The sequence below is a fragment of the Adiantum capillus-veneris genome, chromosome 5 (assembly GCF_014529385.1).
Source record: "Adiantum capillus-veneris isolate H3 chromosome 5, ASM1452938v2, whole genome shotgun sequence".
Taxonomy (NCBI): Eukaryota; Viridiplantae; Streptophyta; class Polypodiopsida; order Polypodiales; family Pteridaceae; genus Adiantum; species Adiantum capillus-veneris.
In genome coordinates this window covers 63,202,319-63,314,961 of record NC_140935.1, presented here as the reverse complement: position 1 = coordinate 63,314,961, position 112,643 = coordinate 63,202,319, and the positions used below count along the sequence as shown (strand labels likewise).

At 41.9% G+C, this 112,643-nt stretch overlaps 2 protein-coding genes and 2 pseudogenes across 3 annotated transcripts; 1 reads left to right on the top strand and 3 right to left on the bottom strand.

The window, feature by feature from the left end:
- Window positions 1-16,621: 16,621 nt before the first annotated feature.
- On the bottom strand, window positions 16,622-70,409 carry LOC147457425 (uncharacterized; annotated as a pseudogene).
- Window positions 70,410-74,518: 4,109 nt separating this feature from the next.
- LOC147457424 (uncharacterized) lies at window positions 74,519-77,082 on the bottom strand (annotated as a pseudogene).
- A 12,080-nt stretch (window positions 77,083-89,162) lies between these two features.
- On the top strand, window positions 89,163-103,658 carry LOC147457422 (uncharacterized). Its single transcript, XM_086512299.1, has 3 exons — window positions 89,163-89,300; window positions 100,510-100,557; window positions 103,169-103,658. Exons 1-3 carry the CDS (start codon window positions 89,201-89,203, stop codon window positions 103,435-103,437), a joined length of 417 nt encoding a protein of 138 aa, XP_086368425.1. The 5' UTR covers window positions 89,163-89,200; the 3' UTR covers window positions 103,438-103,658.
- Window positions 92,810-94,728, bottom strand: CCS (copper chaperone for SOD1). Of its 2 annotated transcripts, XM_086512297.1 has the most exons (7): window positions 94,479-94,728; window positions 94,160-94,207; window positions 93,978-94,050; window positions 93,760-93,894; window positions 93,423-93,652; window positions 93,015-93,266; window positions 92,810-92,926 (listed from the first exon to the last, which is right to left on the bottom strand). In XM_086512297.1, exons 1-7 carry the CDS (start codon window positions 94,704-94,706, stop codon window positions 92,909-92,911), a joined length of 984 nt encoding a protein of 327 aa, XP_086368423.1. In that variant the 5' UTR covers window positions 94,707-94,728; the 3' UTR covers window positions 92,810-92,908. The 2 variants fall into 2 exon arrangements, with proteins under 2 accessions (XP_086368423.1, XP_086368424.1); XM_086512298.1 differs by having other exon boundaries at window positions 92,810-93,266.
- Window positions 103,659-112,643: the final 8,985 nt, after the last annotated feature.

Sequence of the window (112,643 nt, the reverse complement as noted above, 5' to 3'; positions counted from 1 at the left end):
GGATGAGCAGATCTGCCACAAATTCACGCATGTTCAACCATGGTATCACAGACCAAGGTGACCATGGAAAGGCTTCCGTGCCCATTTTCCCCCTCTGAAGAGTGGAAATGAGATTTTTAGGTCAATAGAATGTGCATGGTTATTGGCTCCGGTTTTGTGAATTGGTTTTCTGTCTTTGGATTTTCTTTTACAATATTGATCTGTATCAGCTTCCTAATCATTGTTATCTTCAGTTCAGTCATTGTGTCTTTCTCAATCTTCTTTGTTGGTTTATGTCTTGGTGATTGATAAATTTGCTTGTTGCCCTTGCTATCCTTAGCATGTTTTTTGCTCCGTTTTGAGATTGGGTCCATCGCTTCGCTCTCAACGCACGTCTTCTCCCGGAATGGATCGAGTGCTAAGAATCCCTTGATTCATTAGTTGTTCCTGGGCTAGAGTAACATCTATTTCATTCCCAAGTTCTCTCTTGGTATCGGAGCTCTGCTCTGACTCCTCATGGATATTGCTAACACGGTTCAGATCATCCACGAATTTGGTATCTCGTCTTCTACCACATGCAACTCGTCTAGCTGGCATGATCAGTTGCGGTGAAATCTAACACCAACTAGGAGATAGTCCATGTGTCAAGAGAAACTGAGCTCAAGCCATAGTGGTCGCCAAAATGGAATGATCTAATAACTTATGAAAGCTATTCCAGGTTGGTTAATCAAAGTTAATTCAGATCAGATTGAGACCATATATCAAATCAGGAAAGACTGAAATGAGAGAGAAAGACTGGAACTCAAACATGAAGTGGAATTGAAATTGTAAATTGGGATTGAAATATATTTAGATCAGTATAAACAAGGTAGTGACAGTATGAGCAAGTGTGCTTTAAGCTTAAGGATTAGAGTTGCAAAGTTACAAAAGCATCAGAGCTCCGAGATACTAAGCAATGATAGTGAGAAGTCTCAGTGATAAGAGACTTGTAAAACCGAGGAGTGAGCCCTATTTATAGCCCTTGGACTGGGCCTCTGACTAAGTGTGTACTGTATCAATTATCGTAGTAATTAGCCTTGGTAACCACTACCTCAGCTAGTTCAGTTGCACATCTGAATCTTCATTTGGAGGCTAGTCTCACCATCCACACAAGGAACAATGAATGCTACCATTGTCACAAGAAAGGACAGATGGAAAAAGATTGTCTTTTTTTGCAAAGGGAGAAGGGTAAAGCCATTGTCTAAGTTCTATACCTCCTAAGAGCAATGTGAAGATAGAAGAGCTCATTTTCATTGAATCTGCACATATTGATGTTGTTTCTAATGTGCCACAACTATTAGATGTACTAGTATTCACTTCTCATTTAAGTCTAGAGATGTTGTTAGCTCTTGATGAATGCTCTGCATAGAATTGGATTGTTAACTCACGTGGAGAAACTGTTGTTACCACCATAGAGCAGTCAACTCCACCTTGTGACCAATGTATGTCTGCGTCAATGCCACCTAGAGAAGGGGGTGAATTTCATACTACTACCACGAACACGACCAACCTACATAGTTTTCACGAAGCTTCACAGTAGAACCAAGAGTTGATGTCACATTAGAAAAAGGGAGAAAAGGCTTACCACAGTTGCTTATGTGTGCGTACTTTCATAGAAGTACCTTCTTCCTCCTTGGGAGGTATCCAAGAGAAAAGGCTCCGTCTTTTTGGGAGGTGGAGGTAAACATCTCAATTTTTGAACGAGTCTGATTGTCCTCTCACAAGCATACAAAATCGTTTTGCTTACAATGGTGACAACATATATATGTGTCAAATCTGAAGTCAACGTCCAAACTCTTTGAAGACTCCTTCAATGTGGATTTTGACTCCAAAGAGTTTGACCATGGCTATGCCATTTAAGCTAAGGGTGAAAGCATGTTAACTTGTCGCGCTTTTTGTGCTAGTTAGCAGTTTCAAGTTAGCACATCTTCAAAAAGTTGGGCGTCCGGTAAAATTTTTATAAATAATATCAAAATTTGTCGGAGGTTGTACATTTGGATTCCTTGTTTCAAGTGCTTTCTATTGATATATCATATGTCATAGATCTTGGAGATGTAGCTCAAGTTATTGTACTAGTTAGCATATGTCAAAATTGTGCTAGTTAGCATTGTCTGGGACATGAAAAAGCATGACAGGTTAACATGCTTTCACCCCTAAAGATATGCTGAACGACATCATCACGATTGCTGGATATCTAGGAGAGTTATCAATACTCCAAGATGTATTATCATGTTTTTGATACTTTCCTTTTGCCTACATCAATGGTCAAAAGGGTCAGGCTATTTTAGACATCAACAAGGTATCTTGCTTTTTGTCGTTCAAAGATGGCTATAAGAATCGAGTCTAGGATTGCAACTGAGGGTATTGGTTATCAACCCAAGATTTTCCCCCTCCTTCATGAGAGCAAATCCATGAAAAATTCAAAGGAAATTGGAAAATTGATGAAGAAAGAGTAGCCTATGAACCATTCTCGAAAGAGGTTGTGACAAGAGTGCTCTCTCTCTCTCTCTCTCTCTCTCTCTCTCTCTCTCTCTCTCCGTCCCCCCCGCCCCCAACCCAACACCACCAAACTCCAATGCAACATGGATTTATGAAGGTTAAGTGATAGCAACTGATTACTAGAGAATCCCATAGAGATTCTCATTGTATCCTATGCATGCAAGTTGGTAATGTGTGGTTGGCATAGTTCTCCTAATCCATATATGTAAGGTTTTCAAATCAATAAATAGCTTAGGTTTGTGCTTTCCTTGCTCATTGAGTACTCTCTCTTTCACTCTAGCGTTCTCTTTCTACTGCACGCCATCTCACCCCATGGCTTCCTCACGGAGGCACCCTCCATAGTCGCTGCACCTAACAACTACTTTAAGTTGGGTAAAGTGGCGTGGTATTAACGGTGCACATGTATGGGTTGTGCAAGATAGCCAAGTGAAGGGATATGGCATGGTATTATATGAGTTGGGTCAAGAGGCGTGGTAGTAGTATATCGTATGTCCCCATAGACACATGAAAAAATCAAAATGAGGGGGATTCTTAGAGAGAGAGAGAGAGAGAGAGAGAGAATCTTTCTACTAATTGATTTTATTTTCAAAAGTGCCATTATGTATGTGAAATACTATATTTATTGTCAAAAGAGCCATTATGTATGTGAAAAACTATGTGCTATTAAGTGGTATGGGGGTGGTCTAGTTTAGTCTAGTTTGACATGATATTAAGTGGCATTTTGGGCTAGGTCAACTTGCAACCAAATATATTTTTAATTGGTACGGTGGTTGGTGTATGTTTTGAAGGGCATTGAAAATTTCTGAAAGGTACATAAAAAGATATTGTCTTGTTAATGAATTCCATGAGTTTGAGATGTTAAGAGGAGTATGTGCTTATTTAAAAAAGCCCTAGTCAACATGTGTAGTATAGAACTATAAGACCCAACCCTAAGCCTAATGTAAGCTATGTGCTGCGACTTCAATATGTTATCGATTAACTACGATTGCTCGTAAGATTGTCAGCATGCCCAATAGTAGCCTCCTTGATAAATTATTATCCATAACTTGTTCATGAATCTGAATTGCTAAGTAAACTAAGGCTGGGTTCACATCAGACCGACGGAAAACTCATTCTCTTCCACCGTCCATGTGTTCACATTGATGGCGGAGGAAAATGTGTGGCAATTTTCTACCACCGTCTTATGTGAACACCAGGAGGCGGCGGAAGAAAGAGGAGGAGGCAAGAGTGGAAAAAGGGGTGGGAGGTTTAGTTTAATGTGATTGGTGCCAACATGTCACTTTTTGTCAAGGTGGAGGGTGGAAGAAAGAAATTCCAGGAGGGGGGTTTGGAACAAATCCCCTTTTTCTCTTCCACAATGTGGCACTCTCCGTCTCACTTTTTCATTGGCCTATGCAAACAACAAGGTCCACATGGCACTTTCTTGTTGGTTTACAAGCTTTTCCAATTTCTTCCGCCACCTTATGCAAACCTAGCCTAAGCTCAAGAAAAAATAGAGAACCCTAGATTTAGCTCCCCCTATACAAAGCTAACATCTCTCTAATCAAGATGTCCTAATCCCGCTTCATATAAGAGTATGCTTAGTTGGCTGTGGCAATGAATTATGGTTGAGTGGCACTTTGAAAAAGTTAGTGCTCATCTTTTTCTAATACGCCACTAGCAACCTTTTTGGTCTATAGAAAAGCACTCTCCTATTTCCTTCATTGGTACTTTCAAGTGCTCCTTGTCAACCCACATGGAGTTGAGAACTCACAAAGAGTGCATTTGAAGAGCATCTTTGAGGATGATGCTGAGTTTCTATGAACTCCTGTTGATCAAAGAGTATTTTCACATGCTTCAAGTTTCTACTGCCAGACTTCCATAAGCTCATCCTGCTTAAAATCTCACCTCCTTCATATTTACTCTGGCAAGCTACCTTGCTCTCTCTCAAAACACAAAAACACATGCTTTTGCTCCTTGCTAACTTCCCATGATGTGCTAGCTTTCTTTGCCATGCATTGCAAATACACGGGTAGCACGAGTCTATGATGTGTAATGAACAAAAAATCATGAAAGCAATGTCAGGCATGGCGAAAGCTCACAATGTGAATGCTCGCAGAAACCTAGGCTTAGCTTGATCCCACCTATAAATGTTTAGATTTATGGCTGAACTTTCATCATGAAGGTGAGAAAACTTACAAAATTTAAAGATATTCAATGTATAAACCTTGAATAATGCAAGTACCTTCAAAAATTTTCCATATGTGGATGACGAAACAAGTAAATTCACCTTTGCTAGTTTAAGCTGTTTTGAGGGTGTGCACTAATTTTTTTTCAAAAGCTATAGCAGACCTTAATATGTTTGCTCTCTCTCTCTCTCTCTCTCTCTCTCTCTCTCTCTCTCTCTCTCTGCGTACTCATTGATGGTCACTATCTCTTCATCGATCATGCTAGTGACCTCTCGATCCCCCGTCTTGTTTGTCCCTACAATGCTTCTTCTTCTTGTCACAAATGATGAGAGTCGAGGGTTGCTGACCTGAGGTTGTAGTTGTAGCTACAATTGCCGTAGCACTCATAGCAGGGGTTTGACGCCCTAGCCATAGTTGCTTTAGGCATCTCTCTCAGTAGAGAGCCGGCCTCCCCCCCCCCTTCTCTCTCTCTCTCTCTCTCTCTCTCTCTCTCTCTCTCTCTTGCTTTCTTACACACACACGCACACGCACACGCACACGCACATGCACATGCACATGCACACGCACACGCACACACGCACGCACATGCACATGCACATGCACACGCACACACGCGCGTGCGCACACACACACACACACACACACACACACACACACGCAGACACACACACACACATTAACTCACCAGTTGCAATCGTAGAAGTAGCTGTTTTTCTCTCTGATCTCTCAAGTTGAAAGCATGGTTTGGTGGTGTGCACTGTCAAGGATACTACTTTTTTTGGGTAGAAAATTAGCCTTTTTTGGGGAAGTCTTTTTTATTCACTTTATTGGGAAATTTGTTTTTATCTTTTTTTTTTGAGGAATTCTTTTATGTCAAAAAAAATGTTTGGTTTGTAACAGCATAGTTCTATGTAATGATTATAGACGAGTCGTGGTCTCTCTCTCTCTCTCTCTCTCTCTCTCTCTCTTCCTGTCTCTCTTCCTCTGTGTTCACAACATAGCCGATTATGTAGTTGTAGCTCTTTATCTCTCTACACTACCCACATTCTTTCTAGCATGGAATTCACAGATTGACAAGAGAATACAACTAGTTTTCCTAGCATGTAGAATATGTAGGGCTGCATAAACATGGAGAATCCTCAAGGCATGGAATTCACAACTACTTCTCCTGACATGGTGAATGAGCAAGGTTGTCCAAACAGGGATTGGACTACTATGCGAGGCTACCTAAACTGGGATTGGACTATGGAGAGGAATACAAGTGTTCACAGCATGGACACTGCTTCTATGCATGATTATTGGGCTGTTAAGAAATGAGAACACTGAAGGAAAGAAAAAGAAAGCAACAGGTTGCAAGATCCATTTTTAATGGATGAAGCCAAATCAAGAAAGCAGATTTGTTCAGCTATGGCAAAGTTTTGGCGCACGTAGACACTAGGGCTTACAAGAAGTACAGAGTTATTCCAACAAGTCTTGCTTCATCCTACTTTTAAGGATCTGCAAACATCAATAGCTAATGTTGAAAGCACTCTTCTATCTAAGATCTGTAACGCCCTCAGCCAGCTCAAGGTGCCTCACTCAACTGATGAGCTCTTCTTTGACGATGGTAATGTATAATACTGATGACACAACACAAATGAACCATACAAGGATAGCAGGTATTTTGGGTGTTCAGAAACATTGCTGCAGCCAGTTATCGTCTTGAGATTGAAGATGATGAGGAAGTTTTTCCATTGAGTGCTTGTTAAAGAGAAATGCCTCAAGGTAACATTGTCACAGGTGAAATAGGAGATCTACTTTATGTCTTTTGGAGCTCAAAGACTCGAGTTTTGCCCAACAAAAAGGACATATGTCGGAAGAGGATTGGAAGAAAAAGTGTTTTCAAACATCCAATGCATCTTCTCGATGACTCTCAGGTAAATTCAAACCGTTGCTAATGTCTTTTGTGCCTCTCTATTTTCTCAGGTGTAATGTACTCTACTTGTGGTACTTAAAGGTATTCCATTTGTTTTACCTCATACAGTACCTCTAGTAACTTGCTGAAGGTATATCATTTGGTACATGTAGCAACCTAAGGTATATTAGTAGCTATATTAATACGAAGGTACTCCATTTTTATACCTTATAATGCCCTATGCTTTCACGCTAGGTACTCAATAGCACTTTTCATGTGATTGGAGTACCCTATAATAATGTTCACAGGCCTCATCTACCCTATAGTACCTTATAAGGTACACCATAGTACATTCCATTTGATTGGAGTACTCTGTAGAACCTTGTGATGTACCATATAGTAGCATGTTATATAGAGCATCCTAAAATGTACTAAAGAGTACCCTATAATTCCATGTTACTACATAACATCCCCATCCACCCTATAGCATTACTCAAGGTACTCTATAGTACATTTCCTAGTACAAAACAAAAATATCTTTCATTGATAAAGTCTTATAATACCAAAATTGGTGCTATACACCACCAACTTGGTACTTTATGGCATCCACCCTATACCAACATTTAAGGTACTGTATAAGACATTTCAAAACTAGTTTCAAACTTGGTACTGAACACTACCAAATTGGTACTCTACTGCACCAAATAGCTATTGTCTTACTATACCAAATCTGGTACTATACAAAATCCAATTGCTACTGTACTCTACCAAATGGACCAAAATTGGTACTATACAGGACCAAATGGTATTGTACTGTACAAAATGGCTAATATTTTATAGCCCCACATTTGGTATTGTACAACCCCACATTTGCTATTGTACTGTACCAAATGGTACTGTACAAAATGGCTAATAGTTTACTCTCATAGGTTGTTTTGTTTTAATGTCATAGGTTGAGTTGTACCAAAGATTCAAGAGGGCCCATCCAGAAGTGGAAGTTTCTCTTAGATGTTTTGAGGCTTTAAATCCTTACTTTGTCTGAAAATTGAAGGAGCAATATACGTATTGCTGTGCATATCACGTCGAAATGATATATTTTAAAGAGGCATTTAATTAGATGTGACAAACAATTTTGGGCATCATGGAAATAATCATGCCTGCACATGTTCTGTTTGTTGCATGATTCAAGTAAGTGTACTGCAAACCGATTAGTGTGTCATTGTATCACTGATATGTGGGAATCACTTTTATGTCCAAAGGCTCATGATGCAGAATACTATGCAAAAAAATGCTTGTTTGGGGATTGTTCTAGATGTGGCATAAACAGGTTGACATTGTGTCTTGATGACATTTTAGTGGATAGTAGGGAGGTCACTGTGAAGATCTTCACAGATATTTCAACTGGGCAAGTTGATGCAGGTGGGTCTGAGAAGAAAAGAAAGTACTTGGTAGTGCAACGAATAAGAAGCTCTACTTTTATTGACCTATCCTCATCTCATCTTAAGAGCTTCATCAAGCATAACTACATTTCTTTGGTGGCATGCACAACAATTTAAAGAGTGCTTACTCAAGTTTCCATCAGATGTTGTAGTTTTGGTCATGGACTTTGCCAAAAATTATTGATTTAAAATTAAAAATGAGATACAATCCATGCACTAGTGGTCTAATCAGGTTACGATACTTGTTCACATTACTTATGTGAGAAACTCAGGAGGTGGTGTTGAAAAGACACTCCATTTTTATAGATCTGATGATATGTTGCATGACACTCTATTTGTACAACATTGTTTTCTTTTTCACGACAAGTGGTTGAAACAAAAAGGTCGTTCTTTATGATGTCATTGGGTGTGGTCAGATGCGTCTCATTTTAGAGCACAAAGTGTTGGAATTAGGGTTGCAGAGAAACACACACAGCTTGGAGAAGACGAAGGAAGCTCAAGGCACACAATAGAGAGTGTTTTACTTAGTGTGCAATGGAAAGATAGATAGCCCTAGAGTGATGGGCGTATATACAATGCACGGGGGAAAAAACCTCCTAAAGAGGGAAAAAATGCCCCGGCGGTCCTAGTGTGTTCACACACATCACTACCACATGTATATGGTAACAAATCCCCACTGGAGTGATGCGGTGAACGAGAGCTGGCACATGAGTAAAGGGAAGTGCCATGCCCTGAGGACAGGATCAGTCCACAAAGGGGAGTAAGCCCAAAGCTTTGCAGAAAGCTTCAAGCTTCTCACGAGACAATGCCTTTGTGAAAAGATCTGCAAGGTTGTCCTGTGTTGGCACATAAGCCAAGCTGATCTCTCCTGCTGAGAGCCTCTCCCTGACATAGTGGTAATGCACCTCAATGTGCTTTGTGCGAGCATGAAAAACTGGGTTCCTAGCAACTGCCAATGCGCTCTGACTGTCAGTGTAGATAGTGTTGGCAGTGTCCTGTCCAGCACCCAAGTCAGCCATAAGGCGTCTGAGCCATACACACTCAACCGTAGCTGTGAATACTGCCCTGTACTCAGCCTCACAACTCGAAGTGGCCACAGTAGGTTGCTTCTTGCTCAACCATGATATACATGAACTGCCAAGCATGAAACAAAAACCACTTGTGGACACTCGCGTGTCAAAACAACCAGCCCAATCTGAGTCCGAAAAAGCATGTAAGTCTGGCGGCAATGATCCCCCCTTGGGATAAAACAAGCCAAGATGTAAAGTGCCACTAAGGTAGCGGAAAATCCTCTTGACAGCCTGCCAATGCTTAGACCCTGGGCTATGCATAAATCTGCTGACCTGCGAGACTGCAAACTGAATATCTGGCCTCGTGTTGCATACATAAATGAGGCAGCCAACAGCAGTTTGGTAAAGAGTGACATCAGCAGGATCGCCAGCATCATGTAGACTCAACTTCAAACCTGTTTCCATGGGAGTGGCAATAGGTTTGTAATCCTCAAGTCCAAACTTACATAGCAATGTCTCTATGTAACTTTTCTGACACAAGGCAATACCACCATCACACTGCTTAAACTGTATACCCAAGTAATGATGCAACAACCCCAAATCTTTCATCTTGAAAGTAGCATTCAAATCAGCCTTAAATTCAGCAATATGTCTCTCATTTGGTCCAGTGATCAGCAAATCATCAACATAAAGAACCACAATGAGAAATACATCATCCTCACGCTTTACATACAATGTGCTTTCTGTTGGACTGTTACGAAAGCCTCGTTTAACCAAATGAGTGTCAGCTTTCTCATACCAAGCACGAGGAGATTGCTTCAACCCATACAAAGCCTTCTTACATTTGCACACTTTGTCCTCTTGTCCTTTTATGACAAAACCGCGAGGCTGCGTTACATAAACTTCCTCAAATATGTCACCATTCAAGAAAGCAGTAACAATGTCTGATTGATGTACATCCCAACCAAAATGAGCTGCCAATGCACATAGAAAACGCACAGTAGTCATACGACAAGTGGGAGCAAAAGTCTCTTCATAATCTATGCCTTTTTGCTGTGCATAACCCTTTGCAACAAGTCGAGCCTTATGGCGATCGATCTCACCATCCGGCTTGCGTTTCAACTTGTAAACCCACTTCGTACCAATGGCCTTTTTGCCAGGAGGCAAATCACATAAAGTCCATGTGTCATTCTCTATAAGTGCATCATATTCTGATTTCATGGCAGCAATCCAATTTTCTGAATTCTGTGCTTCATCAAAAGACAGAGGCTCCTCAACATCATGTAAACTAGACACAGCCAAAGCATAACAATCTGATGCATAAGATGCATGGCGAGAGCCTGAACGAGTACGACTAGATAAAGGTGCATCCAATTTACTGTCACGCAAAGTGTGCACCAACCATTTTGGCATACCTCTAGCCTGCTCATTTTCAGCCCTTTCCTCATCAAGTACATCATGTACATATGCATCAGTAATAGGCTGTTCTAAAACATTTTCAGAAACCCCCATAGGCTGTACATTTGCCTCATTGGAACTTACATTCGTATTTCCACCACTGAAAAGAGGCAACAAAGTGTCATAAATGTCCTGTGAGCTTACATTACTGTCTCTAGTACATGACAGCAAGGGCTGAACAGAATCTTCCACAAACACTACATCCCGTGAAACTAGAATACGTTTTGTTTGCGGATGATACAACCTGTAACCTTTGCTTTCAGCACTATAACCAACAAAAATACATTTGACAGCCTTATCATCCAATTTTCTGCGCTGCACTTGTGGCACCAAAGCATATGCCAAACAGCCAAAAACACGCATGTGCTCAATAGAAGGATTTCTATCATGCCATGCTTCATATGGAGTAATAGACTGCAAAGCCTTCGCAGGACACCTGTTTAGTACATAAGTGGCACACATGATGGCCTCAAGCCAAAAAGAATGTGGTAAAGCTTGACTTTTGACAATACATCGTGCCATTTCCGTTAGTGACATGTTTTTCCGCTCAGCAACACCATTTTGCTGAGGTGTATAAGGCACTGTACATTGGTGTTTTATCCCACGACTAGCCAGAAATGCATTAAATTCATGAGACATATACTCCCCCCCTCGATCGGAACGGAGGGTGCCCATAGTACATTTTGAGACATTTTCAGCCATAGCCAGGAATTGTTTGAAGCACATAAAAACTTCGGACTTCGCTTTAAGCAGAAATACCCATGCATGCCTGGAGTAATCATCAATGAAAGTCACGAAGTACAAGTAATTGCCCAAGGACGGAGTTTGCATGGGCCCACAAACATCACTACGCACAAGCTGCAACCTGCATGTGGCCCGAATTGAACCATCCTTTGGAAACTTAGAACGCTGCATCTTACCCAAAATACAGCCTTCACAAACATGTTTGATAGGTGCTTCAAGAGGCGGCAAAGAAGCAACCATATCAGATTTCTGCAAACGCAGCAAACTGGCAAAATTCAGATGACCAAAACGTGCATGCCAAAGTTTTTCATCTGAAATAGCCCTTGAATCTGCAACAGCATTTGCAAAATTTTGTCCACACTTGTCATACAAAGTGAGCTTATACAGCCCACGACACAAAAGGCCAGATGCAACAATTTCATCACCGAAACTGAGATCATGAACTGTACATCTGTCATCCACAAATTTGACTACAAGTCCAAGTCTAGCAAGTGCGGATACAGAAAAGAGATTCTTCTTGATCCCAGGTACATAAAGTGCAGCAACAAGTGTGAAGGAACTGCCATTAGCAGCAGTGAGCACAATCTTTCCAACTCCCTGAACTGGATAAGAGGCGTTGTTGGCACAAGTGACTGAATTCCCATGAGGGACAGACTCGAGAGAGGTAAACAATTCACGATGTGAGGTAATGTGCTTTGTAGCACCACTGTTGAAATACCACACGTGTGAATCTGCAGCAACTGACAATCATGCATCATGGACAACAGGATTGTAAGTGCACTCTGCGCTAAAAGCCCATTCTGCATCAACATTAGCAACACAATCTCCTTTCACAGAAGACTCAACAATGGCTGCATTTGTAGTGGAACCAGCATTTGCAGTGGAACCACCCTCTTTCTTCTTAGCCTCTTTGGCCTTCAACTTAGGACACGACTTGATCAAGTGATCATTGGCTTTACAATAATGGCAACGCATCTTCTTTTTGCCCTTATCACCAGAATTTCCAGACGAAGTACTGCCAACAGAAGCATTAGGAACAGAATTTTTGCCACTCGCAGCAGAACCATAAGAAGTGGTTGCATTACTGTTACCACCCTTTCTTTGAGAAGCAATAAAAGCCTGTTCAACTACACGCTGCCTAGTCCTGTTTTTTCTAGAAAGTGACTCTTGCAACAGCAATGTGCATAATGCATCAAACTTGACAACTTCAGGATTTCCTTGGGTCATCAGTCTCCAAGTACTAGCAAAAGTCTGGTAGGAATCTGGTAAGGCATCAAGAACAGTCTGCACAAGGGAACTGTCTGAAATGCCTTTACCTGCAGAAATAAGCTGCTCATTGATATCCTTGACACTAGCAAGGAAAGTGTCCATATCATCTTCCTCATGCATAATCTTCGACTCCAGCTCTTTACGCAGCAAAGCAATTTTAGCCTCATTGCGGCTTGCATAAAGACCTGCTAAAATATCCCAAGCCTGTTTTGCAGATTTTGCAGAACGGATGTGAGGAACAATGGTGCGCTTCACAGACAATGCAATCAATGCATGAGCCTGCACATCCTTAACATCCCAACGAGCTTGTTCTATCATAGGCAAAACAACTCTAACAGCTGCAATCCTTGCAGCAAGACCTGCAACATCCTCAACATCGCCTACATCCTCAGAACCAGGACGTACATCAATGCCCTGCACAATGTTCCAGACACCCTTTGACACAAGAACATGTTGCATCATATAAGCCCACATAGGGTAGTTGTCCCCATCCAACCTGTCCTCAGCAGCAAACATCTTGAACACATCTGTGTTGTTGTTGTCAGCCATGGTAAATGCTGCACCTGATGTGAAAACTGCCCGAAAATAGGAGAAACGGAGCGGGAACAACCTGTGCTATATAGCACAAACCGTAGAAGACTATAAGGCACCTGTTATGCAGAAAACGACACTGACAGAAAATCTGCACAAAATGACGAAATAGCCTGTGCAGTACTGCCTGTAGTGGAAACGGAGGCCGAAATGAGCCCAAATCAAAATTCTGAGCAGACCAAGCTCTTTGAGCTATCCCAAAATTTTTGTCGACCTGCGAACACTCGCCAAAGCTCACTGAAATCGGAGAAAGTGAGCAGGCGTGTGCTGGAGCAGCTGGCGACTAAGCCCGGGAGGACGTGACCTGCTTTGATACCAATTGTTGGAATTAGGGTTGCAGAGAAACACACACAGCTTGGAGAAGACGAAGAAAGCTCAAGGCACAGAATAGAGAGTGTTTTACTTAGTGTGCAATGGAAAGATAGATAGCCCTAGAGTGATGGGCGTATATACAATGCACGAGGGAAAAAACCTCCTAAAGAGGGGAAAAATGCCCCGGCGGTCCTAGTGTGTTCACACACATCACTACCACATGTATATGGTAACACAAAGACCTTTCTACTTTGTGGCTAGGTATTATCGGTTGACAGGTCTGTGGATGATGCATAACTTTTCAGCATCAGACATGGAAAGGCGAGCATGATGGAGCATGGACAGTCATAAAGAGAACCCTCACTCATGAGGAGTTGAAACCAGATGGCTGGCCTATGAAGTCTGCAGCCAATGTAGTCAACTATCTAAATGAAACATTTCAGCATAGATCCAGTACAAAAAGATTTTTTGGCTAGTTTCCAAGGATGATGTGCGACACAATGTCCAATGGATTGTCAATGTATTACAGGCTCACAATCATTTCATTGCATTCATGGATATTCACAGGATAATCCATGCGCTCTATGATATCGGACATTCTCATGTTTTTGTGATTCATGTATCTGTGGGAAATGAAGAAGATACAAGAACAGACAACATGTAGAAGAATGGAAATATCCGATAGTCCAACCATTACTGGTGATCCTTGCAGTGATGACGACGATGATGCCGAAGGAAATAACAGTTCTGATTTCAATTTGCCAATGCATAATGTCTCTAACCTCCCCATGTATGAAGGGAACCCTGATAGTTTGTGTAAATTGTTGGTGACAAATTTGCAGTCAAGAGAAGAGAGAAAGGACATGATATCTATGTGATCAAATGATGTATTAGACAGTGAAGGCACAAAAGGATGCATGGCACCACAAAATTGTTAGAGGGGGAAAAGCAGTTGAAGGCTTGTACTATGACCAAGTTGAAGGCAGTTTTGATACATACAGCCTTCTAGATCATACACCTCTAGTTATGATCTACTCACACCTTGTAAGAGCAATATGGTTTCCCATGGAGCCTATCCCTGGATGCCAAAATAGTTCAGGTTATCTATTGAAATTTATGAAAACATATACAATAGCATTCCATATGATGATGAGAGTGATCAAGATGTACCAACCATATAGCAAAATAATACCAAACACAGAGGCAAAAAATACCAATAGATTTCTGTTATGATCTATGATGACAGTACTTGGGTTAATTACCAAAAATTGAACCATGTACTTGTTTTGATAGCCTAACGTCTTTTTGTTTCTCTCTTGAGTTTACTCTCTTTCTGTTCTTGTGTTTTGATAGCAGGTAACAAAGAATAACTTGTGTTAATCACCATATCCCAAAAACATAGAATAATTACCAAAAACCCAACCATGTTCTTTTCATTGCCTAATATATAGTTTCAAACATGGCAATGTATAGTACCAAAATTGGTACTATACAATCCTAAATAGTCATTGAACCAAATGTTGCAGTACCAAAGATGAATAGTACCTAGTACCAAAACTAGTATTGTACCAACTGTAACCCATCTGCATGATATTTTAGTGCATCCTGTCTTGATGGCTAATGTCCACAATACCAAAATTGGTACTATGAAGTACCAAAAGTGGTACTGTATATAGCTAATGTACAATACCAAATAGTTACAGAACCAAATGTTGCAGTGCCTAACATGTATAGTACCAAAATAGTACCCAAGAAGACCAAATTGAAGTTAATAAGTTAAAAAATACACATTGCAAGTAGTTGGAAATAACACAATTACCATAAATGGTAGTAATATTAACAGTTGGATACTGAACATTAGTTAGTAGGTCAAAATAGTGACAATGTTGTGTATGTTAGTAGCCAATTGGGATACATCATATATTTGGGGTCAAACCGATACGAATAGCCTTCCATCTCTACAAAATATGAGACAAATCATCTTCAACATCACACAATGGGTGTTTCCTACAATAGGCAAGTGGGCAAGAATCTCTGATCCGCTCAACTAACCAAGGCTCTACTATATCGGCGAGATATGAGGAACCCTCGGGCTCCACTCCTGGCTCAAAAGAGCGAATTGGCAAGCAATTGTCGTAATCATTCTTCAAAGACTTGTAGCGGGTGTTTTCAAGAAGAATTGTGTTGCTAGCGTTGAATTGTGGGTGTTTTTCCCACATTGTTCGCAAATTCTTCAAGAAAATAGGCTTCTGCCATAATTTCTTATCAACGTAAAGAACACATTTAACTATCCCGCCAAATCTCACAATCCTCCTGAGAAAACATGTCTGCTCGTACAAAAGAAATTAAGACTTAATCAATACAAGGCTGCACATCAGCTTATTACTGACTTACTCCAAGTTACATTACCTTTTATGAATTTTGGGTTCTTCATAGCTTTTTGGAAGCAAGTATTCAAGATTTGCATCAGCTTAGGATTCATGCAACAACTCCAAATCACAACGCTTGCTCGAGCTGCCACTACTTCCAAAAAATCTTGGGCACCCGGCCTCAACTTACAAAACCATAAATTATTGACACGTATTCCTTGTAATGCTTGCTTGAGTTCCCATTCATCTTTTGGTAGCCTAGACCAACCCTTCAAGACCACCCCATTGACATCAAGAATTATGAGTATGCCCTTTGATGCAGGAAGATCCTTTGGAGCATTACGCTCTATAATAGTAGGCTCATCTAACCACCAAGCTTGAACCCTAACAAACAAGAATAGGCAAAAGAGACAAAAGACTTATAATTGCTCATTAAACACTAGAAAGTAATAGGCATATTTGGTTAGAACAAATGGCTGAAACAAGGTCGATAATATGATGTGGCACAACACATGCATTACATCTTGCACGCACGAGTCTCAGGCACACGCACTCGAGATAGCTTCTTTTTGACACAAAATATATCTGCTAGAGGAGCGTCATCATCACTTGTTGTATTCTCATTAACATCAACCCCTATAGGGGGGTCATTGTCTCCCAGAAACTGGGCCTTGTGCACTGCATTATCAAGAGGTAAGCATTCCTCAAGCAGCTCCTTACTCACACCAATATCATCCACCTTTGAGTCTTCTTCCTTTAACACTTTTTTTCCCACCCGTGTCCACCGCTGTCCTCTATAATAGGATCCTTGTCTCTCCATCCTTCTTCTCCGGTAGCGACTTGTCATCATCTACTTCCCCCTTCTGGTCCTTGCCCCCATTGTGCTGGTCCTTGTCTCCAACCTGATGGTCTTTGCCATATCTTGTTGGTCCTTGTCTACATCCTGCTGGTTTGGTAGCACCTCATGGTCCGGTTCTTCCTTGCGGTCATTTACTCCCTCATGAGCCCTTGTGGTGGTGTCCTTGTCTTCATCTAGCTTGTCTGATTGCACTTCATTAGACATGCCTTGAAAGGTGCGTGTAGCTGCCTCATGCATCTTCACATCACAGGAATTACCACCATCTGCCATTTCCTCATCAAACATATGTCCAGCCTTGGAGTGCTTGTCTGCAACATGGTTGTCTGTATACTCCTCTTTGACCTTGTATTCTGCATAGTTCAACAACAAACCAACATTTTATGATAAGAAAAACCAAAATTGTGCTAAAAAATAGAAGCAGGAAAATTGCTTGTCTAAACATGTCCCTTGTGAGCCCAAGTCTTGGGCCACTTCCGAGATGCGCTCATTGCATCCAACTTTTGCACAAATGTCTCTTTTCATTAGAGTGGCAACAAAATAGGGAGGGTGGTACTGCAGATCATCATGAAAGGACCAACCACATGGGTGGAGCCCAAGCACTCCCCACAAGCAACACAAGATTGTAAAGCATAGATTGTGTTGTCTTCATCTTTGATATGGGGCCTTGGAAATAATGTGAATCTTCTTCCTTTGTTGATTTCTGCAATCATTGTTCTAACAAATTCACTCTGGATCTGAGCCCTTCACACTCAGTCTCAAGGACATCACATTCCCTCTGCAGGTCACATATGGAAATGTCATATTGAATATTACCAAAGTAATGTCCTAGAGAAAAGTAAACAATAGAAAATGTAAATGTCATGACAATTATAGCTAGTACTAAATAACACACAATACCAAATGTAACAAATAGTAAATTGTACCAAATGTTCAAAGTACCTAAAGGACCAACTAGTACCAAAGGACAATAATCTAATAAGCATTGAATAGTACCAAATAGAAAACAATAACCAATATGGTAAGTAGCAAAACTAGCAAACAATACCTAAAGTACTTGTTAAGTATATCATGCTCCTACCAGAGCACAACAGTCTAGTACACAATAAATAGTACCAAATGTTAAGTACCAAACAATAAATAGTACCAAATAGCTATAGTGAAAGCTACCCTATACTCAATATCACAACTAGAAGTGACCACTTTAGGCTGTTATTGCTCCATACAATATTATAAAGGTCAGTACATTGTGGTAGCCGATGGTTTAAGCCACATGCCAAAGATTAATGCTCTTTCTTTCACGATAATTAAGAGTGAATTCTTGGCCTTTCTTTGAGGGAAGTGCAATCATAATCCATTGTACAATATGGTCTGGAGTCATGTAGGAATAGGGGATCCTTCTCACTCTAATGTGAGTATAACATTGAATCTACAACAGTTCTATTTTTTCACAAAAGTAGAACTTCCAATGGAAGAATTTTTCTATTGATGATGAGTATCTACTTTACAAGGGGAGAGTACGTTATTCATGGAATTAATCGGTAGGTGCCAAATTAGTTTTAAGTGTCACGAGAGTCTAAGTGCAGGTCATCCTAGTATTTGGAAGACACATGAATTAGTGAACAGTAAATTTAAGTGCATAAGCATAAGGATGTCCATGAGTGCGTGATAAATTGCCAAAAGTTTCAAGTGACAAAAGCCAATCATCTCAAGCTAGGCAAGCTCCTACATCCATTAGAGTTCCCAAATGAAAGCTGGAAAAGTATCTCTCTGGACTTTGTTGTTGATCTACCATAGTTTTGGTTGTAGTAGATCGATTGACCAAGATGTGTATATTTATTACTACCAAGACGATGGTCAAGGCAGTGACCCTCTCCTAAATAGTAGTATTCATGCGCTCAAAAACTCCAGTTTGAGTAGGTGTGTACGATGTGGTAGACTACCTCCTAATGTCTCGTTTGCTATAGAAGTCTTTAAACGTAGTGGAGATGTACTCTCCTCCATTGTTAGTGTGCAAAGCCTTCTACTTCTTCCTTGACTGATTTTCTACCATAGCTAGGAACTTTTGGAAGACACTAAAGACTTTGTCTTTCCTCATCAAGAAGTAGATCCACACCTTTTGAGTAAAGCCATCTATGAAAGTTAGGAAACATAATACCCCCCCGATAGGCTTACACGACATAGGCCCACATAGATCACTATGAACAAAATCTAGAGGATCTTCTAACTTTCTGTTCAATGGCGATGAGGTAAGCCTAGTCTGTTTTGCATATATGCAATGCTCACACAAACTATAATCATGATAGTTTAACACAAGGATATAGACAAAGCGATGTAACTTGTTCATTCCCTTCTGACTCATATGACCAAGCTAACTATGCCACAACTCAGTCGAGGGCAGCTCGGCTACATAGATAGAGTTCTCATTCACGTAAGAGACATAAAAGGAATATAATGAGCCAAAATATTGGCCTTGTAAGCATGACTGAGTTACCTTTTTTATAACCCAAGAACCATTGCCAAACTTTGTCCAAGATCATCGAGGTGTCCTACTGAAACCAAGCTCTTAGTTAGCTTTGGCACATGTCTCGCACCTCGCAGCATGAACTTAGTACCAATGCGCATACACATCTCCAATGCCACATATCTCAAGCTGATAAGAATGAACTAGGTTAACTGAACCATGTATAGAAGCATAATTGAAGATGAGGGGTAACACGAAAATTGGCACCTGAGTCAATAATCCAATTCTATGCATAGCATTCATCAACATGCATAACAACATCTCTAGACTTAAGTTAGAAGAGAATACTAGTACATCTGATAGTTGTGGCACATTAGAAACAAAATTGACATGTGGATATTCAATGAAATTAAGCTCCTCTATCTTCACATTGCTCTTACGAGGTGTAGATCTTATGAAAATGGCTTTACACTTCTCCCTTTGCAAAAAATAGCAATCCTTTTCCATCTGTCCTTTTTTGTGACAATGGTAGCATTCAACGATCCTTGTGTGAATGGTGGGAACAACCTCCAACAAATGAAGATTCATATGTGCAACTAAACTAGCTCAGCCAGTAGTTCCCAAGGCCAGTTACTACGTAATTGATAGAATACACAGTGGTCTAATTGACTAACGTAGAACATCTATCATAAGTGATCAGCTCATTCCATTTTGGCAATCACAGTGGCTTGAGATAATTTTCTCTTGACAGATGGACTCTCTCCCAATTGGTGTTAGAGTTCAGTGCCGCAACTGATCATGGCACCTAGACAAGTTGCCCGTGGCAAAAGACGAGCTACCAAATTCATGGATTATTTGGACCATGTCAGCACTCCATGAGGATTCAAAGCAAGGCTTTGATACAAAGAGAGAACTTGGGAATGAAATAAATGTTACTCCAGGCCCAAGAACAATTGATAAATCAAGGGATTCTCATTGCTTGACACATTCCAAGAGAAGACGTGTAGAGAGAGCGACGTGTAGAGAGAGCGGAGCGACATGCCCAATCTCATGGATCTCCAAAAAGCAAGAAACATGCTGAGGTTAGCAAGGGTAGCAAGCAAAATCATCAATTACCAAGAAATAAACCAACAAAGAAGATTGGTAAAGACACAATGACCAAGACTGAAGATAACAATGATTGGGAAGCTGATACAGATCACTACTGTAAAAGAAGATCCAAAGACAGAAAACTAGTTCACAAAACTAGAGCCAATAACCATGCATGTTCTATTGACATGAAAATCTCATTTCTAGTCTTCAAAGGGGGAAAGAAAGACGATCCAAATGTACACATCTAGGCTTTTGAACAATATGATGAGCTCAAGGATATATATGGGGATGAATGGGGATAATATTTTTCTCAAACATTGAAGGAGGCAGTCAAAAAATGGTGCTACCATTATCCAGCCTGTCAGCTCAGATTATAGAACAAGTTATCAAACCATTTTGCATGGAGTGTTTTGCTAACAGAGGAGATGAATACATACTTGTGAGCTAGATAAGATAAAGGAAGACAACTTTTGTCAGAAGTTATGTAGAGAAGATTAAGGAGCTTGCAGAAGGATCATGCCAAAATGCCAAAAGAATAGAGATGGAGCCTAGAACGATAGAACTAGGCAACCCATTCAATGAAATACTCAACAAGAATTTGTATAGAAAAGGAGGCAAAATCACTAGCCAAGAGGAAAGGAGGAATCCCGAATTGGTTGCTCCCAGATGATCAAGAAGTGGAGGAATGGAATCTCAACACATATGAAAACACTAAGATGGTCAAGATCAACAAGAATCTTAAGCTAGAGATTAAGGAAAGACAAGAGCTCTATTTGGTAAATCCAAGGGTGTGCTCACATGGGAGCACACTGACCTAAAAGGCATTAATCTTGAAGTATGCCATCACAGGATACCACTGAAGCCCAATGCCAGACCAATCAGATTACAGAGATATAAAATTAATCCAACTATGCTAAGAAGATTAAGGAGGATATTGACAACCTTCTAAAGGCATGGTTCATCAACGAGGTTGTAGTAGTGGTTCTTAATAAAAATGTGAAGTTAAGGGTATGTGTGGACTACGGGAAGTTGAATGCCCAAACCATTAAAGACCCCTTTCCACACCCATTTACAAACATGCTACTTGATGAGATTGCATGCCAAAAGATGTATAGGTTTAAATGAGGCCATAGTGGCTATAATCGGTTGAAGATCACACCAAAGAATAGAACCAAAACAACGTTTATTACTAAATGGGGTGCATTCATGTAGCTAGTAATGCCATTTGGACTCTCTAATGCTACAAATACATTTTAGAGGTGTAGCTCTCTATAGATTGGGTATTGATGGTGTACTTTGAAGATGTTTGCCTATGCAAGAGAGGATGAAGTAATCAAGATGTCAAAGAATTTTTCAAAATTGTGACACTTGTCAGCAAATGGGAAGACCAACATCAGCTGACATGACACCTTTGACTCTAGTACAACCATTGGAAGTATTCATGAAGTGGGGTTTGGACTTTATGGGTCCATTCAAGGAGATTACTCCTAGGAAAAACATCTATAATGGATACCTGCTATGTGAGAAAGTGGGTTGAAGCGAAGGCATTTCACAATAATGCTGCAAGATCAACAATAGTATTTTTGTATGAAAATATCACATGCATATATAGATGTCCTATCAAGATTGTCTCAAATCAGGGTACACACTTTATGAATGAAACAATTCATATATTGATTGAGATATTCTCAATCAAACACCAAAAATCCATGCCGTATTATCCACGGTGCAATTGTCAAGCAAAGAGCAATAACAAGACAATTAAAACCATTTTGATTAAAATAGTCCAAAAAGAGCCACATCAATGGGATGCAAAACTCGAGACAACATTACGGGCTTATAGGACTTCCTACAAAGTCACTACTCAAATGAGACCCTTCAAAATGGTATATGGCACAGAGGCAGTAGTTCCAATGGAGTTTGCCATTCCAAGCCTCAGACTAGTAGTAGAACATGGAATGGAATTCAACAAGAATCTGGAACAGAGATTAGATGAATTACTGCGTCTGGATGAGAACAAGCAACAAGATATTCTAGAATAAGAGGTAGTCCAACAAAGAAAGAAACACTGAGATGATAACAACATTAAAGTTAGAGAGTTCAAGAAGGAGGATCTGGTACTATTATATTAGTCAAAGTTGGGATCTAAGAGACATAATTTGAAAATTGCATGGTCTGAACCCTATGAGGTTGAGTGGGTATTCTCCAATGGCACAATAAGGTTAAGAGATCTATCAAGATTGTTGTTTCTTGGGGTTTATAAATGGAGTCTTACCATACACTGAGCGACACTTTTCAAGCGAACCAAAATTTGAGCGAACATTTGTACATCATGGGCCCATATTGTCCTATGCGGTATGGTGTAGGCACTTGCTTCCATGTGGCTCATGCACACCCTCCCACATCGCATACTCAGTCAAGACACAAACATGAGGTTCAAAGGGATAGATGTATTTTCACAATAATCAAGTGGGAATCTTGGTTGATTCTCCCTAATAAGACTAGAAAAAAACTTTTTGCACACCTAGTCACTTTTTCCCCCCCCAAACTCACATTATGTGAGTGATTTTATAAAAGATAAACAAACATATAAATACAAATCCATGCCCATATCGAGCCATGGAGCACCATACAATGCATACCATACATAGAACACGTCCATGTCTAAACCCTTGGCTAATAGGGGAGCAACCCTAGGACAGAGAGGAAGTCATGACACAAGGAAATACCAACTAAATAGGGAGCCACCCTTGAAAGATACTAACCGATGTAGGAAGCTTTCACGGCTACCACCAAGAAGGCCCTCGTACATGCAAGCAATCCACAAAACTTAAAAGAGTTAGCCGCATGAAGGGAGGAGCCCAAAGCTCCATCATCGGCCACCAAGGGCCATCCACAAAAATAGAAAACACCAGCGTCCGACCAGATATCATCTCTCCCTCATGCTTGGTGGGGAGAGAACAATCATGAGACACCTCACACCATCAGGCCATCAGCTTGCTAGAAGAAAGAACACAACCTCTGCCCACATCAGCTCCCTACCATAGATCAACCAGATAGCACACAAGGGAGCAGTCCATGAGCAGACACGACCCTACTTCCATCGGGTAATCCTCCTCCTCAATGCTGCACCGAGTAGCTAAACCTTCAAACAACTGCCCAAGTCTCACTGTGAACCACATCCAATAGCAACTAGACTCCAAAAGACCCTATAGTTGCACATAACATGTGCATGCTCTGCATCCCTCATGTTGCAGAACAACGTCCCAAACAACTCAATGTTTCCATTATCCTCTGATCGGCATGCATGCCATCGCAAAACAAGGTCTTCCCTCGAGGCAATGAATAGACCAGCCTTCGAACCGCCTCTGCACGACATAGATCCTTTAGGAGGCTTTGGCTATTTTTTAAATAAAAAAATTCAACTCAAAATTTTCATCCTTTAGGAGGCTTGGATTTATTTTCAACTCAAAATTTTTGTATTGAATAGAAAGTGAGGTGAGTCTTCAAGAGGGTTTGTGATACCTATGCAAAGTTGATGTTTTCTATGTTTGCAAGAGTGCTCAGGATAGGGATGCTCAAGGAGCCTCTCCGGTAGGGAGTGGAATCCACAAAACATAGCAGCTTAGCTAATGGTGACACCGTGGAGATGGCTCAGTCGGAGGATCAAGAGATCGGTCCAGAGGGGGATGCCCATTGGCTCCTCCGTCGATTGCACCTGTTTTTCACCCCTCCATTCCATGTTTTCTCAGGAGGCGGCCATCCTTTCCCACTCTCTTTGTAGAGAAAATTAATGGCCAAGAATCTTTGCAATGCTCCTCGGGTGGGAGTCGGCTCGTGGCATGGGTGGCCCTCATTGTGGCAGCAGAGAGCCACGTTCGAAGGGGAGAGGCCCCTCTATGGCTTGATGCACTGTTGTCTTATGGTTCGACCTCAAAGACGTCCTAAGGCTTGCACAGTCTATTGAGCTATATGAGGATCTCCTTGAGGATGGGTTGGTTGGAGCTGGATCCTGGCTTGTGATTTTGGTCGAAGGTGGAGTGGTTTTTGGGTGGCAACCGACAGTCCCTCTGGTGGCATCTCCGACCAGGTGATGGTTATCTTCCTATGTTTTTAATGTACTGCTAGTTGTTTTGGACTCCTTTGGCTTAGTGTGAGAGGCTTGGTGGTGCTGGATTTAATGGAGTCTAGATTGGATTTATGAGTCTTTCTGTATTAGGTTTTCAGGCTTTCTTGTCCATCTAAATGAATGAGAACTTTTGAAGCTCTGGGACTTGGAAGATGTATTAGAGGCCACTAGGATGGACTTTGATGCAGGGAACATCCAACAAATGGTCAACACTTTTGATCATGATATTGATTTTGCAAAAATCAATTGAAGATTAGTCCAAGACACATCATTAGCTCTTTCCCATGTACTTAGCATGTCGTATGTGGTAAAGTCTAAACCGTGCTCATCTGAAGAAGTTAGCAAATATTTGAAAGAGGATGATGAGGCTATAAAGAAATGAAAAGGGAAGCTGAAGGAGTTCCATTGGCTACTTTGAAGCACGAACCAAATCTATAAGTTCATTGCAGAGTCCATTAGTTTGAAGAACAATTCCACATCAATGTTGCAGAAAATCTATTTCAAATGCTACTGATCCGACTAAAAAATTCAAAGGATTAAATCAATTTAGCCACATTCTTGCATAACAGTTTAATTCAACATACAGCTAAGGTGAAGATCCAGAGTGTCTTCAAAGGCTGGTATGCATGGAATTTTTGGTAATGGGCAACATATATCCCAATTAACCCGAAGGCATAAAAAGTATGGAATAAAACTGCAGGGAAACTAGCTGGAACTAGTAAAGATATTGAGCAAGAGACAACTGGAGGCCAAGAGACACAACAAGATATGGCGGACCAAGGCATTCAAATGGCTATAATCAAAATAGGTGCCAAGAGGAGTGCGGTACATGCAGAAGATGGGGCTAGCACCAGCCATGGTAGCAAGCTACCAAAAAAGAAGCACATGACAATGTCTTTTCTGACCTAGTTAGAGCTAAAACTTAGAATCCCAACCAAGCTTGCTGAAGTGTGTCGTATGGTGGAGGACTTGCTGTGCACCGTGTGTGAGCCGCTAAGGCTGCAAACACAAAACCTGTGCACAGGGAATCTCACGAACAGAGATTCTGTATCACTCACCTATGTAAGTTGTTGATGCAGGAATCTTGTGCCCCCGTGAAGAGGGAGCTCACCGCCACTGCTCAACCGCCTTAGTGCCGCTTCCGTATCATCCCTCGCTCACCCTGGCTCGCTCGTACGCATGCGTGCGTGCACACACACACACACACACACACACACACACACACACACACACACACACACACACACACACACACACACACACACACACACAAAAGAGAGAGAAGGAGAGCAAGCAAACCATACATTCAAGAATGAGAAAAAAGTTAGGGTTACAGGCCCTTATGTGAGTTGTCCCATCCACACGTGGGCACCCACACTTGGCCGACAGTTAGTATGCTCTCTCTCTCTCTCTCTGTCTGTCTCTCTCTACTAAATGTGGTGTGTGCCTATCATCGACGATCACCCATGAATACATGTGTGGATCCAGCAAGCCCGACCCATAGCTCATTAATAATAACGAGAATGACCAAAGTTAACATGCCCCCCTTCCTGATGTAAATTCCATCCTCAGAATTTAGGAAGGTGTGTTTCAAAAGTAGAAACTTGGTGGGTCCAGTCATATGGGTCTTGTAGTAGTTAAACATCTCGATGAAAGTAGTGGCCCATGGACGTGCTCTCAATCAATAAGTTTAGTACTACAAGAGGCTGCATTGATCCTCTGCAGGAGCTCGACTTTAGCTTCACTCGAACACTACAAAATCAACCAAAAGTGACACAGTAATTGTATTCTCATAAGAACATGGAGAATTAAAAATTATATGCAGTGAACAAGAACATATATTGATCGGTAACAAAATATTAAACAATTTGTTGCGCAGAAAAAATTAAAATGCAATATAATCAAACACATAAGCACTTGTAAATGTCAACAAATCAAAAGGTCTAGGGTCTCTTATTTAAATGTCAATAGGCATTAAAGGTCAACTATTAACGCCATGGGAAAGCTTCTCGATTCTCTATGGTCAATTAAGCTGTTTAATCACGAGAGCAAAGTGTTTCGTGTCCCATGGTTGATTAGAGGCTATACCTAGAAGACCATCTAGTTAAGATACGATAAAAGAGATCGCACATGAAATCATCACGTGAATTGTTCCCTTTGTTTGATCCCCCAAAGTGTTTATGATATATGCTTTGTTTCCACATAGAGCCTCAATTGATCTTTTGGGATCTTTTTTTTCACATTAATTCAAAGTCATTTGGCGTGTGTGCTTATTTTGTATGCCTGGGGCTTTTTGCTTCTCAAGGAAAAGCACCCACAGTGGGAACCTCTAGGGCTCTAGTACCATAGGCAATACATGTGAGTGAAGTACCAAATCAAGCCAAAATTTCTCTTCCAGCTTAAGATTTTACATTTTTGGCACTTTTGTTTTTTGTTGTTTGATTGTTTTTCTTTCATTGCATTTCAATTTTTTAACTTTGGGGGGTCATTTTGATATTGTTACCCTCCTCAAGCTCAACACAATTGTCAAAATTTTATTACAATACCTAAGCTAAAGGTTATGAAGAATTAAAGCCACTAGAAAGTATTGACACACTCACTGGATGCCATGCTTCATAATATCATATTAAGAGCCTAAGATAACCATTGAAAATTAGGAAGGAATATCCTATAGTATTAAGAGAAGATCTCTAAAGTCCTACTTTGGTCAAACTACTTTAGCCAGAATTCTTGATTAATAAACCTAGATAAGGGATTATGACATAACATTATATTGAATTTAATGTCTAATAAGCAAATGTGTTGAACGTTTCACTACCAATCACGAGTCAAGCACATAAATAGAGCTTAGTACCCATGTAGAGGAGGGATGGCAGCAGGTCCGTGGTCATCGTTTCTTGGGACCACCATGCCAATTTGCCCCCCCTGGTGGTTGTCCTACACTAGGCCAACAGCAATGGGTTCCCATAGGGAACCATTTTGGCCCCTTATAGTAGGACAAGGCCACAATTCCACCCTCCACCTTAGCTTTACCATCAACAACCCCATCTCCCCCTGTGCCACCCACCGCTCCACCCCCTTCCTCCATCTCCTTCACCTCCCCCCATTCCTCGAGAGGGGGTCACCACAACAAAACAATGCCTATCACGTGGGTTCAACATTGGGGATTATTTCTATCTATTTTTTTTCACATTTTTACATACAGTAGGGTATTAAAAAAATGTTCTTGATTTTTTTTTAACAAATTGAATAGGAAAAGGGTTTCTTTTATTGGTGAGAAATATAGAGATAGGGGGTTTTATATATAGTGCTTGAACGCACATGATATATAGATTTTACATATAGTGACCCTGTTGCTGCCCCCTCCCCTTCCATTCCACCCACTTACCTCCCTGCCTCACAACTGGCTCAGGGGACGGTACCTTCATCGTCTGTAGGAGGTCTCTTGGCAACACTTTTGCCACGAGCCGCTTGGCAAGAAAGGGGCAGACTTTCTTGCGAACTCCCCTTTTGGTGCAATGGTCACCCTTTGGCACAGTTCCTTGAGGATTGACAAGTTCAACATCCGTTTCTGGTGGGACTTCTTCACCTACAACTTTACATGATTCCTTGACGACTCTTCACCAAAATTTGGGGCAGCTTGCTTTAGAGTCCATCCACTATTTCTTGTAGCTAGAGGGATAGAGGCCCTAGACACAATGGTTGGTTTCTCTTTTTCTCTGTGTGACAGTGACCAATTTGAGTGGTCTTTGGATTGAATCTAGGCTCAAAATCTTGTGTTTTCTCATCACACTGGAGACTTGGGGGTTACAGACTCTGTGGTCATTGTCCAAGTTCTTGGTGACACCTTCGGACATAGTAGGATGTAGACACATTGTGGTATGCTATTTTGCTGAAATGCAGATCCCACCATGCTATGTATATATACAAAACGAGTTTTTTTGTGTATCAAGAGCACTGATCAGCTGGATTAAGATAATAGCTTTCTGGGTTGGGAGTGCTCCTATGCCTGATTGGTTGCCGGGTGAGGGTTTCAAGTGGATTTCCCCAGGGACTCCATTTTGTTATCTGGGTTGTTAGGTTGTCTTAAACTTGTCCCTTGAGCAGTAGGCTTCTCTCCTCCTCTTTTCCATTAGGGCTAAGTTGTTGCATTCGTGGCTCTCTTTGGCAAGCAAAGTTGTAGTGGCCAACTAGGTGCTGCTAGCTACTATGTGGTATATCATGTCTTCTTGGATCTTCTCGAGCTCTTGTATCAGCTACCTAGAGAGGCTAATTAATAAATATTTGACCTCCAAATAGATCTAATGCCCCACACAATTGTTGACGTCCAAATATGATAGCGGGTGCACTTTTAAAGCTTCAATCTCATTCACGTGCAATAGAAGTAGAAAAGCAAGACCACGGCCAGGACTAAGAAAGACACCTATAACTCCATACATCCACCCTATAGAACCAACCTAGCGTGCGAAATATAGGACTAGCATATTTGTGTCCTCCTAGCTCATAGCCTTGCCCTTAGGACCATTGTTCTGATAATGTGCCACCAAAAAGAGAGATATAGAATGTTGGACTCTCATTATCTCTTTGACACCTTGGTAATTCCTGTACATCTTTATGGGGTTGAAATATGGGTAGTAGCATTTATGATCCCAATTGGAAAGAGTTTGAAATTTTTCAAAAGGGTTATCTTAAAAATTTCCTCCAAGAAGATACAAACACCATACATGCACCTTCTCCTTGAATCATGGTCAATTTTCATTAAGGTTACAGGCAGGGAGAGAGTTGTGGAGTACACAATAAATATTCCCCAAAGCTCTATCCATTGACTTCCTAAACTTGCATGGGATGCAAGCATGCAACACACTTTCTTCATGATGCATTCCTTGATCAATGAGGCTTTCCTAGAATGCCAATGTATTCCAACATGGGAAAAATCTCAAGATTTGTGCTCTATACATTACACCATCCACATTTCCCCAAATTATAGGGTATATTCTTTTGTGAGAGAGGATATCACTCTCATCCATACATATTTGAGCCTATGCTCTTATTTGCAATTTGCAGCATAAAGGCTAACTTAGCTCCCACTCTCTTAGGCATGAAATATAGCATTGGGACATTGGAGAGGAGTCCCTTTGTTTATGCACAATATACCCCTTGAAAGCTCAAGAACCTAGGGATCATAGTTATTTGAGTGCTCATATTTTGATCATATCCAATGTTGATTTCCTCAAATTCACATCCCAAACCACTCTCTACATACCTTCGATCTCCTTGTACAAGTTTTGTACGGTTATCTTTTCTCTCTCACAGCCACATTGGCCTTTACGTGGGAGGTTGTTGGGGTAAAGCCCCATGTGATCGGTTAGGCCAGGTGCCCACCCACTATACTTATTCATTATATACATAATAGAATAAGGGGGCTCATATGTAGAGAGTGAGTTTTAGCCCCTGCAAACACAAGGTCTCCTCTTCTCCTCTCTTTTCCATTGTTGCACACTCTCACACGTTCCGCTCGCGCACTTCACCTTGCATGCATTCAAGAACGTATTGATGAAGGTTATGATGAGCACGTAAGCTGGTTACTATGGTTAAGTGACTTCTTTGCATGCTTATGGATGTTACGATTTCCCTTGTATGCTTGAAGCTTTATCATGTTAGCATGTTTAAGTTCCTTGTTTGCTTATGGTTGCTGTGACAAGCATGTAAGTTTGGTTGGTCAGGTGATTTCACAGCTTTTATGTTTTCAACGGCGGCTTGTAAGCAAGTTCAAGTTCTTTCTATGCTGATGGTTGCTACAGTTTAACTTAAATTTCTTGTATGTTTTGAAGCTTCACAAAGCATGTGAGCTGGCTGTAGATTTAATGACTACTATCTTTCTTTGCATGAAGGCCTTTCATCACCCTTGTTTTGTCATAATTATCAATATCTAATTCTCCTAAATGATTTTCTCATATTAAACTGATCATTTAATGTGGGAAAGTGCCAGGGGAGAAAAAGCTAGAATATTGGTTAAGCTAGAAGACCGGCCACAGTAGGGATCCAAAGGAGGGAAAATAGGGATCCAAAGGGGGGGCCATCTGCAAAAGAGCCATGTGCAACAATGGGCTAAAAAGACCCTAAGGTTTAGCCCATTAAGACTTCCAAAATGCTAAGGTTCCAAAATTCAAAGGTTATGTCCAAAGGTCAAACCTAGGGGAATTGGATGCTTTGTGTGTGTGAAATAAAGTCTTTGCATATCCCTACATGGGAGGGGGCGAGCCCTTCTTCCAGAGGATGAGAGAGAAAGTCACACACACACACAGGCTTCCTTTACACAAAGGGAATTAGGGACACATGTCAGCTCCCTAGCCCAGATGCCCACAAGGTGTGCCCAATTCCTATTGGATGGCCTTGGAGGTGGACCAATGAGAATTAGGCTAGAGTAAATCTAGTTTAATTAATTTAAAAACACTTAATAAAAGAACCAATGAGAAATAAGTCTCCTAGAAGACTATTGGACAGTCTCCCAAGGGGTCCAATGAGGATTCAGGAGCCCAATGGCTTGCCTTATTCCTATTGGCCAGGAGGCAAAGGGGTCCAATGAGAGTTTAGTTTAATTATTAAATTACCTAAAGCTCTCACAAAAGGGGAAAGGGGGACACATGTCAGAAGGCTATCACTTATGCTGCTTAATGGTCATTGGCTTGACTTGGGGAGGGCCAATAAGGCTAGAGCAAGAGAAAATAGAAAGAGGGCTCGCCCAAGAGAGAGAGAGGGGGCTGATTTTTGCAAGGCATTATCACACACACACTCACACAATCTCATGTGTGAAGAAAGAGAAGACTATCTCTTTCCAAGCTTTAATGGAGAGATCATCACCTACTCCAAGCTTGTGACATAGAAGCCTACATCAACACACTCTTGGCTTGTGGATGAAAATCCAACCAAGAGCCAAGCTTCAATGCATGCTCATCTCCTCTACCAAGCTAATTACTAAGCTAAGCTATGCTAATATGAGTGATTATGTGAGGAGATGTACATCTTTCTCGTAAGATACTCCTTCTTCCTCTCAATCTACTCTCATACCCTGCTAGCTCTCACCATCTTTGAAGGTGTGTGAGGTCTTGGGTCTGAGAACGGGGATAATTAAAGTTTTGTTTCCTAAGTGTTTTGCTTAGTGCATGAATCTTTCATCTTCATCGCACTAGCTAGTCTTGAAGGAACACAAATAATTGTATTGTACAATGTCTCTCTTGATGGGAGAAACCATAATACAAAGCCTTTTGGAGGGGGGACCGGCTCCATGCAAATCCGGTCCTCAAATGTTGTCAATAGATTAATTTCTCTCTCTTTTGAAAGTATTGTTGATGCTATCTAACTAGGTGTTATGCTTTTTGTTGCTCTCTCCACCCAAGCACTCTTGTAATTCTCATTAGGAATCTATTCTAATGAAATGTCCACTATGTTCATGCTAATTTCTGCTACACATAAGTTTTTAAACCATTAAATGTTACATTGGTATCAGAGCACAAGGTTTCTATTTTCTTGCTCAAGAAGGGAGGTCCTCAAGCTAGCTATAAATGGTTGGTATTATTAATTGCCTGTGAGTAAGTAGAATAGGGAGTTTTCAGCCTTGCAGTGTGCCTGCCTTTGTGCAGTTAACGGGGCATCACCGTCGAGAGCTATGATCTTAATAGTGGAGTCCTATGGGGCTTTGCCTACGACTTAACCACTATTGAGCTATTAGAAGCTTGACAGGAGCCGGTGCTATTTTGGTGTCGAAAGACCCTCTCTTCTATTCCTTGCAATTAATGGTATTCGAGCCGCGGGTACAATAGCTTGAGTTCTTTTTCTAAAGGGGTAAAGAGGAGTAGCAACTAGGGCTTGAAGTGCCAAAGTACACCTAAAAGTTGTTAGAATGGCTGACAATAGTAAAGAGAGTGAAATTAATGTTGATAACTTTGATTTTGCTCATGAGCAAGCTACTAATGATGCTTCAATGCTTGTTAACTATCTTGTTTCTAGGCTTCAACAAGCCATGGGCAATCCATCTCTCCAAAGCGAAGTGCAATGGCAGCTCCGTGCTCACGGGATTCTCCAAGCTCATCACCATGACGAGAGAACACCTAGGAAGCCTCCTTGTGAGACTACCAAAAGAGTCTCTCTCCGATTCGGGAAGAAGAAGAGAATCCGTACGAAGGGTTCAAGAATTTACTTCTTGATGATGCATCTCCTTCCCAAAAGAAAACTCAAGAGCCTCCACCGAAGGAACGAGAAAGAAGTGAGTCTCCCGCCACCTCGGCGGAGATGGCTCCACGAAGACGGCAGGCTAAACGCTCTCCATCACCACCAAAGCGGAGAAGACCATTGCACTCTTCTCCACGCCATAATTCAAAGAGGGATGATAAAAAGCAAGAGAAGAAAAAGGCGAGAAAGAGGACACCCTCTTCTCCATCTTCTTCATCCTCTTCCTCTTATGAAAGTGATGGTGAAGACCACGAAGATCAAGACAAGAAAAAGGCGAGAAAGAGGTCACCCTCTTCTCCACCTTCTGAAGAAAGTGATGGTGCCACCTTTGAACCATCAAAAAGAAGAGGCCATAGGAAATCCTATGCCACATGGAAGAGGCTATCCAAGCTGAAGAAATTCAAAGAGGGAGGGAAGAGCATCTCTTTCCTTACCTATTATGGTACCTTTGGTGCTACGGACAAAGTCTTGGCTTTTATCCAACAATTTGATGCGGCATTTGGAGATGAGGGCTTCACAGAGTCCTCTAAGCTACGCCATGTAGCTATGCACTTTCAAAAGTCCGCCAGGCAATGGTGGTCTACCCTATGAGCCAACGGTGAAGCTCCACAAACATGGAAAGCTTTAAGAGCTTCCATTATGATCCAATTTTTGGCCACCGATGCCAAAGACAAAGTACTCACCGAATGGCGAAGCTTAAAGCTCTCTCCCAATGAATCCATCCACAAATATGTAGACAAGTTTAGGGACCTACAACTCAAAGCCACTGTCTTCAAAAATTTGGATTTTGGAGAGAAAAAGCAACAATTTTGTGCGGGCTTAACCAAAGAAATGGAAGAGTATGTCAACTCCCAAAGGCCACGTACCATATCGGCGGTAATACACCATACTATGGTGGCCTCTGTTGGGGTATAAAGCCCAATATGGTTGCCCAGGTAAGTGGGCGGACCGCCAGGTATGTACACATATTCTTTTGTAAAAACCTAATAAGAACTCACTATGCCCTACACATTACAGTAGAGCGAGTTCACCATATCGTCGTGCTCTTCTTCTCGCACTCTTTCTCGCGTCGCACTTTTGCTTGTACTCCTTTAACTGGTATCAGAGCTCAGATCGAGGCTCGGGGCAGCACTGCAGGAGGCTAGAGTCACTAGCTCAGATTGGAGTGAAATTCGACAGGCGAAGACACGGCCCCAAATCCTGTGGGCGAGCCCAAAGGGCTCGGTGCTCGCAGAATTTCATTCTGAGGTCATCTTGGCCACCGTTCGGCTTTGACAAAGGTCTGCGCATGCCATTATTGACTACGTGGTCTCGGCGGGTGCAGATCCGACTCTGCAAATTTGGGGTTTTCGGCCTATGACTGCAGGTGCTGAGGATATCGACACTCCCAGAGTTTTGATTTGTGGCTGTCTACACATCGAAGGACGGCTCACAATTCTTGGAGGCGTGTCACATACGACACGGGCGCATCTACACACAGACTGTAGGCGACATCCACTAGTTCATCAGGTAGCTTGTGTTTGCTGCTTGATATTCCAGATTTCATCCTGGCATTGCAGGTACTTCCACATGGGATGTATTGTCAGAGATGATGTATGTTTGTTGAGGGTTTGCTGGCTGTGAGTCACGCAGCAAACAACCGCCGCAACGGTTACAACATATAGTGGGAAATTTGTGGATGTATGACTTTGTGGGAAGTCTATGTACTGTCAGATTTACTGCAGCCTTTGTTGAGGGTCGAGTGAGGTTTTATTGAGCTTGGGGATTCTCGAATGTTGAGATTCTTTCGGTGATACAGATCTTGGAGCGATCCCTCGAGCACCCTTAGATAGGCAGCTAGGATGTATTGACTGTGAGTTAGACAGTTGGGATTGCATCTTTGCTTTACTGCCGTTGAGGCATTGTCACAGTCTATGCTTACAGGACAGTGACAGGACAGTGAGAGACAATATAGGTGCAGGACAGGTTTACCCGCAGCTTATAGTGTCAGAGAGACAGTGTTTTTGAGCTGTTTTTTGGTCTGTTTTTGACTACACCAGAGCCATTTTACAAAGGAGACTCTGCCGAAATTTATGCAAAATCTGAAGCTTTTTTGGTTCATTTGACAGGTTGATATTGGTTCACAGGTCAGTTTATAGGGGAAACTCTGTCGAATTTTTCCCAGGAAAGTAAACCACTATGAAGCGTAGCTATGGCTGGATCACAAGACACTGCTCTTTACAATATCAAGAAGCTGGATGGAACCAATTTCCCATTGTGGAAGAAGAATATTTGGCACGTGTTGGTACAAAAGAAGCAGATAAAACCTATAAAGCTCAAAGGGATAAAACCAGAAGATATGGACGAAGATGAATGGAGCTAAATGGATGAATTGGCACTTTCTACCATTATGCTGACTTTGGCAGAAAGCGTTTACTTCAATGTAGCAGACGAGATGTCGGCTTATCAAGCATGGTTAAAGCCGAGTGATCTTTATGAGAAGCAGAGTGCAGCTTCACAGGTATACTGGCTTAAGAAGCTTGTTGACTTGAAGATGAAAGAAGGGACACCTATGTCCAATCATCTGAATGAATTCAACACAATCTATAGTCAGTTGTCAGCTCAAGGTGTCAAGTTTGATGAACCTGTTAGAGCTATGTTCCTGTTGATCACATTGCTAGAAAGTTGGGACACTTTTCGCACAGCTTTGAGTAATTCTGCACCTCCAGATGGTTTGAACATAGCAGGTGTAGAAGGAAGTCTGCTTATTGAAGAAACCAATAGAAATACAATGGACAAAGGCAAAGGAACAACCTTAGTTGTCAGGGGAAGGACCAAAGAAAAGTACAAAGGTGGAAAGAGGAATCAATCTCGTAGCAAGTCCCGCAGTGCTAAAGGCAAGAGTGACATAGAATGCTACCATTGTGGCAAGAAGGGTCACATGAAAAGAGACTGCAGAGAATGGAAAGCAGAAAAAGGCAAAGAGAAAGCTGAAGACCATGGTGAGAAGAACAAGTCCTTAGTGAAGATTCAAAAAATAAATGTGACAAACACTGTTGCAGAGGATGATAGTCTAGTGTCAAGAGACATCTACTTCTTGAAGAATACAATGGACTCAGCTCTTCTTACAGCATCTGATGGAAATGCAATGAGTGACTGGATTGTAGACTCAGGGGCATCACTTCATGTGTCTCCAAACAGGGAGTGGTTTACCTCTTATGTGACAACTAAAGATCATGTTCGGCTAGGCAATGAACAGACATGTGAGATCTTAGGTGTTGGAGATGGTCAATTGAAGTTTTAGAATGGCTCTTCTTTCATGCTGAAGAATGTGAGACATGTTCCCGCAATTACAAAGAGCTTGATCAGCACAGGTTTACTTGATGATGCTGGCTACGTCACCACTTTTGGACAGAACATGTGGAAGATATCCAAGGGTTCTATGACAGTAGCACATGGAGTAAAGTCTGGAGGGCTTTACATGATTTATGTATCAAATGTCTCTAAAAATGTAATCAATGTAACCGAGCAGCCGAACGTTTCTTTGTGGCATAGCCGGTTAGGACATATGTCCAAGAAGGGAATGGAAATCTTGTCTCGTTTTGGTTATTTGCATGGCTTTTCATTTAATGATTTTGAATTCTGTGAACATTGTCTGTATGGTAAGCAAACACAGCAGCCACATAAGCATAGAAGCAGTAGAAGAGATACACAGTTGGCACTTGTTCAAAGTGATTTGTGTGGACCTATGCCTAACCTATCTCTAGGGGGAGCTTCTTACTTTATGACATTTATAGATGATTACTCGAGGAAAGTATGGGTTTACTTTCTCAAGAACAAGGATGAAGCGTTTAGTGTTTTCAAAACGTTTGTGAAACTTGTGGAAAATCAGTGTGGCAAGAAGCTTAAATGCTTACGCACTGACAATGGTGGAGAGTATGTTTCAAAGGCCTTTCAAGACTTTTGTGAGTCAAAAGGTATAAAACGTGAACTTACTGCTCCTTACAATCCTCCTCAAAATGGTGTTGCTAAGAGGATGAATAGGACCATACAAGAGAAGGTCAGAAGTATGTTGTCTAATGCACAGCTGCCAAATGGGTTTTGGGCTGAAGCTGTATCAACAGCTGTTCATCTTGTAAATAGATCTCCTAGCAAGGTTTTGCAGAAGGATTCAGTGCCAGAGATGGTATGGTCAGGCAAAATACCCTCATACAAGCATCTCAGAGTCTTTGGCTGTGAGGCATATACTCACGTTCAAAGGAATTTAGGAACAAACTTGAGCCAAAGAGTAGAAAGTGCATCTTTCTAGGCTATGGTAATTCTGGTGAGATGGGGTACAGACTTTGGGATTCCGAATCCAGAAAGGTTGTCCGCAGCAATGATGTTCACTTTAATGAATCCAAATATCATTCTAAACCAGAGAGGGTTGAGGAGATTAGAAGAGTTGTCTTCTAAGAAGATGGACCTGCACGTGCAAGACAAAATGTCAGGGCTCAAGAGGAGCAAGGACAGGATAGAGTGGAACCACAAGTTGTGGTTGAGCCTGAGCCACCTATTGTGCGTAGATCTGGACGTGTCATGCGACCTCCTGATAGGTTTGTTCCATCTATGAATTATGTCATGTTGACTAATTGCAATGAGCCTTCATGTTACAAGGAAGCAGTCCAAATGAAGGACTCCGGGAATTGGCAATTGGCCATGCAGTCAGAGATGACAGCTCTGCATAAAAACCAGACATGGAAGCTGGTTAAATTACCACGGGGCAAAAAGGCTCTACCCTGTAAATGGGTTTACAGGTATAAGATCACCGCTCATGATAGTCAGCCAAAGTACAAAGCAAGGCTTGTTGCCAAGGGCTTTAAGCAAGAACAAGGCATTGACTTTGATGAAGTCTTCTCTCCGGTGGTCAAAGTGACTACATTGAGATGCTTTCTTCTATTGGTTCCCATATTAGATTTGGTGTTGCACCAAATGGATGTCAAGACAACGTTCTTGCATGGTGATTTAGACGTGGAAATTTACATGCAGCAGCCAGAAGGGTTTGTTGAGAAAGGCAAGGAAGATTGGGTATGCCAGTTGTTAAAGAGTCTTTATGGCTTAAAACAATCACCGAGGGCATGGTACCATAAATTCCACAAGTTTATGCTTTCTCAAGGCTACAAACGTAGTGAGTTCGATCACTGTCTATATACAAAGAAGGCTAAGGATGACAGTTGGAAAGGCATTATCACACACACTCACACAATCTCATGTGTGAAGCAAGATGACTCTCTCTCTCTCTCCTTCTCAAGATTTAATAGAAAGCTCATCATCTACTCCAAGCTTGGAGAAGGGAGGCCTGCACCAACAACTCATTAGGAGAAATATGGACTTGCATGGGCCTTGTAAGGAATCCTAATTTTTAGGGATTAAGGCTAATGTTGTGTAGGGTTAAGGGGACAAGGGCATTCAAGAAGCTAGTTTTGAGTAGGCTTTTCTAGCCTTTTTTTTAAGACACATGTAGGATGTGGACCTAAGAGGTCACCTTCTCTCTCTAGCTTTTTGAAAGTGAAGGGAGTAAAGAGGTGTGGCCACATCAGCAAAAACGTGGGTCACTAAGAGCCAAAATTTGACTTTTTTTCAAAAAATATATTTTTACTTCTTTTTTACTTAAAACTTCCCCTCAACATATATGCATATCAAAAAATCATTTTTTGACCTTTTTTAAAACCTATAAGCACTAAAAATCAATTTTTTCAAAAAAAAAAGCCCCCCCTAAAAAAAACCTTTTTTCTCTCTTCCTCCTCCCTCCTTTCTCCCTCTCCTCTCCCTCCCTGCTCCCTTCTCTCCTCCTCTTCCCCTCTCTCTCCCCCTCTCCCCCACTGCCTCTTCTCTCCTCCCATGTTCCTCCCTCTCCCTCCCTGTCCCCTTCTCTCCTTCTCCTTCCCTCTCTCTCCCTCTCCCCCACTGTCCCCTTCTCTCCTCCCATGTTCCTTCCTCTCTCTCCCCCCTCTCTGTTTTCATCTTCTGCTTCCTCACGCAACAGCTGCCATGGTGCTCACGGACATTAGAAATCGTATGCATACATGTTTTCTTGTCCGTGGCGTTTGCACCGAAGGCCACACTTAAGGGTGAGCAGAGGTCATCCCAAGAACGTCGTACCGTCGGTGAGATGAATGTTGATGGTTCTTCAATATCTTGCCAATACCATCACATATTTGAATAAAACACCCCTTTCTGCAAGGTAACAATATACTTCTTTCTTTTGGTTGTGTTCTTCTTGTCATAAACTTTGAAGTATAATGTGTTGCCTCTACTTGTTTTGTAGTGCTTGGCACAAAGGTTGCTTTTGTTCACAAATAGTGAAAAGCTGTAGGTTAGAGAGGCCAAGTGTCACCACTTTTATTTTAGGATTTTTTATTCCCAGTTGGATGGAAATACTTGCAAATTTGTACAACTTATACTTAACAAGTGTCTTTATTATACAGCTTGTAAATGTTGAATTCATACATGTTTTTGTTACAAGGTGACCTCTTAATATGCTAGTTGAGTGGTGTTGTTTGCAATAATGGCTCAAGGAACTGACATAGTATGAAGCTTTTACGGTGGCACAAAGCTCTCCTCAATGGCAATGTGGCTCCCACTACACCAAAAATCATTATGCTAACATGGAGAGATCCCTAGTAGGACAATGCAACATCTTTTCATCAACAACAACACATACTTTTCTAACATGAGGGCACTCCTACCAAAGATATTTTTATGTGATAGGTCACCCCATACCATGCCATATCATGGAATGGATGTAAGAACTATGACCGCACTACTCCTTGGAAGTTGTTCACAAATGTATGTTTATCAAAGTTAATAAGAAGAAATTTGGACTTTTTTGTTTGTTAATGTGAAAGAGCACTCCAGGTCTACCATATTTTAGATTGTTTGATAAGTTAAATAAGATTTGTAGTCATTTAAAGTATAAATTTGTTTTTGTTTTGTAAGATTGTACATGAGAAGACACGATAAAGTAGAAGAGATCTTGACGGAATAAACCTCGATACCACATCTCTCCTTAAACCCTTTGATTTCTATCGTTGTGGGAAGTTCAAGGGAAGTCTATTTTCAAATTTTTAGTAATAACTTTTTTTGAAAGAAATTTTGGTTATTTTAAAGTTTGTACATAGTTTAGGAGTTCATTCTGATCATTTTCATTCAGTTTCAAATTTTGACCGAGGGCACACCTTGGAAGACACTTTTGAAGGTGTTAGGGTGGGAATTTGGGAAAGTTTTGTATGTAGGAAATACAGTCCTTAACACAATAAAAAACATTGGTTCTTTGAGTATTTTCAGATTCCATGGTTTTAATGCTCGTTGGAGCCCGCAGATTAAGGAAAAAGTAAGAAATGTCTGTTTTACATTAGTTTTTAAGAGACTGCCAATTTGCACGTTGTTTTTTAGAGAATCCGAGCAAGGTATGTTTTTTTTTGCATCAAAGTATACAAGTTCAATACTAAAAAAAAAAAGAAAAAAAAACTGGCCACAAGGGCGCGCGAAATGGCCATCCGGGACTTTTGGATGGCCATTTTGCGCACCCTTGTGGCCACTCTTGTTGAGGGCCCTGGAAGCTTTTCCACGGCAAAAGTTTACAAAATTATTGTGTATAAGTATGAGATAAGGCTGTAAATTAGATGTACAGAGAGCAAGAGCTCACCCCCTGGGGCCTTTGAAGGTGTTAGAGCAACATTTTGAGAAAGTATTGTATGTAGGAAATATAGTCCTTAACACAATAAAAAACATTAGTTTTTTGAGTATTTTTAGATTCCATGGTTTTAATGTTCGTTGGAGCCCGCAGATTAAGGAAAAAGTAAGAAATGTCTGCTTTACATTAGTTTTTAAGAGATTGTCAAATTGCACGTTGTTTTTTAGAGAATCCAAACAAGGTATGTTTTGTTTTTGCATCAAAATCTACAAGTTCAACACTATAAAAAAAAAAAAAAGTGGCCACAAGGGCACGCAAAATGGCCATCCGGGAGTCTTTACATGAGAAAATTTTGTAACACTATTGTTATAAGTATGAGAAAAGGATGTAAGATAGATGTACAGAGAGCAAGAGCTCCCCCCTTGGGGTCTTATACTGACAAATAGGAGCTTTTTTAATGCATGGCCATGAGATAGAGGTGTAGCGTTTGATGTAATCAGAGCACCCCCCCCCTCCCGGTCCCTTTTTCTATGTGTTCAAAGGTCTGAAACATTCACTATGTAAAATTTTCCTATATCATGTGTGTTCACCAGAATGGATTAAAAGTACCCCTTATAGACCTTATCTACACATGTTTCTGTAACTTTACAAGAATACAAAATCCCTTATGTTGAACATGTGTGCTATGTTACATATACTTTAGTGAACTCCCCAGGTCAAAGGCCTCACAAATCCTGTGCACTAAACATTCACACTAGAAATTGACCAAACAAGGAGCCAATTTTTACTTCCTTGTGTCCATCTCGTGTTCTTGGGAATGTTTTGGTTAAGCCATTTCTTTGGTATTTGAAACCACATGTGAGGGTCCTATTGTTATAGTATCCAACCAAAGGTTTCTTGATTAGCAGTTTACATAGGCTCGATTGATACATATCTTCTATGTTAATAATGCATCTATCTATAATTTATGTTACACTTTCTCTATCCAAATGAGCTACATAGTAAAAATCAAATCCACAATTTAACAGTTAAGTTCACAAGGTAATAGCTATTGGTATCATCTTTAGCAATACCAAAGAAATAGCTACCAGTAGCTCATGAATAGGGATATTTAAGAAGATTTGATACCAAAAACTTGTCACCACTACTCAAAAAGGTGGAAACTCAAAGGCTTTACAATATATGTATGATGAAACATGAGTCAATAATAAGTCACCCTTATACATCGACACCTTCATCTCAAGTTGTCATTTCTCTAAGTCAAGCTTGGCATAGGCATAGTATGGAAACAATAACATGTTGGAAAGCAATAATTTAGCTTTCTCAACTTGTGAAACGTTGTTAATGATATATATTCAGCATCCCCAAATGAGGACATCTTGACAAAGGTTGTGATCCACTTTAATAAGAATAACCATTAATGATTAAACTGAAATAAAAATATTGCTTGAATTTCTGATTAAGATTTGAGACTTGAAACATCTTACAGGCAAATAAAAATATCCATAAAGTTCAACAATAATTCTCAAATCTGTATGAAACTCCAGTAATCTAAATTAAATACTCTCACTCAATGCGACGCCATTTAACAAAAAAACACATTTATATTGCATTTATAGAAGAATCCAGCCTCATGAAAATAATTACAAACGGAGACAATGTTGTTGTTATTAGGCTTCTCTTAAAAGTATTTGTTTTCCTCATCTAGAGATTCATATACACTTGAGTATTTGTGTGTCTATGACACTAGGGAAGATAGTAGTACTATATGGATGGCTTTTCGAAGAGCTCCTAGAGAGTACCTATTGGTTCAAGATTCTACAAAAATTCTACTATTCTTATCAAAATCCTTTAACATCGTAGTGAAAGGTTCCTCATGGAACAAAAATAGAGCGATTTCCATCTCTGCACATGTTTGCTTGCTCATGTTCTCTGAAAAGAAGTTGACTCTGTAAGTAAACAACAGATTATGTGAGCACAAAGTTATAAAGTAGAAAATGATAATCTAATGACAACTATACAAAGAATAAATTATAAGAAAAATCTTTGATGACTCTCTATAGATAACACAACTTACTTGCATTGTGAGACTCAATCACATGCTACACAACTATAGATGGCGCGCCAAAGCCATCAACAAAATAGCACCACCCAGTGTTATGAGGTATGAAGCGTAAACATTGAAAGCCATAAAGAGGTTTATTCTCTCCAGCATGATAAACTTAAAGATGGAGATGATATTAAGCTCTGAATGTAAGCTACAAGGGTAGTTTTCTTACCATTTTATCTTTATGTTGGAGATCAACCCTTGGAAAGCCCACACACTATTCACACCTCCTATTGTTGTGGTATTCAAGTCATGTGAGCTCATATTTTTTCCATCTTTGGGAGTAGAGGTTTCCATGTAGTAAGAGTGAATAGAATTAGAAGGAGTAGAATCTTGTTTCATGGTGTAATGGAGGTGAGAGAAGGAAGAGGAGCTAGCTTGGTGTGAAACTATGTGGTGGCCAAGGGGAAGAGATGGGGGAGGAGCTTGCTTGGTGCTACAATGGAGGTGGGAGAAAGCTAGTAGAGAGATAGTGTTACACTATAGGGGATGCATGTGGTTGTTGCAGCAATGGAGAGCTTAGAAAAGAGTTTGTAGAGAGAGAAAATCACTTTTTAGCTATAGAATAGGTTTGGAAAGACTTTGGAGGGTGGAAAATGATGTTTTGAACTTTTTTGAAAAAAATCAAATTTTTGTATTTTTTAGTGCACGTTTTTAACTTTTGGAGGTCAAAAATACTTTTTTGACCATGAAATAAATTTGGGGACCTTTTAAAGAGGGAAAATTTGAAATTTGATTTTTTTGAAAATTTGAATTTTTTAGTATATTTTTAAATCCGGACCAAAAAGTGGGGGAAAAAAAATGTCAAAGTGGTCCCCCCCGTCCCCCCTTTTCCCTAGCTACCTCCCTTACCTTCTCACTAGGTAAGAGGCCATAAAGAGGTGTAAGGCTACCTTGTCCCCCTACTTTTTTGAGGGTATAGAGTGTGTCCACCACCCTCTTCCTATTGGCTGGCCTCTAATTAACCTTAATCCCAAAGGGCCCCTAGAGGGTTCATATTTTTCCTAATGTCTTGGCTTTGTGATGCAAATCCAACCAAGAGCCAAGCTTCAATGCATGCTCATCTCCTCTGCCATGCTAATTACTAATCTATGCTAAGCTGTTATGAGTGATTAGGTAAGGAGATATACTTCTTTCTCGTAAGACTACTCCTTCTTCCTCTTAATCTACTCTCATACCCCACTAGCTCTCACCATCTTCAAAGGTGTGTGAGGTCTTGGGTTTGAGACCATGAGGGAATTGAGGTTGTGTTTTATAAGTGTTTGCTTAGTGCGTGAAGCTTCCATCTTCATTGCACTAGCTAGTTATTGAAGGAACACAAAGAATTGTATTGTAAAATGTCTCCCTTGATGGGAGAAACCTATAATACAAAACCTTTTGGAGGGGGGACCGCCTCCATATAAATCCGGTCCTCAATTGTTATCAATAGTTTAATTTCTCTCTCTTTTGAAGTATTGTTCATGCCTATCTAACTAGGTGCTATGATTTTTGTTGCTCTCTCCATCCAAGCACTCTTGCTATGCTCATTAGGAATCTTTTCTAATGAAATGCTCATTATGTCTATGCTATTTTCTGCTACACACAAGTTACTAGGCCATTAAATGTTACACAAGTCTTGAACCACCTAAAAGAAGAGGCCAAAGGAAATCCTATGCCGCCTGGAAGAGGTCATCCAAGCTGAAAAAGTTCAAAGAGGGAGGAAAGAACATCTCTTTCCTTACCTACAATGGCACTTTTGGTGCTACAACAAAGTCTTGGCCTTTATCCAACAATTCGATGCGGCGTTTGACGAGAGCTTCACATAGTCCTCTAAGCTACGTTATGTAGCCATGCATTTTCAAAAGTTTTCCAGGCAATGGTGGTCTAGCCTACGAGCAAACGGTGAAGCTCCATGAACATGGAAAGATTTAAGAGCTTCCATTATGAAGCAGGTTTTGGCTACCGATGCCAAAGACAAAGTACTCATTGAATGGCAAAGCTTGAAGCTCTCTCCCCATGAATCTATTCACAAATATGTAGAAAAGTTTTTGGATTTACATCTCAAAGCCACTGTCTTCAAAAAGATGAATTTGAAGAGGAAAAAAAACAATTTTGTGCGGGTTTAATTGAGGATATGGCGGAGTATGTTAACTCCCAAAGGCCACGTACCATATCTGCAGTCGTACACCATACCATGGTGGCTTCACGAATCAACTTCCAACAAGGGGCTAAGAGAAATCTTAAGCCCACGAAAAACAAGGACCATAATGAGCCAAAGGGGAAGGAAAACGTTCAAAAGTCTCCCAAAGGCAATGCTAACAACAACAAAGCTAAGGAGAAGGGATTTTATAAAGGCAAAAATAAACTCTCTCTTGAAGAGCTAGAGAGTTGTTGGAAAGATAACCGTTGTTTCAAATGCGGGGAGCAAGGGTATGCCTATTGTGCTTGCCCTTACAAGAATACACGTAATGAGCCTCCTAGAGCTACCTTGGTCAAAATTCAAGAAGAGGATGCTCATCACAAATGATCTTCTCTATGCCATGCTTGGGGAAAGGTAAGAGAACTTGTCATTGATGCTTTTATTATCTTTGACTTTGGTTCTACTCACAATTTCATATCCACAGAGTTGGCCATGAAGCTAGGCATCCAAGCCTATGAGATGGGAGATGTCCTACCTGTCGATGGTGCTTTCAAGGGGTAAGAAGCCTCAATCACTCCATTAATTGGGAAATTGAGGCTCCATGTCCAAAGCTATGTGGACAAGCAGGATTTATCTATCTCTCCTCTCAAGCACGAGGATGTAATCCTAGGGGCACCATGGTTTGATCGCATGGCTGCCAATGTTAAATTTCCCTGAAAGAAAAATCTACTTGAGGTTCAGGGAAAAAAGATACATAGATGCTAAGGAGTTGGGTAGTACCATACCTCTTCTACATAAGCAAGCTTTCCATAAGTCAATAAAGAGCTCTATTTCCGTGTACATGATTTTTGTTAAACATTATCAAAATGAATATAATGCTTTAGCAAAAGAAAATATAAACAATCAAAAGGAATTAGAGTTATCCAATTTCCTCAATAGGTTCCAAGAAGTTTTTATTGACGATATCCCTTGTGAACTACCTCCCAAACGAGGCAATGAAGACCATGCAATTGAACTTCTTCCAGGAAGTTCACCGCCTAATAAACCTCCTTATAGAGTTTCCCAAGCTCAACAAGAGGAGATTATGTGGCAAGTGTATGAGTTAGTTGACAAAGGCATGGTTAGGCCTAGCTCATCTCCATTTTGTCCACCAATGTTACTAGTGCAAAAGAAAGACGACACATATCGTATGTGTGTTGACTATAGAGCACTAAATAGGATCACTATCAAGAATAGGTTTCCCGTTCCACAGGTAGAAGACCTATTTGATAAGCTACAAGGGTCAATCTACTTCATTAGGATTGACCTAATGTTACCATATACATGTGGTCGTGATGTGTGTGAACACACTAGGACCTCCGAGGCATTTTTTCCCTCTTTAGGAGGTTTCTTCCCCCGTGCATTGTATATACGCCCATCACTCTAGGGCTATCTATTTTTTCCATTGCACACTAAGTAATACACTCTTTATTGTGTGCCTTGAGATTCCTTCATCTTGTCCAAGCTGTGTGCGTTTCTCTGCAACCCTAATTCCAACAATTGGTATCAAGCAGGTTGCATCCTCCCGGGCTTAGTCGCCAGCTACTCCAGCACATGCCTGCTCACTTTCTTCGATTACAGTGAGGTTTGGCGAGTTTTTGCACGTCGAAAAATATTTTAGGAAAGCTCTTAGAGCTTAGTCTGCTCAGATTTTTGATTCCGGCTCATTTCGGCCTCCCTTTCCACTACAGGTAGGTCTGCACAAGCAATTTTGTCATTTTATGCACAATTTTTGTTAGTGTCGTTTTTTGCATAACAGGTGCATTACAGTCTTCTACATTTAGTGCTATATAGCACATGTTGTTCCCGCTTTGTTTCTCCTCTGTTTGCATAGTTTTCACATCAGGTGCAACATTTACCATGGCTGACAACAACACAGATGTGTTCAAGATGTTTGCTGCCGAGGACAGATTGGATGGGGACAATTACCCTATGTGGGCTTACATGATGCAACATGTTATTGTGTCAAAGGGCATTTGGAATATTGTGCAAGGCATTGATGTAGGTCCTGGTTCTGAGGATGTAGGCGATGTTGAGGATGTTGCAGGTCTTGCTGCAAGGATTGCTGCTATTAGAGTTGTTTTTCCTACGAGAGAACAATCTCGTTGGGATGTAAAGGATGCGTAGTCTCATGCATTGATTGTGTTTTCTGTGAAGCGCACCATTGTTCCTCACATTTGTTCAGAAAAATCTGCAAAATAGGCTTGGGATATTCTAGCAAGTCTTTATGCAAGCCGCAATGAGGCTAAAATTGCTTTGCTGCGTAAAGAGCTGGAGTCGAAGATTATGCATGAGGAAGATGATATGGACTGGTGTCAAGGATATCAATGAGCAGCTTATTTGTGCAGGTGAAGTCATTTCAGACAGTTCCCTTGTGTAGACTGTTCTTGATGCCTTACCAGATTCCTACCAGACTTTTGCTAGTACTTGGAGACTTATGACCCAAGGAAATCTTGAAGTTGTCAAGTTTGATGCATTATGCACATTGCTGTTGCAAGAGTCGCTTTTCAAAAAAAATAGGACTAGACAGCGTGCAATTGAATAGGCTTTTATTACTTCTCAAAGAAAGGGTGGTAACAGCAATGCAACCACTTCTTATGGTTCTGTTGCGAGTGGCAAAACTTCTGTTTCCAATGCTTCTGTTGGCAGCACTTCGTCTGGAAATCTGGTGATAAGGGGCAAAAAGAAGATGTGTTGCCATTATTGCAAAGCTAATGATCACTTGATCAAGCAATGTCCTAAGTTGAAGGCCAGAGAGGCTAAGAAGAAAGAGGGTGGTTCCAGTGCAAATGCTGGTTCCACTACAAATGCAGCCATTGTTGAGTCTTCTGCAAAAGGAGACTGTACTGTTGATGTTGATGCAGAATGGGCTTTTAGTGTAGAGTGCACTTACAATCCTGTTGTCCATGATGCATGCATGTCAGTTATTGCAGATTCACATGTGTGGTATTTTGATAGTGGTGCTACAAAGCACATTACCTCACATCGTGAATTGTTTACCTCTCTCGAGTCTGTCCCTCATGGGAATTCAGTCACTTGTGCCAATAATGCCTCTTATCCGGTTCAGGGTGTTGGAAAGATTGTGCTTACAGCTCCAAATGGCAATTCTTTCACACTTGTTGATGCACTTTATGTACCTGAGATCAAGAAGAATCTTTTGTCTGTATCTGCACTTGCTAGACTTGGACTTGTAGTCAAATTTGTGGATGACATATATACAGTTCATGATCTCAGTTTTGGTGATGAAATTGTTGCATCTGGGCTTTTGTGCCGTGGGCTATATAAGCTCACTTTGTATGACAAGTGTGGATAAAATTTTGCAAATGCAGTTGCAGATTCAGATGCAAAACTTTGGCGTGCACGTTTGGTCATTTGAATTTTGCCAGTTTGCTGCGTTTGCAGAAATCTGATATTGTTGCTTCTTTGCCGCCTCTTGAAGCACCTGTCAAACATGTTTGTGAAGGCTATATCTTGGGTAAGATACAACATTTGAAGTTTCCAAAGGATGGTTCAATTCGGGCCACATGCAGTCCAGGCATGCATGGGTATTTCCACTTAAAGTGAAGTCCGAAGTTCTTATGTGCTTCAAACAATTTCTGGCTATGGCTGAAAACGTATCGAAATGTACTATGGGCACCCTCCGTCCCGATTGAGGGGGGAGTATATGTCTCATGAATTTATTGCATTTCTGGCTAGTCATGGGATAAAACAGCAACGTACACTGCCTTATACACCTCACCAAAATGGTGTCGTTGAGAAAAAAAACAGGTCACTTATGGAAATGGCATGATGTATGGTCAAAAGTCAAGCTTTGCTGCATTCTTTTTGGCTTGAGGCCATCATGTGTGCCAATTATGTACTAAACAGGTGTCCTACGAAAGCTTTGCAATCTATTACTCCTTATGAAGCATGGCATGATAGAAAGCCTTCTATTGAGCACATGCGTGTTTTTGGCTGTTTGGCATATGCTTTAGTGCCACAAACATAGCACATAAAATTGGACGATAAGGCTCTCAAATGTATTTTTGTTGGTTATAGTGCTAAAAGCAAAGGTTACAGATTGTATCATCTGCAAACAAAGCGTATTTTGGTTACACGGGATGTAGTGTTTGTGGAAGATTCTATTCAACCCTTGCTGTCATGTACTAGAGACAGTAATGTAAGCTCACATGACATTTATGAAACTTTGTTGCCTCTTTTCAGTGGGGTGGAAATACAAATGTAAATTCCAATGAGGCAAATGTACAGCCTATGGGGGTTTCCAAAAATGTTACAGATTAGCCTATTATTGATGCAGATGTACATGATGAGAAAATGACTGAAAATGAGCAAGCTAGGTATGCCAAAATGGCTCGTGCACACTTTGCGTGACAATAAATTGGATGCACCTTTGTCTAGTCGTACTCGTTCAGGCTCTCGCCATGCATCTTATGCATTAGATTTTTATGCTTTGGATGTTTCTAGCTTACATGATGTTAAAGAACTTCTGTCTTTTGATGAAGAATGGAATTCAAAAAATTGGATGGCTGCCATGCAATCAGAATATGATGCACTTATAGAAAATGACACATGGGCTTTATGTGATTTGCCTCCTGAAAAGAAGGCCATTCATGGTACAAAGTGGGTTTAGTAGTTGAAACGCAAGCTGGATGGTGAGGTCGAACGCCATAAGGCTCGACTTGTTGCAAAGGGTTATGCACAACAGAAAGGCATAGATTATGAAGAGACTTTAGCTCCAACTTGTCGTATGACTATTGTGTGTTTTCTATGTGCATTGGCAGCTCATTTTGGTTGGGATGTACATCAATTATACTTTGGTACTTCTTTCTTAAATCGTGACATATTTGAGGAGGTTTATGTAACGTAGCCTAGCGGTTTTGTCAAGACAGGACAAGAGGACAAAATTTGCAGATGTAAGAAGGGTTTGTATGGGTTGAAGCAATCTCCTCGTGCTTGGTATGAGAAATATCACACTCATTTTGTCAAACAAGGCTTTCGTAACAGTCCAACAGAAAGCACATTGTATGTAAAGCGTGAGGGTGATGTACTTCTCATTGTGGTTCTTTATGTAGATGATTCTAGACCAAATGAGAGACGTATTGCTGAATTTAAGACTGATTTGAATGCTACTTTCAAGATGAAAGATTTGGGGCTGTTGCATCATTACTTGGTATACAGTTTAAGCAGTGTGATGGTGGTATTGCCTTGTGTCAAAAAAGCTACATAGAGACATTGCTATGTAAGTTTGGACTTGAGGATTGCAAACCTATTGCCACTCCCATGGAAATAAGTTTGAAATTGAGTCTTCATGATGGTGGTGATCCTGCTGATGTCACTCTTTACCAAACTATTGTTGGCTGCCTCATTTATGTATGCAACACGAGGCCGGATATTCAGTTTGCACTCTCATAGGTTAGCAGATTTATGCATAGCCTAGGGTCTAAGCATTGGCAGGTTGTCAAGAGGATTTTTTGCTACCTTAGTGGCACTTTACATATTGGCTTGTTTTATCCCAAGGGGGGATAATTGCCACCAGACTTACATGTTTTTTCACACTCAGATTGGGCTGGTTGTTTTCACATGCGAGTGTCCACAAGTGGTTTTTGTTTCATGCTTGGCAGTTCATGTATATCATGATTGAGCAAGAAGCAACCTACTATGGCCACTTCGAGTTGTGAGGCTGAGTACAGGGAAGTCTTCACAGTTATGGTTGAGTGTGTATGGCTAACATGATTTATGTCTTATTTGGGTGTTGGACAGGACACTGCCAACACTATCTACACTGACAGTCAGAGCGCATTGGCAGTTGCGAGGAACCCAATTTTTCATGCTCGCACAAAGCACATTGAGGTGCATTACCACTATGTCAAGGAGACGCTCTCAGCATGAGAGATTAGCTTGGCTTATGTGCCAACACAGGAAAACCTTACAGATCTTTTGTAACATTTAATGGTCTAAAAACTTATGTGTAGCGGAAATTAGCATGAACATAGTGGGCATTTCATTAGAATAGATTCCTAATGAGAATTACAAGAGTGCTTGGGTGGAGAGAGCAACAAAAATCATAACACCTAGTTAGATAGCATCAACAATACTTTCAAAAGAGAGAGAAATTAAGCTATTGACAACAGTTGAGGAACAGATTTGCATGGACTGGTCCCCCCTCCAAAAGGCTTTGTATTATGGTTTATCCCATCAAGAGAGACATTGTACAATACAATTATTTGTGTTCCTTCAAGACTAGCTAGTGCAATGAAGATGAAAGATTCATGCACTAAGCAAAACACTTAGGAAACAAAACTTTAATTATCCCCGTTCTCAGACCCAAGACCTCACACACCTTCAAAGATGGTGAGAGCTAGCAGGGTATGAGAGTAGATTGAGAGGAAGAAGGAGTATCTTACGAGAAAGATGTACATCTCCTCACATAATCACTCATATTAGCATAGCTTAGCTTAATAATTAGCTTGGTAGAGGAGATGAGCATGCATTGAAGCTTGGCTCTTGGTTGGATTTGCATCCACATGCCAAGAGTGTGTTGCCAAGGTTGTCTTTAACAAAAATCATGTACACGGAAATACAGCTCTTTATTGACTTGTTGAATGCTGGTGTATGTACAATGGGGATAGTGTTACCCATTTCCTTAGCATCTATATACATGTCTTTTTCCCTAAACTTGAAGGAGATTCTCCTTTCAGGAAATTTAACATCGGCAGCCAGGCGGTCAAACCATGGTGCCCCTAGGATTACATCCTCATGCTTGAGAGGAGAGATAAAGAAGTCCTCTTTGTCCACATAGCCTTGGACATGAAGCCTCCATTTCTCGATTAAGGGAGTGACTGAAGCTTCTTGCCCCTTGAAGGCACTGTCTACGGGTAGGACATCTTCCATCTCGTAGGATTGTATGCCTAGCTTGGTAGCCAACTCTATAGATTATAAATTGTGAGTAGAACCAGGGTCAAAGAGAATAAAAGCATCATGTTCTCTTACCTTTCCCTAAGCATGGCATAGAGGAGATCCTTTGTGATAAGTTTGGTGAGTCTCCTCCTCTTGGATTTCAACCAAGGAAGCTCTAGGAGGATCTTGGAGGTTGTTCTTTTGGGGACAAGCGCGGTACGCATGCCCTTGTTCGCCGCACTTGAAACACCGGTTATCCTTGCAATAACGCTCAAGCTCTTCAGGAGAGGGTTTGTTCTTACCTTTGTAAACTCCCTTCTCTTTAGCTTTGTTGGAGTTGCCCTTAGGAGACTTTTGGACATTGTCCTTCCCCTTAGGCTCATTGGAACCCTTGTTTTCCGGGGGCTTATTATTTCTTTTAGCCCCCGTTTGGAAATTGATTTGTGAGGCCACCATAGTATGGTGTATTACCGCCGATATGGTACGTGGCCTTTGGGAGTTGACATACTCCGCCATTTCTTCGGTTAAGCCCGCACAAAATTGTTGCTTTTGCTCTCCAAAATCCAACTTTTTGAAGACAGTGGCTTTGAGTTGTAGGTCCCAAAACTTGTCTACATATTTGTGGATGGATTCGTTGGGAGAGAGTTTTAAGCTTCGCCATTCGGTGAGTACTTTGTCTTTGGAATCGGTGGCCAAAAACTGCTTCATAATGGAATCTCTTAAAGCTTTCCATGTTCGTGGAGCTTCACCATTGCCTGGTGGACTTTTGAAAGTGCATAGCTACATGGCGTAGCTTAGAGGACTCCGTGAAGCCCTCATCTCCAAACTCCGCATCAAATTGCTAGATAAAGGCCAAGACTTTGTCCATAGCACCAAAGGTACCATCATAGGTAAAGAAAGAAATTATCTTCCCTCCCTCTTTGAATTTCTTCAACTTGGACGACCTCTTCCATGCGGCATAGGATTTCCTATGGCCTCTTCTTTTTGATGGTTCAAAGGTTGCCCCATCACTTTCTTCAGAAGGTGAAGAATTTGAAGAAGGTGGAGAAGAGGGTGACCTCTTTCTCGCCTTTTTCTTATCTTGATCTTCGTCATCTTCACCATCGCTTTCATAAGAGGAAGAGGATGACGAAGATGGAGAAGAGGGTGTCCTCTTTCTCGCCTTTTTCTTCTCTTGCTTTTTATCATCCCTCTTTGAATTATGGCATGGAGAAGAGTGTGATGGTCTTCTCCTCTTTGGTGGTGATGGAGAGCGTTTAGCCCGCCGTCTTCGTGGAGCCATCTCCACCGCGGTGGCGGGAGACTCACTTATTTCTCGTTCCTTCGATGGAGGCTCTTGAGTTCTCCTTTGGGAAGGAGATGCATCATCAAGAAGTAAATTCTTGAGCCCTTCATATAGATTCTCTTCTTCTTCCCAAATCGGAGAGAGAGCTCTTTTGGGAGTCTCACAAGGAGGCTTCCTAGGTGTTCTCTCGTCATGGTGATGAGCTTGGAGAATCCCGTGAGCACGGAGATGCCGTTGCACTTCACTTTAATGAGATGGAATTCCCATGGCTTGTTGAAGCCTAGAAACAAGATAGTTAACAAGCATTGAAGCATCATTAGTAGCTTGCTCATGAGCAAAATCAAAGTTATCAACATTAATTTCACTCTCTTTACTATTGTCAGCCATTCTAACAACTTTTAGGTGTACTTTGGCACTTCAAGCCCTAGTTGCTACTCCTCTTTACCCCTTTAGAAAAAGAACTCAAGCTACTGTACCCGCGGCTCGAATACCATTAATTGCAAGGAATAGAAGAGAGGGTCTTTCGACACCAAAACAGCACCGGCTCCTGTTAAGCTTCTAATAGATCAATAGTGGTTAAGCCGTAGGCAAGCCCCGTAGGACTCCACTATTAAGACCATAGCTCTTGACGGTGATGCCCCGTTAACTGCACAAAGGCAGGCGCACCGCAAGGCTGAAAAATCTCTATTCTACGTACTCACAGGCAATTAATAATACCAACCATTTATAGCTAGCTTGAGGACCTCCCTTCTTCAGCAAGAAAAGAGAAACCTTGTGCTCTGATACCAATGTAACATTTAATGGTCTAAAAAGTTATGTGTAGCGGAAATTAGCATGAACATAGTGGGCATTTCATTAGAATAGATTCCTAATGAGAATTACAAGAGTGCTTGGGTGGAGAGAGCAACAAAAAGCATAACACCTAGTTAGATAGCATGAACAATACTTTCAAAAGAGAGAGAAATTAAGCTATTGAAAACAATTGAGGACCGGATTTGCATGGAGCTGGTCCCCCCTCCAAAAGGCTTTGTATTATGGTTTCTCCCATCAAGAGAGACATTGTACAATACAATTCTTTGTGTTCCTTCAAGGCTAGCTAGTGCAATGAAGATGAAAGCTTCATGCACTAAGAAAAACACTTAACAAACACAACTTTAATTATCCCCGTTCTCAGACCCAAGACCTCAACACCTTCGAAGATGGTGAGAGCTAGGAGGGTATGAGAGTAGATTGAGAGGAAGAAGGAGTATCTTATGAGAAAGATGTACATCTCCTCACATAATCACTCATATTAGCATAGCTTAGCTGAGTAATTAGCATGGTAGAGGAGATGAGCATGCATTGAAGCTTGGCTCTTGGTTGGATTTGCATCCACATGGCAAGAGTGTGTTGATGTAGGCTTCTATCTCACAAGCTTGGAGTAGGTGATGAGCTCTCCATTAAAGCTTGGGAAGAGATAGTCTTCTCTTTCTTCACACATCAGATTGTGTGAGTGTTTGTGTGATAATGCCTTGCAAAAATCAGCCCCTTCTCTCTCTTGGGCGAGCCCTCTTGCTATTTTCTCTTGCTCTAGCCCTATTGGCCCTCCCCAAGTCAAGCCAATGACCATTAAGCAGCGTAAGTGATAGCCTTCTGACATGTGTCCCCCTTTCCCCTTTTGTGAGAGCTTTAGGTAATTTAATAATTAAACTAAACTCTCATTGGACCCCTTTGCCTCCTGGCCAATAGTAATCAGGCAAGCCATTGGGCTCCTGAATCCTCATTGGACCCCTTGGGAGACTGTCCAATAGTCTTCTAGGAGATTTATTTCTCATTGGTTCTTTTATGAAGTGTTTTTAAATTAATTAAACTAGATTTACTCCAGCCTAATTCTCATTGGTCCACCTCCAAGGCCATCCAATAGGAATTGGGCACACCTTGTGGGCATCTGGGCTAGGGAGCTGACATGTGTCCCTAATTCCCTTTGTGTAATGGGAGCCTGTGTGTGTGTGTGTGACTTTCTCTCTCATCCCCTAGAAGAAGGGCTCGCCCCCTCCCATGTAGGGATATGGAAAGACGTATTAGTTACACACAAAGCATCCAATTTCCCCTAGGGTTGACCTTTGGACACAACCTTTGAATTTTGGAACCTTAGCATTTTGGAAGTCTTAATGGGCTGAACCTTAGGGTCTTTTTAGCCCATTGTTGCACATGGCTCTTTTGCAGATGCCCCCCCCTTTGGATCCCTACTGTGGCCGGTCTGCTAGCTTAACCAATATTCTAGCTTTTTCTCCCCTGGCACTTGCCCACATTAAATGATCAGTTTAATATGAGAAAATCATTTAGGAGAATTAGATAATTATTATTATGACATCTTTTCACAAAGGCATTGTCTTGTGAGAAGCTCGAAGCTTTCCACAAATCTTTGGGCTTACTCCCCTTTGTGGACTGATCATGCTCTCAGGGCATGGCACTTCCCTTTACTCATGTGCCAGTTCTCGTTCATCGCATCACTCCAGGGGTAATTTGCCACCATATACATGTAGTAGTGATGTGTGTGAACACACTAGGACCACTGGGGCATTTTTTCCCTCTTTAGGAGGTTTTTCCCCCGTGCATTGTATATACGCCCATCACTCTAGAGCTATCTATTTTGTTTCATTGCACACTAAGTAATACACTCTTTATTGTGTGCCTTGAGCTTCCTTCGTCTTCTCCAAGCTGTGTGCATTTCTCTGCAACCCTAATTCCAACACCTAGAAAGTGGCTACCATCAAATAAGGATAGTTGATCAAGACATTGTAAAGACCGCATTTTGCACTATTTTTGGTCTTACGAGTACATTGTCACGCCTTTTGGCTTGACCAATGCACCCGCCACATTTAACCGCTTGATGGAGAAGCTATTCTGGCCTCACCGAACCTTTACTCGAGTGTTCTTTGATGATATAATCATCTACTCTAATTCATTAGACGAACACAAGTGACACCTCCAGGTAATATTTCAAATTTTACGAGAGAATAAACTTAATATCAATCAAAACAAAAGTGATTTTTTCTTACAAGAGATTCAATATTTAGGTCACATTATCTCTCAAGATGGCATCCAAATGGATCCATCAAAGCTAGAGGTAATAAAAGGATGGCCTTATCCAAGGAATCTACATGAACACAAGAATCTTTATAGGTATGTGTGCATACTATGGACGCTTCATAGAAAAGTTCTCACTAATCGCAAGACCATTACATAACCCAACAAAGAAAAACGTTAGGTATATATGGTCCACCAAGGAGAACAATGCCTTCTAAAAGCTTAAAGAAAAGCTTATCTCTCAACATGTGCTTACACTACCGGATCTCTCAAAGCCATTTGAGGTCCAATGCGACGCATGTGGTGATTGCCTTGGAGCTATTTTGCTCCAAGAAGGGCACGCCATAGCCTATGAAAGTCGAAGGCTCGACCCTGTTGAGCAAGCTCTAGGCATATATGAGAAGGAACTCTTAGCAGGTCTACATTCTCTAGATTCGTGGAAGCATTATTTATTGGGGACTCCTTTCATTCTATGAACGGATCACCAAAGCCTTAAGTACTTCATGATGCACAACAAGCTCTCCGACAAACAAATGCGGTGGGAAAATTTCCTTTCGCAATTTCATTTTCATATTGCTCACATTGTGAGAGATGAGTATGATATCGATCCTGATTTTAGAGATGTGATTTCAGTCCTTGCACTAGGGAAGAAAGAAGAACCATTTACCCTACAAGATGGTTATCTTCTCTATGGCAATAGACTATGAATTAGTAACTCACTACGTGAGAAAGTAATGTATGAATCTCATGCTCCTCCTTATGTGGGGCATAAAGGGATTCAGTCTACCCTAAAAGGGATAGAAACATATTTCTATTGGCCAAAAGACTAAGTCTCAAAATGCGTGGTATGCCAAAAGACGAAGTTTGATAGAGGGAATCAACCTGGATTGCTTCAACCTTTGTCAATCCCAAATTCATCATGGGACAACATATCCATGGATTTTATCTTTGGATTGCCCAAGTATGTCCCCATGATTCAGGAAGAAGGAAGTCATGGCGAATCTTGGCAGATGCAGGCAAAGAGAGAGAGAGAGAGAGAGAGAGAGAGAGAGAGAGAGAGAGAGAGAGAGAGAGAGAGAGAGAGAGAGAGAGAGGAGGAGGAGGAGGAGGAGGAGGAGGAGATGCGAGGGCGTAGAGCAAGTAAACACGTTTATTTAAATTTTGTGAACAAGTTAACACTACTGGATGTCAGGTTGGCTAGGTGAGATGCACGTAAGGCATTCATGCGAACAATGTGAGCTCAAATCCCTTATCCACCTTTTACTAAAGATGATACAGATCAGTCCTAGCATAGCATTGGAACTTGAGGATGGGAATCAAAGGAGGCATCCCATGAAGTATTGAATATAATAAAGGTTGAACCAGTATGTCCAATATAACAAGTCTATCCATAGGAATACAAGAATATGAACGATGGTAGATAGGTTTAGCAAACAAGCACATTTCATACCTGTCAAAAGGACTATCAAAGCCCATTAAATGGTAACCCTCTTTAGATCACAAATCTTCAAGTACCACGGCTTGCCAATATCTATAGTTTTGGATAGAGATCCTAGAATGACCAGTAATTTTTGGAAGGGTCTCTTTGAGAGTTTAGGTACAAGACTAAACTTCTCTTTGGCCTATCATCCCCAAACGGATGGCCATAGTAAAATAGATAATTTAACAATTCTTGATCTACTAAAATCTTATGTCACAGAAGTAGATCAAAAGTCCCAATGGGAGAAGTACTTACCCTTAGTGGAGTATGCTTACAATAACATTGTACATACTTCCACGGGAAAAGCACCTTTTGAGGTGATAGAGGGAAGATAAAAAAGTCCCCTGCTAATCAAGGTACATGGGAAGATCTTTGCTGCAGATGAATATAGCCGAGACCTGCAAGAATCTTTCCAAAAGATTAAGGATGCTATATCCATCTCTCAACAAAGGCAAAAGGCTATTTGCTGATAAGCACAGAAGAGCCCTAGCCTTTAAACAAAACGATTGGGTCTTGCTCAAGTTTCCCAAGGCTCGATTAAGGCACACAACAGGCAAGAACCCAACATGACACAAAAAGTATTATGCTAAGTTAGCAAAAAGGTACTATGGTCCCTTTTAGATTCTTAGGCCAATCAATCCACATGAGCCTATTAAAGCCTTACAAAGGAGAGCTACCTCAAGAAGCAATCAATGAAGACCAACCGGAGAGTGAGGACCAAGAAGAGGTGTTGCAGCCCGAGTCCATTCTTTGACACAAAGACAAGGTATTACGAGGTGGTAAGACTATCCGATGATATCTTATCAAGTCTAAAAATTATCCTTTTGAAGATGCTAGATGGATGCAAGGCATAAGATTGAAGGATAACCTAAACCTTGTCAATGCTTACAATGACTCCTTATAGTAAGCAAATGTAAATATGTATAAATGAAAAAAGTTTTTGTCTTATAAGACTCTCTTTTTCTTTATTGTGCGCACATGTTAATGAGTATACATGCTTAGAATCATGTTTGTGGAGACGTCTCCCACACACCAAGTAGAGCTTGTCACTCTACAATGGAAGATTGATACAGACTAATGTGCAGACATGCTTGCGCTAAGGCTCTCAAACACCAAGTGGACTTGTCATCCATTTTGGAATGGTGTCGTAGGGTAAAACAAGAATCCTCTAACCGCTAGCAAACGGAGTAATGACTAGACGTTATCTTCTCTACCTCATAGTCGAGGATGACTATGATTTCAAGAGAGAGCTAATGTCATAAAAACTAATATCTAATACTCACAAATGATTATCTCATGTTAAACTGATCATTTAATATGGGAAAGTACTAGGGGAGTAAAAGCTAGAATATTGGTAAGGCTGCCAGACCAGTCTCTGTCAAGGATCCAAAGGAGGGAAAATAGGGACCAATGGGAGAGAGTCTGCAAAAGAGCAATGTGATTCAATGGGGATTAAAAGACCTAAGGTTTAACTCCATTAAGACTTCCATAGGCTAAGGTTCCAAAAATTAACTCATTAATCCAATGGCCAAAGCAAGGGGAAATCGGGATGGTCATGGGAAGACTAAAAAGTCTTCCCACATCCCTAGGAAGGAGGGGGAGAGCCCTATTAGTAGGGGATGAGACACACACACACACACACACACACACACACACTCCAAGGCTCCCCCTTTACACAAAGGGAATACTGGACACATGTCAGGTTCGTAGGCCAGTTGCCCCCAACCTCCCATCAAATCCTATTGGATGGCCATAGAGGTGGACCAACGAGAATTAGGCTAGAGTAAAATTGGTCTAATCAATTCAAAAATGCTTGATAAAAGAACCAATCAAAATTAAGCTCCCTAAAAGACTATTGGATAGTCTACCAAGGGGTCCAATGAGCATTCAACAGCCCAATGGCTTGCCTGATTCCTATTGGCCAGAAGACTAAGAAGTACAATGAGAGTTTGATTGAATTATTTAATTACCTAAAGCTCTCACAAAAGGGGAAAGGGGGACACTTGTCAAAAGGCTATCAATTATGCTTTTAATTGGTTAAGCTTTACCGGAGCCAATGGGATGCAAGCATGAGCAAATAGCAAGAGGGGTCGACCAAGATGAGAGAGAAGGCTGAATTTTACTCTAACTCATTGCTACACATACACACAACTCATGTGTGCAAGAAGAACTCCATCTCCTTCTCCAAGCATTGAGAAGTAGAGGCCTACACCCACAACTCTTGCCTATGGAATGCAAATCCAACCAAGAGCCAAGCTTCAATGGCATGCTCATCTCCTCTACCATGCTAATTACTAAGCTAAGTTATGCTATTATAGTGATTATGTGAGGAGAATACTTCTTTCTCGTAAGATACCTCTTCTTAGGCTCTCAATCTATCCTCATTTCCTGCTAGCTCTTACCATTTTTGAAGGTGTGAGGTGTGTTTTTCAAGCATAATTTGGTGCATGAAGATTCCATCTTCATTTCACCAACAAGTTTTGTTAAGGAACACAATAATTGTATTGTACAAAAGTCTCCTTTGATGGGAGAAGCTATAATACAAAGCCTTTATGGAGGGGGGACCGACTCCATGTAAATCCGGTCCTCAACTATCGTCAATTGTCCGATTTCTCTCTCTTTTCAAGTATTGTCAATGCCAAATTAGCTAGGTGTAAATTTCTAGGGTGCTTTCTCAAATTAAGTACTCTCTCTATGCTCATTAGGAACTTGTTCTTAATGAAATTCTCACTATGTTATCAATTTCTACTACATACAAGTTACTAGTGCATTAAATGTTACAGTTGAAAGCCTGTATGCTATCAAGAGCTGGAAAATACATAGCAATTGAGAAAAGTGCTTTTCAACTAGTCAGATTCCGTACTGATGTTTGCATTCTGAACCCAAGTCGAGATAATCACAATAGCTAGATTGGATGCTCACATGATACCAATGGGAAAAAGATGACATGCTAAGAATTTTGAAGAGAAAAGTGCTTTCCTCTGTCACTTAAGGACTGGCAAGCCTCAAACCTTTTGGGAATTGCCTCACTGACTGCTAACCTAGATGTGTGTTGCTTGCTTGACCCAACTCGATTGAAATGCCCGGAATCATCTAGCACAAGTTCAAACACAAGAACCTTCGGAGTTTGCATATACAATAGAATACAATACTAATTGCAAACTCCAAAACCAATACTCTTACCAATATCTTGCTTTTGCTCAAAGAACTCAAGAAAAGTTCCTCCGATGTATGTGCCATGCAATGAATCACACACAAGTGCATGCAAAAGGACAAGTATCGACCTATTTATCTTTGCATTAAGCAAAGTATACTTGATATATTGCCATAATTGTTCAATCAGGTTTGTAGTGTCCACATTCCCATGTGCAAATAGATGCCCAAACTTTGTCCACCTTCTTTGCTACATGCATGTGCTACCACACCAATCGTTTTTCACGTAACACTGGATATTTTCATGTGTTAAATATGTATGCAACAATTGCCTATATCCCTAGCTCAAAAATCTCCTCAATTGGCACTTGCATTAGATTTGATAAGTGATTATAGAAATCACCTCACTTATCCTTAGGAACCTATGGAATCAATTGAGCATGATGGCTATTAACATTGATGCTAGTTGTTGACACATGCAACTTGCTGGTTCTTGTCAACGACAATAGTAACATGACAAATTTTGCTTTGCTTTGCAAAGACCATCTTCAAGGTAAACTCCAAAGACACTTTTTCTTGATTAGTTCCCACATCGCTCGTGCATAGCATTAGCCATATTGGCCTCCCTACACCAATTGGTTGGGCAAGACTGCATTATAAAGTGGTAAGCAAAAAACATTTGTTTCAAATATGTTATGCACTACCCATGAGTTATGATGTGAGAAATGAATAGCAATTTCTAGCATGTTCTCAAGCACATGCACATGAGCAAAAAAGCATGCAATTGTGATCGCATATTGAGCTCTCTCAATGGTACCTTCTTCAAGTCTTGCAAGCGGAGCGCTTTTGTAAGCATTGCAATCCATTCATGCTCTACAAATCCTTCTACAATAAGTCCAAGAGATGCAACATAATATAGATCTACAAAGAATTACTCATAAAACGATATGATTGAGTCTATGGGTGGCTTTGGGAGAGAATATCGTACCTTGTGTGCATATCTAGTGTAGCTAACTTTGCACTTATTTTGGTAACATGAAGAACCGATCGATCACATGATCATATGCATATGCATGTTCCATGCGAAGGCGTTCCTTTGACTTTGACATTTTTGCAACATGCCTGCAAGTGCCTATATTAAACATGTCCTTTGTGCTGGAAGGTGATAAAGGCCAGCACGAGAGCTACATATATGTCCCTAGTGAGTACCTTTGACTGTGATAATCACCTTCTCAAGGTCTTCAAATGTTGAACCACCACCTTGAATCCACATTCGTGCCTTTTTTATTTTCGTTCTTGACACTCTTTTGCATCTTTTTGTTGAATGTTGCCCTATTGATGACTCATTTATTCTTGCACCCACTTGGTTAATCCATGCTTCTTTTTTTATTTGATCAAGAAAAATCTTGTCTGATACTTTATCATGATGTTCGCCAATTGTTTCTCCACTTGCGATAGGGTTGTCTCAATTGATGTGCTTGAGGTGGTAGTATACCAACTACAAGGAGGCCAGGAGGATACATCATGGGAAATGGTTTCTCTTCGAACATACAACCAGAAGCAATAACCGAGTCTCTTATGTAGTGATAAGATATCCCATGTGTTATCATGCCAATGTACCATTCTATCTTGATTACGTTAATGGTGGTAGCCACTCCCAAGTGTTTTTCATGCCTTGAGGGACAATGGGTTGCACGTACAATAATATCTTATCTAGTGATAAGATATCCCATGTGTTATCATGTCAATGCACCATTCTATCTTGATTACATTAATGATGGCAGCCTCTCCCAAGTGTTTTTCATGCCTTGAGGGACAATGGGATGCATGTACAATACGCACCCAATCTTCTATGTATGCAATTTCAAGCCTAGATGCATGTTCCATGTGAAGCGTTCCTTTGCCAATTGGGAAAAATATGAACTGAAAGGGCGGTGGTAATGCGCGTGCTAGTCTCCACCAAACCGTGCTATCTTATAGCCTCCCCCTAGTGTACACACTGTCCGGCCGTGCCGGTGGCCTTGCCCATAGGACCCATGTCCTTACATTACCCCCCCCCCCCCCCTGGGAGAATCGTTTTCGTCCTCGAAAACCAACATAGGAAAACGTTTCTTAACTGCGGAGACATCTTCCCATGTAGAACCTTCTTCTGGTCTATCTAGCCATTTTACCAACACCTGTCGTCTGACATGATGTCTGGTGCGAAGCTCATGAGAATCCAAAATCTTTTCGGGCTCATGAGGAATGCTTGGCAGTTCGATAAGGTCAACCAGCACACCTGTGTCAATGACATTATCATTCTGTCCTAGCTGTTTTCGTAAACGGCTAACATGGAAAACAGGATGAACTCGTGAATGCTCTGGAAGAGCTAAATTATAGGCCACTTGACCTATACGTTTGAGAATGGTAAATGGTCCACAATAGCATGGTGAAAGTTTAGCAACTTTTCCCGTCTTCAGACTTTTTGAATGCTTCGGAACTTTGAGGAAAACCTTGTCTCCTTCTTTGAAAGTAGCAAGACGTCGATGCTCATCTACGTACTTCTTATATTGATCTTGAGCTTGCGAAACATTCTGTCGAGCAATTCGAAGCATGTCAAAATGGTCTTGGAGAAAATCCTTCGCTTGTTGTATCTTCTCCTTAGCCAACCCCACCGTAACGGGTGATCTAGGTTGAAATCGATACAAAAGCATAAATGGACTAATCCCTGTAGTCACATGCTTTGAACTATTATAAGCAAGTTCCAATATAGGTAAGTAGTCTTTCCAATTGGTTTTCTTCTTGCTAACGTATGCTCGTAGCATATCCTCTAGCACTTGATAACTCTTTCCGTTTGACCATCTGTTTCTGGATGATCAGTCGTACTTAGATTAAGTTTAGTTTCCAACTTTTGGAACACAGCTCTCCTGAAGTGATTATCGAACTTCGATCTCTGTCACTAATGATACTAGCTGGAAGACCATAGAGTTTATATATATGCTCTACAAATAGCCGTGCTAATTCCGGTGTCTTAACCGTAGTCTTAGTGGGAATGAATCGACCCATCTTTGTGAGACGGTCTACAATTACCCAAATGACATCATGGCCATGATTTGTAGTAGGTAGTCCTACTACAAAATCCATAGAGATACTCTCCCACTTACCTTGTGGAATCTCTAAAAGATGTAAAAGGCCACCTACCTTGAGGTGCTCTGCCTTATTAACTTGGCACTGTTGGCAGTTTAGTACGTACTCTTGAACATCATGATGTAAGCCCAAAGTCTTACTGTAAATGAGAATATCATTAAGGAAAACAACAACAAATTTTCCAAGATAGGAACGTAAGACACTATCCATGAGTGTCATAAATGTAACTGGAGCATTGGTTAGACCAAAAGGCATAACCAAAAATGCAAAATGCCCGAACCGTGTTGTAAAGGCAGTTTTGGAGATATCTTGCAGTAGGATATGTACCTGGTGGTATCCTGAACGAAGATCTATCTTTGTATAGTATCTTGCCCTGTGGAGTTGATCAAACAACTCATCCACTCGAGGCAGAGGATACTTGTTCTTGATGGTTGTTGCATTTAATCCGCGATAATCTACGCACATGCGCATAGTACCATCTTTCTTTTTTACCAATAGAATTGGTGATGCCTAAGGCGAAGTGCTAGGTCTAATGAAACCACGAGCGAGGTAGTCAGCCAACTGACTCTCAACCTCCTTGGCTTCTTTAGCACTCATACGATAAGGTGGTTTACTCACCGGTTTAGTGTAGTGAGTAAGCGAGTTAGCGTTTGCCCTGCAAAAGGAGAAAGTAAACTAGAGTTATGCTGGGATGGAGAATCTTGTAATTCTTGTAATGTTTGTTTTACAAAAGTTGCACGTTGCTCTATAGAATTAAAATTGAGAGCACTTTGCTTGTTAGATTTGTTAACACTTTGTTTATCAGTAAAATTCTTTGCACTTTGCATACCATTACTAGAATTCACCGCACTTTGCTCTTGAGAATTCACAAGATTTGGAGACAAGCAGCAACACAAAAATACTTCATCTAAATTTGCTTTCTGCAAAATAGAAAGCTCGACTGTACATATAAGAGGTACAGATGGTATATTTTTCTCACCAAGCAAAAGCACATGTTTACCATTGGCCGTAAAGGATAAGGAGTTGTGTTCATAACTAGTGGTCATCGTATCATCTTGAACAATAAGCTCAGCCCCTTGAACTACCGTGTCCCATACTTCTTTATCATTCCCAGACATCTGCTCCACCACATACTTGTGAGAGCAGGGAGTCTGTGTAAGCTTCAATTTCTTTACTAGCTTATAGTTCAAGAAGTTATGAGTTGCACCATCATCCACTAAAATACGAACACGTTGTCCGTTAATAGTACCATGCATGCGAATCAAACCATGGGGGCCAAAGGTGGGCTGCCACATTGAAGCAGGCACACAACATTTGTGCTTTTCTTCCATATGAAGGACCTCTACATCACAATATTTAGGAGATGAATCTAATGTGAGGCGTTGCACTGTGTGCATGGCCTTTTCTTTGCCTTGCAAAAGAGGACAATATTTCTTGTTATGTTGGTCCGAAAGACATCCAAAACACAAATTGTGTTTCTTTGCACGCTCAAAATCAGCAGTGCTGAGAGACCCAGGCGGAGTATCTTGTGATTGCTTAGGCTTCTTAGACTCTTGTGGGCGTGGAGAGGTAGATTGTCTCTTGTTCCTTTTGGAACGTGTGGGAGATCTACCTCGCCATTGGCTCTTAGCCACATTGCTCTTAGAAAAAGTACTCTTAGTGTAGGGAACATTTCCTTTCCTCTCTTGGTCATTATCATATCTTTGTGCATGACTAATGGATTCTTCCAAAGTTTTTGGATGTTGGGTCTTGACATGAAGACGATAGTCTTTGTCAAGACCCCTATTAAAACCTCTTATCTTTTGGAATTCATCTAGACCTAGTTTTAATATGATTTCTCGATACTTTGAAAGGTACTGTGTGAGAGAGAGACCAGACATGCGGCATGCATCCCATGCTAACCAATTCTTATCTTCTTCATTGGAGTCCAAAAACTCTTTGGAGAAAGAAGATGAAACGCAGCCCAAGACGGAGGACGAGCATCTATTGGAAATTTCATTCACCACTTATAGCCTTGCCTTTTAGAGATAGACTTGTTTCCACAACCGGCTTTATATCCGGGGTGTGTCTCAATCTATGAATATCACTCCATTTGTGTAAGAACGTATTGACCGCATCCTTCTTGCGATCACGCTCTTCCTCGTGAAACTCAGGAATGGTGATATTCTTAAGTAATGCATTGCTACTTTCTGCATCTTCTGCAACACTTGTCTCTTGGACTCCTTGAGTCGTGCGAGCTTGGTTCCCTTGAACCGTGCCACTTGTGGCTCCTTGAGTTGTCTATGAATTCATAAATTTCACAAGTAACTCTGTAAGATTGGTAACATTTGCATTGAGTGTAGAGAGGTTTCTTTCAAGTACGCTTTGGCGATGTTCCAAAGTCTTGAAAGAAGCCATATCTACAAGTCCATGATCTCCTAGATCATCATCATCATGCATATTAGTGTCAGCAGCACCCGTGGTGCCCTGATTTTGATCTACATGCTCAAAATCAAACGTGTCTGTAGGTGGGATATCTTCACTGGCCATGGTAAACACACACTAATGCAGGAAACGACAACTTGTATCTTGAGAAATTGAAGTCTTTGTGTTTTGTATGCTCCGCGATTTGCGTTGCATGCGAACCTCGCCTTGTGAAAAGTTGAGTGCTTCACTTGTCATTCCTTGTAAGAACACCGTTGATGATTCCTCACAAAAACTCGTCGTTTTTGTGAAGGCTTTTATTCACTTTGAAGCTACCTCCTTGAGGATTTTTTTTTTTTTTTTGAGGAAAACTTGCCTTCCTCATAGAAGTGAAAAGGAAGGATAAAGCTACTTCCTTAAAGTTTGAAGCTTTCCCTTTCCTTCTAGTTTTCCTTTCAACACAAGTAGACTATCTTTCCTTGTACACAAGTAGACTATCTTTCCTTGTTATACATAACGAGGGCCAATAGCTTGATGTATTGGCCTCTTACCCTCATGGGGTGGGTTCAACCCTCCTTCATGCAAGGCTTAAGCGGGCCTTCCTACATGTGCAGCCGACGGCGCCAATGGAAGCCTTCGGAGCCTCGGTGTCGTCAAGTTGTCGGTCGAGTTTGCCTTGATCGCCCACCGTGGAGGGCGATTGTGGTCGGCTGTCGCTGTCTGTCCACGCGTTGCTCGCACAGGAAACTGTGTTTGTCTTCTTTTTTGCTGCACAGCGGAGACATCGCTATCTATGGGATGTGGGGGAGAAGCAGGGCGTCGCACGCACATGCAAAGCCGCTTTTAGCCTCCTCCCAAAAATAGCTCAGATACTAGTGAAAGGGCGGTGGTAATGCATGTGCTAGTCTCCACCCAACTGTGCTATCTTATAGCCTCCCCCTAGCGTACACACTGTCCGGCCGTGCCGGTGGCCTTGTCCATAGGACCCATGTCCTTACATGAACCCCAAAAGGGCCCTTTAAGGTCAAAGATGCTTTTGGAATATACTCTCTACACCAATGAGAATAGGCTTATGGCCACGGTCCCACCAGTCTTTGCAATTTTTTTTTGAATGGTCATAACTTGAGCATTTTAACTTCAAATTTATTGGACAATAGTGCATTTGGATCGCATTGCCAAGCTCTTTCCATAGATATGCTACATGATATAGTTTTGAGGTATGTAGATAAGGGTATACATGCCCCCCTCCGGCCCCCCTTTTATATCTTATTGTTGATTGAAATCTAATTGGTTGCTCTTACAAGGCCTTTTTGGGGTTCATATTTTTCCTAATGGACTTTAACATTTTTGCAACATGCCGACAAGTGCTTATATCAAACATGTCCTTCGTGCAACATGCAATTGGCAGGTGATAAAGGTCAGCATGGGAGCTAGGTATATGTCCCTAGTGAGTATCTTGGACTTTGATAATCACCTTATCAGGGTCTTCAAAGTGTTGGACCACCACCTTGAATCCACATTCGTGCCTTCTTATTTTCGCTCTCATTGCTTGTTTGCACCTTTTTGTTGAATGATGCCCCATCGATGACACATGTACTCTTGCACCCACTTGTTTAATCCATGCTTCTATGTCAATCTGAACAAGATAATCCTTGTTTGATACTTTATCATCACCAATTGTTGATCCACTTGAGATAGGGTTGTTTCAATTGATGTGCTTGAGGTAGTAGTGTACCGGGTACAAGGAGGCCAGGAGGAGACATCATGGGAAATAGGTTTCTCTCCCAACATACATCATAAGCAATAACTAAGTCTCTTATGTAGTGATAAGATATCCCATGTTTTCTCATGTCAATGCACCATACTTTCTTGATTGCATTAATGGTGGTGGCAGTCACTCCCAAGTGTTTTTCATGCCTTGAGGGACAATGGGTTGCACGTACCATACGTGCTCAATCTTCTATCTATTGCAAATTTCAAGCGCGAGGATTTCAATTGCAAGTAGAGTTGTTGTGAGCTTGGTCTTGGAAAAATGGAGAGATCATCTGTAACATTTAATGACCTAAAACCTTGTGTGTAGCGGAAATTAGCATGAACATAGTGGGAATTTCATTAGAATAGATTCCTAATGAGACTTACAAGAGTGCTTGGGTGGAGAGAGCAACAAAAAGCATAACACCTAGTTAGATAGCATCAACAATACTTTCAAAAGAGAGAGAAATTAAGCTATTGACAACAGTTGAGGACCGGATTTGCATGGAGCCGATCCCCCCTCCAAAAGGCTTTGTATTATGGTTTCTCCCATCAAGAGAGACATTGTACAATACAATTCTTTGTGTTCCTTCAAGACTAGCTAGTGCAATGAAGATGAAATCTTCATGCACTAAGCAAAACACTTAGCAAACACAACATCAATTATCCCCGGTCTCAGACCCAAGACCTCACACACCTTCGAAGATGGTGAGAGCTAGCACGGTATGAGAGTAGATTGAGAGGAAGAAGGAGTATCTTACGAGAAAGATGTACATCTCCTCACATAATCACTCATATTAGCATAGCTTAGCTTAGTAATTAGCATGGTAGAGGAGATGAGCATGCATTGAAGCTTGGCTCTTGGTTGGATTTGCATCCACATGCCAAGAGTGTGTCGATGTATTTTTCTATCGCACAAGCTTGGAGTAGGTGATGAGCTCTCCATTAAAGCTTGGGAAGAGATAGTCTTCTCTTTCTTCACACATGAGATTGTGAGAGTGTGTGTGTGATAATGCCTTGCAAAAATCAGCCCCTCTCTCTCTCTCTTGGGCGAGCCCTCTTGCTATTTGCTCTTGCTCTACCCTCATTGGACCTCCCCAAGCCTAGCCAATGGTAATTAAGCAGTATAAGTGATAGCCTTCTGACTGTGTCCCCCTTTCCCCTTTTGTGAGAGCTTTACGTAATTTAATAATTCAACTAAACTCTCATTGGACCCCTTTGCCTCCAAGCCAATAGGAATCAGGCAAGCCATTAGGCTACTGAATGCTCATTGGACCCCTTGGGAGACTGTCCAATAGTCTTCTAGAGGACTTAATTCTCATTGGTTCTTTTATTAAGTGTTTTTAAATTAATTAAACTAGATTTACTCTAGCCTAATTCTCATTGGTCCACCTCCAAGGCCATCCAATAGAAATTGGGTACACCTTGTGGGCATCTGGGCTAGGGAGCTGACATGTGTCCCTCATTCCCTTTGTGTAAAGGGAGCTTGTGTGTGTGTGTGTGTGGCTTTCTCTCTCATCCCCTACATGCAAGGCTCGCCCCCTTCTAAGTAGGGATTGCAAAGACTTTTTTGTACACACACAAAGCATCCAATTTCCCCTAGGGTTGACCTTTGGACACAACCTTTGAATTTTGGAACCTTAGCATTTTGGAAGTCTTAATGGGCTGAACCTTAGGGTCTTTTTAGCCCATTGTTGCACATGGCTCTTTTGTAGATGGCCCCCCCTTTGGATCCCTATTTTCCCTGCTTTGGATCCCTATTGTGGCCGGTCTTCTAGCTTAACCAATATTCTAGCTTTTTCTCCCCTGGCACTTCCCCATATTAAATGATCAGTTTAACATGATAAAATCATTTAGGAGAATTAGATATTGATTATTATGACATTACCTCTCTCTTGAAATCATAGTCGTCCTCGACTATGGTGTAGAGAAGATAAACCATATTCATGAGTCCTTTTCTTAGCGGGTAGACGATCCCTATGTTACCCTACGACATCATTCCACAATGGATGACTAGTTCATTTGGCGCTTGAGAGCCTGAGGCTGGCGCAAGCATGTCTGCACATTAGTCCCATCAATCTTCCATAGTAGAGTGACAAGCTCTACTTGGTGTTTGGGAGACGTCGTCTCCGTAAACTTGATCTAAGCATGCATACTACTTCATTTTTGTGCACAATAAAGAAAAAGAGAGTCTTATAAGACAAAAAAATTGTTCATTTTTAACATTTTGTACATTTGCTTACTTTTGGGCAGCATTGTAAGCATTGACAAGGGACTGGGCGGGTGTAATAGCGGCCTTGACTCGTGAGGAACAAGTACTCCGTTGAGAAAGGGGAGCCCTGAATCAACCGTCCTGGCCCGTTTAAGGAGCCGGCACAGGCTCTCCTCTACTGATTTAAGAAGATGTTGGGAGCTCATTCTCTTCCTTTGGGGTCGTCTGAACGCAGCCCCCATTCCCTTCATCTCCTCCTCTATCTTATTTAGTATCTCGTAAGCCCATCCGGGCGGACTATCCCACCTTTGATTTTTATACTCATACCACTACTCGTCCGCAAGCAGGTAGGCCCAGGTATCCTGAAACCGATCGGCCAGTAACGCCCCTATGTGGGCGTCCAGTTCGAGGTCCAACTCAGCCATATCTCCTCCATATTTGCCTGCCTGCTCATCCGCTCATTTTTCAAGGATTCTCAAGAGGTCAAGCTCCTTTTCCTTCTCAAAGGGGGGATCGCAAAGATAGCGAGCTTGAAATATGAGTTTCTCCTTTTGCATAGCCCGATTACCCATTATCTACCCGTAAAGAGTGTTCCACCGGGTCCCCTTAAGAATAGGCGTTCTAACCTCAGCTACGCAGCCCTCCTAGGCGGGCGAGAGAGGACGCGGGAACACGCCTAATCCGGCAAGGGGGGCCCTCTTATAGACCTCACGGCCCTCTCCCAAGATTGTTATTCTCCCACTGGAAAAATACTCTATATGGGCGCCTGCTAAACACAAACCGCCCTTCATAGGTTTCTCCCAGAGGGTAATCCTCCGCTCCCAAAGATGGAGGCCGCCCGACGGAGTCCTTTCTTGTATAAAGGAATTGTCATTCTCAAGGTAGTCTCTAATAGCGCGCGCAACAAACTAATTGTCCACATCTATAAGGCCAATTCCATGAGGAATCCACATCCAGCCCTATAGACCCTCTGGATGTGGTGCCCTTAACGCGGCTTGCAACTGGGAAAATAAGTGGGGTAACCAGGGATCTTTCAAGGATCTGGGCCTGTTGGATTATCTCGGGTGCTTTGAGGTTAGGGCGGTCAAACTGGTCATAGGCCTCCGCTACACCTCAAAGGCGGAACGTCTTTGTTGCTTTAGACCCCTAGTTAGGAATAAGGCTAACTTCAAACATTTTTTCGGTATTCTGAGGCCCCTCAAACTTGTCGTACTTGCCCACCAAAGGTATCTGGTAGGTCTTACCGCTTGCAAGGTAAAGGGTCATCTTGTACCACCTTATTTTAGACGATTGCAAAGGAAGCAGCACTGTTTCGAGCCAGTGGGAAATAAAAGAGTACGCAAAACACCTCAGGTTGGATGAACCCAATGGACATGGAACCACCTATAAATCCATTCTTAAGGAATATTTCACTGCAGTGGTTGCACTCTTTAAGCTGTAGTAACTTGTTACAGTTATTACCTCGCCCTTCTGTAGCCTAAGCGAAACCTCGTCAAATTGATCTATTGGCATATCTTGTCCACCTCCTTTTAAGGGATCCACCGGGGTGGGTATTCATAAAGCGCTGCGTAGTTAGGAGTTGGCGACGTCCTTGTAGGGGGGGCAGTTCCTAGTAATTGTTCTGCGGGCTTCTCCCTGCCCTTCGACAATCCCGTTCTCTCGTAAACTGGCCTTTAGTTATATATATGGCGCGCCTGCTAGGCGTTCCATCGTCAGAGGCGGAGACGGCCACCCAGGTGTGCCTCGCACTTGACTGTCGTACAGTAGGTATACTTGAAAAAGTACAAGTAGGATGATTAATAATAATGCATCTATTTGCAGAAGTGCCGTCTGATCAAGGCAATTGAATTGCCCCGCGCGGATGATTGCCCAAGTGCTTCTCGTTCTGGGGCGCGCTAGTCGGGGCGTGCTTTTGTTCCACCACTGTTCAAACCATCCGAGAGCCTGCGCAAGAGCCGACGCTGGCCATATTCGACGCAAAGTGACAATAAAGCGCTTAAGTGGAATGGAGCCAGAGCCAGGGTTATAGCCACCCCCCAGCCTGCCTATAAACGGAGGAGGAGTCGTCAGGGCCAATAACAGTAACTGAAATGGGGTCTACATCAATTGGGGCACTCCATGCCCAACGGGATGGGGATAGAGGCCTTGTGAGAGGCTCCCGGTGGTGAACCTCAGCGGTTCGGAAATCGACAAAGTCGGATGATGGTTGGTCGTCCTTCGATATCTCTGTGTGGGACGGACGGTCTGCACCGCTTGAGAAAAGGGGGTTGGCAAAGTTAAGGGGAGGGGCAGAGGGTGTAGTAGAGCCACTTGACAGCCCCTCGAGGCTGTCGAAAGATCCTGCACTCCCTGAGGGTCCACCGGCGCTACCGCTTGGAGCGTTATTGGCCGTGCTACCACCTGGTGTCGTAAATCGCAGAAAGGCAGAGCCACCAGAGCTATTGGTTTCAGAGCTCTGTGAACCCAAACCAAAGCCAATGTTTAGAGGGTTCGGAGATTTATTATCCTCCCTAGACCATTGAAACATACGCTGGCGAAGATCCTTCGCGAGGTTATCGCGCATTTTTCGGTCGTTCATTCAACCTCCTTCTGGCCGGTTGACCAGCTTATTATATATAAAGAGAACAACCACCCGCTGGTTAGATACGGGTGGCTCGGCTTAGATGGGCATAGCTGCCGCGTAGTGGTGGGATAGAGCCAGCTATTGGGAGTTGGACGACACCCGCTGGCTACCCTCCTCGGGGGAGGGCGAGACATCTGCCCAGCTACGCAGGGTGAGGTTTAGATAGATGATACCCTTTGCCGTTCGCTTTCTAGTAACGGTGGGCCATTCTGAAATAGGTTGATATGTAAGAGCCCTTTTGAAGGCTTGGATAGGGGCCTTGGGCGTGCCAGTAATGTCACACCACTGGCTATAGGCCGCGTACGCTGTCTTTAATGCGAGGTGGGCCGAGGCCATTTCAACAAGATGCTGACGCACCCAAGAGTGCATTGCTATATACCTCAAGGATTGCCTCCTCAGAGCGTCCTCGTTGGGCAATCTAGGTGCCCATTTGAGAGCGATTTTATCATTCATAAGCAACCTTTTGTCCTTTACCACCCCCTTTATATGGTTACAATACAAAAGGGGGAGGGAGGACAAGAGAGACTCTGAGTATGAAGGCGTCGGGGCCTCCGCTAGGAAGACTCTTGGAAAAGGGGCTGGTATGAGCCCACAATCCCCTTTTCCCCCGACAGGACCCTCCCAACGTGAGTAGGGTTATGTGTATAGGTATAGATCATAAGTGTACACTATCATTATATATTAGAGAGTAACATAAGTCAAGAGGAGGATTTAGGTATTACGGTGAGGGCCCCACAGGTTTATCAAAGGGTTGATAAGACAAGAGGAGTATGAGGAAGCTGACCGATTGGAAGACCGTAACACCTATGAGAAACGGAGCAACAATGAGAATTATGGGGTTATAAGGTATGGAAAAGCTCAATTTACCACCACCAAACATGATTCGTTTTACAATACGCCCTGAGTGGTCAGGCGCGTCGGAATAATAGTCATCGTCACTAGCGACTTTAACGAACTCAACCTCCGGGACAAATAGATGCACGGATATGATAGCAAGGCATGCGGGAAGAAGGAAGCTCCACATACCCTGAACGGCGAGCTGGTGAGTCCTTTCTCGAGTGGCAGACGCCTCGACCTTCTTATCACCCGAGATCCATTTATAGCCCGCTACAAACGGGACGATAGTCCATTTAACGAGCCGGATAAGGCCCTCCGAGACAGCTTGTCTGGCCCACCATTCGACGGGTGCGACCTCCGAGCGACTTACAACCCGGGTCCACACCTTGTTACCCACCTCAGTGATGAGCTTCTGGCGCTCTGTATCACTAAGGGAGGCGGGCCCACCTTTATGATTCTTACTAACTTCGTTTAGGACAGCAAGTATTTGATGGACAGCGTTGATAGCGGACTGGTCCATAATATACTTAAAGACTCCGAGTAACCCAAAGAACTGGACCATTGACTGAAATAAAGAAACCATATTAGAGATCCCTCCATTAATTGATTGAACAAGACGACCAAGGCAGGGTTGGGGACGATGAACCCACGTGATAGTAGGTGGCGCTCGGAGTGGTCTAGGGCGGATCTGGATGAGGTACGAATAGAAGAGAAAGACAACAGCAAGTAAAGAAGGTGGCGTTCCGTCTGGTACTTTTAAGCCCATACAAAGGTGAATATAAGATTGTTAGAGAGGGGGGGAGGTCGATAGTGTCGATAGTTTTCATGCCCCCTTAAAGGGTTTCAAGAGACTGGGGGGGGTGAGTTAGGCTTTGCGTTCTAATGGGATTTCGAGCCCTAGAAAGCGCAAGCTGGTTTGTCTGAGCAAAGCGTCCAGCGAGTGAAGGGCAGAAAGACAGCAGGAGCGTCGAGTAAGGTAGACCAACCCATCGTTTTCTAGACTTACGAGGATACCCAAGCGATATTCTTCCAAGTGAGAGACGATATGCATGAGAAGGACGACTTCGTGGGAGGCAAGTATACGAGATGTAAGCAGCCCGTTGTGGTATAGGCTGCGTGTTTTTCCAGGTAGAGACTCCTCCTCAGGCCTTCCGTAGTATGGCTTCGTCTAAGAGGGAAGATATACGAGGTTCCTTGAACCCACCATATTGTGGAAAAGGGCTAGTTCTTGTAGTATGGGGTGCCCCAAGACCTTTCTTTGAAATTCAATGAGGTCGGTAGACCAGAATAGAGTATTCGTTTAAGGAGGGGCTTGGGGCACTCATCTCCCCACTTGTTCATAACAAAGGACCAGAAGGAGCCTGATTGGTACGCTTCCCACGTGTTAGGTGCCTTAATCTGGCCCATGAGGCCCGCATAGATGCCTGTGTGGCATGCCACCATGTCGATCTCCTCCAGGGTAAGCTCACTGGGAAGAACTAGCTGGTCGATAACCCGCCGAATGACCCTCTTAATGTTGCGTCTTAGGTTGGCCAGGGTGGCTGCACCAAAGACGTTCTTCGGGACTAGTCGCGAGTAGCTAGGGAGCTCAGCATATGATGTGGCAAAGAGGTGTTGCACGGGGCATTTACGGTTGAAATAGGGGCCATTCTCGGGGCTAAATAGGCGGAAAAGTAGGTAACACGTGCTGGTGATAGCCTTGATCTCCTCATTGAGAAGATTAATGAGCTCTTCATATCGAGAGGGGGTGGCAGCCAACCTTGATAACCTAGAGCCCAACTGGCCCGATAGAGAGTAAGGCAAGCCGGCCAAGGTAGTACTCGGTAATAAGGGTGGCAGCCCGTAACCCGTAGCCCGTAACCCGTCTGTGGGGGGGGTTTCTCTGCCTGCAGATAGAGCCCCCCCACTTGTTCCTTTATACCTTCCCTTACCTTAATGCTAGATACAGCCCACTGAACCATCTGGTCCTCCGTCCATACCTCCTTTCTTCCATAGGCCTCTTTAAGCTCTGGATACTGCCTCGAGAATTCCAGGGTCTTCTCCACTTTCGGGGGGGTTAGATTAGGCAGAGGCTCTCCCTCCCTGGCTTCCATGGCCTGTCCTTTCTCCAGGACTTGTCCTAGGTTGGAGGGTAGGGTACCTTCCGCTTTGGTCTCCTCTTCCTCTCCGTCCACGTGTTCCCTGTTGGATAAAGTATCAGCACTATCGACACTATCGACATTGCACGCGCTTTCAACGTGGTCAACTGTCTCGCAGCCTCCCCGTTCCCATCCTTCCTTGTCCTCCTTAAACCCCGGCCAAGGATCAGTCTTCATCAGGTACCGCATTCAACCTGTTATTTTGTTCTTCCTTATGGGTTCCCCATGACCCAGCCTTAGCCATTGCACTACTCTCCCTATAGATCTCCTCCTAATAACAACGTCGCGATATCCTTGTGACCTTATAACATCGTCTAGCGCATCCCCAAATTGGTTAAATGGTATAGGTTCTATCCCATTTGCATCCACGCAGAGGATATAATCCTCGTAGAGAGACTCGGGAATAGGCACCTTCTTTGCTCCTAGTGGTATTTCGGCCCCTGGGTCATATCTGACCTTTTTCGTCACCCACTTGATAAGCTCTGAGTAGTCCGCCCCGCCTCCTGTTAACTCGTTAAGGGCTTCCACACTATGACCTATCCGGGTCTTGTCGGGCGGCATTCTCAAGGCCCAGTTAACTAGCCTTTCAATAAGAAAGGGATTGCGGCGCGTAACCGTTCTGGGTGTCTGTATAAAGAGGAAGCGTCTCCTCCCCCCGCTAGATCGGTCCACGTCAGGACACCTCCAATTGGCCGTAAAAGGGAGTGGGCGCCGGCCTTAACCGACATAGTGGGCCTCCCTTTAGCCTCCATAGTTACCCTCTTGTTGGAGAGCAACCTTTTTAATATGCTGGCAGCCGCATTACTCAGTTGTCGAGTAACATCTGGGAAGAGCAGCAAGTTCTTACCTTCAACCAGTGTCAACTCAAATCTATTTGCTATCTGGCTCACGTCCAGGCTCTCACACCTCTCCCCTAGTATGTGCTCCAATAGCGCTGTTAGGGTCGACTTTCCCGTGGCCTCGGGCCCCCACAGAAAGAGACTAAACTGCTCGCGGGTATCCAATGTAAAGACTAGCCTCAGGAAGGCTCTCAACAAGTTTAACTTTAGGACGTCTCCATCCATCAGGGTAAGGAGGAAGCTTTTCTGGATGGGGGTCATTGGTGTACACATATCCAGCTCAATGCCTGCATAGCTCGTGTAGACCCACAAGGGACTGGGCGGGTGTAACAGCGGCCCTGACTCGTGAGGAACAAGTACTCCGTGAATCAACCGTCCTGGCCAGCTTAAGGAGCCGGCGCAGGCGCTCCTCTACTGATTTAAGAAGATGTTGGGAGCTCATTCTCTTCCTTTGGGGTCGTGTGAACGCAACCCCCATTCCCTTCATCTCCTCCTCTATCTTATTTAGTATCTCGTAAGCCCATCCGAGCGAACTATCCCACCTTTGATTTTTATACTCATACCACTGCTCGTCCGGAAGCAGGTAGGCCCATGTATCCTTAAACCGATCGGCCAGTAACGCCCCTATGTGGGCGTCCAGTTCGAGGTCCAACTCAGCCGTATCTCCTCCATATTCACCTGCCTGCTCATCCGCTCGTTTTTCAAGGATTCTTAAGAGGTCGAGCTCCTTTTCCTTCTCAAAGGGGGGATCGCAAAGATAGCGAGCTTGAAATATGAGGGTCTCCTTTTGCATAGCCCGGTTATCCATTACCTGCCCGTAAAGAGTGTTCCACCGGGTCCCCTTAAGAATAGGCGTTCTAACCTCAGCTACGCAGCCCTCTTAGACGGGCTAGAGAGGACGAGGGAACACGCCTAATCCGGCAAGGGGGGCCCTCTTATATACCTCACGGCCCTCTCCCAAGATTGTTATTCTCCCACTGGAAAAATACTCTACACGGGCGCCTGCTAAACACAAACCGCCCTTCATAGGTTTCTTCCAGAGTGGAATCCCCCGCCCCCAAAGATGGAGGCCACCTGAGGGAGTCCTTTCCTGTATAAAGGAATCATCATTCCCAAGGTAGTCTCTAATAGCGCGCACAACAAAGGAATCGTCCACATCTATAAGGCCAATTCCATGAGGGAGCGAATCCACATCCAGCCCTATAGACCCTCTGGGATGTGGTGCCCTTACCGCGCACTCTCCTACCAAATCCTCTCTGATCACCCTCCGTTCCTTTTCCGCCGGGAGACGCTGTTTAGCCTTCTGGAAAAACAGGTGGCACCCGCAGCTCAAAAGGTCGCTGATCAACTCAAACTCTAAATACGACAGGGGGATCAAGCATTGAGCCAGTGGCTCCCCCTCTGTTCTATCAACCATTAGTTATCTACCTCCACCTGCTTTTATGCCCGGTTAATGAAATCCCATGCAGAAGGCGGCTGAAAAATGGATGGGCACGATCTTCACTCGCCGCTTAGGATCCCGTTGCCGAGCCTCCTTTCTACCTCTGGGATTTTTACGTATCGTAGGATCATGACCTCTTGGTCCCCCTCAATGCCGCTTGCAACTGGGAAAATCATTGGGGTAACCAGGGATCTTTCAAGGATCTTGGCCTGTTGGATTATCTCGGGTGCTTTGAGGTCAGGGCAAACTGGTCATAGGCCTCCGCTACGCCTCGAAGGCGGAACGTCTTTGTTGCTTTAGACCCTTGGTTAGGAATAAGGCTAATTTCAAACATTTTTTTGGTATTCTGAGGCCCCTCAAACTTGCGATACTTGCCCACCAAAGGTATCTGGTAGGTCTTACCGCTCGCAAGGTAAAGGGTCATCTTGTACCACCTTATTTCAGATGATTGCAAAGGAAGCAACACTGTTTGAGCCAGTGGGAAATAAAAGAGTACGCAAAACACCTCAGGTTGGATGAACCCAATGGCCATTGAACCACCTCAAAATCCATTCTTAAGGAATATTTCACTGCACTGGTTGCACTCTTTAAGCCGTAGTGACTTGTTACAGTTATTACCTCGCCCTTCTGTAGCCTAAGCGAAACCTCGTCAAATTGATCTATTGGCATATCTTGTCCACCTCCTTTTAAGGGATCCACCGGGGTGGGTATTCGTAAAGCGCTGCGTAGTTAGGAGTTGGCGACGTCCTTGTAGGGGGGGCAGTTCCTAGTAATTGTTCTGCGGGCTTCTCCCTGCCCTTCGATAATCCCGTTCTCTCGTAAACTGGCCTTTAGTTATATATATGGCGCGCCCGCTAGGCGTTCCATCGTCAGAGGCGGAGACGGCCACCCCAGGTGTGCCTCGCACCTGACTGTCGTACAGTAGGTATACTTGAAAAAGTACAAGTAGGATGATTAATAATAATGCATCTATTTGCAGAAGTGCCGTCTGATCAAGGCAATTGAATTGCCCCGCGCGGATGATTGCCCAAGTGCTTCTCGTTCAGGGGCGCGCTAGTCGGGGCGTTCTTTTGTTCCACCACCGTTCAAACCATCCGGGAGCCTGCGCAAGAGCCGACGCTGGCCATATTCGACGCAAAGTGACAATAAAGCGCTTAAGTGGAATGGAGCCAGAGCCAGGGTTATAGCCACCCCTAGCCTGCCTATAAACGGAGGAGGAGTCATCAGGGCCAATAACAGTAACTGAAATGGGGTCTACATCAATTGGGGCACTCCATGCCCAATAGGATGGGGATAGAGGCCTTGTGAGAGGCTCCCGGTGGTGAACCTCAGCGGTTCGGAAATCGACAAAGTCGGATGATGGTTGGTCGTCCTTCGATATCTCTGTGTGGGACGGACGGTCTGCACCGCTTGAGAAAAGGGGGTTGGCAAAGTTAAGGGGAGGGGCAGAGGGTGTAGTAGAGCCACTTGACAGCCCCTCGAGGCTGTCGAAAGATCCTGCACTCCCTGAGGGTCCGCCGGCGCTACCGCTTGGAGCGTTATTGGCCGTGCTACCACCTGGTGTCGTAAATCGCAGAAAGGCAGAGCCACCAGAGCTATTGGTTTCAGAGCTCTGTGAACCCAAACCAAAGCCAATGTTTAGAGGGTTCGGAGATTTATTATCCTCCCTAGACCTTTGAAACATATGCTGGTGAAGATCCTTCGCGAGGTTATCGTGCATTTTTCCATCGTTCATTCAACCTCATGCTGGTTGATCAGCGAGAACAACCACCCGCTGGTTAGATACGGGTGGCTCGGCTTAGATGGGCATAGCTGCCACGTAGTTGTGGAAAGAGGCAGCTATTGGGAGTTGGACGACACCCGCTGGCTACCCTCCTTGGGGGAGGGCGCTGCATCTGCCCAGCTACGCAGGGTGAGGTTTAGATAGATGATTAGGTTATCCTTTAATTGTATGCCTTGCATCCATCTAGCATCGTCAAAAGGATAATTCTTAAACTTAATAAGATATCGTCGGATAGTCTTACCGCCTCTTAATACCTTGTCTTCATGTCGGAGAATGGACTCGGGCTGCAGCACCTCCTCTTGGTCCTCGATCCCCGGTGGGTCTTCAATAGTTGGTTCTTGAGGTGGCTCTCGTTTGTAAGGCTTTAATAGGCTCACATGGAAAGCATTGTGTATGAGCCAATGATTGGGCAACTTGAGTTGATAGGCCATCTCATTGATTGGCCTAAGAATCTAGAAGGGACCATAGTACCTTTTTGCTAATTTAGAATAGTACTTTTGGTGTCCCGTATGATTCTTGCCCGTCGTGTGCCTTAATCGAGCCTTGGGAAACTTTGATAAGACCCAATCATTTTCTTTAAAGGCTTGGGATCTTCTGTGCTTGTCAGTAGCAGCCTTTTGCCTTTGTTGTGAGATAGAGATAGCATCCTTAATCTTTTGAAAAGATTCTTGTAGGTCTCGGCTATACTCATCTGCAGCGAAGATCTTCCCATGTACCTTAAGTAGCAAGGGACTTTTTGATCTCCCCTCAATTACCTCAAAAGGTGCTTTTCCCGTGGAAGTATGCATAGTGTTATTGTAAGCATACTCCACTAAGGGTAAGTACTTCTCCCATTGGGATCTTTGATCTACTTCCGTTACATAGGCTTTTAGTAGATCGAGAATGGTTAGGTTAGCTATTTCACTTTGGCCATCCGTTTGTGGATGATAGGACGAAGAGAAGTTTAGCCTTGTCCCTAAATTCTCAAAGAGACCCTTCCAGAAATTACTGGTCATTCTAGGATCTCTATCCGTCTCTATGGACATTGGCAAGCCATGGTACTTGAAAATTTGTGAAATGAAGAGGGTTGCCATTTGATGGGATTTGATAGTCTTTTTGACAGGTATAAAATGAGGTTGTTTACTAAACCTGTCTACTATCGTCCATATTCCCGTATTCCCATGGATAGACTTAGGCAATCCATGGATATGCTCTCCCATGGTGAATTAGGGATTGGCAAGGGTTGAAGCAATCCAATTTGCTTCCCTCTATCAAATTTTGTCTTTTGGCATACCACACATTTAGAAACATACTCTTGTATGTTCACTTTCATGGTAGGCCAATAGAAATATGTTTCAATTCCCTTTAAGGTAGATCCCTCTATGCCCCGCATAAGGTGGAGCATGAGATTCATACATTACTTTCTCACGAAGTGAGTTAGTAACACATAGTGTATTGCCATAGAGAAGATAACCATCTTGTAAAGTAAATGGTTCTTCTTTCTTCCCTAATGCAAGGGCTGAAATCACATCTCTAAAATCACGATCAATAGCATACTCATCTATCATTGAAGATAGATCATTGTGAGTTGCTATGGAAACCGCATTCACTCTCGGTCGTCTTGAGAGTGCATCAGCTACTTGATTATGCTTGCCAGCAATGTGAGAAATATGAAAATGAAATTGCGAAAGGAAATTTGCCCACCTCATTTGTTTGTTGGAGAGCTTGGTCTGCGTCATGAAGTACTTAAGACTTTGGTGATCCGTTCGCAGAATGAAAGGAGTCCCCAATAAATAGTGCTTCCATGAGTCTAAGGCATGTAGAACTGCAAGGAGTTCCTTTTCATATATGCCTAACACTAGGTTGGTAATGGGAAACTTTTATGTCCTGGGACACTTTTATGTCCATTTAAGAGACCATTTTCCTTGAATTATGTCAAGAGTTTCAAAATGGAATTTGAGGTGCTATCTGTCTAGAAAGTTGTCTCATGAGTTGAAAAAAACTCGACATTTTTTTGGAATATCAATTCCATCTTTAACCTTGTCCTTGCACAACATTTCACAACCTAAACTGTGTGAAAAAACGGGTCCTATTTTTGGCTTTTTTCAACTTTTTGCAACTATACCACTCTAGAATTCATTTTTGTGAGGTCTATAATGCTAGAGAAATATCTTTAGTAGTCCTCAACATGTCCTGATGCTTCTAGGAGAAATAAATGCTAAAGTTGTAAGTTATGACCAAATTACAAAAATTGTCAAATCCTGTTTTTTAGCCAATTTTAGCTCTTCTATGATTTTTTTGGTGGCTTTCATGATATCCAAATGCAATTTTGATTTTCTATGTCGCATATTGTAACATAAAGCTAATATTCCTTGAGTTTTGGGGCACCTAATACCCTATTTTGCATAGTAGACAACGATGGTTGATTTTTTCAATTATAGAAGGAAACGAAACATTCTAGTATATCAAGTATAGCTTTTTCAATATTGTTAGTTTCTTGTGACAACTACATGCATTTTGTAGGTAGTAACCATATCTAGTCACAAGGATCAAATTTGGCTAGATATTGAATAGTTTCTATGGGATTCTACAACTCATAATGTTGAACCTAGTTTTTTCATGCTTGCTGTATTTAGCACTTTATCTTTGTCCCCAAGATTCCCCTTGGTAAGAGATGTATTATTCTTTTGACATGCTCCATGGCTCCTTATGAACCTAAAGGACAATAGGGAACTAAGAAAACATGCTTATATTATTTGTATTGAGAGTGGCTATAGAAACTTTGATGATAGGTTTGCAGAATGGTAAAAATTCAACTTTTTTGTACCTATTTCTTTTGGCAAAACAAAAAATAGTGAGTGAGAAGCAATCATATGTTTTTTTCTGATCACCAACCCATTGAATTTAACTAGGGAATTTATCTCAAGTCCTACAAAAATCCCTAAGCTTATTTTTATGCAACAAAACGTAAGAAATGATTGTTTTGATGAAAATGTACTGGTCCATCAACTTTGGAGGCTTGATGTGACCAAAAGATGAGAAATTTTACAAGTTATTTTTTCCATGTGTAGTAGTCCTTGAACTATAACCTCATGAAAGGATTTTACAAAATGAATGGATCTACTATGGTTTTGGAGGTTTTTTAAAAAACCCTGAAAGGACACTTTTACGTCCTGTTAGGTTACCAACCTAGTGCTAAAGCTTGCTCAACAGGGTCGAGCCTTCGACTCTCATAGCCTATGGCATGCCCTTCTTGGAGAAAAACAGCTCCAAGGCAATCACCACAAGTATCACATTGGACCTCAAATGGTTTTGAGAGATCCGGTAGTGTAAGCACATGTTGAGAGATAAGCTTTTCTTTAAGCTTTTCGAAAGCATTGTTCTCCTTAGCAGACCATGTATACCTAACGCTTTTTTTGTTAGGTCATGTAATGGTCCCGCAATTTGTGAGAACTTTTCTATGAAGCGTCTATAGTATGCACACATACCTATAAAGCTTCTTAGTTCATGAAGATTCTTTGGTTTAGGCCATCCTTTTATTACCTCTAACTTTCATGGATCCATTTGGATGCCATCTTGAGAGACAATGTGACCTAAATACTGAATCTCTTGCAAGAAAAATTCACTTTTCTTTCAATTAACATAAAGTTTATTCTCTCTTAAAACTTGAAATATTACATGGAGGTGTTGCTTGTGTTCGTCTAATGAATTAGAGTAGATGATAATATCATCAAAGAACACTCCAGTGAAGGTTCAATGAGGCCTGAATAGCTTCTCCATCAAGTGGTTGAATGTGGCTGGTGCATTGGTCAAGCCAAAAGGCATGACAATGTATTCGTAAAGACCAAATGTAGTGCAAAATGCGGTCTTTACAATATCTTGATCAACTATCCTTATTTGATGATAGCCACTTTTTAGGTCAATCCTACTGAAGTAGGTCGATCCTTCTAGGTTATCAAATAGGTCTTCTACTCGTGGAACGGGAAACCTATTCTTGATAGTGATACTATTTAGTGCTCTATAGTCGACACACATATGATATGTGCCGTCTTTCTTTTTCACTAATAGCACAGGTGAAAAAAATGGAGATGAGCTAGGCCTAACCATTCCCTTCTCAACTAACTCATGCACTTGCCCCATAATCTCCTCTTGTTGAGCTTGAGAAACTCTATAAGGAGGTTTGTTAGGCGGTGAACTTCCTGGAAGAAGTTCAATTGCATGGTCATCATTACCTCGTTTAGGAGGTAGCTCACAAGTGATGTCGTCAATAAAAACATCTTGAAACCCCTTGAGAAAATTGGATAACTCTAATTCTTTTTGGTTGCTTTTATTTTCTTTTGCTAAAGCATTAGGTTCATTTTGAGAATCTTTAACAAAAATCATGTACACGGAAATAGAGCTCTTTATTGACTTGTTGAAAGCTGGTGTATGTACAATGGAGATAGTGTTACCCATTTCCTTAGCATCTATATACATGTCTTTTTCCCTGAACTTAAAGGAGATTCTCCTTTCAGGAAAGTTAACATTGGCAGCCAGGCGATCAAACCATGGTGCCCCTAGGATTACATCCTCATGCTTGAGAGGAGAGATAAAGAAGTCCTCTTTGTCCACATAGCTTTGAACATGAAGCCTCAATTTCCCGATTAAGGGAGTGACTGAAGCTTCTTGCTCCTTGAAAGCACTGTCTGTAGGTAGGACATCTCCCATCTCATAGGCTTGTATGCCTAGCTTGGTGGCCAACTCTATAGATATAAAATTGTGAGTAGAACCAGGGTCAAAGAGAATAAAAGCATCATGTTCTCTTACCTTTCTCCAAGCCTTGGCATAGAGGAGATCCTTTGTGGTGAGTTTGGTGAGTCTCCTCCTCTTGGATTTCAACCAAGGAAGCTCTAGGAGGATCTTGGCGGTTGTTCTTTTGGGGACAAGCACGGTACGCATGCCATTGTTCGCCACACTTGAAACACCGGTTATCCTTACGATAACGCTCAAGCTCTTTAGGAGAGAGTTTGTTCTTACCTTTGTAAACTCCCTTCTCTTTAGCTTCGTTGGAGTTGCCCTTAGGAGACTTTTGGACATTGTCCTTCCCCTTAGGCTCATTGGAACCCTTGTTTTCCGTGGGCTTATTATTTCTTTTAGCCCCCGTTTGGAAATTGATTCGAGAGGCCACCATAGTATGGTGTATTACCACCGATATGGTACGTGGCCTTTGGGAGTTGACATACTCCGCCATTTCTTCGGTTAAGCCCGCACAAAATTGTTGCTTTTTCTCTCCAAAATCCAACTTTTTGAAGACAGTGGCTTTGAGTTGTAGGTCCCAAAATTTGTCTACATATTTGTGGATGGATTCATGGAGAGAGCTTTAAGCTTCGCCATTCGGTGAGTACTTTGTCTTTGGCATCCGTGGCCAAAAACTGGATCATAATGGAAGCTCTTAAAGCTTTCCATGTTCGTGGAGCTTCACCGTTGGCTCGTAGGCTAGACCACCATTGCCTGGCGGACTTTTGAAAGTGCATAGCTACATGGCGTAGCTTAGAGGACTCCGTGAAGCCCTCATCTCCAAACGCCGCATCGAACTGTTGGATAAAGGCCAAGACTTTGTCCGTAGCACCAAAGGTACCATCATAGGTAAGGAAAGAGATGCTCTTCCCTCCCTCTTTGAATTTCTTCAACTTGGATGACCTCTTCCATGTGGCATAGGATTTCCTATGGCCTCTTCTTTTTTATGGTTCAAAGGTTGCACCATCACTTTCTTCAGAAGGTGAAGAATTTGAAGAAGGTGGAGAAGAGGGTGACCTCTTTCTCGCATTTTTCTTGTCTTGATCTTCGGCGTCTTCACCATCACTTTCATAAGAGGAAGAGGATGAAGAAGATGGAGAAGAGGGTGTCCTCTTTCTCGCCTTTTTCTTCTCTTGCTTTTTATCATCCCTCTTTGAATTATGATGTGGAGAAGAGTGCGATGGTCTTCTCTGCTTTGGTGGTGATGGAGAGCGTTTAGCCCGCCGTCTTTGTGGAGCCATCTCCGCCGAGGTGGCGAGAGACTCACTTCTTTCTCATTCCTTCGGTGGAGGCTCTTGAGTTCTCCTTTGGGAAGGAGATGCATCATCAAGAAGTAAATTCTTGAGCCCTTCATATGGATTCTCTTCTTCTTCCCGAATCGGAGAGTGACCTCTTTTGGTAGTCTCACAAGGAGGCTTCCTAGGTGTTCTCTTGTCATGGTGATGAGCTTGGAGAATCCCGTGAGCATGGAGCTGCTGTTGCACTTCACTTTGGAGAGATGGATTGCCCATGGCTTGTTGAAGCCTAGAATCAAGATAGTTAACAAGCATCGGAGAACCATTAGTAGCTTGCTCATTAGCAAAATCAAAGTTATCAACATTAATTTCACTCTCTTTACTATTGTCACCCATTCTAACAACTTTTAGGTGTAAACTTTTTAGGTGTACTTTGGCACTTCAAGCCCTAGTTGCTACTCCTCTTTACCCCTTTAGAAAAAGCACTCAAGCTATTGTACCCGTGGCTCGAATACCATTAATTACAAGGAATAGAAGAGAGGGTCGTTCAACACCAAAACAACACTGGCTCCTGTCAAGCTTCTAATAGCTCAATAGTGGTTAAGCCGTAGGCAAGCCCCGTAGGACTCCACTATTAAGACCATAGCTCTCGATGGTGATGCCCCATTAACTGCACAAAGGCAGGCGCACTGCAAGGCTGAAAAATCCCTATTCTACTTACTCATAGGCAATTAATAATACCAACCATTTATAGCTAGCTTGAGGACCTCCCTTCTTGAGCAAGAAAAGAGAAACCTTGTGCTCTGATACCAATGTAACATTTAATGGTCTAAAAACTTGTGTGTAGCGGAAATTAGCATGAACATAGTGGGAATTTCATTAGAATAGATTCCTAATGAGAATTACAAGAGTGCTTGGGTGGAGAGAGCAACAAAAAGCATAACACCTAGTTAGATAGCATGAACAATACTTTCAAAAGAGAGAGAAATTAAGTTATTGACAACAGTTGAGGACCGGGTTTGCATGGATCCGGTCCCCCCTCCAAAAGGCTTTGTATTATGGTTTCTCCCATCAAGAGAGACATTGTACAATACAATTCTTTGTGTTCCTTCAAGACTAGCTAGTGCAATGAAGATGAAAGCTTCATGCACTAAGCAAAACACTTAGCAAACACAACATCAATTATCCCCGGTCTTAGACCCAAGACCTCACACACCTTCGAAGATGGTGAGAGCTAGCAGGGTATGAGAGTAGATTGAGAGGAAGAAGGAGTATCTTACAAGAAAGATGTACATCTCCTCACATAATCACTCATATTAGCATAGCTTAGCTTAGTAATTAGCATGGTAGAGGAGATGAGCATGCATTGAAGCTTGGCTCTTGGTTGGATTTGCATCCACATGCCAAGAGTGTGTCGACGTAGGCTTCTATCTCACAAGCTTGGAGTAGGTGATGAGCTCTCCATTAAATCTTGGGAAGAGATAGTCGTTTTCTTGCTTCTCACATAGACTATGTGAGAGTGTGTGTGTGATAATGCCTTGCAAAAATCAGCCCTCTCTCTCTCTTGGGCGAGCCCTCTTGCTATTTGCTCTTGCTCTACCCTCATTGGACCTCCCCAGGCTTAGCCAATGGTAATTAAGCAGTATAAGTGATAGCCTTCTGACATGTGTCCCCCTTTCCCCTTTTGTGAGAGCTTTAGGTAATTTAATAATTCAACTAAACTCTCATTGGACCCCTTTGCCTCCTGGCCAATAGGAATCAGGCAAGCCATTGGGCTACTGAATGCTCATTGGAACCCTTGGGAGACTGTCCAATAGTCTTCTAGAGGACTTAATTCTCATTGGTTCTTTTATTAAGTGTTTTTAAATTAATTAAACTAGATTTTCTCTAGCCTAACTCTCATTGGTCCACCTCCAAGGCCATCCAATAGAAATTGGGTACACCTTGTGGGCATCTGGGCTAGGGAGCTGACATGTGTCCCTCATTCCCTTTGTGTAAAGGGAGCTTGTGTGTGTGTGTGTGTGTGTGGCTTTCTCTCTCATCCCCTACATGCAAGGCTCGCCCCCTCCTAAGTAGGGATTGCAAAGACTTTTTTGTACACACACAAAGCATCCAATTCCCCTATGGTTGACCTTTGGACACAACCTTTGAATTTTGGAACCTTAGCATTTTGGAAGTCTTAATGGGCTGAACCTTAGGGTCTTTTTAGCCCATTGTTGCACATGTCTCTTTCGTAGATGGCCCCCCCTTTGGATCCCTATTTTCCCTGCTTTGGATCCCTATTGTGGCCGGTCTGCTAGCTTAACCAATATTCTAGCTTTTTCTCCCCGAGCACTTTCCCATATTAAATGATCAGTTTAACATGAGAAAATCATTTAGGAGAATTAGATATTGATTATTATGACATCATCTCTCACTCTATATCACCTCTTTAGACTCATCAAACCTCTCAAGTCATGTGCTTTCAAAATTGAAAGCGACACTGTGGCCGTCCCAACCATATCCTTCATCATTAAGGAGTACATCTTCTCATCAAATAAGAGAAATGTCTTTGATAAGTATTGAATAAGGAATCCCTCAAGGCCTCAACATCAGGCAATGGAGTCCATACAAGCATCCACCTCAGTCCCAAGATTATGGTCTTCCAAAAATCCATATTGATTCAGATGATGATCGCTTGATCCATCCTCAGTAGTTGTGGCAAAACCAAGATAATCATTAAACGAAAGATTGGCTCCATTATTGTCTTGATGTCCCTGCAGAAATATAACAATGCAAGCTTGTCGATTTTAACCCCTTACGTGCAACCCAACTTGCTGGTATTAAACAAACGCACATTAGGGAGACTTTGGTAGATACAGAGATCAACAAAATAGTGGAGTCCCTTGCTTTAGATTCTCATTGCAACACACACACATGGGAGAGACATTTGTAGACAAAAGAATCAAAAGAGAAGAGATGTTCAAAAGTTCAAAAACCTGGTTGACATGCCAACTGGACTCCATTGTGTGTAGCCTTGTCAAAGAGACTTGTTAAGTTCCTAGGCTGTCCTTTCTCAGACTCCATGGCACCCCTCTCGTCAGCGCATTCTCTTGCAAAACCTTGGCCATTATTGAGGAGCATCAACAACTTTACTGGCTAGCTATCTTTCACTATTCTCATGTGACATGCACACTCTACATCCAGACCCATATTTTGTTGAAGAATTGATCTCTGAAAATGGGCGATCTGCCTAAATACATCAACAAGCAAGGTGGTTTTGCATTCCAAGCAATCACACATATTTTTTGCAAACTCCATCCATTCAAAAATTCATGATTGCCCCGGCAAATCCAATTGCCCCTCCCTCCTCCTCAACCAGGATTTGGCCCAGTCAGCCCCACCACCTCACAAAACCGTGCGCAACACGCTTACTTTTCGTGATGGCGTTGAGCACCGAGATCTCCTCTCCTTTCGTGCCCGGCTTCCCGGCCCTTGATTCCACCGCTTGGCCTTCCCTCAAGACCCCCATGTTCTTTAGTCATGAGGGGCGTCCAAGGCCCAAGTAAGTATGTGATAGCCAAGAGTAAAGGCATATGTTGACATATGCCAGCGGTATGTCGACATTTGCAACTGGCATAAAGGAGGTGAAAACTAGTGATAGTACTTCAAATAGGTTGTACTGCAAAAGATGGGAGGATCGTTTCGCCAACTTGAAATCAGCTTACTTGCAATGTACTGCACTGCGGCACAAGAGCAAAACACAGAGAGGGAGGGAGGGCTTGCTTCGTTGCTTGCCTTCTTCCGCTACATGCAACAGAGCCCATCTTCAGGTCAGTGCCTTCCTCTTTTATGATTTACGAAATGAACCCCCCCCCCCACCTTGACCCTAAAACACACAAAAATCCAAAACAAGACGACGACAAAGTGCACACACACAAACACAGGTGACTGCTGTGCTCATTGGGACTGAAGGAGCATCATATTTTGCTCAATAAGTTGGGTTGCTATGCCCATCCTTTGAAAATTTGTCATAATGATTACTCTGAATTGCTTCCCAAAGGTCATGAAACTACATCAAAGATGCTTGACTAGCCTGGCTGTGTGCTCTTTAGAGGAATTTCCTGTAACAGTACTGAATCATGTGGCTTTTTGCCTTTGGAACTTAAATTTGAGAGTGGCATTGGTAGTGCTCACCATGTGGGAATGAGGCTGGTTACACATCGCTCGCCGCCCACGGTTGGCCGTGCAGATGTGGAAGCCAGCGGGCAAGGGATTATTGTAAAAAGGGCAGCGGAGACCAACTTGGCGATGATAAATTTCGAGTGCTGCTGCCTATGTGGGAGCAGCCATTGCCATTAAAAAGCTCAATATTTTTTAAATCAACGGCGACTGCTAGTGCCACGTAGGGCACTAGCGCTCGAAATTTAACCGCAGGTGACCAACTTTGGCAGCCACGAAACCCCCTGCCCATGCTCCGGGGGGGGGCGGGGGGATTTTGACAGCGATGGCAAAAAGGAACCCCCAACCAATATGCGACACTGCATTGCTGACAAATATTTGAATTTTATAATTGAAGGCCTTGCGATGTGTATAACATGCTTGCCTGTCCCCAAAAGGGATAGGCACGCAGAGATCTAATGTGTATCCAGCCTGAGTGTAGGGAAGAGATGATACAAATTTAGAGATCATGAATGTTGAGTACCTGGGTAACTTTGTGATGCTTGGCAACCAAGCCGTGACCTCCTTACATACATAGAGATCATAGGCAAGTGGGTCGCCGAACCAAGGCAAATTCCATTTCAATGGCAAGACATATGAGGGCAGATCCTAGGTGAGGGAAGAGCTAGGCACATGATCCCAGGGCGGTTCAAAACGTGTACCAATCGCTCGAGTTAATTCGAGAGGAATGAATATACTCAAAAGATGTATACTTTATGTACAGCTGAAGGTTATGAAAATATTGACACTGTAGATATAGCATGTGTATAGAAGTATTATTAATAACCTCTGAACACATGTGATATAGAGTACAAGAATAGCTTCCATCTTGAACTCCAGGCTAGGGAGCCTTGGCACTTTTTAAGCATAGAGCGTTGGCCGAGAAAGAATACAAACGGAGATTGATTCACCTTGATTTTTTGGCCAATCGGTAATCTCTTTGTTGTAGTGGTGGTATTGATGAGTAGAGCAGGAAGCCCATTTGTAATCTCTTTGTTGTACTTTCTGCAGTAGAGTGGGAAGCCCATTTGTGTAGTTTGAGCTCGGACCCACTGTTCGAGAGATGTGCAATCTAAAGCGCAATGTCAGATTTCTTATGCAGGAAAGACTCCACAAGTCTGCAGTGTGAACTTGAATGGCCACAAGCTTTCTCATTTGATGTGCGAGTTTTGGGCAGTCTGAACGAGGCCTAATTTGATGTTTTTGGGCAGGGATGTTCACCCCACTCAGATGAAAGGCTACAAGGCCATGATATGGCTAAGTTCATTAGCCAATCATCTAACAAGTAGCCATGACATGTCTAAGTTCAGTAGCCAATCGTCTAAGAAGTAATTCCAAGGCAAGTGCATGCAAAGGCAGTTGCTCACCGCCATTATGTATACCCACCGCCGTGTATGAACAAGGGGGTAAGAACCTGTTCCAAGGATGGAAATACTCGTGCCCTCGTCTTAACCGACCCTTATAATGAGCTTCTGGTTTTGTCCAGATAAGATACCTGACTCTGACATTGCAAGTATAACCAGCATTTTCAAGGAAATTGGATGCAATGGCAGTCCAAGATCACCATTATAAATTACCACCGCCGTGAGTGAACAACGGAGTAAATACCTTGTCTGAAACTACACTTACAATGAGATTCTGCTTAAAATCTATTATCCCCAAAATCGAACAATTCTAAACCAAATAGGATCACCCCAGTGTGATGTTAGAAGGCAATAACATTGGGTATTCTACCTGAAAACTCCGCTTTGCACAGGCGTCAACCTCGAGAGAACTCCACGGTCGCCGACAATCTACAATCAATCGCAAAGAATAGATCTGTTCATAATGTAAGAGATCACAACACCAGGTGCACACCAAGTGGTCTGTCTTGCTACTTTAATGAACGCTCGATAGAGTCATTGTTGAACCTCGACTTAGCCCACATACTTTTCAAGGAAAGTGCAAGCTAGAGGCCCTATAAGGATGCCCTCCATAGGTTCAATAGTAGGCCCAGAGGAGAGTTTGATAACACCCTTCAACAAAATTTCTGGCTATGAGCTTTCTTTTGGGGGGGGGGGGGGGGGGGGGCGACCCTCTAAAAAGAACCGCCTTTTTCCAGGTTGTGGCGATGAGCAAGTCCAAAATGAGGTGTGCACGTTGTAATTTCAAAAATGACAGTGTACGTATGTGGGCATAGGGCCTGCCCATGGGGTGGGATCAAGGGTGGTTATCACACCCGTCAATATGTACAGAGGAGATTTCACAGAAAAGTAATCTTAGGCCCCCTTGCAGCCTTGAGACTTCAAGGCCCAGTTTTGAAAGGGGTCCAAGTTCCCACCTGCTTATTCCCGTGGTAATTAGAGCCAAGGGGCATAGGGGCACATAAGTGCAACTTGAAAGGACCCTCCACATATAAGAGGGCCCTTTACCTGGAGGTGGGCTTGGGGGAGGAGGCTCTTATACAGGCTTGGGGGAGGAGGCTCTTATACAGTCTTGGTTATTATCCACCTGACATCAGTTCCATTGGTATAGGATACAGAGTTCCTCTGCTCATGTCTGCACCCAAACTTACAATGAGATTCTGCTTGAATGCTTCAACAGTTCTGCAGATAGCAGTAAGTAAAGGAATAGTTTTGGGCACCCCACTGTGATGTTGCATCGTTGTTAAGGAAATCGGATGCAAAGGGGATTGTTGAGTACCGTCATAAAATACTGCCACTGAGTCAAGGCGTGAAAAAACTTCAAGGATGTGGAATTACTCCCTTATCTGAACCCACCCTCACATCTAGAGTTTGAGTGAAAATTCAACATTATCCGGCTATTAACAAAAGTAAAGTGATGGTTTTGCCAGATAAAATCAGAAGTCACGCCAGCACTTTCAAGGAAATTGGATGCAAAGCCGGTCATGGATCACCGTTGTAAAGTACCACCATCACCAGTGAACGTACCCTTATTACAATGCGATTCTGATTATATTCTTCAAGATTATCCCCAAATTGAAGAATCCTGAACCGATAAACTCACCCAGTTGATGTTACAAGGCTCTGATATGCCTTAGACTACAAAATCTTGAGAAGTGACGCTGTAAAAAGTAGAGCAGTGTGAAAGGGAGACAAAACAATCCGCAAATGCAACAGTAAGAAGCACAAAAATACTCCCTTTAAGAACAAATATATACACAACAAGCATTTCCTGTATTCAAGTTACAAAAGTCCTGTTGAGCTAAAGGCCTAATTTGTTACAACTTACTCTCCACCTGCAATAACATCAGAAATGTTATTGTAACCATTGCCTGTAATGTCCCTAGGACAGCTACTTTATGCAATGGATATGAAAGTCTAAACCTTTACAAAGTCACTGTTGGTTGAATCCCAAATGATGGTGCCATCACATGTGCACAGCTTCTTGTAATTTTCTCCGACACTTGCACTGCGTGCAACCACTGCGGCTGCGATTCCTGGTTTAGTCTTGTCTTTGGATTCATAAACGACCAAAGCTCGTCCAGGCAAATCTGACACCTTCAACATTGGTATTGTACCTGAAAACTCTGCGTTGCCGCTGGCACTCACCTCGAGAACTCCAAGGTCACCCACAGGCTGCAATATAGAATGCAAAGAATACATCTACTTATATTCTGAGAGATAACAACACCAGGTGCTTTGATTACATTGTCTACAGAATGCTTGAAAGGACTTTCAGCACCTAAATGCCTTAATGAAGAGGAGGATTAGGCAAGGGCAATCAAGACTCACTTGACTAAGCGTAGCACCTGGTAAGCTTGAGTTGTTGTATATGCTTCCTGTGCTGGCAGCTCCCCGTGTCAGATCCCCATATTCATTGATAGACCATCCATGGAAACCCTCAGACAAACCACTAAAACTGGCCTCAACACGAGCAAGTTCCATACTGACTTGCACTATGCGCACAACACCAAAAATTTGTGGACCTTTGAATTCTGCTACTATGGCAGCATTATAAACATCTGCGCACATACATATGGAATCCCACACCAAATAGTTTGTTAATGGTGCCAAATGGAGTCATTTCACCATTGCTAAATCAAGTATTGTATAAGGTTAAGCTTCTTACAATCACTGGCTCCTTGTCCGATTAATCTTGCCTTTCTACCAGTCTGTTCTAAAGCTTCATTCAAAGCTCTAAGACTTGCACTCCCCTGCACTCTAACTACTTGATTTGGCAAATCAACATCAACCTTTTTGACACCTGTGCAAATGGCAGAAGCAAATAACTAGAGCGCCAAGCTGCATGCTAACCTAACCATTCCTCAGAATCGGTCCTTTCCTTACCTTCCAGCGGCTCCAACCTTTTGCGAACGGAAGAAACACATCCCTCACACTTCATATCCACCATAAATTCGGTCTGCAAAAATGGCAGAGAGCGACTCCATCATTTCTCAAGTCATCCAAAAGTTTGTCAGCAAAAAAAAAATGGGGACATGGGACATTCAAAACCTGACAAAAGATCTTACCACAACTTCAGGTAGAGCAGTAGTTTGGGCTTGGTTGCCCTGTCGACCCTGGCATCCACAGAAGTGAGTAGTCAGTATTCATGTTCCAATCACGTGTGTTGATTAGCCCTTCAACAAGCCTTAACGGAGCGACAGAAAGATAAATCTCTCTCTCTCTCTCTCTCTCTCTCTCTCTCTCTCTCTCTCTCTGTGCGCGCTCGCGCGCGTGTGTGTGTAATAAAACCCTTCCTTAACCCAACACACACTCATTGAGGAGATCAAACAAAATGGTCCCACAACCTTCCATCCAAAAATGTGCAGGAATGCAAAGGGAGCTTACCGCTTCAGAAATCTGATCAGGAGTCAGTGTGCTGCCGAGAGCCATTGTGGTTGTTCTTGCTGTAAAGCTCCGAAATTTTCTTGTAGCAGAGGCGTGTGTTTCTCGAAGGTCCCTTGGGAATTGAAATGGTGGCGTACGAGACAGGGAAGAAGATGGCGTGGCTATGGCGGCTGTGGCGATGGCTGCCGCCGCAACAGAGGACAAGCCGATGGCTTTGAGCATGGCCATTTTGCTTTTTTATAACCAACGTGTGAACTGAGTGGAAGTTAAATGGATGAAAGTGTGTGTGTGTGTGTGTGTGTGTGTGTGTGTGTGTGTGTGAGAGAGAGAGAGAGAGAGAGAGAGAGAGAGAGAGAGGGGGGAAGACGAAGGAACAATCCTAAGAGACCTCGATCTATCACGAGTATTGAACTCAAGCCCTGGTGCGAGACCTAGAAGATATATGTATTGACATGAAGGACCAATCCCAAGAGACCTCAAGGATCTATCCAGCGAGTATTGAACTCAAGACCTAATACGAGACCTCGAAGATCAATCAACGATAAATATTTATTTGATAGTCTTGAACTCAACACCTAATAGTCTAGCAGGAACGTGATAACCAATCTACCACATTTGGGGTGATAGAAAGGTTTTTCTAGTTTCCCCTTGTTATTTTCTCTCTCTCTCTCTCTCTCTCTCTCTCTCTCTCTCTCTCTCTCTCTCTCTCACACACACACACACACACACACACACGCGTGCGCGCGCACACACGAGAGGAGAAATTCTAACAAAGTAGGAACATGACAAGAGACCTCAAAGAACTATCCGACGCACAAGACTTGAGACTCTAGAGGCTACTTATGAGATAGCCAATCTACCACGATTGGGTGATAGAAAAGTTATTCCACTTTCCTCACATGCACACACATATATGTGCTAAAGAGAAGCAAATATATATCTACAAGTGAACGGGAAGAGAACCCACCTCCATAAATCACATCTACGTTTGGAAACCTAGTGATTACTTCCTTGGTTGGGAAAATACCATTCACGCACAAGATTGTTGAAAATAATGGGGGAGTTAATATGAATAGGGATTTTTTAGACCCTGAAGATGCCCAACAAGCGGTCGCCCGGCTGAACAAACTACTAAAAAGTAAAGAGATGATATTTTCATCTCATAAGGAGTTAACGATCGTGCTAAGTTTTGCTCTCACTCTATAATTGGACCAGAGCCACCCATTCACTCCCATGTAACAGATCGCACCGACGATGAATACGTGTATAGGGCAACCTCACCATCGATATGAAGGGGATGAGAGGTGACCCCTTTGTTGCTCACTTAGTCTTGTATGCGTTTTTTTGTGCATTTTTTCTCTCTACATCCTTTAAGAACAACATGTTGAAGCCTACTAGAAAGAAAATTAAAGGGGAGTTTGACGTTTGAGGTAACTGAGGTTTTTTGTGTGTTTTGTATTGCAATCATATATGGTAGTCGGCTAGGGTATGGATTAAACGAGTCCTATCCTCTTTTGATAAGACACTCTACAACAGTCCTCATTGCATTAATCTCGTAACCCATACTGAAGTGTGAACTCTCGCATCTATTCAGGTTAGGAATGGTATGATTGTGTAAGTCTTTTATTAAAAGAAATGGTTGAAGAGCGCGTGCGAGAGTGTGTGTGTGTGTGTGTACAGCAATGGAGAAGAGAGGAGACACAGGTTTGGGTGGACTCCAAACACAATAGTGTTAGGGTTATGAGTCCTTATTCTTTTATGTAGAATGAATGGTCAGTGTTAGTTCCCGGTAGTCTCTGACCACCCAACACTTAGGCGCGGCACATTGGGCTTTACCACCCCAACAACCTCCCACTTAAAGGACAATGTGCCTTTAAGCTGGGGTGACAATGTATTTATATATATACGATCAGGTAGACAATGACCATGATCATCTACCCAATGCCCATGAGTGCCCGACAATGTGCAAACCGCTCTGAAGGTAAGCCCTTTGTTAGAAGATCAGTAGGGTTTCAGTGGTGTGAATCTTGGCAAGCTGCAATCGCTTGTCCTCATGACTTCACGAATGAAGTGATACTTCACATCCACATGCTTTGTCTTTGCATGAAACACTGGATTCTTTGCCAATTGTATAGCACTTTGGCTATCACAATGTAACACATGCATCTCAACATTGATTCCCAAGTCTCCCACCAGCCGACCAAGCCATATATCTTCCTTGCAAGCTTCTGAAGCTGCAACATATTCAGCCTCTCGTTTGCAACATTGTGTTACCTTGTCTACTACAGAGCCAGGTGCCCGTCCTCTATACTTATTCATTATGTACGTAATAGAATAAGTATAGTTTTAGCCCCTGCAAACACAAGGTCTCCTCTTTTCTCCATTGCTACACACACTCACACACGCTCCCGCTCGCACACTTGAATGGTTTCATATTGTACTACTAGTTTTGCAAGCAGTATGTACTTGGGCCTTTATTTTGGTTAGGATTTTGTAAAGCTTTTCGGGAGGTAGGATAGTCTTTTAAAATCTACTCTGGTCAAGAAGAAACATTCTATGAACATCATGTTGAGCGTACTGTTAGATGTAGTTGAAGATAAACTTGTTGGAAAACATCTTTATATTGATATTAGGACTTGGAAAGGTATTATTGACTATCGGCTACTTTGTTTAAAAAAAGGGGAGGGGTAACCAAGGACGAAGTTTGGCAAGACAAGTTGAAACACAAGGGTTTTTGTGTTGGAGTTAAAGTTGCAGGAATTCACACACTGGCGAAGAAGCTCAAGTCACACAAAGGAGAATGTATTAACACATAGTTGCCACAACCAAAGCAGAATAATATGATGCACGAGAAGCATGATAACAACCCGAATGACCACAATTAGACAAACATGCATGCAAAGTATGCACCATCCATTTTGGCATACCTCTAGCTCCTTCATTTTTAGTCGTGTCCTTATCAAGTGCATCATTTACATTTGCATTAGAAATAGGCTGATTTGTGACATCACTTTACACTTACATAGGTTGAATATTTGCCTCATTTTGACTTACGTTTGTATTCGCACCATTGAAAAGAGGCAATAAGGTATCAAAAATGTCTTGTGAGCTTACATGTCTCTTTAGTCCATGACAACAAGGGCTACACTTCATCTTCCACAAAAAACAACATCTTGAAAAGTCAAGATACATTTCGACTCTAGATGATATAACCTATAATCCTTGCTCTGAGAGCTAAGCTGCATCTTCCACAACAATTAACATCTTGAGAAATTGAGATATTTTGACTTTGGACGATATAACATATAGCCCTTTCTCTCAGCACCTATAACCAACAAAGATGCATTTGACAGCCTTATCATCCAATTTCCTACGTTGTTGTTGCAACACTAGAGCATAAGCCAAGCAACCAAAAACATGCAAGTGACCAATAGATGGCTTCTTATCATGCCATGCCTCTATCAAATATTATGTAGGCATCACACATGCATTTAGCTAGAAAGCATGTGGCAAAGCTTGATTTTTTGACCATACATCTAGCCATCTCCATAAATGACTTGGTTTTTCTCTCAGCAACCCCATTTTTTTGAGGTGTATAAGGCACTGTACAGTAGTGTTTTATCCCATGACCAACAAAAAATGCATCAAATTCTTTTGACATATACTCCCCCCTGTGATCAAAACAATAAGTGCCCACAATACAACCCAGGAACATTGTCGATCAACAACAAAAATTGTTTGAATCACATAAATACTTTGGACTAGCCTTAAGAGAATATATATACCCGTGCATGCCACGAGTAATCATCAATGAAATTCACGAAGTACAAATGATTGCCAAAAGGAGTGAGCGTCAGGCTACAAACATCATTGCGACAAGCTGCAACTTGTGAGTAGCTCGCATTGAACCATCTTTCAAAACTCTAGAATGCTGCATTTACCCAAAATACAACCTTCACAAACATGATTAGATGGTGCCTTCAAAGGGGGCAATGAGGAAGCCTCGAGGAGGCAACCATACCACAATTCTGCAAATGCATCAAATTGGCAAAATTCAGATACCCAAAACGTGCTTTCCATAGTTTAGCATCTAAAATAGCTCTAGAATACGTAACTGCATTTGCAAAATTTTCCACACACTATTCATAAGAATTGCGCTTGTATATCCCAAGAGACAAGGTACCCGATGCCACAATAGTATCACTTAACCTAAGGTCATGAACAATGCATCTGTCATCCACAAATTGTATGACAAGACCAAGGCTTGCTAATGCAGGTTCAAACAACCGATTCTTCTTGATCCCAGAAACAAAAATTATATCACACAATATCAAGAGAAATGAACAAGTCATGATCAGATGTAATGTGATTTGTAGCACCACTATCAAGATACCACACATGTAAAACTACATCCTCAATTATGTATGCATCATGGACAGAAGGGTCATACTGACATTGCTCTCACTAAAAGCTCATTCCGCATCAACGACACCATATTAGTGAATTTGGAAATTCCCACTTTCAAAATAAGATTAAGATTTGACCACGGTCAAGTTTTAGCCAAAGTTTTGAAAGCATGGCTCGGAAGAGCTTTTCAAGTACTACCTTGTGGAAATCTTTGGCCTTAAAAACTAGTTTGAGATTTGTCCATATGGCCAAATCTTCAAGACATGTGTGATTTCCAAATTGACTCTAAAGTCTCAAACTCTCTAATATGGTGTTAAATTTATTTTTAGCTTTTGCAATGGCTGTTATTATTTTTAGATTGCGCAATGGTTGCATTTTAGGAGATTCACTTTTTTTCTTATGTGCCTCTTTAGCCTTTCGCCATTAGGGCCTCAATGGAGTCTTCATGGGCCCTTTTATTTGGACGTTTAGTAAATTGTTTGACTCTTACTTTAACTTTGACCAAGCCTATCATGAAAATTAATATCTAACCTTCTAAAAGTATTTTCCATCTTAATTTGGCCATTTAAGTTCGGGGAAAATTGAAAAGAACAAGTGAAGTTGATTTAAGTGTCTATTGACTAAGCCGATCAAAGGCTTGGGACCAAAAGGGAAGACGTCCATAAAAAAGAAAGGATAATTGTTATTTATTTATCTCATTCATAGGTACAATAACAATATAGAAATTAGTTGTGCTAAGTTCAAGTCATTAAAATAACTCTGGAAAGCCTTAAGGTAAATTTTTAATTTTCCACAAATAGTTTAAATTTAGCAAGTCTAAATTTAGCAAGTTTAGAAAGTATCTTGGTGGCACGTCCAAATGACACCTTTACTTCTTGAATTATCAAAATTAATAAGTATCTAAAGCCAGAGATTACGGAAAAATAAGCCTGTACATCTTCGTTTCTACCTTGGCAAATCAGATCCCATTAGCGATGTGCTTTAGATTTATATTGTGTGGATAGAAAATGGGGTAGAAACAACTTTTTGAATGCATGCCAGGTGCGAGGTCTTCTACCGTACTGTTTGGTGGCATTCCACCAATTCAAGATTTACTTTGTACATTGTTCTAAATGCCCATAATGCAGAGTGCAATTTCTGTTCCCAATCTGTTTGGTGCTCTTCTACAATCTTCTTCATAATATTCCATAATATCTTCTTTGTGCACTCTACCTTACAATTTTCTTGTTGATAACTTACCATACCATGTAATTGAAAGGGAGCTGGGATTCAAAAAGTTAGATAAGCGTATAAGTTGGGGTGGAATATAAGTCTCACATGAGGGTAGAGGGAAAAGGGGAAAGAGAAGAGATAGAGATGTATTGAAAGGAGAGAAACATATATTCTCTCTATGAAGTCTATCAATATATATAAATAGTGAGTTTGATGAATACATCAACAAAGGAAAATATTTATAGCATAGATTTTGTAATTCTCATCTAATATCACTTGAATGTTAGTCTTTGATATTACAAAACATAGACCCTTATTCATATAAACCACCTCAAGTATCTGTGCTCACTTGCTCCCATCGAGGACCACCTAATGAATACTTCTTGTTTTTTGTTCTCTCCTATGATGCTAGGTTTTTTTGAGTATCGCAAACAAGGAGAATCCAGTGAAGGCGCTAGCGGTAAGATGATTTGATGCATACTTGACCATGTCATGCTCGAGGAAGTCTTCATCATGGAAGTAGTCATCTAGTTGACTAACCCATGCCAGTACCCTGTTGGCATCTTTAGTGCCATCAAAAACCTTAGAAGTGAAAGATTCTCTGCTAATTTTATTTTTCTTTCGTGCATGTGCACATTCAATGCGGGCAGTGTGCAACAACTTATCTTCTAGTTCATGCCTTTGCATGCGCTCATATGCAAGTTGCTCACGCCTTCTCTTCCACTAACCGTTTTTGGAATTGTCTCATTCAGCTCGAACATGTCAGCCGCAGAAAACTAAAGTGTAAGTATATATCTGGCTTAACACTGCAAATTGGTACTAAAGTAGACATGTTTGAGCCAGATTCACTGTCAAAGCCCATCAATTTGGCACTTAATGTGGAGTAAAAGAAAGGAGGACATCAAATTCACATTGATCAGCCTAGTAACGCTAACCGCAACAAGAGAATTCCTTCCTCTTCTAACTTTGACATGAACAAAAACTAGAGTCGTATTTTCTTTAAAAGACACAAATTTGACAACTCTGCTACCTCCTCTGCAAAAACAACAACCCCATGCAGTAGAGGGGTAACCAAAATCCTTCCAACAATTAACGCCCTAATCAATATTTCAATGCTTAAAAAAATGTGAGATGTTTCAAATGCTTTCAATTTGGTCACTTGCAGATAAGTGCAAAAATAACCTTGCTAAGAGAAACTTTCATCCCAATGGTCAACCTAGTGGACTTGCAATTATAGTGAGGGTTGTGATTGTGAGTATGAAGCCAATGACAATCCTTCTCTAGGTATTCCTATATTTCCACACACTCTACTCAAAGTGAAAGGCATAGTTAAAGGTGAAGATATCACAATTATCTTAGATGATGGTAGTAGCCATGATTTCATCTCTACACGGTTGGCACAACAACTTTCTCTTTTACAACTCTCTTCATCTCACAAAGTAAAATCGTCTTTAATAGTCACGCCACTGTATGCACACCACTGCATGGTATTGATATGATTTTGGGAATGCCTTTTCGATATGAATTTAATCCACCAATCAATTACAAAACATAGACTTTAACTCTCACCCATGAAAACAAAACCTACTCCATCCAAGAAATCCTGGAAGATAAAAAATTTTCACTACTCACACTCAAGACAAACGAGAAATTCGAAAGCAAGGAAAAACATATCTAGTGCTTGTAAACCAACTCTTTGCTCAAACTAAAACTCCTCAAGACTCTTCACATGATGAATTTCTCTCACAATTTAAACATTGTTTCATGCATGATTTGCCTCCTAGAATACCACCATCACGTCGTGAAGATCATAAAACTGATATTATTATGGATAGTGAACCACCTTGTAGAGCACCATACCATGTAAACCCAATGGCACATAAGGAAATCCAAAACCAAATCACAGATTTACTTGATCGGATCTTATAAGGCCTAGTAATTCACCATATGGCACTCTAGTACTTCTTGTCAAGAAGAAAATTGGATTTTTTTGTATGTGTATTGACTACATGGCTCTAAATAAAATCACCACTAATAATAGGCTCCCTATTCCTAGAGTGGACAATCTACTGGACAAACTAAAAAGGGCAAACATTTTCAGCAAACTTGACCTTAAATCAAGGTACCACCAAGTCAAAATGTTTGAAGAAGATGTTTACACAACTGCATTTAAAACATAAATGGGGGGCATTATGAATTTCTTGTCATGCCATTTTGTCTGACAAATGCACCAACAGCTACTTTCACTCGTATAATGAATCGAATTTTCATTGACCATTAAGACTTTGACATTGTATTTTTTGATGATATTCTTGTGTTTAGCAAATTTGAGCATGAACATAAGGAGCATTTAACACGTGTTTTGACCTTCTTTCACAAAACCACCTATACTTGAATCTCGACAAGTGTTCATTTTTCCAATTTGAATTTGAATATTTGGACATATTGTATCACGAAAGGGAATACATGTAGATCCCAAGAAAATTGAAGGTATAAAATTATGGTCTAGACTCAAAAACCTACATGAGCTACATTCTTTCATTGGTCTATGCAGTTATTACAGGAAGTTTGTTCGTAATTTTTCTTACAAATCTCATTATTTGACTCTCCTGTTAAAGAAAAACACCCCACATGTATAGATTCACTTACAAGAAAGCTCATTCAATGCACTCAAGAATGCTTTGATCAATGCACTTGTGTTACAGTTTCATGATTTTGATTGACCATTCTTTGTGGTAGTCATTGATGCTAGTGAAAAAGGTATCGGTGTGGTTCTTATGCAAGATAACCATCCACTTGCATTTAAAAGTCATAAATTTAAACCAGAGTATATATACACAATTGATAGAACTCAAAAGTGCAATTGATACATTAGAGAATAGCCTCTTAAGTAGGATTAGTGCTTTATAATCATTGGCTAAAGAGTTTTCATCCTCTTGCTATTGGATCATGTCATCATTTATGCTTTCCTATATGGCTAGAGGGCTTTTTCATATGAGCCACAAGTTGGGTTTACCACAACAAGTATGTCTCTGATACAAATGTGATTGTTGTGAGTTCTTCTCTTATAGATGAAGTAGTCAAGGATCACATGGAGGCCAAGGAAGATAACAACGGGCAAGATGATGATGCATATGGCAAGGGCTCTAAATCATATTCTATGGGTGAATGTATCCCAAAGGGTGATCAAGCAACTAGGTATACTACTTGTGTGGTTAGTGAGGATCCTATCAATGAGGAACCTCATGATACGGGTAGCGATGCCTTGATTGATAAAGAGAATGTTAAGGTTTTAGAGGGATGGACAACGATGGAGATGCTCTTGTTATGCTTTGTGTGAATATGGTTGATGCTACCTTTCTTGATCCTCTTGTTAAGGAGCCTAAGTTATGTATGGAAGATGGCTTACCTATCAAGCGTGGAATGGTTGAATTGGATGGATGCTTAGTGAAGTGTGTGAAGAATAAGGTGCATATACATGAGGATATCACAATGGATGAGAATGAAGTTAATTTCTTCTTGGAGGAGATGTGTAATCTTTGCATGCATGATGATGTGATGAAAAAGTCTTTATATATGGTCTTTGTTGAGAGTTGCTCATGCTCAAATGGAATTGGGTTATGTGTATCAAGTGCATTTTTATTTTTAGAACGAGTAAAGGTCTACATGCATCAAGATGGCTGATGTTCATTCTTGTGGTTGGATCTGACATGTTATGGCCTCTTGATCTAGGTGGAAAATATGTTTATGTATTTATGCTACCAGTGAGCATGAATACTTTATCAAACTCAAGGTTTGTAAAACTATGTTGCACGCATTTCAGACACCCCATTTTTTGAAAATTTGTACATATGAACATAATGTAGTGTTTCAAAAGGGTGTGTGGGTTCTTTTTGTGGGGTTTTTTTAATTTTATTTAGTAATGTTGATTTTGGTCATCCTTGTCATCATTATTGAGCTATGGGTCGGGCTTATTGGCTCCACACATGTATTCATGGGTGATCGCTGATGATAGGCGCACACCAGATTTACGTGCGCGCGAGAGAGAGAGAGAGAGAGAGAGAGAGAGAGAGAGAGAGAGAGAGAGAGAGAGAGAGAGAGAGAGAGAGAGAGAGAGAGAGAGAGAGAGAGAGAGAGAGAGAGAGAGAGAACATACTAACTGTTGACCAAGTGTGGTTGGGACTACTCACATAAGGGTTTGTAATCCTAACTTTTATCTCATTCTTGAATGTATGGTTTACTTGCTCTCCTTCTATGTATCATAGAATCTTGTTGTGTGTGTGTTTGAGAGAGAGTGTGTGCGAGCAAGGGTGAGGGAGCGACCTTACGACAGCGGCGAGGCGGTTGAGCAATGGCGAGGCAGGCTCCCTCTTCATAGCGGCGCAAGATTCTTGCAACGACAAAAAGACAGAGGTGAGTGACACACCGTTTGCTTTCGTGAGCTTCCCCGTACATTGGTTGTGTGTTTCTAGCCTTAGTGGCTCACACACAGCGCACATCAAGTTCCCTGCGATGCGATATTTTTGGCACCGTTGTCGGAGAAGCGTTGTGCGTTTAGCTTGGGATGCAACTGTTTTTGTCCTTCCTGCAATTTTCTAATTTTTGAAGCTTTTTACAGATCTGTTGTTTGGCTGAGGAAAGGTTTAAGGTTAGGTTAGATGTTGTGTTTTTGTATTCTTTTATTTTTCTTGAAGTAATTTCTGCAGTAATTTCAAGCATTTTCTCAATGTTCTGCACTCTACAGTAATTTTTGGATTTTTTGCAAGTCCTACATTAAAATCTCTGTATTTTTTGTATTTTGTTGAATTTCTAGTTCAAAAGCCGCATTTTTTGCATTCTACAATATTTTTGCATGTTCTGCACAAAATTTGCATTTTCAATTTTTTTTTTCCAAAAATCACATATTAAAAGAATGATTGGGATCGCTCCCCAGGTCCAGGCCCAAACCTCAGTCCTCAGTCTTATGATATATTGTAGACCCGAGACTATATATATAGTCTACCCCCACAAGAGGGAGTGAGGGCATGTGGGCAAGTCCTCCACCCTCCCCTTCACACTTGCACCCTTGGGCTTTCCATTTTAAGCCTTGTTTCCAACTAGAAATAGACTATTTTGAGGATTCTGAGGGCGTAAAGTAACCAAACCTTGGGCTGTAAAGTACACCACATCCATCTGATTGAGAGACTCGTTTTGAGCTATCACATGCTATATTCCATAGCTTGGTCACAAAAAAAGGACCAAAAAATCAAGAAATTGAGAGTAAAACATGGTTGCAAAATACCCAAAAAACTAAGTGAGCGGCCTTCATGGAAATTCATCAACACTTCTAGGGTGTCAAGGTCACATGAACCTACGCTCTGGTCGTGTGCTAGAGCATGAGCATATTAAGAGTGCCTCTGTTTACACGGGCACCCATTATCCCTTCACATTAGGCTCTAGGTCCTCAAAGAGAACACAAGGCAGTACTACTCAAGACCCCCCCCCTAGCACCTAGTGACTCTTCCTCTGACTCAGACATGATGGAAGTTTATACTATACAAAATCCTAAGGAAGAAGCACACGTGCCCATCGGGGCTCCACAACTTAGTGCTAGCATGTTTAGCCGTTTTATGGAGACAATTATTAGTAGAGCTACTCGCTCTAAACTCGAGGCCAATGAATTGTATGTAAGGGGTGGGGAAGTAGATTATGTAAGGTGTGGGGAAGTAGATTCTCTGTTCACATCTCATGTGGACCACACCCCCCCTAAGAGTTTCCATGTGGGTATTTTGTCTACCTCCTTCAATGCAGGCGCTATCGAGCTACCATCCTTGGAAGTTCCCTCTAAAGTACAACCCACAAAAGGCAAAACCACGGGGAACAACATTGCTTTCACCTCACAAGGGACCTCTAACACTTCAAGTTTAGAAAGGGTACTCCTTAATGAAAATTGGAAATATGACCTCCACACTAAGATGTTGACGGATATATACTCTGGCCACTCCTACCATGTAGGTTGGATAGAGATTGTACAATCCACATCTAGCACCATTAATATTGAGGAGCATCAAAGAATAACGTGTTTTTGTCTTCCACATCATCATACACTCAGAGAGGCAAAATCAAGACGTAAATGTACCCTTAACTGGCCCCATGAGATTTTTGGATATGAGCAAGGCCAAACAGCCTACTCTATTACAAATGGAGACTCCTATGATGATTCCCATGGACCCCTCATATGTCGTTTTGCATGGAGTCCCAATGCAGTATGAGCCCATGAACAACAACTTTAGTTTTCCTAGTTTGGCTCAACTTCCTCTCAAAGAAACCATGGCACCTACTCCAGTGATGAACCTGACAGAGAATGCACCTAGGGCCTCTAGGCCTAGTGCAGTACCACTACCTAGTGGCGTAGTACCTACCACCGGGCCTTGGCCATATGTGCATGTAGCCACTTATGCACACATGACTCCTACACCTCCGATTGTTCCAACATCATATGCTCCACGAGTGCCATTCTCAAGCCCTTATCCAAAGCCCTTATCCAAAGCCCTTATCCAAGTGGGCCTATACCTAGCCATATTCCATATCCTACATCGAATACATATATGCAAGGGCCAGTAACCACCCCTGTCCCACATATGATTCCGGTACGAGTGCCTTTGCCGACCATACCTCCTCACATAGGTGAATTGGAAGCATTTTCTCAAATGATAGGTCGATCTATTGCGGCTAATATGTGTCACATGCCTGAAAGAGAAACTAGGAGTAAAGAAGTACAAACTGCAAAGCTTATGCAAAAATTCAATGGGGATGAAGATTCTTGAAAGCACATCAAAATATTTGAAAAAATATGTGATTCCCTAGGAGAACGTAATGAACTACATAAGAGCACTGCTTTAAGCTTGGACTTTGAGTGGGAAGGCTGGGGATTGGTATAGGACCTTAAGGATGGATAAGAAAACAATTTACCCTACTCTTCGAAGATCGTTCCCAAAGGAGTATATACAAGAAGGTGTCCTTTGGGGTGTAGCATCTCAGCTACAAAAGGCCAAAAACGTGAGGAAGGCGAGTTAGTGAGAGACTTTATTAGTCGTCTAAAGCACTTAAACTCTCGTTGTCTTGTAAACGAGCGTCAACAATAAAAAATTTCTCGATAGATTCCTCCGAGGATTGCAACATGAAAATATCTATAATGGCCTAGTCATTAGAGGTATTACTACCTAGGAAGTAGTCACTACCAATGCAATCCAATTGGAAGACAATTTAATGATTGAAGGTGAAAGAGTGTCCTCTGAGCCAATGTCTAGTAGCTCGCAAGCATCAGGGTAGGAGCCAATGACCATAAACCTATTGTTAAAGAGCCAAAGATATCTGAGATAACTTAGCAGATCTCACCAAGGCCATTCAAGAAATTCTTAGAGATAATCGTGCTCCACAAAATAATCATATGTATCCAAGAAGGGAAGAACAATGCTTCTCAGTTTGCTTTGGTCCATGTAGCACTAGTGAATGCCTTGCATTTAGAGTAAAATTCAATGTGAATTGCAATGCATGTGGTAGGTATGGTCACCAAGCTAAAGATTGTATAATGTTCAAATATGTGATGGCGAATAGGCCACTGGACAGGTTCGCCTTGAGTTCCTGCATTGATGCCCGCCCCACCTATTGAACAACTACCGCAACACATGGTTCCTAGAGCCCACAATGTTGCTCAAGTTACACCGCTACCACCTCCAGTACTAGGATCATAGGCCCCGCATCCAAGGGTCACCCCTATAAATCATATGGGCTACGAGCCATCTAGTGCTTGTTTGTAAGGATGTGAGGATGATATAGACCCTAATATTGCCTATGGGGATGGATGCACTTGAAGAGTATCCACAATACTAAATGGAGGACTACTATAGAGATGTCAAACATGTTTATCAAGTAGCTGCTCTTGTAGCAAGAGGCCAAAATATCAATCTCACTGCCAAGAGACCACCTCTTCAATGCTACGAGTGTAGGGGTCCACATCGTGTAGGTGAGTGTCCTATTAAACTACAAAAGAATGCCACACTAGTGCATACCAATCAAGGGAGCACATCTACAATGTTGATACTCATGTGTAATTGATGTGGCATAGATCATTTGATTGCTAATAATCCAAACGCACCAAGGATTACTCCATCTAACAAAGCCAAATGATTTTCTCATATTAAACTGATCACTTAACGTGGGAGAATAAATTGGAACAAGGGTAAAGATATAGACATGTGCTTATAGATCTATCTCAACACGGGGCCAATGGTAAAGGGGCCCTAATGAGAGACGGTCTATCAAAGAGCAAGGCTAACCAATGGAGCATAAGACCTTAGGGTTAGCTTCATTGAAGACCTCCAATAATGAGTGTAAAAGTCCTTTGACCTTAGGTAAGCTACGGTTGTGCTTGAGGTGGGAACCCGGCCCAAGCTTAAGGTGCTTGAGGTGCTTGGCATGCTTGATGACTAAGGTGCATGAGATGCTTGAGGTACTTGATGATTGAGATGCTTGAGGTGCTTGACATGCTTGAGATGCTAGGGTTGTACTTGAGGTGAGAACCCAGCCCAGGGTTGAACTTCTTAAGGGCGGTGGGAAGTGGGCCTAAGCTTGAGGGTCTTGAGGTGTTAAAAGTCAAAGATCTAATCCCTACAAGGAGGGGGTGAGAACTACATGAGGGGGGATGAGAGAGAACACCCACACACTCACACAAGGCCTACTTGGTACAAAGAAAGCAAAGGGGACACTTGTCAAGTTCCTCCTCATGTTGCCCTCATGGTGTGCCTGAAGCCTATTGGTTGGCCACCCAAGGGGTCCAATGATAATTTAGGAGATTTAATTAATTTTCTTTGCATTTATCAAGTCCTCTCTCTCAAAGGGGAAAGGGGGACACTTGTCCCAAGGCTACCCTTGTTGCTTGCAATGCCTCCTGCTTGTGATTGGCTAGGTCTGAAGGGGTCCAATGAGCTTCAAGCATGAGCTACAAGGGGGTGGTCGACCAAAGAAAGCTAGGGGGTTGCTTAGGGGGTATACTCTCCCACACACACTCTCATTATGCACTGTGCTAAGTGCAAGAGCTCCCTCTCCTTATCCAAGCAAGTAGAGATTAAGAGCCTACACCAACACTCTTGGCTATGGAGTGCAAATCCAATCAAGAGCCATGATTCAATGCTTAAGCTTGCCATCTTCTCCTTCTTCATTACTATGCTATTATGTATGCTAGCAAGAAGAGTTATGATAAGTGAGGAGCTAATTCTTTCTTCTATGAAGTGTTTCTTCTTCTGTTAGCAGCAAGCTAACTCGAACACCATTTTTCGGAGTTCTCCTTGTAAAACTATTATTATTTTGATAAATCGGAAATACTGTAACTCCTATTTTCTTGGTAAACTTTGTAATTAATGAGCCGGGGCTACAAGCTTCCAGATTGTATCAGCCAGTCAATTCCCAGCTTTGGTAGAACTCCGGATTATTAGTTTTGACCACTCAAAAGCCTTGGCTAAGGTATAAAAGCCAAATTTTGTAATTTTTTAATAAGTTTTTGGATAAGAAATACACAGCGTGAACTAATGGCGCTCACTTCTCTCCTTCTCGCGCTTCCTACTCCCTCTCCGGTTGTCACATTGCGAATGCGTTTGTTGCATTGCAACCGCAGGTAAGAGCTCTACACATTGACGTAAGCCATTCACAGTATTTCGTAGCTTTTGGTGTCGCCAACCCGTGGCCTAATTTCATCATAACTAGGAATTTACACTTTTATATCGAAACTAAGCATAGGCGGGGTGTTGGGGCATCATTGCTAAGCATTTAGATGCATTCTGGGTCGAAAACGAATAGTCAAAAACCCACTGCTGTTAATAATCGCGATTTTGGAACTTGACCTAAAGTGGGATTTGAGGCCATAGGCATGTATGCTTAGGTCTTATAAACTTGTCCTAGAAGTTTCGTTACATTTGGATGTCATTTGATGCTGTAACGAATGTGATTTGCTTGCCGATGAGCGATTGGCTTTTGGTGATTTCAATCACTTGAGTGTAGCTTGAGTTAGATGCGAGTTGTTAGTTGTTTTTCGAGAGATTGACAACCTCTTCTAGCCTCTATGCGCTAGTCAAGTCAGCTTCATTCCATGGTTTGACAAATTAATCGTGGTTCTCGCTAATACTGTAATAAGATAGGATGGTGAGGTTAGACATGCGTCCCACATTTGGCGCCACTGTCAGGGATCGAAGAGACCTAAACTAGGGAAAAACACGAGCGTCTTGTGTAGTTGTCCTTTAACTTCCTCTAGGTTTGCCTAGAGTTCAAAACTTTCTTTTAGAAACCGCATAGGTTAAGATTGTCGTCTTTTGCGGTGTAGAGGTAGCTTGGAAGTAATCGTACTTGTTGAGTACCTTTAGGATTGTAGGATTGTAGATTTAGATTAGGATTTGGAGAATGATTGGTAGACGAAACAAGTCTTAAGATCAAGACTCTGAAAAGCATAAAAAAAACACAAGAAAACGAGTGTTTGTGGACACTTTCCACAACCCCGTTGCATGAGAAACTAGGAGTAGGGTAAGTAGGATCCGAGGTGGATTTCAAAACGTTGCCAAGGTTCATACCATTGACTCATTGCATGTGTACAAACAACTTTTGTAAAGGCCCAAAAGATTTGGATCACTAAACTGGCATAAAACTGGGTAAAAACTAAAGTTTGTACTGACGTTTTGAATCTTGTTTGTAAATTGAGAAAAAATGTATCCAAACATGTGATAAACATGTGTACATGCTCAGTTGACCAAAAATGTGATAAACATGCTTATATTGATGTGATAAACATGTGTACATGCTCAGTTGACCAAAAATTTACAAAAAATTATCAAAAGTAAATAATCGCGATTATTTACATCTGACATGTTTTTGAACTTTTTTGATCAAGTTGGCATACCACTAGCTTTACCATGTTGTAATAAGCCCACAAACCAAATTTGGTAAGATTTGAATCACTGGATTGAAAATTGTGATTAAAATTGCAAAGTTAGTATGTGGACAGATAATTGATGACCATTTGACCAAAAATTGCCCAAAGTTGATGAAAATTGGCTAGTGACCTTAACTTAAGGTGCTTAACAGATCTGTGTCAAAGTCGGGGCAAAAATTTACAAAAATTTATCAAAAGTAAATAATCGCGATATTTTACTTTTGCTTCAAAACTTGATGATTTTGCAAATTTGAGTATACCACAAGGTCAAGCACATCAAGTAGACCCCACACATCAATTTTGGTGAAATTTGGACCACAAAAGTGAGACTTAAGCCAGATTCTTGAAATCAGAGTCTACGGACACGGAACAGTTGGTAAACTTGATCAAATTTTGTCCAAACTTATTGAAACTTGTCCAAGGGCTTTAACAAGTTGTATACTTACCAAACCAATCCAAAAAATACCAAAACTTGACTTCTGCTATCTAGAGACTTCATTTTTGACTTTTGGGCTTTCACAGTGTTAGACCAGCATAATATAAGGCCACATGGAAATTTTGGGTTCAATCGGATCAAAATTGGTACATATACACTCAGTTTACAGGTTGCAGATTAGACCTTTGATTTTGCTAAAGCCGAATCTAAAAGTCAAATTTTGACTTTCATAGCTTGATTTGAAGTGATACACAGAGACCAATCACGAGAGTTCTTAAGAGCTCTACTGTCTTTATAGAAGAATAGCTAACGTGATTAATTTTGTACAGGAATCAGGTTGCAAACAAGGAATCAGTGGCTTGACAGAGAGTTGCAATTGGAACGAGTGAAAATTGACGACAAGTCAATCCAAAGGTGAGTACTCTATCCAGGGCTTCATAAGTCTATATGAACCTTAGATCTGGTCGTGTACTAGGAAATCAGGGCATACTCGGAGAAACCTCCAGTAGAGTATCTACCGAAGGAAACGTGAATCAAGGCAATTCTTTGCACACAATTCCTGAAGAAGTCTCAGACACTTTTTTAGATTCAACATCCGAAACGTCTTCTTACTTGACTCACTCGAAAACCAGAACGACAATGCGCTATAAGCATATACTCTCTTTTTACAAGACTAATCGTCATGGAGCCCAGGTTTACTTGGATCCTAATGAGGAGTATGCTATTCACATTGATGGCCACGGTATGAGTTCGAAGAAGAGGTCAGGGCAAACAAACAAGGAAAAATGTACATGGATCGAAACGGAACTCAATATGTACAAGTCAAAAATCCTGATGTGGTAGACAAATGGGGGTTAGAAGTAAACACCATAATCTTAGATATGTCAGCAAAAGAAGGACCACCAACTTTAGAATTCGAAGGATACGATCAAGTAGATTTGAAGCCTTTGAAATGGCTTAGTACGGATAATCCTAGGATTGGAGTCTATTGTTGGGAAGATAGAAACATAAAAGATCTTTTGTGGACTTCTCATGCCAGGCCAAGACAATTAACGTCCATGAAGATCATCTATATTTTTAAGATCAAAGATAAGGGATCTGCAGATCTACCGACTTACATGTTTAGGGATTGTTATAACAACAACTTCGTTAT

Excerpts from the sequence above, each read along its gene's own strand:
- LOC147457422 (XM_086512299.1), top strand. The coding sequence starts at position 89,201 with ATGTACTGCACTGCGGCACAAGAGCAAAACACAGAGAGGGAGGGAGGG. Across the intron at positions 89,301-100,509 it reads GCAACAGAGCCCATCTTCAG|GTTTTTTTGAGTATCGCAAA; the intron begins GTCAGTGCCTTC and ends CTATGATGCTAG. Across the intron at positions 100,558-103,168 it reads ATCCAGTGAAGGCGCTAGCG|ATGAAGTAGTCAAGGATCAC; the intron begins GTAAGATGATTT and ends CTTCTCTTATAG.
- CCS (XM_086512297.1), bottom strand. The coding sequence starts at position 94,706 with ATGGCCATGCTCAAAGCCATCGGCTTGTCCTCTGTTGCGGCGGCAGCC. Across the intron at positions 94,051-94,159 it reads CTGCTCTACCTGAAGTTGTG|ACCGAATTTATGGTGGATAT; the intron begins GTAAGATCTTTT and ends CCATTTTTGCAG. Across the intron at positions 93,895-93,977 it reads AAGGTTGGAGCCGCTGGAAG|GTGTCAAAAAGGTTGATGTT; the intron begins GTAAGGAAAGGA and ends CCATTTGCACAG.